The sequence below is a fragment of the Scyliorhinus canicula genome, chromosome 14 (genome assembly GCF_902713615.1).
Source record: "Scyliorhinus canicula chromosome 14, sScyCan1.1, whole genome shotgun sequence".
Taxonomy (NCBI): domain Eukaryota; kingdom Metazoa; phylum Chordata; class Chondrichthyes; order Carcharhiniformes; family Scyliorhinidae; genus Scyliorhinus; species Scyliorhinus canicula.
Window position 1 is genome coordinate 15,215,681 of NC_052159.1, and position 144,179 is coordinate 15,359,859.

At 43.3% G+C, this 144,179-nt stretch overlaps 1 protein-coding gene across 1 annotated transcript; it reads left to right on the forward strand.

Moving 5' to 3' along the window:
- Positions 1-2,834: 2,834 nt before the first annotated feature.
- Positions 2,835-119,781, forward strand: prkx (protein kinase X-linked). The gene is made up of 9 exons (XM_038818192.1): positions 2,835-3,272; positions 48,471-48,639; positions 54,481-54,744; positions 64,831-64,950; positions 75,942-76,037; positions 86,344-86,401; positions 108,508-108,585; positions 113,175-113,317; positions 115,279-119,781. The coding sequence occupies exons 1-8, from the start codon at positions 3,074-3,076 to the stop codon at positions 113,298-113,300; spliced, it is 1,110 nt and encodes a 369-aa protein (XP_038674120.1). The 5' UTR covers positions 2,835-3,073; the 3' UTR covers positions 113,301-113,317; positions 115,279-119,781.
- The last annotated feature ends 24,398 nt before the right edge of the window (positions 119,782-144,179 follow it).

Genomic DNA, 144,179 nt, shown 5'->3' on the forward strand with positions numbered 1-144,179 from the left:
TGGCCAGTCAAAAATCGATGGTTATATTGATAAATAACCAGGCACTGCCAGGATACAGTTCAAATTCTCAGTTCCAACAAGGGAACAGCAGCCTCCCCTCCTCATGAGAAAACAGTTTAAATTCACATGAAAGTTTAGCGATTAGTTTAGCAGCAGTGGTTTAAAGTAAATAAGACAAGGCGAAGGAGCATAAGTAGGCCATTTGGCCCATCGAGTCTGCTCAGCCATTCAATGAGATCATGACTGATCTGAAACGATAATCCTCAACTTCACTTTCCCACCTTATGAAAATGAAAACCGCTTATTGTCACGAGTAGGCTTCAATGAAGTTACTGTGAAAAGCCCCTAATCGCCACATTCCGGCGCCTGTCCGGGGAGGCTGGTAACCCTTCATTCCCTTACTGATTAAAACTCTGTCTATGTCAACATTGGACATACTTAACGACTCAGCCACTACAACTCTCTGCCCCCAGATTCACTCACTACCCTCTGAGAGACAAAATCCTTCCTCATCTCTCTTAAAAGGGCAACCCCTTACTCTGAGAAATACTCAGACGTACCGGGAATCGCAGACTTCAGATACTTGCACTGATTTTAAATTTGAATACCACCTTTCAGAACTTCGGGAAATCCCAAAGAACTTGAAAATGAAGTACTTTTGAAATGCAGTCACAGTTGTAATCCAGGAAGCGATGAAGCCAATCTGTACACAGGGGGCTCCCACAACAATGCAATGATAACTATATATCCAGGGTGGAATTTTCCGGTCTGGCAGCAGTGTTTTCCGGCACGTCATGCCCTCACTGGCTGTGGTATTTCCCATTGTGGCCACCCACGCTGTCAGGAAACGCGGGGGCGTGGATCACCGCTGGGGGACTTGAGGATCCCACCGATGGAGAGTTCCGCTGCCTGTTTTTATTGGGAAGCAATGTTGATTGAACAGGACAATGTTTGAACAGGACACCAGCACTATTCTTTGAAAAAATGCCATGGGAATGTTGCATCCAGTTGAAAAGGCAGAATAGGCCTTGGTTGAATGTCTCACCTGAATGGTGGAACCTCCAACAGTGCAGTATTCTCTTACTACTGCTCTGGAGTGGCAGATTTGGTCTTGAAGCCACTGGAATGGATTTGAATTTGAGCAGAGGCGAGAGAGCATTGGCTCCCACACCACCAAATTTTAGGTCCAAGCCCTCCCACTTTTTGTTTTATGGGGAGAAGGCAGGAGAATGGGGATGAGAAAATATCAGGCATGATTGAATGGCGGAGCTGACGCGATGGGCCAAGTGGCCTAATTCTGCTCCTATGTCTTATGGCCTAATTCCAGTTATTTTACTGAGTTTTTAAATTCCACCACCTGAAATGAAATGAAAATTGCTAATTGTCACGAGTAGGCTTCAATGAAGTTACTGTGAAAAGCCCTTAGTCGCCACATTCCGGCTCCTGTCCGGGGAAGCTGGTACGGGAATCGAACCGTGCTGCTCGCCTGCTTGGTCTGCTTTAAACAGCCAGTGATTTAGCCCAGTGAGCTAAACCAGCCTCTGCCATGGTTGGATTCGAACCCCAGCGATAGATCACTATCCTGGGTCTCTGGATTACTCGTCCAGCGACAATACCACTATGCCACTGCCTCCCCTTACATCCAAGACAGAGCGGTTCCCTCCCTAGGACCGGTCCACACCCTCACCGCGATCAGCCACCCTCACCACCCCCAGCGTTCCATTCGAGACCTCTCAGCTCCCTCCAAGGTCCTCTGAAGGCATCCAACCTTGTCCATCTTTCCCACACAGCAGCACATCCTTGGAAGGATCCCCACCTCTTGGAGCCTCCAAAGAAACAAAGACTTCAGGTGCAGCGAGCCGAGGTGGGGTACGCTTTCTGCCTAGATGGGGCTCTCTTTCTGCCTAGGTCGGGTACGCTTTCTGCGGGCGGCTCGGTAGCACAGTGGTTAGCACTGTTGCTTCACAGCGGCAGGGACCCGGGTTTGATTCCCGGCTTGGGTCACTGTCTGTATGGAGTCTGCACGTTTTCCCCGTGTCTGGGTGGGTTTCCTCCGGGTGCTCTGATTTCCTCCCACAAGTCCCGAAAGACGTGCTTGTCAGGTGAATTGGACATTCTGAATTCTCCTTCTGTGTACCCGAACAGGCGCCGGAATGTGGCGACTAGGGAATTGTCACAGTAACTTCATTGCAATGTTAATGTAAACCCACTTGTGACAATAATAAAGATTATTATTATGTGGTGTACTTTTTGTGTATAGGTGGGGTGGTCTTTATGCCTAGGTGGGGTGCTCTTTCGGAGAGTCAGTACAGATTCAATGGACCGAATGGCCTCCTTCTACACTGTAGGGATTCTGTGAAAAACTGGGCAACCCACACAATGCCCCTGGTTTGATTGACATGAGGGAGAAGGGGGCGTGGGGGCCTGGGCGGAGCACCTTCGAGCACCCTCCGCCAATCAGGGACCGGAGGGCGGAGCTAAAGGCCGGGCGCGGAGGCTCCTCCCCCTCAAGCTGTCAGTCGCTGAGGGCGGAGCCAGGCGGCCGCGTGCGGACCCTGCCTCGTGGCCAGATTTAAAATTCAAACTGACTGGGGAGAGGAAAGGGCGGGGGCATAGAGGAGCGCACGCGCGCGGCGGCGGCTAGCTCTGCGCCTCCCCGAACAGAACCTGGACCCACGTGTTGTCCCCCCCCCCCGGGCTCCACCCAAACCCCGCCCCATACCCCCCTCCCACCCTCCGCGGGTGACATCAGCCCCGCCCCCTTCCCTGGAAGCCCGTCCCCGACAATCCGTCCCTTCGGATGAGTCACGCCCCCTTTACAAACCACGCCCCCTTTGGCTCAGCCACGCCCTTCCCCCTGAGCCACGCCCCCTCTCCAACCGGCGGGCAGTTAATGGCGAGGGCGGCGGCGGCGGCGGCGGCGAAGAGTCGACAAGTTGTGGATGTTTTGAAAAGTTTCTTTCAAATTCATTTGTGCGGGGCGGTTGTCGGAGGTGCCTGTGCCGAAAGTCACTCGGATATAAAAGTCATTGGGAGAGCGGGGCTCGATGTGATAGCCGGGCGCTGAGGGAAGATGGCAGCGCTGCGAGTCAAGGCGCCGGGCTGCGCTCCGGCCGAGCCCGGCTTACGGTTACCGGCCGCCGTGTCCAAGGAGGGGGAGCTACAGCCAGCGGCCGGCGGTGGCGGCGGGGGGGATTTCCCGCCCCCTTCAGCAGCCCCGCGCCAAACCCGCGATTATCGGATGGAGGAGCTGGAGACTGTCGCCACCGTGGGTAGGTTGAGCTGAGAGGCGCCCCGGGGACCCGCATTGCTGGACACCCCCTCCATCATCATGTTTCATGGCTCTGTCCTCTGTGCTGAGGCTTTTTGCAAGGTGCAATTCTCTTTCCATTCATCAAGTCGCATTGATTGATGCCCTTCTCCCCATCCACCCCTGGCTATTTTTCTCACTCACTCTTCGATTTGCAATATTGCTTTTAATGAGAAAAAAAAACTTCTGAAACTTGCAGATTACGACCCAAGGGGTGCACTTAACGTTTGGATACCTATTGTGTTATCTGTGTATCTTATCTACTATATGTGTGTGTGTGTGTACATTCCATTTAATAGTATGTGCACATATAACTTAGTTGGCTGGAGGGCTAGTTCATGATGTCGGGGCAGTAATGGTAGCACAGTGTTAGCATTGTTGTTCACAGTTCCAGGGACCTGGGTTCGATTCCCTGTCACTGTCTGTGCGGAGTCGGCCTGTTTGCCCGTGTCTGCAAGGGTTTCCTCCGGGTGCTCCGGAGTTTCCTCCCACAAGCCTCAAAAGATGTGCTGATAGTGAATTGGACATTCTGAATTCTCCCCCGTGTACCCGAACAGGGCGTGGAATGTGGTGACTAGGGGGCTTTTCACAGTAAACTTGCTTGCAGTGTAATGTAAGCCTACTTGTGACAATAAGATTATATATAGAGTGATACTGACAGCATGAGTTCATTTCCTGTACCGCCTGAGGTTATCCATGAAGGTCTTGCCCTCTCAACCTTGCCCCTCGCCTGAGGTGTGGCGACCCTAAGGTTAAATCACTGCCAGTCAGCTCTCCAGGGTGAGAGCTGCCTGTGGTCCTTGGGGTGTGGTGATTTCATTTCATATTCATATGTAAAATGTCGTAGGTCTACGGTGCAGAAGAGGTCCTTTGACCAATCCGTGTCTGCGCTGTTTTTTTAAAAAGAACAACTCACTTAACTATTCTGATCCCATTTTCAGCACTTGACCCATAACTTGTGTGCCATAGCATCACAAGTGCACATCTAAATACTTCTTAAATGTTACGAGGCATCTCTGCCTCCAGTGCCCTTTCAGGCAGCGAGTTCCAGAATTTCACCACCCTCTGGGTGATGTTATGCATAAAATGTATTTAATAGGATGTCTGTATGTATAGTACATAGTATGTAATGTGTCACACATGATATATTACATGCATGTGTCAAGTTATTTTCATGTACTCCCAAAATGTGTTTGTTTAACACATATATATGGCACATTCTTTTGATTGCTCGTCTTTCCTCTCCCAGTCAAGTTTGGTACTGTTAAACGTTGTTTTACTTTATCCTCCAAAGCTTTTGCTGAAGGGGATGTGGAAATAAAGTGCAACCATAGATCAATTTGTATTTAATTCAGTAGAATTGTATTTAGTTTCCCAGTTTTAAACTTTTTTTGTCTTGGCCCTGTTTATTCGATGGATGTGGTGCTTTGCGTGTGATTACATGGAGGAATGAAAGGAAAATCCAATTCCCCTAAAGTTATTGGAATAATTGTTTCTATGTCCTTTTTAACCTCCACCTCTGCAGATTTAAGTGCGTTAGTGATTTTTGATAAATGTTTAATAGTAGGAATAAATTTTTTAAAAAATATTAATTGTGTAAAGGACGGTTGTAATGGTTTTTTGCCATTACTCTTCCAAACCTGGGATGCAAGCCTTTAGTGCTGTTCAGGGTGACTTAATATTTGTCACCAGTGAGAATAAATGAAGAATAAATTATGATTACTTCACACAGCGGGTATAGTTTTTTGTATTATATGCATTTGATAGTTAGGTTCTGGATCTTGCGAGGGCAACCTACACATTCCAGTGTTTCTATGTTTACTCTTGCAGCATTATAAACCTGTCTTTGCTGATGTGTTGGAAGCTTGTTGATGTGTTTACTGGATGGTGCCTAACGGATGAAAAGATCCATCAAAACTAGTTTGTCTCCATTACTAGATTTGCCAACAACCCGTCCCTATTTTTAGACCAGCCAACAAGTGAATGGGGCATGCATTTAGAGTTGGCTGCAACAGGTTATTTAATTAAATAAAAACCTACCTTGAGTAGGAATTTTTCTACATTGTACAGGTAGCAACGTACAATTATTTAGACCACAAGACATGGGAGCAGAATTAGACCATTTGGCCCATGGAGTCTGCTCTGCCATTCAATCATGGCTGATATGTTTCTCATCCCCATTCTCCTGCCTTCTCTCCCATAACCCTGATCCCCATATTAATCAAGAACCTATCTATCTTTGTCTTACAGACACTAGGTAATTTGGCCTCCACTGCAAAAGAGTTCCGCACATTCATCACCCTCTTGGCTGAATACATTCCTCGTTTTAAAGGATCGTCCCTTTGGTCTGAGGCTGTGGCCTCAGGTTCTAGTTTTTCCTACTAGTGGAAACATCCTCCCCAAATTCTCTGTCTAGGGCCTCTCAGTATCCTGTAGGTTTCATGAGGTTCCCCCCCCCCCCCCCCCCCCCCAACCTTTTAAACCCCAACAAGTACAGACGTGGAGATCTCACCGCTTCTCATAAGACCGGCTGTTCATTCCAGGGATCATTCTTGTGAACCTCCTCTGGACCCTTTCCAAGGCCAGCACATCCTTCCTTGAATACGGGGCCCAAACTGCTCACAAAACTACCAAATAGGGTCTGACCAGTACCTTGTACAACCTCAGAAGTACATCCCTGTTCTTGTATTCTAGCCCTATCAATTGAATGCTCTGAGGATCCCGGGTTCGAAACCCACTACGGAAGATGGTGAAATTTGAATTTATTTTTTTAAAAATCTGGAATTAAAGTTTAATGAAACCATTGCCGATTGTCATAAAACCCATCTGGTTCACATCAGGGAAGGGAAATCTGCTGCCCTTACTCTGTCTGGCCTACATGTGATTCCAGACCCCCACCAACGATGCGGTTGATTCTTACTGCAACCCCTCTGAAATGGCCTAGCAAACCACTCAATTCAATGGTAATTAGGGATGGGCAACAAATGCTGGCCCAGTCAGCGACGCCCACGTTCCCAAGAACAAATTAAAAAAAAAATTGCATTTGCCTTTCTAACTGCTGACTGAACCTGCACGTTAACCTTAAGAGAATCTTGATCTAGAACTCCTAAGTCCATTTGTGCTTCTAATTTCCTGAATCTTTTCCCATTTAGAAAATAGTATATGCCTCCATTGTTCCGGCCAAAACGCATAACCTCTCACTTTTCCACAATTCCACCTGCCATTTCTTTGCCCACTCTCCTAGCCTGTCCAGGGCCATCTGCAGCCCCCCCCCCCCCCCCCCCTCCCCCCCGCTCCCTCAAAACTACCTGTCCCTCTGCATATCTTTGGAGACTATTAACTGGATGAAACATGTAACTGTAACCGGTTTAATGATGAATTAAAAAAATATTTGGTTTATCTGTATGGGTTCCACATTTAAGAACTTCATCATACCTAGCTTTAGAGCTTGGATAAAGCAAGAACATTTGAGATAGCAAGAGTTCTGGAGAGTAAATAGATTTATAAAACCCCTACTTCAGGGCGTTAATGCAACTATAATTGAATCATTTTTTTTATACTATTTGATAAATTTAATCTGTTATATTTGTAGTTTATTTTATGATTTGTACCAAATGCTTCCTATGAATCTGCTGAATATTGCAAATTGCTACAAAGTTTTTGTAGCAGTGTTCAACAGAATGAGCATAAATAAAGGGATGCAGAGTTTTCTTTGAACAAAGATAATGTCAAAGTTTAACCATGTGTATTGCTTGTCTTTTGATTAGTGTACAAATTTGTTATGAATTTTGGCTCCTTGTGTTTTTTTGGTGTGTGCGCTATGTCAGCCCAGTAGTTTATCATGGGCCGTCAGTTCTTGCTACAAAATATTTGTCCTGATATAGATTTGTAACAATTTAGCTTGGTTCGTACAGTAAAAGTAACACTTTGTTGAAGGAGATTTTTATTTAAAGGTTAGTTAAAATAGACTCTTAAAAGCAGGACATGCTCGATGGCTGATTTAACCTAACAGCAACTTTGTATTTATGTAACACACTGGACGTAATAAAAGGTTCCAAGGCATTTGGAGTGTTTTCAAACAAGATTTGACACTAAGCAAATATGGCGATATTAGGGATCATGGAAATTCTTGGCAAAAGGAGCGTCTTAAAGGAGGAAAGAGATTGAGGGAAGAAATTCCAGAGCTTTGAATTGAGGCTGCTAAAGACACAGCCACCAATCATGCAGCAGTTAAAATCGAGGATTCTCAAGAGCAACGTGTCCTTTATTTTGTGTAGTATGCAGCTGGTTTGTTTGTGGGCAGGTCCATCACATTTTACGCACAGTAATCTATACAAGGTAATTTCAAACGCCTGACTTGTGCTTGGCATGAATGGAAACTTGTGGATTGCTGCATGACTGCACAGCTCAGAAAGACCCTTGCAGAAGAGGCCAGAATTACAGGAGCACACAAATCTCCGGGATGGGAGGAGATTAGAGATAAATAGGACAGGGTGACGTATTAGAAAAAGGATGAGAATTTTAAAATTGAGTCATTGGTTGACTGTGAGCCATGTAGGTTACTAAGCACAGAAGTCATGGGGTGAATAGGACTTGGTGTGAGTTAGGACATGGACAGCAGAATTTGAGTGACTTTGAGTTTAGTGAGCATAGAATATGGGAGACTAACCAGGGCGTCAATAGAATAGCCAAGTGTGTGAGTCACTTATTTTAGTCAAGGAATCTAAATGATTTTGGTGCGGGAACATTTGTTCCCATTCCTGATTATCCTGACGATGATGGCCTTTCTCAAATGCTTCGTAGCGGCAGGGACCCAGGTTTGATTTGCGGCTTGGGTCACTGTGCGGAGTCTGCACGTTCTCCCCCCGTGTCTGCTTGGATTTCCTCCGGGAGCTCCGGTTTCCTCCCACCTGGAAGAATTAGGTGAATTGGACATTCTCAATTCTCCCTCGGTGTAACCCGAACAGGCACCATAGTGTGACGGCAACGAGGTGTGGGCTTAAGTAGGTGCACTTTCCAAGAGCTGGGTGCACTCGATGGGCTGAATGGCCTCCTGCACTGTAAATTCTATGACTAGGGGCTTTTCACAGTAACGTCATTGCAGTGTTAATATGTAAGTCTACTTGTGACACTAATGAAGATTATTATTATATTAATTGTTGCCAATTTCTGCTGCTGGTGCTCCCAGATGGTCTTTAGTATTCTAAGATTTGAATCCATTGCAACGAAAGAATGACTGTATACGTTGAAATCAGCATGATGAGAGACTTGGAAGTGATATTATTTCTACGATATGGTGGTAAATCTCACAGAATTATTTATTGAGGATACATGTTTGATCTGCTTTTATTTGTGAGTTTACGTATGATTGAATAATCTGTTTACGTTCGGGAATTTGTTGGTCAGCTTGTATAGCATTGTTTCTACTTTGGTAAAAATTTATTACTGTTGCAGAAAAAGTGATGTTGAACAATATAGTAGATGTATAGAGAAAATTGGTGAAGGAGGGTTTCAATAAATTGGAAATCTTTAATATTTTTACTTACCATTTATTTGCCTTCCTAATTTTCTGTTGCAACTGCATACAGTGGAAGGTAGTGAATGCTTTATAATCATCTTCCCTTTGAAAAATTGAAAAAATTAAGGTTTCCAATTGACTGTTGAAATCTAGCTTTATATATTCAACTGAGTGCTACTTATGGTGACTTGAGCTGCTGTGTTTTTAATTTGTATTTAAACTGAAACTAGTCAGTGTGTTGAAATCTTCAGCGAGTTGTGTAGCGTTAAAGCTTTAATTGAGAATTCTGTATACTAAATAAATTGTTTTCATTGTGACGAGGAATTAGAAATCTGCTTGATTGTATTCTGTCAGACCATGAGAGATATTTTCAAACCTTGAGGCTGGTGAATAAAGAGTTCAGCTTGCATTGTATTATTTTTCTTCACTTGGGGAAGAAGCTGTGACATCTGCCACTGTGCTCCTATTTGTGTGTCTCAGCATGGTGCCTCAGTATTCAGCTTTATTTTTGTCAACTGGTCAGATCCTGATTGCTTTTGCCACTGAATAAAAAAGGTTACCAGCTGAAATTTGGACAGCATGGGTGTGGAGGAAAAACTTTCAAATCGGAACTTGGTATCTGTGTTTACACCGAGTGCAGCGCCAAAGACAATAGATAAATAAATAACTGTTTAAAAACCTGAACGAATGAAATTCATCATATTTTATTCTTCATGTATTTACTTGTGTTTTTCACTTAATTCTTTTAACGTTAAAATTAGATGTGTGATATAAATAAGCTTTAAAATATATTTCTACCTGATCTTATAAGTAGATTTTCATTTAATGTTAGAAATGTAAAAACAAAATTATATATGCTATGGAATTCTGCCTTTTCTTTCATTTCTTGCACACAAGTGATGTGATTTCAATTTTCAGCATTCTATGATGAAACGAGTATTTCATGGTTAAAAATCTTTTTTATCTCTGGACTCCAGTGTGAAGTGTTTTTCCAATTTCTGCCCTTTACAAATTGCATCTTGTCCAAAACTTTGCTCAAGATATTCCTTGTTCCCTACATTTATCAGAGTGCAATTTGAAATTCCTCCCAGTGCCTGTTTCTCCCTATCCCTTCAACCTCATTCAGCCCTGCACCAATTTGAACCAGTGACCATTGTACACAGTCTCATTGTCTTGTACTTCTCATAGAATCATAGAATTTTTACAGTGCAGAAGGAGGCCATTCGGCCCATCAGGTCTGCATCGGCTCTACACCCTACCCAAGCCCCACCTCCACCCTATCCCCATCGCACAGTAACCCCACCCGACACTAAGGGCAATTTTGGATGCTAAGGACACTTCAGCATGGCCAGTCCACCTAATCTGCACATCTTTGGACCGTGGAAGCAGAGCACCCAGAAGAAATCCATGCACACACGGGAGAACGTGCAGACTCCGCACAGACAGTGACCCAAACCGGGAATCGAACCTGGGACCCTGGAGCTGTGAAGCAATTGTGCTAACCACTATGCTACCGTACTGCCCAAGTACTTCTATATGTAAGAACCCTTAATATTTTAGCCTCGCACCCCACACAATTAGCCGGTTAGTCCTTAGATTTGCTCCTTATTTTTACTCCTTCGGATTCTTTCCTCTGGTGAAATGGGCGAGATTTTCCGGTCTGTCAGCCGCTTGTTTCTCAGCTGTGAGTCTTTTGTTGGCAGCGGGATTCTATCTTCCGGCTGCTAGTCAATGGGATTTCCCACTGTAACCATCCCAGACGCCGCCGTGAAACCCGCTTTGGTGGGGGGAGGTGGTACCGCCGGCAGGATAGTTGAATCCCAATGACCACAGAATTCTGACCAATATCTATCCTTTCTGCTTTTTTACATTTTTGGTTTATGTTAGTGAATATCTTGGAATATTATAACACAAAATGCTTCTTTTACTTTTTTTGGTCACTTGATCCAGACGTATATGAACTCGGTCTTTCTTGCACTCTCCGCATTCTGCATTTCCTTTTGGCTTTACCTCATTTTTCTCTCCAAACTCAGGACCGTCGGAAACTTGTATCTTTGTTGCCATTGTACTCAATGGACATTCTATATGTTCCAATCTCTTAATTGGGCTTTGCTCCTCCCCCATCTTTTCTGCACAGAACCTTTTGAGAACAATGCAGTTCTCAATTCTACCTCCTCCTTGTCGATCTCTGATTTCTTTCACAGTTGGTGGAGAAGGGCTATTGCTGATGAGTCCTGCTCTATGGCACTGCCAATGGTAACCGTTCCACTACTCTGCTGACGATTGAGAGAGTAGACTAGAGGAGTGGTAATGGGCTGGATTGGATTTTTCCTCTTTTTTTGGACAGGACATACCTGGGCAATTTTCCACATTGTTGATAAGATGCCAGTGTTGTAACTACGAGAAAAGCTTGCCCAGGGTGTGGCTACTTTTAAAGCTCAAGTTGGCAGCATTACTCTCAAGATGTTAATTACAGCCAGTACCATTTGCTACTTTATTACGAATAGAGGCTACAATAAACCATCAGATCTTTGGCAACCTATCTGGATTGAAGTTAGTTTAAAATTAAATTGCTGAAAAACTTACAATTTTGATTCTGTCCCCATTCATCCTTTTTGTTCCCAGACTCCAGTTAAATACTTTTTGAAAGGTGGGCTGCTCCATTCATACTGATGGCACTTTCTTGACTATTTGGTTTCCTTGCTTTGCCTAAAATGATTGCTTCATGTTGGAATATGGTTCCACTGTCATCCTCCAATCATTCGGCTATATGACTATTTTAATGTGCAATCTTTGTTTAGTTTTATTTAACCATTCATCGAATCCCTACAGTGCAGAAGGAGGCTATTTGGCCCATCGGGTATGCACCAACCCTTCAAATGAGCTCTCTACCCATGCCCATTTCTCCTATTCCCGTAACCCCATACCTAGCCTGCACATCCCTGATACTAAGGGACAATTGATCATGGCCAATTCACTAACCTGCACCTCTCTGGACTGTGGGAGGAAACCGGAGCACCCGGAGAAAACCCACGCAGACACGGGGAGAAAGTGCAACTCCACACAGACAGTGACCCAAGGGTCACTGGCCCTGTGAGGCAACGGTGCGAACACTGTACCACCGTGCCGCCCTATTCGACTGAGGAGAGTGAAATTGAAACAACCTGATCTTTGCCCTCTCCTAACAGCCAAAGGGATGCTTTCCAGTCATGCCTAAATTCTGTTCAGGTTTATTCATCCACCATCTTCATAATTTATTGGCAACGACGTTAATTAAACAGCTCCAAATAATTACCACAGCTCAGATTAGCTAGCTCAACATTGAGTAGAGGTGAAACCTGGAATCTGCTGTCCTGTCCAGCAGAAGAACTTGTATGGCAATGTGTTTGTTGATGGAGTTACTGAGTGCAGAGGTTCTCAAGTTATCAGTAGAAAATATTCTCCACCCTTCTTCTCATCGGTCAACTCATTGAGCTAAGAATATGACTGAAGATCTCCCGGAAATGCCTGGCTATACTTAGTATAGTAAATACAAAAGTGATCAATTTGGTGCAGTTCTAAATCTTTCACATCTGACCGCTTGAACCACAAGATGGATGAAATGTTAACAATATCTTTTTCTGTTCCTTTGAGAGAGATGATTGGTTCCAGGAAAAAACATAGGTTCGCCACAGCAATTTACATATATTCACTCCTCTCATGCAAGAATAGCATGAAGTGGATATGGAGGGTGTACATAGGACTTCAACTGGGAGAAATATCTCTAGGTACACCCACAGTGCTGTTCAGAAGGGAGTTACAGCATTTTGACCCAGCAACAGGGAAGGAACAGCAATATAGTTCTAACTCAGAGGCTGGTATTTAACTTGGAAGGGAACCTGCAAGCGATGGTGTCTCCATGCGCCTGCTTCCCTTGTTCTTCAAGATCGTAGAGGTCATGGGTTTGGAAGGTGCTGCCTGAGGAGCCTTGGTGAGTTGCTGCAGTGCAACTTTTAGATGAACACACTGCTGCCACTGTGCATGAGTGGTGAAGAGTCAACACTTAATCAATCGGCAACCCATCTGCCACCTTAAAGGCCTGGTTTAGCATAGGGCTAAAGAGGTGGCTGTAAGCAAGACCACGGCAGGCCAGCAGCACGGTTCAATTCTCGTACCAGCCTCCCCGAATGGGTGATTGGAATGTGGCGACTAGGGTTTTTTTCACAGTAACTTCATTTGAAGCCTACTTGTGACAAGTGATTTTCATTTCATTTAAGTGAGATGCTTAATCTTGCTGGTAAAGCTTCTGAGTGTTGTTGGAGCTGCATTCATCCAGGCAAGTGGGGAATATTCCATCGCACTGATTTGTGCCATGTAGACTGTGGACATCTTGGGGAGTCAGATGACGAGTTACTCCCACAAAACCCTCTGCCTCTGGCCTGCTCTAGTGACCACAGGATTTATATGGCTGATTCACTTAAGTTTCTGGTCAATGTTAACACCCAAGCTTTTGATGGTGGGGAATTCAGTGATGATAATTTAGTTGAATGTCATGAGGAGATGGTTAGTTTCTCCTTGGTGGAGGTGGCCATGTGTATAGTACTTGTGTGGTGTGAATGTTACTGTCACTAATCAGCCCAACTCTGAATGTCCAGGTCCTGCTACATGTTGACGTGGACTGCTTTAATGTCTTGAGGAGCTGCGAATGGTACTGACTCAGTGTATCTAGCAGTGCTTAATATGCAATTGCTGATAAAGACAGGTGATGATCATTGTCTCAACCTCCAAAAAATATATAAATGGACACCTGGAATAGTTGGGGTAGAGAAATAGTCTGTTCCTATGTTGGGCTGTTCTGAGAATAAACTTACTTAAGGTAAAAGACAAGCTTCAGACTTATTCCTTCACCATATGCTGTTGGAATTAACATTGAGAAGGCCTGCTCACTTCTGACCTTATGATGGAGGACAATTTATTGATGAAACGGCTGTAGATAATTGACCTCGGTAGTATCCTGAGGAATTTATGTCGTGATGTCCTGGAATTGATATGATTGGCCTCAGTAACCATAGCCATCTTCCTTTCTGCCAGGCATGAGGAAACCAATGGCGAGTTTGCCCTGTGATTCCCGTTAACTTCAATTTTGCTCGGGCTCCTTGATGCCACACTTGGTCAAATGCTGCTTTGCTGTCCAGGGCTATCATTTCACTTCTTGAAATTCAGCTGATTGGCTCATGTTTGGATCAAGACTAACAAGGTCTGGAGTTGAGTGGCTATGGCGAAATCTCCGAGACTAGGTCTTAAACCTGGAATCTCCTTGTATGTTCACAATAGCTGGTGCAGAGTTCTTGAGTTTGCAGCAAAAATGTATCTCTTTTTTTTTCTCTTTTCATATTAATCAACTCAAACTAAAATGTGATTGGGGTTTCCCCCAGGGAATTCCTGGCTGTTTTGTGTGTCTAATCAAGCTACATTTGTATATTCTAGCACCTTTCATGTCAAGAGGTTTTTTTGAACAATTCTTTGATTATTTTCAAATTCTGAGACTAGGCTGCTGCTTGGGGGACCTTTGGTGTAATATCTGTTGTGGGTGATAATATGAAACTAAATTGTTATTAGGTAAGTTTAGCCTGCTTAAGGAAAAGCCTGGAGCTAGGTGAACCCAGATAATTTCTACAGACTCAAATTTGTAACCATTGGTGTTTATGAATGAAACTCTGTTGACTGTTCCTTAAAAATGAGACTGATTTTCCAGAGAATTAGATGTGATTTTAAGAGCAATATTTATTTTTCTAAAACGTTCCAGAGATTTTTATATTGCTACAAAGTCAGCATTTATTGTACATCCCTGGTTGATCATGAAATATATTGAGTTGCCGTCTTCAATTTCTACAGTTTATATGCTGAAACTACTCCCACAATGTGTTCAACCAGAAATTTCAAGACTTTGATGCCTTGACCATGAAGGATGGTGCAGTATGTCAAACGTAGGATGGTGTGTAACATGGAGGGGAACTAGTAAGTGATAGTGTTCCCATGCACTCGCTATCTTTGTCTTGGAGATGGTTGTGGAGGCGAGAGGGTGCTGCTGAAGAAGCTGTGCCAAGTTGCAGTAGGGCATCACATAGATAAAAGAAAAATGAATGACCTTGAGGTGTCTGAAAATGTTTTGCAACTACTTCTATACTTCTGAAGTGTAGTTGCTACTGTAATGTTGGAGTTGTGGCAGTCACTTTGTGTACACTAAGATCCCATAAACTTCAATGTAATAATGATTGGAGCACCTATTTTTAGTAATGTTGGTTTAGTGCAATGAGATCTTTTATGGCCACCTGAGAAGGCAGATGGAGTCTTGGTCTGTATCTTATCTTACAGTGCAACACTCCCAGTACTTGGCTGAACAGCCAAGATTATGTGCTCAAGTCTCTGGAGTGAGATTTGCGATGGTGACCTGACTCTGAGGTGAGAGTCTTGTCGTTGCGTCACAGCTGACATCTATTGAGATGATCTTTACAGAAACTGGAGCATCTCTTTTTGTGCTCCAAATTGTCAAAGTTTGTCGAACTTGAGTCTTCTTGTAGCTTTGCCCATTTTTTGACAGCAGCAACATGCCAGGTCACGGTAAAACCGGATGCATAGAGTTCTCCAAGGTAAAGACCTGCTCCTCCTGCAGTTCCCTTTGGCTGCATGCACCGGCTACTAGGCAAGGACCACTATACCGAGCGGGGTGGACATCGGGGCCCCATCTACCTGCTGCTGTGCTGAAGTACCTTGCCGCCAAGATCCTCAAGCTGACCGGCCATGCATCTTGGGATAACTGACGTACATCATCTCCCGTCACCTGCAGTGCACCACTGCAACGTTGAGAAGCTCAGCAAGCTGCTGGGAGGGGTCACCATTGCCCATGAGAGAGTCCTGCCCAGTTTCCAGGCTGTACTGTTCTCAAGAAAGTTGGGCATCCCAGTAAGGTTTACACCTGAATAGAGAAAAAAATCCACGCCACTGAGGAAAATTAGATTTTAATATTTTCGCAATATCATTGCGACCAGGTGCTGGAATGTGGCGACTAGGGGCTTTTCACAGTAACTTCATTTGAAGCCTACTCATGACAATAAGCGATTTTCATTTCATTCATTTAATTTCATATGTACTGGGAAACAAGCTTGTGTGAGTGTTCAAAATCTATAAATACTGCTGCTTTAAAATGGGGTTTTAGCTCGAGTTTATTTAAGCCAGTATCTTGAAGGAAATATTGGCAGAAGAACTGTTAATTGGGTAAAGTTAGGGGTGGCACAGTGCGCAGTGGTTAGCACTGCTTTCTCACCGAGGACCTGGATTCATCCCTGGCCCGGGTCACTGTCCATGTGGAGATTGCACATTCTCCCCGTGTCTGTGTGGGTCTCGCCTCACAACCCAAAAGAATGTGCAGGGTAGGTGAATTGGCCAGGCTAAATTACCCCTTTAATTTTAAAAAAGGAATTGGGTACTCTAAATTTATTTTTAAAATTATTATTCAGTTGTGTAGAGGTGTTCGTGCGCCTTTAACTGTTATTTTCTTTATTCATTCTTTTAATTAATGTTTAAGTTTAATATTTATACCTGAGGGTTACTTGTCTTTACTTCAGATACCTCCTCATATACAAACTACAAACCATTGTGGCAGCTTGTTTCAAGTTTCCTTTTTAGGTTTGGGTAGCTGGGCATTTAACATCTGCCAGGCCATAACACAAGTGAAGATTATTCCTGAATTGTGCCTCATAGATGTTAGAGAAGGTTAGGAAGTGAGCAACTAGCTGTAAAATACCTAGCTCCTGGCCAACTCCATTGGCCATGGCAGCTATGTGGCTCATACAGGTCAGTTTCTAATCAATCATGATCCTGAATAGATGGGAGACACCTACATTCCTAATATTGTCTAATCTGAATTCAACCTATCTGATAATTTTAGACATTTTTGCTACTCAATTCCCATTTTGTTTAGCATCGTTGGCAAGGTGACGGGGCTGGTTTAGCTCACTCGGCTAAATCGCTGGCTTTGAAAGCAGACCAAGCAAGCCAGCAGCACGGTTCGATTCCCGTACCAGCCTCCCCAGACAGGCGCCGGCCGGGATGTGGTGACTGGGGGCTTTTCACAGTAACTTCATTGAAGCCTACTCGTGACAATAAGCGATTTTCATTTCATTTCATTTTCGTGTATTGCCCATCCCTAATTGTCTTTGAGAAAGAGGTGAAGCTGGATGATATGGAGAAGCAGTTTGATATGGAACAATGTCAAAAATGAAGAGAAATACTTAGCAAGTTTGGTAGCACCTGTGAAAATCAACCAGAGTTAACATCTCCAATTACTTGTTGATTCTGAGTTCTGATGAAATTTGCGTTTCCAGCATTTTCTGTTTTATTTCAGGTTACCAGCATCTGCAGTACTTTAGACTTGAAAAATTGGTGGTGTTTTCATGAGAACAAGGGTGGTGTAGGTAATTTGAACTGTGTAAATAATGAAGAGATGGGACCAATTCACTTTTTTGCTATAACTTGTATGGGACTTGCATATGCTCAAGACAGCCCAAAACATCCAGTATAGTCAGCATTGAAACAGAAAACTGCAGAAGCAATTTGAGCAAGGTGTGCATAACAGAAGTAGTAGAAAGAGGAGGAATAGATTCTCGAGTGTGTTGCACCATTCAGTATGGTCACGACTGATCACTGACCTTAATTCTGTTTTCTGTAGCAGAGTGGTTAGCACTGTTGTTTCACAGCACCAGGGTTCTGGGTTTGATTTCTGCTTGGGTCACTGTCTGTGTGGAATCTGCAAGTTCTCCCTGTGTCTACGTGGGTTTCCTCTGGATGCTCTGGTTTCCTCCCACAGTCTCAAGGTGTGCAGGTTAGATGGGTTGGCCATGCTAAATTGCCCCTGATAGTAAGCCTACTTGTGACGCTAATAAAAATTATTATTATCTCTGCCTGCTCCTCAGTTTCCTTGTTCTTTGAGATCCAAAAATTGTGTCCCCATGTTCTCGATTCCCTATCCAGGGGAAGAAACCTCTGTCTATCCTATCAAGGCCTTTCACAACCTTGTGCATTTCACTGGTATCATCTCTCATTCTTCTGAATGATTCCGGGCTTGGGTCACTGTCTGTGTGGAGTCTGCACATTCTCCCAGTGTCTGCGTGGATTTCCTCCGGGTGCTCCGGTTTCCACCCACCAGTCCCGAAAGATGTGCGTGTTAGGTGAATTGAACATTCCGAATTCTCCTTCTGTGTAGCCAAATGGGTGCCATAGCGTGGTGACTAGGGGATTTTCACAGTGACTTAATTGCTGTGTTAATGTAAGCCTACTTGTGACACTAATAAAGATTATTATTATTATTATTACTCCAGAGAGCATGTGCCCAATTTACTCAGTAAATGCCCACATAACCTTAGACTAATGTTGACTGTGGTCATTAGCTAAGACTGCATAAAGGAACAGACTGTTCCAGTGGCATTAGTGGACGTGGTTAAAACATCAAATGTAAGAATTTGAGAGCAATTATTTCTGCACTGGGCATTCCACAGGTGCTCAGTGCTGTATCGGAATTAAATGGTTGAAGCAGTGATGATGTTAGCATGGTTAGATAGATGGTTGAAGAAAAGAACAGGAAAAAGGTCGTAAACGCATGAATTGGCGAATGTCGAAGGGAAGCACCAGCATGGATTGGTAGCCGCCAAATGGCTAATTAGCATGTTCCCTCAGTCATTTTATGCTTTCTTCCTGTCTAATTTTTTTAAACTCTCAGCTTGATAATTGTTCATTATTTGGCACACTGCATAATTCTAAGTAATTAAGAAGTGCTACAGAAATTAATGTTGACAATGAATGTAATGTATTGTTTATTTGTAATGCAGTTTCTAGACATCTGTGTTTTGGGTCTCTGACTCTGTTTTGCAGCACATCTGGTCATGTATCATATCTGGAGCTTTAATTTCTATGCTTCGCAGGTACATAACCTTTGTTGTAGCAGGTGCTACGAGATTTGATTCGCCGCCTTAGCGGGAGGTTGGGAATTCAAAGTCTTTACTGGCTTCTGTAGTTTCTGTGCGTATGGGGTGCGGGCTGCACATGAGCAGTACAACGTTTAGAGGTCTCTAGGCATGAAGAGAAAAGAAACGGTGTAAAAACCTGGATCATGTGACTAGGAGTGGAGCATGATGATTGTGGATACGTTCCAGTCATGACAAAGCGAGAGGGGACAGGGGGAGCGCGCCCCCCCCCCCCCTCCCCAAAATAGCAGGAGACCAGGAAAGTTTCCTGTTAAGAGGAAAGGATCAGAGAAAGAGGTTCCAAATAGTAAAATAGTGGCGCTTAGCAGACCTAAAGTAATGTGGGCTCGTAGAAGCCCTGAAGATCTCAGAAGGCAGCAGAAATATGGCGACACTACGCTGTAGGTCATTGGAGTGAAAGTGCCCCTAAGGGGCAGTACTAATCTGCTTGACATGGCTGAAGAGCTGAAGTTGTGCTTGTGTGTTGCTGGGCGAAGGAGTCAGACATTGAATTCCGGAGAATGGAGTTTTGGAAGATGATATTGAAACCCTGCAATGTGAGCAATCCTTGAGGCTGTCTGAGTTGGTGACATTTTGTGATAATTCTAAGGCTAGATCTTCAAAGTTGAAGACTGGAATCCCTCTTGAGTGTTTTTTAATGAGATGATGAACCCTGTGTTTACTGATGTCCCAATTGGTTGCTGAGAAATCTGCAGGATCTGCCTTGGTCACAATTGCTATTCATTGTGCCGTGTGGGTGTTAGGCCATGCCTGTTAATTCAATTAACTTCACATTAACCCTGAATCTGTAAATTGTTTTACTTTCTGAGCTTGTATAGTAAAGTTTATTTTTACAAACATACGAATTAGAAGTAGGCCACTAGGCTGTTTGAACCTGCTCCATCATTCAGTAAAATCGTGACTGATCTGATTATAATCTCACTCCACTTTCCTGCCTACGTCCAGTAGGTTTTTGTTTATCAAAAATCTATCTACCTCTGGCTTAAAAATATTAAACGACCCCGCTTCCACTGCTTTTGAGGAAGAGAGTTCCATAGACTCATAACCCTCCCGAGAGGAAAAATATTTTCCTCTTCTGTATTAAATGGGCAACCTCTTATTGTTAAACAGTTGCCCCTAGTTCTAGATGCTTCCACAAGACAAAACATCCTTTTCACATCCACCCTGTCAAGAACCCTCAGGATCTTAAAGGATTGGATTGGTTGTTTGTCACATGTATCGAGGTACAGTGAAAAGTATTGTTCCGCGTGCAGCTCAAACAGATGACTCAATGCATGAAAAGAAAATACATAATAGGGCGAACATAAAATACACAATGTAAATACATCGACACAGGCATCAGGTGAAGCATACAGGAGTGTAGTACTACTCAGTAGATAATAATAGCTTATTGTCACAAGTAGCCTTCAATGAAGTTACTGTGAAACCCTAGTTGCCACATTCCGGCGTTTGTTCGGGGAGGCCAGTACAGGAATTGAACCTGCGCTGCTGGCATTGTTCTGCATTACAAGCCAGCTGTTTAGCCACTGTGCTCAACCAGCCCACAGAGATGAGATCAGATCAGTCCATAAATCCATTAGTCCATATTAATCTTAATCTCCAAAACTCCAGATAGCTTTTCCAATCTTTCCTCAAGACAACCTACCAATTCCAGGAATTAGTCTAGTAAACGTTCTCTGAACTGCTTCCAACAAATTTACCCATTTCCTTAAATAAGTAGGGTGAGCAGCATTGTACATGGTACTCGAGGTGTGGTTTCACCAATGCCTTGTAAAGCTGAGGCATAACCCCACCCCCACTTTTGTATTCAATTCCCCCAGAATAAAAGATAACAATTCTATTAACTTTCCTAATTATTTGCTGCACCTGCATACTATGAAATTCTTCTGCATATCAGTGTTGCAATATTTCACCATTTGGATGAAATGCGTTTTTATTCTTCCTGCCAAAATGGACAATTTCACATTTTCTCACTTTGTGCTCGATTTGCCAAATCTTTTGCCCCCACTTAACCTCTCTATATTGTCATGTGAGAGTACCTTTAAGAAATGGGTGTTTTTTTTATAGAATAGCTGTAGTGGGTGTACCATAAGAAATGAGTGTTTATTACTGCAGTGATGTCAGAGTGTGGGTCGAGCTGGGCTGTCTGTCAACTTTTAATTTTTCTTTGGGCTTGCAGCTACAGGGTGTGTTTAGTTTTGGAGACACTGCTGTCACTGCCAAGATTTGTATGAATCTCTGCAAGCTTATGATTGTCCATTTGGTGATTTCAACGTGGTAACTTCTCGGTACTGAAGTTAAACCTGGTGTCTTTCTGTATAAAGGTTTTTTTTGTCTTATGGATGTTGCAAGGAAAAATTAAGAGTTACTTATTGCGTTCTGTATTCTTTGGGGGATTTAATGGTGTTGATAGTTGTTCAGATGTTTACTGTGGGTTTATAAAGTGTTAATTGGTTTCATAAATAAACATTGTTTTAATTTAAAAGTACTTTAACTCTCTGTTGCATCACACCTGTAAGGTAACCCTAAGTGCTCCCCATAACCACAATCTATTAAAAGTTGTGAGTTGGGTGAACTCCATGATACACTTTAGGGCTCTCTAAACCTTGGCCCACAAGAATATCATCATCTCACCTCTTTTATGTCCTCTTCACAACTTGCTTTCCTACCTATCTTTGCATCATCAACAAAATTAGCACCGTACCTTCAGTCATTGAAATAAATTGTAAAAGATAAGGCCCAGCACTGACCCCTGTGACACACCACTCGTTAAATCTTATCAACCAGAAAATGACCCATTTATGCATACTGTTTCCTGTTCGCTAGCCAATATTTACCCTCTGCGCCATAAGCTTTTATTTTCTATAATAACATTTTGATGTGGCACCATATCAAATGCCTTTTCGAAATCTTAAATACAGAGCATCAACGATTCCCCTTGATCCACAGCATATTTTACTTTCTGAAAAAACTCCCAATAAGTTTCCCCTTCACAAAACTGTGTTTTTCACATATTTCCCTGTGACAGATGTTAAGTTATAGTTTCCTGCTTTCTGTCTCCCTTGCTCTTTGCCATTGTCCAATTTACTGGAACCATCCCCAAATCTAGGGAATCTTGTAAAATTAAAACGTATCGCTTCAACTGTCTCACTATTCTCTAAGACCGTAGGATGAAGTCCATTAAGACCTGGGGACCTGTTAGCACGCAGCTCCAACAATTTGCTCAGTGCCACTCCTTGATGATCGTAATTTCCTCAAGTTCTTCTCTTCCTTCCATTTTCAATTTACAGATTTTTCTGGGATGCTACTTGTATTCTCTATAGTGAAGACTGATGCAAAATACCTGTTCAGTTCCTCTGCCATCTCCTGTGTGCATTATTAATTCCTCAGACTGCTTCTGTAGGACCAATGATCACATGGGTCACGCTTTTTAATAGCTATAAAACTCACACTCTGTCTTCACATTTTTAGCTAATAATAATAATAATCTTTATTAGTGTCACGAGTAGGCTTACATTAACACTGCAATGAAGTTACTGTGAAAATCCCCAAGTCGCCACACTCCGGCGGCGCCTGTTCAAGTAATTTGAGGGAGAATTTAAAATGTCCAGTTCACCTAACAAGCACGTCTTTCAGGACTTGTGGGGGAAAACCGGAGCACCCAGAAGAAACCCATGCAGCTAGCTTTCTCACTTCCTTATTTATATTTTTAAACATTCTTTGCTGTCCAATCATCTGACCTGTCACCCACCTTTGCAGAATGATGTGCCTTTTCTTTAAGCTTTGGTACTATTTTGAACTTGAGTTGAGCACAGTCCTGCCCTTGGAAATTCCTTTCTAGTTGGAATGTTTCTGTTCTGTGTGTTCTGAAATATCCCCTGAATTGTCTCATTGCATCTCTATTGACCTATCCCATAACCTAATTTTCCAGTTTACTTGAGCTAGCTCTACTTTCATGCCCTCGGAATTACCCTTATTTATGTTTGAAACACGACCAGTTGAGTATCTGTTGTCCAAAACCTCAGGCTGATCATGTTTTGGATTTCGGGTAAAGTAGTTTTCCAGGATCCACTTGTAGGACTAGGCCTACTTGCATTACAGAAGCCTAGGCTAACTATAATTGAAAGTAAATAAAATGGCTAGCAAAGATGCACCACTGAATAATAAATGTCCGGTACCTGTAATAACTGCTTACCCCTGGTGCCATCTGCAGTTCTGGTTGTCGGAGAGGGTTCAGAGTTTTCTATATACTCTGGGAGGTCAGCAAGGTTCATGTCGGCTCAGGTCTAGAACTTCCTGTACTAAAGGTCAGGTGCTGTGGGCAAGGTTCATCTTGGGTCAGGGACTTCCCGCGTTAAAGGTTGATGAGGTTCCAAAGAAAGTGCAGTTTTTGGATGTGTTTGTTTTTTTGGGGGATTTATGAATAAATATACTTGGCCTGTGGTCTTAGACCCACTCTTCTTTCCACTCCTGCAAACTGAATCAAAATTCAATCATTATCACTGCTACAGAAGGCACCTTCGCTATGAGGCTATCAATTAATCCTAACCTGTTGCACAATTCCCAGGTCTTGTGCAGCCTGCTCTCTGGCTGGTGCCAGAACATGCTGTTCCAAGAAACTATCTCAAATATTGTATGAATTCCTTATCTCGGCTACCTTTCTCTGTCTGATTTTTCCAGTCCATATGTCAATGAAACCACCCCCCCCCCCCCCCCCATGATAAAAGCTGTACCCCTGACTAGTTAATTATTTCTTCCTTCATAACCCATCCTACTCTGTGATTATTAATTCTCATCTCCACCCAAACTGCTCCACACCCAGGTTTCCGAAATTACCTTTCTATTATGCTTTTTTCATCATTAATTAACAGAGCCACCCTCGCCTTTGCCTAGCTTCCTGTCCTTCCTAAATATGTGCTTTTCAATGTTCAAGTCCCAATCCATGTCATTCTCTAACCATGTCTCTGCAATGGTTATCAGATTGTACTTATATTTGCACAATCAGTTTAACTGTTTTTGTTTTGAATGTCATGTAAATTCAGATAGAGCCTTTATTTTGTCTTTTTATTATTTTTGTAACCATAGCCTTATCTATTGATTTACTCTTAGATTTGTACTGTGTCCCTTCCTGTCAGCAGTGGTATTTATTCTTTCCTATATTAATATCTTTTATCACTTGCCTTGTCTCTATACTGATTTACCACATCTCTACTATTTGTTTCTTCGAAACCTATGGAATTTCTTAGCAAGCGTCTTGAATCTCTAACTTTCTCTACTTGAAACAAAAAGTTACTGATCCCTAACCAAAAATTCTCCCCTTCCCGGCGGGGCGGGGGGTCCCGGCGTAGCGGAGTGGCACCAATCACTCTGGCGTCGGGCCTCCCCAAAGGTGCGGAATTCTCCGCATATTTAGGGGCTAGGCCCGCACTGGAGTGGCTCCAACGGCCTTTGGCGCCACGCCAATCGGCGTCGGGGCTGACCGAAAGGCCTTCGGCAGTCGGTGTGAGTCCGCGCATGCGCCCGAGCGTCAGCGGCTGCTGATGTCACCACCGGCGCATGTGCGGTGGAGGGGGTCTCTTCGGCCTTTGCCATGGGGGAGGCCGTGGCGGCGCCAGAAGAAAGAGTGCCCGCAAGGCACTGGCCGTACTGCCGATCGGTGAGCCCTGATCGTGGGCCAGGCCACCCTGGGGGCACCCCCCGAGGTCCGATTTCCCCCCCCCCCCCCGGGGCCCGATTTCCCCCCCCCCCCCCCCCCCCCGGGGCCCGCTCGCGCAGCTTGCTCCCGCCGGCATAGAGGTGGTTTAAATCACGTCGGCGGGAGAGGCCTGACAGCGGCGGGACTTCGGGCCATCGCGGGCCGGAGAATCACTGCAGGGAGCCCGCTGACCGGCGGGGCGCAATTCCCGCCCTCGCCAATTCCCAGGTGGCGGAGAATTCCGGCCACGGCGGGTGCGGGATTTATGCCGGGCCTGGGCGATTTCCCGACCCTGCGGGGGGTCGGAGAATTCTGCCCCAGATTTCACCAAGAACATGGGGCTCTAGTCCAGGATTATACCACTGTTTACTTCCCCTAGTGAAATGTTATTTTGCAGTTTGGGATTTCTTTGGGAAGGATGGTGTGTAATGATTTTTTAAAAAAACCTTCTATCAGCAGGAAATGCTGCTGCTGCTTCTTACGTATTTCGGACTAATTTGAATTATTTGTGTTACATTGATGAATATGCTAGGACTTTGCATTAACAATGAAATGTACTGTTACCATAAAATGTATTTTGTGCATCAGGAAGTATAACTGATAAAGTGACACATTCCAGGGTTTCCAAAAGCTTGAATCTTCTAAATATGCTATAGAGTAAATGTACTGGAAAAATTCTGAAATAGCTCACTAATCAGATAGTGGAGAGTGCTCTGTAGATTTTAAGTAGATTGTTGGCTGCATTTTTGTGAGCTATATGGATGACTTTATACTTTAATGTCCTGTTGGCAAGGATGAAGCATTAGAGCATACATTGATAGGCTCTACAAATATGCAGTTTTCAGCTGTGTTTAGTTTGAATAACCGATTAAATTAAGCCCATCAGGCCTAGCCAGTGATGCCCGTATCTCAGTAAACCATTTTTAAAAAGTAGGGGTTGTGGTCTATAAAGGAGTGCTGTGAGAAGTTCTGCCGCGGAAGGTGGAGAGGTAAACAGCTTACTTATCATTGACACTCATGAAATCAATAACCCTTTCTCTGTGTTGCACTCAGTTCTTGGATGATGGTGGCAGTTACCCCATTGACCATCTTCGTCCAGGCAAGTTTCATTGGAGCCTCGGGGAGGCTCATGCAGTTTTGAGGGAGCAGTTTCTCCCCCTGTCTCCTTGAACCCACTTTCTTAATTAGGGTTTTCATAGAGACCATTCATTTTGAATGGGGGAGGAGGGAGGGGGGGGGGAAGCTTTAATTTGAAGCATGTGATTGCCATTTGACATGACTACCTTGTCAAAAATCCAAGTAGTGGTTCAACCTTGCTTTAAGAGGTGCATACTTTTAAAGTAGACCTCATGAGTCTGATCGGAAATTGCATAGATCATGCAGACGGGCTGCCTGATTTGTATGTAGCTACCATAGTAGCCCACCAATCGTTTTAAAATGAAGGTCAGGAGATTTAATCTCAAGAAAACACAGGCCTCATGCTGAAAATACCAGAGGGACAGGCCTATGATCCTGGACTGGAGCCCCAAGTTTTTGGTACAGTCTGGTTAGGGCTCAGTAACTTTTTATTTCAAGTAGACAAAAGTTTGAGATTCAAGATACTTGCTAAGAGATTCCACCGGTTTTGAAGAAACAAATAGTTGAAGATGTAGTAAATCAGAGAATAGAGACGTGTGTGTCCTCAGTTCAGAACTTTGAAATCAGAACTTTAGCTTTTCTTTCTGAATTCATGACTTGGAAGTTGCAGAGAAGAAATGTAGCTCATAATGCAATGGCGGATTCTTCTCCTTCCCTGAAACTTTATAATTTAGTTGAGCAATTAATTTGGCTGTTAAATTATTTTGATTAACTCTTAAATATTTAATATTAGGACAATTCATATAATGAATCAAGGGGGTTATGGAGCATCAGATGTGGTGATAAAATCTCAGCTGTGTTTAGGGACTATTTAATGTCTTGTATTGCCAGAGCGGTAAGATATTAAGTTACAGCTGATAAATGGCCATAAAAATGTGCTTTCTTAAAAAGTTGCTGTTCTTGCATGCAAGTTGAATTATTAGCTGATATTATGCATTGTCCAAAATTATTAATCTCTAGTTTATAGATGCTTGAATGGGAAAATTATATTTTTTAATTTAGGAAATTTCGATAAGGGCTGAGGCCATTAGTGCAGGAAGCTGCCACTGCCAAAAGAGCAGATACGATAAATCAAGAAGTGGCGGCGAAGTGACATCAACTTGGGATTTTTAAAAGCCTTTGAAGATGGAGGAAGACAAGTTTATGTGGAAATGGTGTGCTGCTTCATATCAATATGCTGAACATACAGGAAGGGGGAAGTACAGAATGGCACTTTTGGACCTCAGAAAGGGACTTGGCAAATTACAAGCAACAATTGCCACAGTAGTATTAGGATTATACAGTTCAAAATATAAATCAACTGTTTGTCCCATTCCATGGTGGTCTTTATCCTCCGTATGAACATTCGCCAGAATTGCTTATTCCTGCTGCGTTCCCAGATGTCTTTACTTCCCTTTCCTTCAGTTGCCTAATTAATCTGTCAGTATAAACTGAGCTTCACTTGCTTGCTCCCAAAGCTCATGAGTTTCTCCTCTTCCTAGATCTCTTGCATTTCATTTCACCTCTATGTCCTATCTTCCTAGTCCCATGAATCACTAGAAATGAAGGTTTGCCTCGTATCCTGGCTGATGTTTATCCATCAACCATATCGCACCTGCACTTCAAATCTATTTATGCACTTGGGACTTTCTGTGACCGTGAAAGGCTTATAAATAATTCTAAATGAAGTAAGTTATTTATTTGGGTCCATCCCTTTATAATTTAGGCATTTCCATATCAACCCATAATCTTTTTTTGTATTTGTATTTCCTCATTCCAGCTGTATCCCAGTGAATCCGTGCTGAGGCTTCCATTTCCTTAACATCCTTCTTGTAGTGTAGCGTCCAAAATAGCTCTCACGAATTTAACTGTGATTTCCCTTGGGTTTAATATAGATTCACCAGCACGCCTCAACATTTATATTCATACCATTTACCATAAACTCAGTACTGCATTAGCTTTTTATTGCCTCATTCAACAACCATGTTGGTCATAAAGTCCTCTGACCTTGAACCACAAAGTGCTTTCTTCTTCCCCCATCAACCAGCTTTCCTCGAGCAATAATTTACATTTACTAATATCTACTAACTTTCATTTATCCAGGGGAGGAGGGGGATCTTCTGGCAGTTCTCACCAGCGGGATCTTCCAGTCATGCCGGTGGCGAAACCCTGTCATGGGTTTTCTGGTGGTGGGGTGGAGGCAGCACAAAAAATCTCCCTCACTGACATGAATTCCATCTGCCATTACTTTGCTTATTTCACCATTTTAATGTCCTCTTTGTGCCACCTTATCACTACTTAACGGTACAAACATATGAATTAGGGGCAAGTGTAGGCCCTCAATGCTATTTTTAAATTCATTTTTGGGGTTGTCGGTGTCATTGGATAGACCAGCATTTATTGTCCATCCCTAGTTGTCCTTGAGAAGGTGGTGATGCGTTGCTGTAGCCCCTGACGTAGAGATGCGCCCACAGTCCTAATTAAGGAGAAATTTCCAGGATTTCAGCCCAACAAGAGTGAAGGAATGGTGATAGTTTCCAAGTCAGGATGGTGAGTTTCCAAGTCAGGGTGGTGAGTGACTTGCGGAACTTCCAGGTGGGGTTGTCTCCAGGTACCTGTTGCCCTTGCCCTTCTAGACAGTAGTGATTATGTGTTTGGAAGGTGCCGCCTAAAGAGTGAGATGCTGCAGTGAATCTTATCGATGGTACACACTGATGCTACTGTTTGTCAGTGGTGGAGGGAGTGAATGTTTATGGAAGGGTTGCCAATCAAATGGGCTGCTTTGTCCAGGATGGTGTCGAGCTCTGTCCTTCAATAAGATTGTGCTTGATTTGATTGTTGCTTCAACAGCACTTTTGTGCCTACCCCCTATATCCTTTAACTCTCCTATTAGTCAATAATCTATTTACCTCTGACTTAGAATAGTCAATGACCCTGTCTCCACTGCTCTTTGGGGAAGAGAGTTCCACATACACTCAACCTTTCTGAAAGAAGAAGTTCTCCTTGTCTCCAACCTAAATGGGGGATCTCTTGTTATAACTTGGGGACACAGTTTAAAATGCTTTCCCACAAGGGGAAACATCCATGTAAACCAACATTCCAACTGTAGTCAGACACACTGCACTCTGAAACCAAGTGGTAGGTGCCACCCAATACAAGTTGTGTGGATTTGTTATCAAATTCCCCATGATGCTTGCCATACTGTGTGCCAACTGATCTCACCTGACCTCTGACTTCCACAAGAGTATTTCCAGGTGCCGGTCGAAGAACACGCTTCAAAATTTTCCCAAAACAAAAGTTCATCTCCGATGCCTTCACCAGGAATTCACTTTCAGAATTTAAATCTTTCATTTAGGTAGTCCTCTGCCTTGGTTTGCCACGTGCATTCAAGCTACCACACAATCTGTCAGATACCCAGCCACGCCAAGAGAACACTGCTGCTTCACAGCTGTATTTAGTTGTCGCCCAACTTTTGATTTACCTTGAATGTCTGGCTTCTCATCTAGCTGACTTTAAATCTTGTTCTTGCAGCTGTCTCTTTAACACCGAGAACCTTCTCTCTTTTTTACTTTAACTGGATCGTGTTCAACTTTGGTTCTTTTAACTATCTTCCTGAGACATTGGGCGCAATTTAACAGAAAAAGTTCCAAGAGCTATTTCGGGCACGACATCCTGGGTATTTCCTGATGGCCGAGATCGCAGCTCTTATTTAATGGCACTTAGTGCCGCAAATGAGTCCACGCGATATTCACGCTGATACTGGTTGTCCCACCAGCTGATTCACCAGACTCTGCATGGCAGCTCCCCACTAACAAGGGGGGGAGCTGCTTTTAAATGCTCCCTCCCAACTCGTAGTCAGCACATGAACATGCTTCAGGGATGCCGGCCCTCCATGCTTCAGGGACGCCGACCTGGCCCCAAGAGGGCCAGGCCAGAGGACCAGCTGCAGGGCCTCCAATGCTGTCTGGGAGGCAGTGGCAGCAGCTGTAATTTTGGGCAGTGTGACCAGGAGGACAGGCTGTGGAAGAGTGACGGGGCACCCTGTTTCCCAGACAGGGTCAGAGGACCAGCTGCAGGGCTGCCAATGCTGTCTGGGATGCAGTGGCAGCGGCTGTCAGTTCAGGTAGCATGACCAGGAGGACTGCCATAAGTGCAAGAAGAAGACCAGCTACCTCCACAGGGCCCTATGCATCAAGCACACAGCTCACAATGCCACCTCCCTGGCATACAGGAGAAGGTAGCCCATAACAGGCGTGAAAAGGCCCAAATGGGTGGCGAAATTCCAGATGTCTGAGTCCTCCTCCCCCCCCCCCCCCCCCATGAGGATCGGGTCCTGGAGATCGTCCAGTTGACTGAGGAGACAGCTGTGCTTGACGGTGAGGTTTGTCTATGCTTCACAGGTGAGGATCCACAGCCCCTTCACTCCTTCCCTCCCACTGACCACATGTCCCTTCTCCCACAGGATCTCCACCTGATGATGCCGGGCCATCCGACGGGTGTCCATCTCCACCCCCCACACGCACACGCCCAAGAGAACAACTGAGGAGCTCCAAGGAAACCACTGGCGAGGCTTCACAGCTATCACCTGCACCTTCTATCAGTGCATAGACACGTGTCTCGGTAGGCAACATTAGTGGACAGGCTTCTGGTGCACAATCTGGTGAGCACCACACAATTGCTGATCCACGTCAGGTGGAGGCAGGAACATCCAAAGGTAGTCGGCAGGTGGAGATCTGCTGGATCCCAGGACTCAGCTGATTCCCAGTCAGATGCGATATTCTGGGCAAGGCTATCCCAGAGCTGATGCACATGCTAGAGCATAACCGTGCAATTGAGATGGGGGATGTCCGGCAAGTGCGTAGCCGATTGGTTGAGTCCCAAAAGCTATGGGTGCAGAAGATGGTGCTGGCAATGCGTGGCACTGAGGCCAATACTGCCAGGGCGGTGACCGTGTGGAAAGCCTGGAGCATGATGTCAGCGCTTTGAATGTTGGTGTCCAAGGCTTGGTTCAATCTGTGACGACCATGGCTGAGGGACTTGACATCCTGTCCCAGACATTGCAGAGGCACTCCAGAGCATTATAGAGGCTGGTTTAGCACAGTGGGCTAAACAGCTGGCTTGTAATGCAGAACAAGGCCAGCAGCGCAGGTTCAATTCCCGTACCGGTCTCCTCAAACAGGCGGCAGAATGTGGCGCTTCGGGGCTTTTCACAGTAACTACATTGAAGCCTACTTGTGACAAGTTATTATTATTATTATTATTATTATTTCCCAGTCACTAAGGAGCATTATTGAGGGACTTGACACCATGGTGCAGACAATGGGGAGGCGCCAGGACTGGCAGAGCCAGATGATGCAAAGGCCTCGGAGGCAATGGCGTAGTGTTAGTGTCACTAAACTAGTAATCCAGAGACCCAGGGTAATGCTCTAGGGACCTGGGTTTGAATCCTGCCAGGGTAAATGTTGGAATTTGAATTCAGTAATAAATCTGGAATTATAAGCCAATGATGACCATGAAACCAATGTTGATTTTCATTAAAAACCATCTGGTACACTAATGTCCTTTTAGGGAAGGAAATCTGTCTTCCTCAACTGGTCTGGCTCGCGTGACTCCAGACCCACAGCAAAGTGGTTGACTCTTAATTGTCCTCTTGGATGGACAATGAATGCTGGACAAGCCAGCGACATCCCATTCTCATCACAGCTCTCTCCACCTGCCCTCATTCCGCCCCGGGCCATCCGGGTACCGGCAGGGTGCGCCAAGTGCGTCAATGGCCAAAAGGCATGAGAAGCAGCAGGCTGAGTTCACCCACACGTTGCAGTTTCCTGTGAGCTCGGGCCGAGCAGTTGCTATACCAAGCTGTGATGCAGCCAGATAGGATGCTCTCTATGGCACATCTGTACAAGTTTGTGAGATCCAATGCAGACATGCCAAATTTCTTTAGCTTCTGTAGGAAGTAGAGTCATTATTGGGCTTTCTTGACTTGCGTCAACGTGAGTGGACCAGGGCAGACTGTTGGTGGTGGTGACCCCCAGAGACTTAAAACTATCGAACATCTCCACTTCGGAGCCATTGATGCGGGGGGGGGGGGCTGTCGTGTCGTGCTACGCTTCGTGAAGTCAATGCTTAGTTCCTTGGTCTTTCAGACATTTAGAGAGAGGTTGTTTTCAGTGCACAATGCAACCAAGTGATTTATCTCCCTTCTAACCACCAAAAGATGCAGGCCCACCTGTTAAACCATTCCTCAAAAGATACTGCTTACCCCCCCCCCCCCCCCCCCCCCCCCACCTCACCAATCCCAGGAATCAGTCGAGTGAACCCCTCTAAACTGTTTGTAATGCAATTATCTCCTTTTTAAAATCAGGACACCAAAGTTATACCCTAAATGTGCGTCTACCACTGCCCTGTCAACTGTAGCAAAAATTCCTACTTTTATATTTCAATTCTCCTTGCAATAAATTACAACATTCCATTTGTCTTCCTAATCACTTGCTGTACCTACGTATTAATTTTGAGATTAATGTACCAGGACACCTCGATCCTTCTGTACCATCCGGTTCTGCAAATAATACGGTGCTTTTCTAGTTTTCGTGCCAAAATTGACAAGTTCACATTTCCTCATTTGCCAAGTTTTTGCCCAATCACTTATCCATATTCCTTTACAAACAACTTGCATTTCTTCACAATTTTCCTTCCTTTCTTTCTGTCACCAGCAAATTCACGTTCTGTCCCTTGATAAATGTAGATTATAAATAGTTGAGGCCCCAACACTAATCGCTTTACCACTTCAGTCATTACATCTTGCCAACCTGAAAATTATCCATTTATGCTGACTTTGTTTCCTGTTAGCTAATCAATCCCCACTCTGTGTTTCTCCCTCATTAGCATTTTGATACCTTAATCCCAAAGCTCTTAATCTTTTTTAATATAAACTTAGAATAGCCAATTATTATTTTCTTTTCCAATTAAGGGGCAATTTAGCATGGCCAATTCACCTAACTGGCGCTGTTTGGGTTGTGGGGGTGGAACCCACGCAGACATGGGGATGTGCAAACTCCACATGGACAGTGACCTCGGGCCGGGATTCGAGCCCGGGTCCCCAGTGCCGCAGTCCCAGTGCTAACCACTGCGCCACATGCTGCATTTAATCTTTTTCAATAAACTCCTGTGTGGCACTGTTAAAGATCTTATGAAAGTCCATGTACCCCATAATCACTGATCCCTCTGCCTCTCCCCATAATATGTCACCACAGTATTCCTTATAGAATCCCGACAGTGCTGAAGGATGCCATTTGGCCCATCGAGTCTGCACCAGCCCTCCGAAAGAGCACCCTATACAGACCCACTCCCCTGCTGCCCTATCCCCACAATCCCACCTAGAGGCAATTTAGCATAGCCAATCCACTTAACCCTGCACATCTTTGGACTGGGAGGGACTGGAGCACCCAGAGGAAACCCACACAGACACGGGGAGAATTCTTACTTGACTTGTCTGTCTACCTTTCCTGAAATCCATGTTGGGTAGATGAGTTTTAATAATAATAATCTTTTATTGTCACAAGCATGAAGTTACTGTTTTAGTGAGTCTTTCGGGGGAAAATGTAATGTTGGGTTTCTCCGACACAGGAAAGAAATTCAACATTGCATATATTTTTAAAACCTTTATTGCTATTTTTTATTTGCAAACTGGATTTTTTTCTCCAGCACAAAATTTCTTCGAAATCTCTTCAAAGTTTCTGGGATGACACACCTCATTATGCTTAGGGAGCTACTAACCGACAATCCGAGACAGTTCAGACCAATTTCAGAGGGAGCTACAGGAATTCCACAGCCAACCTTCTTAGCGGTGTCATTTGGTCTGCTGACTTCCCAAATGCCAAACCCTCAACATAAATGGCACCCTTTCAACCCATAATGGCTGCGACATTATCAGCCCTGAAAACCAAGCCAATTTCAGGCAGTAGATAAACATTTTTTTTGAAGATATTGTGGAGGCTGGCCACATGATCAAAGACTCTGGCCCTTTGGACAGTTGACATGCATTTCTGGCTGTACACCCAACTGCCAAGCCACAAAGAAGCTGCTCCAGACCCAGACAGGACAGCTGGCCCATCTAACCTGACTGCTGCAAGATGTTGTATCATCGCCTACAAAGTCGACTCAATCTCTGCATGCCTACGTCATCTTGCAATGTCGTCACTACCTGAGAAGCGAATCATACAACCTGCCAATCAACTGAACTCTATTTCTGTGTGAAAAAATTTCACATTGGACTCTGACCTACGGACTCTGGGACACAAGTGAACCAAATTGTTTTTCTGTGGTGCTTGTACATTTAAACTGCCTTTTGTCTGTCCCCTTTTGCTGAATGAATGTGGAGTGGGACGTTGTGGACACACCTTTTGTGGATTTAGAATATGTGAAATAAACAAACCTGACTTGACCCTAAATCGAGTTTGCTGTGGGATTATTAATAAAATTGGATCACACAAAAATAGAGAGTTGGGAAAAAATGCACCACAGCTTATTCTTTAGAATAAACTAATTCAGAACACCTTCTGTTTGCAGACAGGTGATCAGAGGGGAAACGGTGCGGTTTGAATTGTCCCCCCTCCTGCCCATAACAGTAAGATGACAGCAATCCTGTGAGAGACAAAATAATTCCTGGAACAACTGCGTTGGCACAGTGCCGTCTTGCCGTGTCTTGGGGAGATGTTGCAGTCTCACTGGCTAACTTGTTTTCTTCCCTTTGTTGGTTGTTAATTCCCAGCTTTCTAACCTATGCAACTTTAATGCAAATTATTTGTTCTCTATTGGCAGTTATTCTGCTTTTGTTTATTTCAGTTCCGTCAAAGCATAATTGCTGCCTATCCAATCTGCAATGCGGTTGCAGTAATATCAGTAGAATCACTTAACAATTCCAAAATGAAAATGGGTGGGCTTCCCTGATAATTTGAATAATAAATTCCTGTTTCCTTCAGTATTATTGTGCATGTTAGCCACAATGGTAACTGCTGCCCCATGTCGTGACTGCTGATTAATGTAGGCATCTCATCAGACTTTCTATTAGAGATTTTCAGAACAAAGTCTATTCAGCTTGCATTAAATCTGTTTTCCTGAAGGAAAATGTTGATTTCTAGTGTGAGCCAGAGGAATATGAAATGCTGACACTTACTATTAGCAGCTCCATCTATTTTGTAATATTTTACAATCCATAAAATCCCTACAGTGAAAGTGGAGGCCATTCAGCCCATTGAGTTTATACCAAACCTCCAAAAGAGCACCCTACTTAGGCCCATTCTTCCTCTCTACCCCCACAACCCTATAGCCCCACCTAACCTGCACATCTTTGCACTGTGGGAGGAAACCAGAGCACCCAGAGGAAGCCCCACACATACACCGGGCGAATGTGCAAACTCCACATAGTCACAGTTTATTTTGGTCACACATGTGAATCCCATGTTCAAGGTGCTATCTAAATACAAGTTGTTACTGCTACACAAATTTGACACTAGGGGAGGCAGAGGTATTTTAATGATACAAAACAGTTCAAATTAACAGTGCCTTAACTGAGAAAAGGGTGAAGCTTAATTAGCATTCGCCTTTTGTTTTGCAACATTATTTTGAAACAAAAGGCACTTGTTTTTGTCATGTTAAATTGAACTCTTCTTTCCTGCTGACTCTACCTTGTGCTTCCCCGCTATGATGAAATTAAACTGCTGACATGTTGCAAGACTGTTGTTCATTCGTCCTTGAGCCCTCGCTCTCCACAGGAGTAGTACCTGATGGTTGGAGGGAGCAAATGTTGCTCCCCTGTTCAAGAAAGGAAATAGGGAAATCCCTGGGAATTACAGACCAGTTAGTCTTGCGCTTGTGGTGAGCAAAATATTGGAAAGGATTCTGAGAGATAGGATTTATGATTATTTAGGAAAACATAGTTTGATTAAAGATAGTCAGCATGGCTTTGGGAGGGACAGGTCATGCCTCACAAGCCTCATTGAATTCTTTGAGGATATGGCGAGACACATTGATGAAGGTCGGGCAGTGGATGTGATGTATAGAGATTTCAGTAAGGCATTTGATGAGGTATCATTTGCCCATGGTAGGCTCATTCAGAAAGTTAGGGTGCATGGGGTACAGGGAAATTTGGCTGTCTGGATTCAGAATTGGCAGGCCGAAAGAAGACAGCGAGCGGTAGTGGATGGAAAGTATTCTGCCTGGAGGTCAGTGACCAGTGGTGTCCCGCAGATTGCTCATCATATGTGCTGGATCAAGCAGTGTGCCGTTATGGAGTCCAGCGGGATGGACCGTCCCCTCCTGACGTCACCACGCTGTTCAAGGTCAGTTTTCTTTTTCAGTAAACAACAAAGTCTTGCCACCGGAAATGGTGGCAGCGAGCATGTCACGCGCTGAAGTCACATGTCTGGGCACGAGAGAAATTCATCCATTTTGCCACTCCTAGCAGCACTGGTGTGAACTCTGGGCCTCTGGTGAACAACCCATGAAGAAGAAGCTGAAAACAGGAACAAAGCAACATAAAGATGATTTCTTGAAGTATGGGTTATTCGTTGTGCCACTGCAAATCAAGATTCAAAGTTCTTGTGTGTTTTATATAGCAGGGAAGCACTGGCAAATGGAAGTTTAAAACCCTCAACTTCAAAGACATATGAAGACTACACATTTACCAGGATGTTGGCTGGGCCGGAGAGTTCTAATTATGAAGAGTGATTGGATAAACCGGTGTTGTTTTCTTTGGAACAGAGGAGACTAAGGGGCAAACCTCATCTTAAATCATCCGCTGAAGTCACCAGAAATGTCGCATTGAATAATAAAGCAAGTGAGATCCTGAGGACCAAGCAGCTCACCTGTCATATTAAAGTTTAGTGAAAATGGTGGGACGCAAAGGTCACCCGGTGTGGGTCGCAAAGATTGGCCGGTGTGGGTCGCGAGGGTTGGCCTCTGGGGGTCCCGAAGGGTGGCTGGTTGGTACAAATGGGTCCCAGGCAAAGATGTTTGAAAAAAACTGCTCTACACCATGTTTATTAACCAGATGAAGGCCTTTGACACAGCGTGAGGATTTGGTTACTCTTCAGAAATTTATCACAAGGATTTGATGGTTCCATGAAGACAGACTTGAACATGTCCTGGATTTTCTTTGTTCTTTACGCTAGAAATTTGAAGCTGCCAGTCGCCTCCACCATGGCACCTTTGATGGGGCTTGAAAGACACTTTGTTTCCTGAAGTTGATGATCAGCTCCTTTGCTTTGCTAATATTGATGGCACGATTATTGCCATTGCACCATGCCACTATAATAATAGTAATCTTTATTATTGTCACAAGTAGGCTTGCATTAACACTGCAATGAAGTTACTGTGAAAAGCCCTAGTTGTCACACTCTGGTGTCTGTTCAGGTACGCTGAGGGAGAATTCAGAATGACCAATTCCTCTAACAAGCACGTCTTTTGGGACTTGTGGGAGAAAACCGGAGCGCCCGGAGGAAACCCACGCAGACACAGGAAGAACGTGCAGATTCCGCACAGGTATAGGTTCTCTATCTCTCTCCTATACTCTGACTCATTATTTGAGATCAAACCCACGACAGTTGTGGCATCAGCAAACTTGTAGATGCAGATGGAGCCAAATGTTGCCCCACAGTCGTATGTGTGTGTATGTATAAGGAGTACAGTAGGGGCTAAGCACGCTGCCTTTGCGGGGCCCTGTTATTGAGGACTAATGTGGAGTAGGTGTCGCTGTTTATCCTTGCTGATTGTGGTCTGTGGATCAGGAAGTTGAGAATCCAATTGCAGAGGGAGGAGCCAAGTCTTAGGTTTTGGAGTCTGGATATGATCTTGACAGGGATTATGGTGATGAAGGCAGAGCTGTAGGCAATGAATAGGAGTCCAACATGGGCGTTCTTGCTGTCGAGATGCTCCAGAGATGAGTATAGGGCCAGGGAGATGGTGTTGTGTGCCAGTTGTGGTGGTATTCGAATTGTAGTGGATCAAGGTAATCTGGAAGTTGGAGCTGATATAACTTCATAATGATAGATGTCAGGGCCACCGGACGGTAGCCGTTGAGGCACGTTGCCTGGTTCTTCCACCAGTTGGTTCGCGCAGGATCTGAGTGCACGACTGGGGTTTCTGTAAGAGCCTGTTAGTGTTCCATGGGTTCACTTTCAAGAAGATCGATCTGACTTTTGAGACTGACGGTAGATATGGGTGTGTCCGAGGCTTTTGATGGAGTTAACGGTTTGTTGCTTCCTGCTCAAAAAAAGCATTTAAGTTCATCGGGGAGTGGTGCTCTGTTGCCAGGGATTCTACTCTGCTTTTCTTTGTACCCACTTATATTGTTTAAGCCTTGGCACAACCGACAAGAGTCGTTTCGTTGGTCTGGGATCCTAGCTTAGCTTGGTGTCTTGGTGTTGCTGATGGCTTTGTGGCGGTTGTACCTAGATTAATTGTATAGGTCACGGTCACCCGTCTTGAATGCCACAGACCCTGGACTTCAGTAGGGAGTGGATCTCCTGGTTAAACGATATTTTCCGGTTGGGGAACGCACATACTAACTTCTTTGGCATGCAGTCTTTGACACACTTACTGAGTCTGTGATGGTAGTGGAATACTCGTCCTGGTTGGTCATTGAGTTCTTGAATATGAACCAACTAACTGGCTCCAACCAGTCACGTAGGAGCTCTTCCGTAGCCTCTGGCCAGCATTGCACGAACTTCTTAACTGTATTCTCCCGCAGTGTCTGCTTGTATGCTGGGAGAAAGAGCACCATCTTGTGGTCTTGTTTAGCGAAATGTGGTTGGGGGGTGGGGGGCGGGGGGGTGGGGGTAGGCATCCTTGATGTTTGTGTAGCAGTGGTCAAGGGTTCTGGGGTTCCTGGTGTGGCAGGAGATGTGTTAAGACCATAAGACATAGGAGCAGAAGTAGGCCACTTGGCCCATCGAGTCTGATCCGCCATTCAATCATGGCTGATATTTTCTCATTCCCATTCTCCTGCCTTCTCCCCATAACCCCTGATCCCCTTATTAATCAAGAACCTATCTATCTCGGTCTTAAAGACACTTCGTGAATTGGCCTCCACAGCCTTCTGCGGCAAAGAGTTCCACAGATTTACCACCCTCTGGCTGAAAGAAATCCTCCTCATCTCTGTTTTAAAGGATCGTCCCTATAATCTGAGATGATGTCCTCTGGTTCTAGTTTTTTCTACAAGTGGAAACATCCTCTCCACGTCCACTCTATCCAGGCCTTGCAGTATCTTGTACGTTTCAATAAGATCCCCTCTCATCCTTCTAAACTCCAACGAGTACAGACCCAGAGTCCTCAAACGTTCCGCATACGACAAGTTCTTCATTCTAGGGATCATTCTTGTGAACCTCCTCTGAACCCTTTCCAAGGCCAGCACATCCTTCCTTAGATATGGGGCCCAACACTCATCACAATACTCCAAATGAGATCTGACCAGAGCCTTGTACAGCCTCAGAAGTACATCCCTCGTCTTGTATTCTAGCCCTATCGACATGAATGCTAACACTGCATTTACCTTTTTAACTGCCAACTGAACGTGCACATTCCCTTGAGAGAATCATTAACAATGACTCGCAAGTCCCTTTGTGCTTCTGCTTATCGAAGCATTTCCCCATTTAGAAAATAGCCTATGCCTAAATTCCTCCTTCCAAAGTGCATAACCTCACACTTTTTCACATTGTATTTCATTTGCCACTTCATTGCCCATTCTCCTAGCTTGTCCAAGTCCTTCTGCAGCACCCTTGCTTCCTCAATACTACCTGTCCCTCTACAGATCTTTGTATCATCTGCAAACTTGGCAGCAGTGCCTTTGTTACCGTCTTCCAGATCATTAATGTATAGTGTAAATAGTGGTCCCAGCACAGACCCTGAGGCACACCACTAGTCACCGGCTACCATCCTAAAAAACACCCCTTTATCCACACTCTTTGCAGTCAGCCAATCCTCTATCCATGCCAGGATCTTGCCTTTAACACCATGGGCTCTTAACTTATTAACAGTCTCCTATGCGGCACCTTGTCAAATGCCTTCTGGAAATCGAAATAAATCCCGTCCACTGATTCTCCTTTGTCTAACTTCCTTGTTACCTCCTCAAAGAACTTCAACAAATTTGTTAGACACGACCTCCCTTTGACAAAGCCATGCCGACTCAGTCCTATTTTACCATGCACTTCCAAGTACTTCGCAATCTCATCTTTAATAACAGACTCTCAAACATTACCAATGACCGAAGTCAGGCTAACTGGCCTATAATTTCCCGTCTTCTGCCTCCCTCCTTTCTTAAACAGTGGCGTTACGCTAGCCACCTTCCAGTCCTCTGCGACCCTTCCTGCCTCCATGGGCCGAAGTCCCGATGTCGTGACGCCAGGTTATTTAAACCTGCTTTTTAATGTCGTTAGCCAGCCGTGCTGGCTGACGAGAGAAGCGAGGAGGTGAGCGGACCGCCGGAGTCTGGGCAGACCGGGGAAGGCAGCGAACAGTGGGGGGGAGAGTGAGTGGAGGAGGGGGGAGAGTGAGTGGAGGAGGGGGGAGAGTGAGTGGAGGAGGGGGGAGAGTGAGTGGAGGAGGGGGGAGAGTGAGTGGAGGAGGGGGGAAGAGTGAGTGGAGGGGGGGGAGAGAGTGAGTGGAGGGGGGGAGAGAGAGTGAGTGGAGGGGGGGAGAGGGAAAAGGAGGAGGGTGGGGGGGGGAGAGGGAAAAGGAGGAGGGTGGGGGGGGAGAAGGAAAAGGAAGAGAGGGAGAAGGTGGAGGGTGGGGGGGGGAGAAGGAAAAGGAAGAGAGGGAGAAGGTGGAGGGTGGGGGGGGGAGAAGGAAAAGGAAGAGAGGGAGAAGGTGGAGGGTGGGGGGGGGGAGAAGGAAAAGGAAGAGAGGGAGAAGGTGGAGGGTGGGGGGGGAGAAGGAAAAGGAAGAGAGGGAGAAGGTGGAGGGTGGGGGGGGTGAAGGAAAAGGAAGAGAGGGAGAAGGTGGAAGGTGGAGGGTGGGGGGGGGGGGAGAAGGAAAGGAAGAGAGGGAGAAGGTGGAGGGTGGGGGGGGGGGGGAGAAGGAAAAGGAAGAGAGGGAGAAGGTGGAGGGTGGGGGGGGAGAAGGAAAAGGAAGAGAGGGGAAGGTGGGGGGGGAGAGAAGGAAAAGGAAGAGAGGGAGAAGGTGGAGGGTGGGGGGGGGAGAGAAGGAAAAGGAAGAGAGGGAGAAGGTGGAGGGTGGGGGGGGGGGAGAAGGAAAAGGAAGAGAGGGAGAAGGTGGAGGGTGGGGGGGGGAGGAGAAGGAAAAGGAAGAGAGGGAGAAGGTGGAGGGTGGGGGGGGGAGAAGGAAAAGGAAGAGAGGGAGAAGGTGGAGGGTGGGGGGGGGAGGAAAAGGAAGAGGGGGAGAAGGTGGAGGGTGGGGGGGGAGAGAAGGAAAAGGAAGAGAGGGAGAAGGTGGAGGGTGGGGGGGGGAGAAGGAAAAGGAAGAGAGGGAGAAGGTGGAGGGTGGGGGGGGGGAGAAGGAAAAGGAAGAGAGGGAGAAGGTGGAGGGTGGGGGGGGAGAAGGAAAGGAAGAGAGGGAGAAGGTGGAGGGTGGGGGGGGGAGAAGGAAAAGGAAGAGAGGGAGAAGGTGGAGGGTGGGGGGGGGGGAGAAGGAAAGGAAGAGAGGGAGAAGGTGGAGGGTGGGGGGGGAAAGGAAGAGAGGGAGAAGGTGGAGGGTGGGGGGGGGGGGAAAGGAAGAGAGGGAGAAGGTGGAGGGTGGGGGGGGAAAGGAAGAGAGGGAGAAGGTGGAGGGTGGGGGGGGGGGAAAGGAAGAGAGTGAGAAGGTGGGGGGGGGAAAGAGAGAAGGGGCAGGGTGACTCATCCACCCCCGGTTACAAAATGTCAGCCGCCCTGCCATGGCATGACGGTCACGAGGACACGGCCGCTGGTTTCCCTGTGGCGCACGGCCACAGGACACTGACGCACCGGTGAGGACGACGTAGTTAACTGCCCGTTGGATGCAGAAAGTGACCAGCGGTTAGGCTGGCCGCATATCAGCAGCGCGACCAGGCCACTGGGACACACAGGTATCCCGTGGCAGGCGGCTGCCGAGGTGTCTAATAACCTCCATCTGATTCTAACATGTCGTTTCTCTGCCCCCCACCACCCTTCTGTAGATTAGCAGAATGTATGCGAACAGAACGGCTATGTTCAGTGCAGTGGTTGGGGCTGCCGCACTGCAGTTGGAGATGGAGCAGTGTCCACAGCCACAACCCGCAGTGGATGCAGGGCCAGCTGCAGCAGCAGAGGGAATGGCCGAGGAGTTTCCAGTCGTTGAGCAGCATGGCGGGGAGGGAGTAAGGGTGCAGCCAGGGCGCCAGAGGCGACGACCCAGGCCGAGGGTGTACCGTTCCCTGATCTCTTTCCAGACAATGCCGGTCATCACCTGCAGGAGGAGGCACCGGTTGAGTAGAGACGGTGACACATATGTCACCTCGAGGCGCACCTCGCGCCACGTGGAACGGGAGGAGGACACGTGATCCCGGTTGCCGTCAAGGTGACGGTCACTCTTAACTTCTATGCGACCGGCTCCTTCCAGTCTGCGACCGGCTCCTTCCAGTCTCCGAGCGGGGACCTCTCCGGGATCTCCCAGTCATCGGTGCACGGGTGCATCTGGGATGTGACCGACTCCCTCTATGCCATCGCGGACCGCTCCATCACCTTTCCCGAGGACCGAGCAAGTCAACATACACGAGCTCGTGGATTTGCCAGCGTGGCCGGGATACCGATGGTGCAGGGGGTCATCGATTGTTTTCACGTCCCCATGTGCCCGCCTGCAGGAGACAGGGAGGTCTTCACAAACAGGAGGGGGACATACTCCATGAATATCCAGGTGGTAAGTGACCCCCACATGAGGATCATGAATGTCTGCGCAAGGTTCCCAGGGAGTGTGCATGATGCCTACATTCTGGGCAGTCGTACATCCCAGCAATGTTTGGGGGACGACCCCCCCCCCCCCCCCCCCCCCCCCCCCCCCCCCCCCCCCCCCCCCCCCCCCCCCCGGCTGAGGGGCTGGTTGCTCGGCGACAGGGGTTATCCACTGAGGTCTTGGCTGATGAGGCCTCAGACCAATGCGGAAACCCGATACAACGAGGCCCATGTAGCAACCAGGGGTGTGGTGGAGCACTGCCTTGGTCTCCTGAAGATGAGATTCAGGTGCCTGGACCACTCCGGAGGGGCCCTGCAGTACCAGCTCGACCGGGTCGCTCGCATTGTTGTGGTCTGCTGTGCGCTGCACAACATAGCAATGCAGCGGGGCGATGCCCTGCTGGAGGAGGCGGAGGGAGAAGCCAGTGGCAGTGGTGCCAGCACAGAGGAGGAGAAGGAGGTTGGTGGAGTGGCAGGTGCAGCACGCAGACAGGACCTGGCTGCTGGTGATGCCCAGGAGGCTGCATGACGGACCGTTGCGCCGCGCGTGACGCGTGAATCTGGCTGCCACCATGGCGTCGTGCGCGACGGCACCGCTCAAAACCAGCACCAACACCACCACCTGCATCGCCAGTCGCGCAGACGGTCAACACACAACTGCCACCACTACCACCCCCACACCCCCCGCTCTGCGTACACTGCTCCAGTTCTACATCACCCTTACCACTGCGGCACAACGGTATGGCATGACATTGATGGCTGTATCAGTGGGTGTGATCAGTGCCATGTTGAATGATAACAGCCCGCTCTGCGATGAGCTGAGAACTCAGAATCGTTAGACAAAGTCTGACTCATGGCATTAGCTGAACCATGCACCTCGATGGCCGCTGAGTTCTTCAGAGACACTCAATCACGTGCCCGCGTGGGGTAGCTGTGGGAGGGGGTGGGGGGAGAGGGAAAGGGACTGCGCACCCAGCACCGATGTTTCGCCGCTCGTCAACCCCAGAGACACTCGGTCACCATCACAATCCCTGTGGCAATGGAAAAATCACAGTCTTACAAGTTAGGTGCAACAGTGATTTTAATGGTTAACATAGTTTACAGATGCCCTGGCCCCTACAACTAATCTGTGCCCTTCACCCGTGCGAACTTACTTTGTGTCCCTCTTTGTTGCCTTACGGGCCCTACCAGTACGTCTAAGTAATTCCCCACATGATACAGCAGGAGTGGAGGAGGACTGCTGCGAATCGCCCCCTTCGACATGTCTCCCCGTCGGCACACGTTTCCTGGGGCGACCCGGCCTTGATGGGCCAGGCTGCTCTGCAGGCATTTCGGATGATGTGGTGCCACCCTGCACTGCCCGCTGCCCCCACGATGCACCAGGGGTGGGATGGGATGGGGGGGGGGGGGGGGGTGGCAAGCTCGAGGTCCTCGTCCGTACAAATGTCGTTGGGGTCATCGACCCACTGATGAGTGGCCGCAGGGCGTTCGCGGCCCATTTCTCCCTCTCCCTCTGTCACCATTCTCTGCGCCTCCTGCTCCACAGAATCTGTTTGGGAGGATGGCACCCCTGACTGCTCCCGGCACCCTCTGGCGTGTGCGGCCCTGGGTGGGGTGGTGGTGGTGGCATGTGCTCGTCTTTGCCTGGATGCTTTCGGCCCTGGTTGTTCAGCAGCACGTCCTAGGGAAGAGAATGAAACGGGGTTATTTAGAAACGCTCGGCCAGGCGTTGGACAGTCCAGTGGGTAGACTGTTGAGGGACAGAGGATGGGGGGGGTGGGTTGTCATGCAGGGTTGTCTCACTTGGTTCAGCACCTCCAACCTCTCATTGCGCGACCTCCCGGGTGGCAGATCCCCCAGCAAGGTCCAGTGCCCTCTGCTCAAACGTGGTTGGGGGGTGGTAAATGGGCGAACCCCCTCCGATTCTGTTGCGCTTCCGGGTACTGTGCGCGTCCTGTTGGGGGGGCATAGATAGATCATAAATTCGGCAGGTATCATCAGGCCGTTCACATATTGGAGAAGGTTGGGGGGTCAAGTTGTAACTAAACCATTGCATCTCTCCAGGGGGTCGCAGCGCTCATGTGGGTCTGTGACTACGTGGTAAACCACCCTCCACTCACTCTGCCCCCTCCCCCTCCCCCTCCTGCCGGGGTAAGTACATTGGGGGGGGGGGGGGGACGGATTGTTGTGACCCGGGGGCAACCTCTTGGCAGTTACCATGGCGGCCCTGGTGAGGTCGTGGAGCTTCTTCCTGCATTGCTCCCCAGACCGAGGAGTCTGCCCCACTGCACTCACGGCAGTGCCCACCTCACGCCAGGCCCATTGCACTACGCTGGCAGGGTGGCGGTGACCTCTTCTAGGGCAGATGATACTCCTCTTCTGCTCCACCTCATCCAAGAGCGTTTCGATATCTGCCTCTCCAAACCTCGGGGTGACCCTCCGTGGCTCCGACATCTTTCTCCTCCTGTTGCTGTGCTCGCTCGCGCCTTTTGACGACGCAGAGCGGCATCACGTGGGCGTCGTCAGGGCGTCATTCGGACGTCGCAGGGTTATGGCGTCATTTTTCACGTGACGTCTGCGGCCCCGATCCTAGCCCATTTCCGGGGCGTGAATAACTCGTGAGCGGGGCGTATCGGGCCGTCGTGAAAGTCGGACGATTTCACGACGGCCTTCGCGATTTTCCGCGGGAGCGGAGAATCGTGCCCATAGAATCTCTGCAGTGCAGAAGGAAGCCATTCAACCCATCGAGTTTGCACCAATCCTGAAAGAGCACCCTACCTAGGCCCACTCCATGCCCTATTCCCCCTAACCTAACCTGTACATGAAATGAAAATGAAATGAAAATCGCTTATTGTCATGAGTAGGCTTCAATGCAGTTACTGTGAAAAGCCCATAGTCGCCACATTCCGGCACCTGTTCGGGAAGGCTGTTACAGGAATCGAACCGTGCTGTTGGCTTGCCTTGGTCTGCCTTCAAAGCCAGCGATTTAGCCAAGTGTGCTAAACAGCCCCGTGGACGCATCCCTGGACACTAAGGAGAAATTTAGCATGGCTATTCCACCTAATCTGCACACCTAATTTGGACTGTGGGAGGAAACCAGAGGAAACCTGCATCGACATGGGGAGAGCGTGCAAATTCTATGCAGTTCCATGCCCAAATCGGGAATTTAACCCGGGTTCATGGTGATTTGAGGTAGCAATGCTAACCACTGTGCCATGGTGCTACCGTCACACCTCGAATACTGATGTACTTTCATCACTGATGTTATTAAGTAGAATTTTGGCAGAGATTTCTTTGTTCTGAAGGCAAGTCAAATTGAACAAATTGGGCCGAAGTACATGTTACACAAAGGAATTGATTCTGAATCACTTCATTCAAACTCTAGTTGACTTGATAAAGCAATGCTGCTTTGAGAAAACAAAATCAGGCTTGGCTTCTGGAGAACCTTGGGCAACCATTCAAAATCTTCGTTAATGGCCAGCAAGTGAGGGAGCTGTTTAAGATGGGGAGTTGGAAAAGTTAAATGATGGCAAGCAGTTGCTCCAGGCTGGATTATCTTTCATATTCAACTCTTAAAGCCTCCATCCTTTTCAATTGCAAAGTCTTTACATGTTCAAAGGACCTTAGAGAGGCAGATGATGATTTGTAAATATATATCATCTTAATTGTAAGCTCTAAAAATTATTTCCTTTAAGCATTTTGCGCTTTGAACTAGCCCCTGTATAATGAAAGGTGCCAAGTTTAATTTCTGGTCAACACTGATCCACCAATGGGAAAATCTATTGGATTTCCTACTTGATAGCCTGTGACTAATATAGGCCATTTTTAAAATATACTTTCATTGGACGTGGGTACTGTTGGCAAGACCAGCATTTGTTGCAGAACCCTAATTGCCTCTGACCTGAATGGTTTGCCACACCATTGCAGAGGGCAATTAAGAGTCAACCACATTTCTGTGGGTCTAAGTCACATGTAGCCCAGACCAAGTAAGGATAGCAGATTTCCTTCCCTAAAAGGACATTAGTGAACCAGATGGTTTTGACAACATCTGGCAATGATTTTATGATCACCGTTACTGAGACTAGCTTTTCAATTCCAGATTATTAATCGAACCTTTGTCATTGTAAGCAGTGACGTTACCACTATGCCGTTGCCTTCCCTGTAAGAGAGCTTTTATTCAGACTTTTTTCATTTTTTGGGATTTAGAAAAGCCAGCATTCATTATTCTGGGGGATTGAGTCAAGCTAGTAATTGTATTACTGAGGTCATGTACTGATATCCAACAATGGCAAGTTGTGAAACGTGGTACTTTGTGGTCTAGCATCAGAAAAGGAAAACCCAAGTGGTTCATTAATTTCCTTCAGGAAAGGGCACCTACCTAGTCCGTCCTGATGTAACTCTGATGTCCTGGTACCTGGTTGACTCTTTATCGTCCTCGGGACAACAATCATTGACGTCCCACACCTCAGGAGCAAAATTAAATGTTTCCATTTTTCTTGCACCCTTTTGGAATTGTCAGTGACCTTTTCAGAATTTGGACAATAATCTCAGTAGTCTTCTTTGGGCAGTTTGTGCATTTGTTAAAGTTTCATGGCTATAAAAGTAAGTGCATTTTTTGTCTTTTTTTACCTCAACATGCCTGCCATTTTCTGTTTGCCACATTATCAAAATTTGCTGACCAACGTCCTTAACCAAATCTTTCAATACAGCCAACCATTTTTATTGCAAACATGATGTGGACATATTTGGACCAGAACTGTTGCATTTGTTGCCTAAGGTGTAAATTGTATTTAAGAAAGAAACATATTGTAGTTTTCGGGTCATTATTATATGTCATTGTGGAATATCTGTACATTTATTTGAAAGTGGCAACTTTGATGCTGACAATTATATGTATGGTCAGAGATTTCTCACATTTGCTGCATCCAGTGTTATGTGTGCACCACTTACTGGGTTGCAACCAATATATTTAACAGCCTTGATGGTGTAATCACGAAGTGATGGTGATCAACTGGCCAGTGTATGTATTCCAGAAACATAGCATGTGTTCAATACAATTCCCTCTCATATAAACTGCAAAAATTTAGCAAACTGCTGCCAATACCACCTCCCAGTTTGGTCTTGTCAAGTTGAGGAGTAAGCAATATTTCCGTTCCTTGCAGATAACATTATGTCCTCATTATGGAGAGTATTGGGATTGGCACCTTTGATCATATTTGACTCCGAATGATGATCAGGTGCTTGGGTGTGAAACTTTACTGGTGTCCTTTATGGATGTCTGGAATGAATACTGCCCATCAAGTGGCATCAGCAGTAGCTGCTGTGACCCTCCCATAACTAAGACTGAGGCTTGACTGCTCCTACTTCTTAATAAAATGTAATTGATTATCTTTCCAACTTGCTTGTTTTAGCCTAAATCAAATACGTACCTAACCAATGAGGCCGAATGTTGCAACCGAAGAGAGATATATCGAATAGAGTTAATTTGCACAGGTTGGTATTAGCCACATAAACAACACAAAGCTTAGTTTGTTGACAGCAGTGTTTCTGGCCTTGATATTTCAGACTTGCAATTATGTGGTGTATTGCTTCAGGTGCTATTGAATGATCATGGTAACATTTTTGAGCATTTTGAATGCTGCCAACTGTGTTGAACAGAAATAGCTATACTTTGGCTTCCTTCTTTGACCTCCTTCCTTTGTTGTAACCATTCTCTGATTCTATTCAAGATTTTAACGTTTTATTGGGTGATAGATTAAAATTGGAAATGTCTCCGCAGGTAAACCAACAGCATTTTGATGCAAACTTGAAAATTGTTTTTTTTTTTAAATTTGTAATGTTCAGATGGGATCTGTGACTATTTTCTGTATCTGGATTTTCAGTGACTCTGATCATCTTTCTGCTATTTTATCAGGGACTGGAACCTTTGGGCGAGTACTTCTGGTCAAAGACAAGAAGACAAGAGAATACTGCGCTTTGAAAGTGATGAGCATTCCTGATGTAATTCGGCTTAAGCAGGAACAGCATGTGCATAATGAGAAAAGCATCTTAACTGAGATCCATCATCCATTTCTTATAAGGCTGTAAGTAAGCTTGTTATGATCCCAGTTGATGTCATAACTGGACAGGAAGATCCCAGAAGACCGTATTTTTACTTTTTTAAAAATCAAACGTGAAGGAATGGAGTCACAGGACTGCTGATTAGTTTTAACAAAAAATCAACATCCGTGTACCCGAATAGGTGCCAGAGTTTGGCGACTAGGGGCTTTCACAGTAACTTCATTGCAATTCATTGTAAGCCTACTTGTGACAATAATAAAAGATTATTTTTTGCTTTTCTGTTTTCTCTCCAACATGAATGGCTGAGTTTACGTTTGGCAATTTTAAGGTAAATCACTTGATTTTTCTATTTTGTCTTTATTGAACTCCATGTTCTAAATGTATCATGCTGGGAATTGTTGCTCTGCATGAAAAATGAAACATTTTGAAAAAAATGTCAACACTTTTGTCTTCAGTAGATTGCACAGGTGCTTTATCTATTTTTTTTAAGTCTGAGGCCCATATGGGGTATAGTCACATCAATTTACGATAACAGCATTTACATCAAGTGTGGATGACATTTTATGTAAATTTTGTGTTCTGTTTCTCAAAATTCGTATGGTATAATGCCTCTTTATGCCCATATCCAGTTTCTGCCTTTATGAACTCCAGTAGTGCACGTCTGTGTAACATTGCACCTGGATTTTGTATATTTATCAATTTGGGTACCTGGTAGTTCATTTGACTAATTCCTGGGATTAAGGTCTTATCTTGGGAAGAAAAACTGAACAGGTTGGACCTACACTCATTCCACTTTGGAAGGAGAACTGATCTTATTGAAACATTGAGTCCTGAGGGTACTTAACGCTTAGTTTAAGAATAAGAAGTCTCCCTTTCATGATAGAGGTGAGGGACAGGATTCTCCTTTCTAGAGTTTAAGTCCTCCTGCCAGCAGAAAATCTGAACTGATCCCTGTTGGTGCAAGGAGTATCAAAAAACCAAGAAAATTACAGCTCAGGAACAGGCCCTTCGGCCCTCCCAGCCTGCGCTGATCCAGATCCTTTATCTAAACCTGTCGCCTGTTTTCCAAGGATCTACTTCCCTCTGTTCCCCGCCCGTTCATATATCTGTCTAGATGCATCTTAAATGATGCTATCGTACCTGCCCCTACCACCTCTGCTGGCAAAGTGTTCCAGGCACCCACCACCCTCTGCGTAAAAAAACTTTCCATGCACATCTCCCTTAAACTTCCCCCTCTCACCTTGAAATCGTGACCCCATAATTGACACCCCCACTCTTGGGGGGGGGGGGGGGGAAAGAACAAAGAAAAATAGTGTTCTGGTGCTGTTCCCATATCTCTGCCATGCAAATTTATGAAAGAGCCCCTTATCTCGATCCACACGCTCACCCTATCCCAGTAGCCCCTCTTAACTTTTTGGACACTGAAGGAGAATTTAGCATGGCAAATTCACCTAACCTGTACATCTTTGGACTTTGGGAGGAAACCGGAGTACCCGGAGGAAACCCACGCAGACACGGAAAGAATGTGCAAACTTCGCACAGACTGTCCCCCAAGGCTGGAATTGAAGCTGGTTGCCTGGTACTGTGAGGCAGCAATGATAACCACTGCCACCATGACCCCCCCCCCCTCGCCTGACCCACTTAGGCTCGCCTGCCCCTTCAGTCCTGCCTCCGAGCATTGCCGACTGTGCTTTGGCACTGACACCCTAGCCTGATGCAATAGACCCTAAGGGGTGTCAGCAGGTGCGCCCTCTGCTTCCGTGCCCTCTGTCACTGCCAGGATGCAGAGGGAGGGTACCCCAGGAATCTGGGGTTCAGGTGAGCTCAGGCTGTGAGTAATGGATGGACCACTGGACCCACTCCCAGCCCTGCACAACCTGAAGATCATTTGGCGTGGTGACCTCAGGCAGCTCTCTGTTTAAACGCTGAAGTGTTGTTCTCACTCTGATCTACTCTGTGACAGATGCAGATCAGATCAGACAGTTCATTGGAAATTCCAGGCAAGAAGACTTTCCCTTTCCTTACTCCTCCATTAGCTGAATGTTTGTAAACTACTGCATTTTGAATTGTCAGAGGTTCCCTAGAATGACCACAGCACTTCAAAAGTCTGAAATTTGATGAGGTCCTTTGAAATGGTAATCATTCATTCAATTTCATAGTCAATGCCTTTAACTAGCCTTTGATTGACAGCTTAATGGTTTCAACACCGCAGCCAGAAGATTTGTTTATTTATCTTCCTTTCACATTTTAATGCATCCCCCCTTGATTGTAACATTATAAACATTCTATTTATGATTGGAAGCTCCTGACCACATCAACAATGCTGAAGTACTTTCTGCAGTTACAGAAGAGAAAGTTAAACCACTTGGGTGCTTTGAAGTAGTCAGGACTTGTCAGTAATAACAAGGGAGCTTATAAACATTGTGGTTAGGATTAATGGAGAGTACTAGAGATGCATTCAAGCTGGAAGGGAAAGATAAATAAACAAATGCCTCATCTGCTGTATCTGAACCGTAAGATGTTAAGCAGAGCATGGACTGTTCATTAGCAGTCAGACAGAACAGCTCGGGTGATGAGGCTCCTTCAGAGTTTAAAAAGCCTGACCAGGATGATGCTGTTGAACAGAGGGCGACCACGCCAACTGTGATCTGAGGGTTGGAAGGGGCAGTCCTGACACACTGCCTCCATCCGGGGGAGGGTCCCAAGACCCTTCGGCAACCCTCCTCTACCCTGGCAGTGGCAGAGGGGCACATTAGCAATGTCAGGGTCCACCCCTCCAAGTCTGCATGGCCATACTTACACCAGAGCCTACCTGGTGGATGTCACACTTTGGGGCTTGGAGCAACATGTGGAGGGGGAGTAGGGTTTGGAGAAATGAGCTTCTAGCTCTGCAATCACATTTCTAGAACAGTACATCTAGAACAGTACAGTACAGCACAGAACAGGCCCTTCGGCCCTCAATGTTGTGCCGAGCCATGATCACCCTACTCAAACCCACGTATCCACCCTATACCCACAACCCCCCCCCCCTTAACCTTACTTCTATTAGGACACTACGGGCAATTTAGCATGGCCAATCCACCTAACCCGCACATCTTTGGACTGTGGGAGGAAACAGGAGCACCCGGAGGAAACCCACGCACACAGGGGGAGGACGTGCAGACTCCACACAGACAGTGACCCAGCCGGGAATCGAACCTGGGACCCTGGAGCTGTGAAGCATTTATGCTAACCACCATGCTACCCTGCTGCATTGGCCTGATGCATGCAAACCAGCACTTTGCATGTTCGCCCGGCACTGATCCCGTTTTTCAGCCCCGTTTTTCAGCCCAAGTTCCTGTCTCCGCCTAATTGGGATTCCATCACAGTGGCGGGGAACAGCGACTCCTGCCTGAGACATGTTCCCCCAGATAATAAGTCATCTCTGAAATTCTCTTTCCCAGAAAGTGGTGGAGGCTGGTTCATTGAGTTTATTCTAGGCTTGAGTTAGATAGATTTGTGATGTAGACAAGGGAGTCAAAGGTTATGGGATTGGGGGGGGGTGACAGTAAAGACAGAAAAGTGGAGCCCACAGTCAGATCAACCATGTTATCACATGTTACAGCAGGCTCAATGAGCCAAATGGCCTACTTCTCCTAAGTCTTATATAGCTGGGTCATTTTCCCATTCTGTGAATTACAGGGAAGAACCCTACACGAGAACGCACAAGAGATGGGAGGAGACAATAAGGCCCATTGAGCCTGTTCCACCATTTAATATGGTCATAGCTTGTCTTGGGCTTCAGCTTTGTTTTCCTGCCCTCTCCCCATATCCACTGGTTCCCCTGAGAAACCAAAAATATGCCTATCCCAATATGGTCAGCACTGAAGCATCCACAACCGTGTGGGGTCGAGAGTTCCACAGACTTGCAACCCTTTCGAGTGATGACATTTCTGCTCGTTTCAGTCCTAAATGATTGACCCTTCATCCCGAGGCTGTGCCCCCGTGTTCTAGATTTTCCAGTCAGCAGAAACAACCTTTCCGTGCCGACCCTGTCAAGTCCCATTCTAATTTAGCATGTTTCAATGAGTTCATATCTCACTCTTCTAAATTTCGGAAAACGTGGGCCCAATTTAATCAGCTTCTGAACAAAGGACAAACTTCTCATTCCAGGGCCAGAGTCAGAATCAGGCAAAGTCAACATAGTTCTGCAAAAGAAAATCCGGTTTGACTAATTTTACTGTTATGAAGAAGTAACAAGCAGGGTGGATAAAGGGGAATCTGGATGTGGCAGGCTTGGATTTCCAGAAGGCATTTGACAAGGTGTCACATTAAAGGTTACTTGCTCATAGTGTTGAGGGTAACATGTTATCTTGTATAGGAGATTGGCTAGCTAGCTGGAAATGGAGAGTAGGTATAAATGGGTCATTTTTGGGTTGGCAAGATGTTGAGTGGCATGTCACAGTGATCAACGTTGGGGCCTCAACTGTTTAGAATCTATATCAATGATTTGGTCGAAGAGATTGAATGTCTGGTTTCTCAATTTATTAAGGACATAAGGTAGGGAAGTATACTATGAAGAGCACATAAGGGATATAGATAATTTGAGTGGAAGAGCAAACATTAGGCAGATGGAGTAATAATAATCTTTATTGTCACAAGTAGGCTTACATTAACACTGCAATGAAGTTACGGTGAAAAGCCCCAAGTCACCACATTCTGGCGCCTGTTCGGGTACACAGAGGGAGAATTTAGAATGTTCAATTCACCTAACAACACTTCTTTCGGGACTTGTGGGAGGAAACCGGCGCACCCAGAGGAAACCCACGCAGACACGGGGAGAAGGTGTGACTCCGCACAGACAGTGACCCAAGCCGGGAATTGAACCTGGCACCCTGGAGCTGTGAAGCAACAGTGCTACCATGCAGCCCTTATAATGTGGGAAAATGTCCAGTTTGGCAGGAATAAAAGAAAATCAGCTATTATCTAAATAAAAAGAGATTACGGAATTCGGGATCTGGATAACCTAGTATATGAATGACAAAAATAGTTGGTATGCAGGTACAGCAAATGGTTAGGGGTTAGGAAGGCAAATGGAATTTTGTCATTTAGTGCAAGGGGAATGGAATATCAAAGTGGGGATAGAAATAGATAGATTATTGAATAATAAGGAGTCAAAGGGTATAGGGGGTCAGCAAGAACGTGGCATTGAGGCCACGATCTTATTGAATGGTGGAGCAGACTCGAGAAGCTAAATGGATTCCTCTTGCTCCTACTTCGTATTTTCATACGTTCGTTTGGACCAACTTCATTAACCTTTGCTATAATACCGCCAATGCAAGTATATCATCCCTTAAATATGGAGATCAAAACGGCCAGTATTCTAGGTGTGTTAATATAGCCTATGCATTTGTTGAAACAACTTCTCCTGTATCAATCCCCTTGCAGTAAAGCCGATGTGCCATTTGCCTTTCTAATTGTTTCCTGTACCTGCATGCTAACTTTTGAATTCTTTGAACACCAACATTTTCATGCCTTTTTAAAAATTATTTAGTCTTCATAACACTTCCCACGTATATGCCATCTTGTTGCCATTTACTTGAGTTTCCTATAGCTCTCTTCAGCCTCTGTACCCTCCTTACAACTTACATTTCCATCTAGCTTTGTATCATTGGAACACCAAAATAATTCGTCGAATTTTGCTTAGAGCCACTGATTTATAATTCACGATGTCTTTATTTTTGTATGAGATAAGATGCTATGTGATGAGAATATTTGCTGTTTATTTAGGATCTCATTTTGCCGTTTTCTTACTTTTCTGTTGAAAGATCAGTGGTCTTATAATCATTTTTCTGCTTTGTTAATCTGTCAATGTTTAACAACAGGTACTGGACACATCATGATGAACGTTTTTTATATATGTTAATGGAATACGTGCCTGGAGGAGAACTGTTTTCTTACTTGCGTAACCTTGGACGTTTCAACAATGGTACTGGACTTTTTTACTCTGCAGAGATTGTGTGTGCAATAGAATATCTACATGCCAAAGATATTGTTTACAGAGACTTAAAACCTGAAAATATTCTACTGGACAGAGAAGGTCATATTAAGCTAACAGACTTTGGATTTGCAAAGAAACTTGTTGACCGGTAAGTCCATTTTCCTTAGCTTAGCTAACTGCTCCTCAAGGAGCCTGCTGCCTGCTTTTATATCTATCATTTTGTAATGTTTTATTATTTTATGCAATGGAGCAAGCCATCTTGTTACTATGTTTGACAAATATACATTGCTAGATTTCAAGAGATTGTGATGGTCTCATAGAAATTGAGAATTGATGACATTTTATGAATAAATAATTTGTTATGGTCTAGGCCTGTCGATTGATAATCACATGGAAACAAAGGGAAAAATGTTTGAAATCACTGTTTGCAATAACATGGCTTTGCATAGGGCAATAACACCCATAAAGTGGTTTAATTTGAAAGTAAAATTAACAACCCACTGGTTCCAGGTGTTGCTTTTAAGCGTACATACTGAAATTTCAGTTTGAGATGGCCTCCGATGAATAAAATAATTCCTCTGTCTGGTGTGCGGAATCTCAGAAACTGATCAGTTCAAGTAGTATGTTAAGCATCAAAATGCTTTGTCTGGAGATATTATTTTATGTTTTGAAACTTTTTCCCATTTGTGTGTGTAAATGCCCTGTCTTATGATCTGAAAGGTCCTAGCTTGGACTGAGTGAGACTGGGTTCACTTGATATATGCGACCTTGACACGATCGGGCTAAGAAAAAGGGAAGCTGATGTCGGCCTTTGTTACTGATTGAAGTTTAAAGACTCCTGCTGGAGAGCACATTAGGTTTTCGTAAAGCACAGGATTGAACTTAGATGTGTCTGAAGTTTTGAAATGTTATGAATAAGTCAATGGCCTGGGCTAGATTTTCTGTTGACTTATTCATTTGTCCATAGTGTCCATGAAAAAGAATGTTGGCAAATGGTTGGCAATGCTTAAATAAATTATTGGTCTAAAACAGCAAGAATGTTAAATGTTGAGCGTTTCAAACTTTGCTCCAAGGTACTTTCACATTGATTTTATGCAAATGTAAAAATAGATGACTCAAGTCCCAGAGCAGTGTTTTTCATTGCATTAGCTACATGCGGCTTAATTGAGAATTCGGATGTGGCATTTTTGGTCGGCTTTAAAAAAAAAAAAAGAGTAGATAAAATTGGGTATGTACACGATGCTCATTTTCAATGTGCATTTTTGCTTGCTTGATTCGTGAACGTTGGTGTTACACATCAATTAGAAGATAACCAATCAAGGGAATTTGGAGATTGGCAATAAATCTTGTTCTTGTCAACAATGCCCACATCCCATGAGCCAATAATAAAAAAAAGTTGTGAAATGGAAATACCAGAATGGAAGTTATGAACAAGGAAGCTCTATATGTGGCCTGCTCAAATGATTGGAATGCCAACTCCATTCAGTTCAGCAGAAGAAACCAAGCTCAACTGATAACTGACAGCTTCAAAGCATCCCTTCATGTCACGGGGCAAGTAACATCTGGTGTATCTCAATGTGAGTCTCGGCAATCCCTTTGCTGAAGTCAAAATACTGCTCGCAACTGCTGGACAAAACAATTGATGCAACACTTAAATTCTTTAAACACAGCATATTCTGTGCCTGAAATTAAACTTTGGTGAAAGAGACTGAAAAGGTTTGCACTGAATGGTAGGTATTTGTTAAGTAAACAGGAAAGTAAATTTGCCTATTTGTATTTTGAGGTCGATTTAGATTTATTGCCACGTCCGAGGTACAATGAAAAGTATTGTTAGGCATTCAGTCCAGGCAGATCATTCCAAGCATGAAAAACATAGGGCATAACGATAAATACGCAACATAAATACATAAACCTGGACATTGGATGAAGCATACGGGGTATACCATAGTGGAGAAGATGCACAGAGAGATCAGTTCAGTCCATAAGAGGGCCATTCAGGAGTCTGGTAACAGCGGTGAAGAAGAGAATATCCTTGGTGGGAGGGTCTTTGATTATTTTGCCTGCTTTCCCAAGTCAACGGGACGTGTAGACCGAGTCAATGGATGGGAAGTGGGTTCACGTGATGGACTGGGCTGTGTTTACGACTCTCTGTAATTTGTTACGGTCTTGGGCTGAGCAGTTGCCATACCAAGCTGTGATGCAGCCAGATAGAATGCATTCTATGATGCATCTGTAAAAATTGGTAAGAGTCAATGTGGACATGCTGAATTTTCTTAGTTTCCTGAGGAAGTATAGGCGCTATTGTGCATTCATGGTTGTATTATTGATGTGGGTGGACAAGGACAGATTGTTGGAGATGTGCACACCTAGGAATTTGAAGCTGTCAACCAACTCCACCTTGGCACCATTGATGCAGACAAGGGTGTGTATGACACTTTGTTTCCTGAAGTCGATGACAAGCTGACGTTCAGGGAGAGATTGTTGTTGTTACACTACACTACTAGGTTCTCTATCTACTTCCTGTACTCTGACTCAGCGTTGTTTGAGATCCGACCCAGTACAGTCGTGTCATAAGCAGAGTTGGAGTTCTGGCATTTTCTCCTAAAATTAATGCATGTGGATAAAATGATGTTGCTGTAGCAATACATGTGGATAGCTTAACAACTTCCATTGGAACATACTGCCCAGGAGCAAGTGCAGCTCAAGCTAGTAAGGCTTCCACAAAACTAAAAGATTTGGTAAGTGTTGAGGAAGAGTACAAAGGACATCAGGAAGATATAGCAAGGTCAGTGGAATGGAAAGAAATTTTAATGTGGCGAAATGAGACCTATTGCATTAAGAACATAAAGAATGGTAGTTATATATTCAATGGAAAAATGCAGAAGGGTGTAGACGAGCAATGATACAAGTTCAAATGCATAATTTCCTGAAAATGAGACGGTAGATCTTTTCATTTCCTAAGTTTTTGTAAAAAGGAGGCGATCTTTCATTTAACATCGGTAAAGACAAATTGACAAACCTGCAGGGTATTTTGTGCACTTTGTTCCTGATGTCTCCAGTAAGATATGTCTTCAAATTGTTGAATGTTGCCACACAACAGATTTGTGGGCAAGTTTAAAGCTCAGGGTAGCAACATGAAATGGAAATGAAATGAAATGAAAATCATTTATTGTCACAAGTAGGCTTCAAATGAAGTTACTGTGAAAAGCCCCTAGTCGCCACATTCCGGCACCTGTTCGGGGAGGCTGGTACAGGAATTGAACCGTGCTGCTGGCCTGCCTTGTCTGCTTTCAAAGGCAGCGATTTAGCCCTGTGCTAAACCAGCCCCTTGATATAAATTTGTGATTGATGGATATATATTTGGCTGTGTGACAGGAAACGGAGAAGTGATTAACAGTTTTATTTTTCGAACTGGAGGAAGGTTTGTAGTGGAATTCACAAGGGTCGGTGTTTGGACTCTTGCTTTTCCTGATAATTTCAAAATTTCCTGACCATGCACAACTTGGGAAGTGTTGTCAACTGAGGAAATTAGAGTAGAACTTTAAAAGAAATAGGTTGCTGCGATGGGCAGACACCCGAGTCCCTGGTGCTGTGAGGCTGCAGTCCTGTGCTGGTTACATAGAAACATAGAAACATAGAAAATAGATGCAGGAGGAAGCCATTTGGCCCTTCCAGCCTGCTTTCCCCATTCGTAATGATGAAATGAAATGAAAAATGAAAATCGCTTATTGGCACGAATAGGCTTCATTGAAGTTACTGTGAAAAGCCCCTAGTCGCCACATTCCGGCGCTTGTCCGGGGAGGCTGGTACGGGAATCGAACGATGCTGCTGGCCTGCTTGGTCTGCTTTAAAAGCCAACGATTTAGCCCAATGTGCTTAAACCAGCCCCTGATCATGGTTCATCATCCAACTCAATAGCCTGTTCCCGACCCCCCCCCCCCCCCCCCCCCCATCCAAATCCTTTGACCCCATCTAACACCTTATTAAAACATTACAATGTTTTGGCCTCAACTATTTTCAGTTGTAGTGAATTCCACAGGTTCACCACTCTAGGTGAAGAAATTTCTCTATATCTCAGTCCTACATGGTTTGCCCGAATCCTCAGACTGTGACCCATGGTTCTTGATTACCCCACCATCAGGAACAGCTACTCTGTCTAGTTCTGTTAGAAGTTTGTAGATTTATGAGATCTCTCTTTCCCCCCCCCCCCCCGCCCCCCCTTGCCCCTGACAAGCAATTTTCATTTCATTTCATTCTTCTAAACTCCAGTGAATATTATCCTAACTGACTCAATTTCTCCTCTGCCCCATCCCAGGACTCAGTCTGGTAAACCTTTGCTGTACCCCCTCTAGAGCAAGAACATCCTTCCTCAGATAGACACACTACTCCAGGTGAGGTCTCATCAAGGTCCTATATAATTGCAGCAAGACATCCCTACTCCTGTATTCTAATCCCCTCGCTATGAAGGCCGACATACCATTTTGCCTTCTTTATCACCTGCTGCACCTGTATGCTTACCTTCAGCTGCTCATGTATAGGGACACCCAGGTCTCGTTGCACATTCTTCTCTTTCAATTTATAGCCTCACATTTAACCATATTATACTGCATCTTCCATGCATTTGCTCACTGAGCTTGTCCAAATCCTACTGAAACATCTCTGGGTCCTCCCCATAGCTCACTCACCCTTCTATGAAAAATCAAAATTGCTTATTGTCACAAGTATGTTATAGGAGTGGCGTTTTCAGAACCCCAAAATGTATCATGGAGTTCAACCAACCTCTCCCTTTAATGTATTGTTGCTTTTGAAGCACACGGCTTGGTCTCCAGGTGTGATATTACAATTATCGACACATGGGTTTTTAAACACAAAACAGTGTTTATTCCATGAATTCAACTTAATCTTTTTAAATAAACATTGGATCATTTACCACCCCTTACTCCAAAGATAACCCCAAAAATAATACAACACTAAATAATCCCTCAAAATGTTCCTTCAAACCTCCAAAAGACTTAACACCTTTTAACAACAGAAACCCATCAGGTTAAAGACATTACTATTATGAGTTTAAATCACCCAAATAATTCAGAGACAATCTTGCAGAGATCACCGCAGATCCAGCTCACCAAGCTCGTTTCCTCAAAACTGAAGCTAAAACTCCCAAAAAGCAGAAGTGAGCTCAGCTCAGCTCCCCCCCCCCCCCCCCCCCCCCCACCACCCCCCCCCCCCCCCCCCCTCTGACACCACTTCAGTAATATGAGCTGCTCTATTTCTTAAAGGTACATTGCTTAAACATCCATTTCTTAAAGGTACTCTCACATGACAAGTAGGCTTCAAATGAATTTACTGTGAAAAGCCCCTAGTCACCACATTCCGGTACCTGTTCGGGGAGGCTGATATGGGAATTGAACCGTGCTGCTGGCCTGCCTTGTCTGCTTTCAAAGGCAGCGATTTAGCCCTGTGCTAAACCAGCCCCTTGATATAAATTTGTGATTGATGTGATTGATGGATATAAATTTGGCTGTGTCTTGGTCTGCTTTGGCTATCTGTTGCTTTCACTGCTTTTATACCGTTCTTTTTCATCATACTTCAGGCTTATTCTGTTCCATTGTGAACGACCCTTTATAGGTCCTCCCATCAGTCAGAAAGAAACTGATACAAGGGTTGATAGTATCATTGGCTACTGTTTTAAGATATGTCCTGTTACAATAAAGCTCCAGCATCTGTCTTCCCATTGCAGATAGATCACCTATCTCTGTGAAGAACATAAAGATGAATTGAATATTACTTGAGCTCAAAAGCTAGATGTAGCTGGTTTGGAAATGATTTTCTACAGCTGATTGCTCAATTGGTCACAGTGAGGAAACTGGCTGCACGTTTTAAGACTTGTATTCAAGGAACATTTTATTGGCCCTTCTGCCAGTCTTCAGTTTTCATGGTTAGAATATGGCAATTTACCATGACATCCCTGTTCTTAACATGCCAATCAAAGTGTTATGGCCAGATTCTTGCATAGATGAAATATCAGACCCCACACACTGCCGCCTGCTTTCAGGAAGGCCAGCTACATGTTACAAAATAAATAATGAAAAAGTGGCTGAACTAGTTTGCTCTTGGGCTGAAGCTACGAAAGCAATTTGTGATTCATGCTTCGACAACAACTTGCAGATTTCAAAGCCAAACATTTGATGCTCTCTGTATCCTTTGCATTGAACTTTACTGGCAGGTAACACATTTTGAAATGAATTACGTTTGATTGTTTTGTGGATATATAGACCAGAGAAGGTTCTCTAGATTGATTCTGGGTATGAAGGGATTGTCTTATAAGGAGGGCAATTAGGGATGGGCAACAAATACTGGCCGAGCCAGTGAAGCTGACATCCAGAAAAAAATGAATTAAAAAAAAAAAAAGTTTGAGTAGGTTGGAGTTGTAGTGATTGGAGTTTAAAAGAATTAGCTTATTGAGACTCTGAGGATTCTCAGGCAGCTTGACAGGGTAGATGCTGAGAAGTCATTTCCCCCTATGGGAGAGTTTTGGACCAGAGGGCATAATCTGAGTAAGGGGTCACCCATTTAAGACGAGAGATGAGGAGGAATTTCCTCAGGAGGGTAGTGAATCTATGGAATTCCTTACTACAGAGGACAGTAGAAACTGGCTCATTAAGTATGTAGACAGAATTTTAATCGATAAGGGGATCAAGGATTATGGAGATAAGGTGGTAAAGTAGAGTTGAGGATTATCATATTAGATTATTCATGATCTCATTGAATGGCAGAGCAGACTCGATGGGCCGAATGGCCTACCTCTGCTCCTACGTCTTTTATGGTCTTAACTCTGAATCAATATCACTTGGACATAGTATCTGATCATGCCAGATCTGCTGAGTATTTCCACCATTTTCTGTTTTCTATCTCATTTGTGGGACTTCACTGTTTAGAATTTGCCTGTTGCGTTTCATAGATTACAACAGTGTACTTAAAACGTACTTAATTGTGACATATTCTGTTATGTTTTAGGATTGTGAAAAGCAGTATATAAATGCAAACCTTTCTTTTGTTAAAGATGACAGTGCATGAATCATGAACCTGTTCTCTACCCTGTAAAATCCCGATAACTTCCAATGCTAAAAAAATGTAGTTTCACCAGTTCGCCTATTCTGCATGAGTCTTTTGCTGCAAATTAGCAAGGCTGGGAAGCCTGGGGATAACCCATTATTCATCAAGATCCCAAATGGCCCACTGTCCTCACTGCGTGATAATTGGCTCACACAAAGTTATTCCAGCTGAATGGTTAGAAAGGAGATGGAACAAAATGAGCATTACTGCAAGTTATGGGCCATTATTTTTGAATAATTAATCTGAAACTATTAGCCAATTCTAAATATCTGACCAAAGGATCGTATTGTCTGAAATTTGGTAACTTATTTCAGAAACTATTTCTGATGGACTTTTGAATTACCCAAAAAGCAAAGTTATAGAGTTGAAGGAGGATTGAGGGAGGCAAAGTCAAAACCACTTCATGTTATCTTTTTTTTAATACATTTAGCGTATCCAATTATTTTGTTCCAATTAAGGGGCAATTCAGCGTGGCCAATCCACCTAACCTGCACATCTTTGGGTTGTGGGGGTGAAACCCACGCAGGCACGGGGAGAACGTGCAAACTCCACACGGACAGTGACCCAGGGCTGTGATTCGAACCCGGGTCCTCAGCGCCGTAGGCAGCAATGCTAACCACTGTGCCACCGTGCTGCCCACTTCGTTATCTTTGTGAGAATTTTCTAATTTGGGAACTTAGTCAAGAAATATTGAGAAATTCTGAGTTAACAGCTGAGCCCTGCAGCAAGCCATTTTTTTTAGCTGATCAGCAGAACTCTTTGAGATGATTTAAGTGACTATGAAATGTGCACTTTACTTGTTCTAACACCAGATGGTGTTATGGTCCTGCACTGAAACTGATGAGGTTAGTTACATTCAGATCAAGACAATATTAAGCAAAATTTGAAGTCCACAAAACAGCTGTATGTTCTGGTTTTATGTTGAGAATTACTCTAGGTAATCTTGGTTCTGAATTTGAATGTTTGTGTACCACACTTATGCTGACATAAATGATTTCAATGGTTGCTCTTTTGAAAAGGTGGAAGCACTGAGGGTGGCAAGGGCACAAAATGTATGCTGGTTAGAAGACTTAAATGTCCAGCACCACGAGTGGCTTGGTAGCACAGATTGGGGCTGTGGCAGGTCGTGAGGGTACCAGTAAAAGGGAAAACCTACTTGACCTCTTCCTCACCAATTTGCCTGCCACAGATACATATGTCCATGACAATATTGGTAGGAGTGACCACCGCATAATCCTTGTGGTGATTTAAGTTCCATCTTCCATTATGCTATGTGGCACTACCACAGCTAAATGGGACAGATCTGGATCTAGCAATTCAAGACTGAGCATCTATGAGACGCTGTGGGCCATCAGCAGCAGCAGCAGAATTGTAGTCAACCACAATCTGTAACCTTATGGCCTGGCATTTCCCCCACTCTACCAGCAAGCCAGGGGATTAACTCTAGTTCAATCAAGAGTGCAGGAGGGCATGCTATCAGTAACACTTTGCAGTCCTAAAAATGAAGTGTCAACCTGGTGAAGCTACAACACAGGATAACTTGCATGCCAAACAGCAAGTAAGAGAGCTAAGTGATTTCTGTAACCAATGGATCATATCTAAATTCGGCAGTCCTGCCACATCCACTCGTGAATGGTAGAGGACAATTAAATAAATAACTCACTGGAGGAGGAGGTTCCAACAAGTACCCTCATCCTCCATGATGGAGTAGCCCAGCACATCATTGAAAAAGATGAGGCTGAAGCATTTGCAATATTTTCAGCCAGATGTGCAGAGCGGATGTCCACCTCGCCTCCTCTGCAGGTCCCAAGCATCACCAATGTAAATCTTCAGCCAATTCGATCCACTCCACGTGATATCAAGAAATGGCTGATGGCACTGGATACTGCAAAGACTGAGTCCTGATTCCGGCAAGAATACTGAAGACTTGTGCTCCAGAATTGCCACACCCCCAGCCAAGCTGTTCCAGTACAGCTAGAACACGAGCATCTACCCGGGAATGTTCAAAATTGCCCAATCATGTCCTGTAAGCAAGATACAGGGCAAATCTAACCTGGCCAATAACTGCCCCATCAGCCTACTCTCTTATCATCAATAAAGTGTTGGAAGGGGTCATCAACAGTACTATCAAGTGACACTTGCTGAGCAATAACTGCTCTCTGATGCTCAGTTTGGGTTTCACCAGTGTCACTCATCTCCTGACCTCATAACAGTCTAGGTTCAAACATGGACAAAAGGGTTGAATTCCAGATGTTAGGTGAGAGTGACTACCCTTGACATCAAGGCAGCATTTGACTGAGTATGGCATCAAGGAGCCCTACCAAAAACAAGTCTGTGGGAATCAGGGAGGGAAATCTTCCAATGGTTGGAGTTATACTTCGAAGATGGTTGTGGTAGTAGGAGGTCAATCATCTCCGTTCTAGGACATCACGCAGGAGTTCCTCGAGGTAGTGTCCTAGGCCCAACCAGCTCAGGTGGTTCGTCAATGAGCATCCTTCCATCATAAGGTCTGAGGTGGGGATGCTTGCTAATGAAGGAACGATGCTCGCCATCGGCGATTCCTCAGACACTGAAGCAGTCCATGCCCAAATGCAACAAGATCTGGAAAATATCGAGGCTTGGGCTGAAAAGTGGCAAGCAGCATTCACGCCACAAGTGCCAGAGCTTGACCATCTCTAACAAGAGCGAATTTAACCATTATCCCTCAACTTTCACTGGCATTACCATTGCTTAATCCCACACTTTCAACATCAACAAACTCATTTCGGACGTGGACTTCCTGCAGGTGCAGCAGAAGACTCGATTCAGAATTTATTGGCTGCATTGTGTATGAGGAAACGAGGGAATTCCACTCTTGAACTGAAATGTACCAACCTGCTTTGTGCTGATACAGGGAGCCAAAAGGAGAAGAGTGTTCCATTGCCCAACCAACAGTTTTGAGCAATTTCAACAGAGATCCATTGTATAATAAAACCCCTCAAGTTATACGTAACTCTTTATTCCTAATGACTATATTTTGATCATTGTACATTGACTTGTTTCATCAGTATCAGTAATTTGCTCTGATTCTCTTTTCAACAAAATAAATGAGAATTTTCTTTTGTTCCCCTTTTGATAGAACTTGGACACTCTGCGGGACACCAGAATACCTTGCACCAGAAGTTATACAGAGTAAAGGTCACGGGAGAGCTGTGGACTGGTGGGCATTAGGCGTGCTGATGTTTGAAATGCTTTCAGGGTAAGTGGCTTTGGAGGTTTGTTCAGTTGTTCCCTCAAATTCATATGTTGCTAAGACTTCAGTTTATTGCAATTGCTTGATTCTTGAGTGGTTACCTAAAAAAGTACTTCAATTTTAGGAATAAAACTGTCGCTTGGTTGTACCGAACCTCAATATTGCTGAAAGAAGAGAGATGTTGCCAAAACTTTGTCTTGCACTCATCAGGATAAACGCAAGAATGTCAAATTTCAAACAATCATCACAATTTATTCTACAGCAGAAAAGGGTGTTGATTAGTTGGCAAGTCAATTCTGATTGGCGGAGTCTTTGCCACGGAGACAGCTATTGGCTCTCCAAGCTCCTGGATAATTCAAAATAGGTGCACGGCCTGGATATATTCCTTTTATTTACTGAATGCAGGTCCCTGCACAAATGTCGCTTATAGCAGCATAAATGAGCTACATTACGAGCTTGGCGGATTACCTTAAATCTGTTGTTAGTGTAGCTATTAGCACACTTGGGATTGTTCAGCAAATGCCGTCCGTTCGCAGCATCACACAGACAACCCCCATTTTGTTTTGTGTTTTGCAAGCGCGGTCCAGTTAAGTAGAGTCAGAAATTTTTAAAACTTTTTCGGGATGTGGGTTTCACTGGCCAGGCCAGCAATTGTTGCCCATCGCTAATTGACTTTGAGAAGGTGGTGGTGAGCTGCCTTGAACCGCTGCAGTCTGTGAATAGCTACACGCATTGTGCTATTAGGGAGGGAGTTCCAGGATTTTGCCCCAGCGACAGTGAAGGAATAATGATACATTTCCAGATCAGGATAGTGAGTGACTTGGAGGGGAACTTGGTGGTGTTCCCATGTATCTGCTGTCCTTGTCCTTTCTCGATGGTAATGGTCGTGAGCTTGGAAGCTGCTGCCTAAAGAGGGTTGGTGAGTTCCTACAGTGTACTCACTGCTGCTACTGTGCGTTGGTGGTGAAAGATGTGAATGGGGTGCCAATCAAACGGACTGTTTTGTCCTGGATGATGTTGATCATCTTGAATATTCTTGGAGTTGCACTCATGTGGGCAAGTGGAGAGTATTCCATCACATTTCTGACTTGAGCCTTGTAGGTCGTGGACATGCTTTGAGGAGTCAAGGGGTGAATCACTCGCCACAGGATTCCTAGCCTCTGATCTCTTGTAGCCACAGTAATTTTATGGCTAATCCAGTTCAATTTCTCGTCAATCGTGATGCCCAGAATGTTGATGGTGGATTTTCAGTGTTGGTAATGCCATTGAATATCAAGGGACATTGGTTTGATTCTGTCTTTTTGGAGATGGGCATGGCCTGGCACTTGTGTGGCACGAATAATACTTACCACTTGTCAGCCCAAGCCTGGATATTGTCCAGGTCTTGCTGCATTTGGACATGGACTGCTTAAGGAATTGCAAATGGTGCAATCATCATGGAAGGAAGATCATTGATGAAACAGCTGAAAGTGGTTGGGCCCAGGACACTACCCCGAGGAACTCCTGCAGTAACATCCCAAAACGAAGATGACTGACCTCCACCAACCACAACCATCTTCATTTGTGCTCGGCATGACTCCAACTAGTGAAGTAATTTCCATCTTATTCCCATGAACTCCAGTTTTGCTAGGGCTCCTTGATGCCACACTCGATCAAATGCTGCCATGATGTCAAGCGCAATCGCTCTCACCCCACCCTGCCTATTATGAAAAACCAATTATGTTTGATTTGATCAGCCAATTGCAGGAACATACAGCCTGGGCATCGCACCGGCATTGAAATTCATACACAACATTGCGCAATTGTGTGCTAGGTAGAATGTCTTTTGTACTGCCGCAAGCAGCCTATCAGTAGAAGATTCTACTCCTCCCATGCAGTACGTTTTTCAGTACCAGTACGATGCCAGGTACATCGGCCATGCGCCCAAGTAATTTGTTCATCAGCTGGAACAGCATGTTCCTTCAGTTGTTCATAATAGGCATAATGTGCTTGCCAGTCCATGCTCGCCAAATCCAAAACAAAACATTTGCTGTTGGATGTGATTCAGTGATTGAACAGCACTTGTTGAACAATCCTGAGCACGCCAATAGCTACACCAACAACCAATTTAATATACTCAGCCAAGATTCTAATGTAGCTCATTAGGAGCGACCTACATTCTTATGCAGGAACCTGTTTCCTACAAACAAAAGAAATATGTTCAAGCTGTGCACCTATTTTGAATTACCCAGGTGCTTAAAATTGTCCATTGCTTTATTCATGGCAGTGCCTCAGCCAATGAGTGTCAAATTGCCAATCAATCAGTTCCATTTTGTACTGGTGTTTAAATTGTTGTTAAATTGGACATTCTTGCATTTGCCCTGATGTGTGCAAGACAAAAAGCTTCTCTCTTTTCAGTGAGGAATAAAATTAGATTGTTTATTGAGGTTCGGAAGCAGGCAAAACTTTATCAATGTTATTTCTTTGCTTAGAGAAAACTACTATACCCTTACTCCAGAAAGATAAACACAGAACATAATACTTGACAACTGACCTGGTATATGGAATGGGTAGTGGACTGCTGTCTAAAACCCTTAATGAGCTTCCCTGATGACTTGTTAAATGGAAGCACCATCTGGTGTAGTATTGAGTCATGACGGTCAGACTCAAAACCTTTGGTCTTTGAGCTATCCATTCTCACTGAACTAACAGTCTTGGGGCAGTGTAGTTTTGGTGTGCTACATTACATTTGGTATGCTACAGGTCGTTTCCATTGGCGGGTGAAAGCAGAACTAGGGGGCATAGCCTCAAAATAAGGGGAAGTAGATTTAGGACTGAGTCTAGGAGGAACTTCTTCACCCAAAGGCTTGTGAATCTATGGAATTCATTGCCCAGTGAAGCAGTAGAGGCTTCTTCATTAAATGTTTTTAAGATAAAGATAGTTTTTTGAAGAATAAAGGGATTAAGGGTTATGGTGTTCAGGCCGGAAAGTGGAGCTGAGTCCACAAAAGATCAGCCATGATCTCATTGAATGGCGGAGCAGGCTCGAGGGGCCAGATGGCCTACTACTCCTCCTAGTTCTTATTAGGGAGAGGAAACACTGACCAGAGTTGCATACTTGACTGCTGTTCAATGACTCCTGCTACAATTTATGCAGGTGAGAATGTTGGATGAGGGTAACATTTGGTTCAGATAGAATCTGGTACTGAACCGTTAGCGAGAGTCCCAAATTAATAATAATAATCTTTATTATTATCGTCACAAGAAGGCACTGCAATGAAGTTACTGTGAAAATCCCCAGTCGCCACACTCCGGCGCCTGTTCGGGTACACGGAGGGAGAATTCAGAATGTCCAATTCACCTAGCAGCACGTCTTATAAGCAAACCAGGGCAGGCCAGCAGCACGATTCAATTCCCGTACCAGCCTCCCCGAATAGGCGCCGGAATGTGGCGACTAGGGGCTTTTCACAGTAACTTCATTTGAAGCCTACTTGTGACAATAAGCGATTTTCTTTTCATTTCTTTTCGGGATGAGGGATCATTTTTTTTTCAATAATCAAAATCGCTGTAAACATTTATAGACACGTTTATATCTTGGAAGTAAATTATTTACAGTATTATGGCAAAGCTTGGAAATGATGAAAACTAAAATATTGTCGGCATCAGTGTGGCAAAGCAACAAGACCACTGGACAAATCCATTTTACGATTGAGGATTTTTTATTCCATGGACTCTTGAGGCATTCCAAGTGAGACACCATTGATTGTGTTGACTCTAATATAGTTTGATATACTTTTGTCAAATTTTGTTAATGATCGCATGAAGCGTCTAAGTTTTTTGAAACTCTTTCAAAGGCACTTTATAAGTCTATGTGGATGCTATTGATATAATTTATAATCTTACACCCAATAGTAAATGTTCCTGAAAGGTTAGTTAACCGTAGAAACTTTGAGCATTTTTTGTAAGTTATTTAACCGTAACTATGTTTTAAAAGAAAAAACTTGTATTTCATTGTGAGTGTTGAACAATAAAGCAACCAGGTTACTTAAGGTCTGGCTTTTTTTAAAATTCCCCTCTCCTTCCCTACAACCCCCTTCAAAACTTCATCTGTCTGTTTAGCAAAATGTACATTTGCCAGGAAACTTTCCAGGTACAAGTCTGAAAATTATGTTCCGGATTGTAAGGCAAAAGACAGAGTTTTTAAGAAACGTTTGGTAGCTGGTGTACCGATTGGAGGCAAATTCAACATTATTTGGAATGTGGAACTGTTTATTTTTGTGGAAGACAATAGCTTTTGGAATATTTTGTACAAAATTGCTTGGATTTCTGCACATCCGCTTTCAGTTAGAACACAAGTTTATAAACTTGAATTTTAGAAAAATAGACATTTCTTTTTAGTTCTTTGTTATATTTGAGTTGCCAATATAATTATGTTGACCATTGCACTATGGAGTGAACTTTTGGATGTGGGTGTCATAGGCTAGCATTTTATAACAATATCTTGTTGCACTGAGGAAGTAGCTGTGTGGCTTTCTAAATAACCTTGGAATGCAGTTAAAAGTCGATACCACCTTTGTGTGGAACTGGAAACACAAATAGGCAGATTGGGTAAGAACAAAATATTATCTTCCATCAAGGACATGACAAATAAATTCCTTTTTTTAAAAACTTTTACTGATAACCACTTCTTATTGGTATTTAAAAAAAAAAAAAATAATTTAGATACCCAATTAATTTTTTTCCAATTAAGGGGGCAATTTAGCTTGGCAAATCCACCTACCCTGCACATCTTTGGGTTGTGGGGACGAAACCCACGTAAACACTGGGAGAATGTGCAAACTCAACACGGACAGTGACCCAGAGCCGGGATCGAACCTGGGACCTCGGCGCCGTGATTTGGTATATTTCTGAAACTGAATTCAAATTCTCAAGGTGTCATGTTCTGCTTTGAACTCGTGTTCACTAGGTTATTCAGCAAAGTACTGGCACATTCATAAGTGAAGAAGCATATGAACACCAATAAAATTGTTTAGAAAAATGGGAACAGTTGAATCTAATGCAAGACCATGGCCCCATCAGCCTCTTCAGGCAGATGTAAAAGAAAATTCTGTGGCACTATTGGAAAAAGACCAGGGAACCTACTCCAGGTGTCCTGGCCAATGTTTATCCCTCAGCCAATCACTAACAGAATGATAGGGTGGGATACTGCACTGCAGCCTCATAGCTCCAGGGAACGGATTCAATTCCCGCCCCAGGTGACTGTGTGGAGTTTGCATGTTTGCCGAGTGTCTGCGTGGGTTTCCGCCGGGTGCTCCGGTTTCCTCCCACACTCCAAAGATGTGCAGGCTAGGTGGATTGGCCATGCTAAATTCTCCCTTAGTGTCCAAAAGGTTAGGTGGGGTTACGGGGATAGGTGGGGACTTGAGCTTAAGTAGGGTGCTCTTTCCAAGGGCCGGTGCAGACTCGATGGGCCAAAATAGCCGCCTTCACTGTTGGGATTACTATTGCAATCCGCTTATTATCATGTTGCTGTTTGTGGGATCTTCATTTCACAGCAATAAGTCGATTTGGCCTATTGTGTCCATGCTGGCTCTTTCTGGAGAAATCATTACTGTTCCATTCTTCTCTAGCCCTCCTGCCCACTTTATTTCCCTCCCTGTCTATCCAGCTTCCTTTTGAATTCCTACATTACAACAGTGACTATATTTCTGATGAAAGGTACTAAGTAAATCCATGTTTCTTTATATGTTCTGTGTTTCTATCTTGCTGGATCATCATTTTCAAGGTTTTCCAGTCTGTATTTTTCTATCCTGTTTCCCTCTGTTCAGTTTTATGTTCTTCATTCTGTTTCCCCTGCCAAGTATTCTTCTCACATACCAGTTTATTGGCTTGTTTACTATTGAATATTTCCATAGTTGGATTCAGTTGTGGTCATTTTAACATCCATTTTAAAGTATTTGTTCTGGTTTATAAACATTCAATACGACTGGGTAATCCATGTATTGATCTGTTTTAATGTAATGACAGGCGTGGGGCCAGTTTAACTCAGTTGGCTGGACAGCTGGTTTGTGATGCAGAGCAAGACCAACAGCACGGGTTACTCATGAAGGCCCCGCCTTCTCAAACTTGCCCTCACATGAGGTTAAATCACCACCAGTCAGCTCTCAAAGGGGAGAGCAGACTATGGTCATCTGTAACTATGATGACTTTACTTAGAGGTTCTCTTGGTATTCACCTGAAAGGAATATTTTCAGTTTAAAATAATGCCAGCTGTTAAGCTCTTGAGTCTTTGGTGCAACTAAGGATAATTTCAGCTAACTTTGCTATGCATATACCCTCAGTAGCAGCATCGTAATGCTATGAAAAAGTTCATCGCACTTAATTATTTAGGACAAGCTCAATTTTGTTACATCTGTTCATGGGTTTTATTTTTCACTTTTGTCTTTGAAGTTTTAGAATTTTGCATTTGGTTTGAATGTCTCCCAAGTACCTTACTAAACAGTTCCTCATTGTGTATTGATATCATTTGCTTTGTCATGATGAAGGTAATTAAGTGCCGGGTACCCCTGCCTTTGGTGCCTTGCCTATATGGTCATTTTTCCTGGATGAGTTTGGACAGCATATTAGAAGCCTATTTGTTGCAACAGATCCATGGATCCTTGTGTATTATCAATGCACATGGGCATTCAGATAGGAGTTGCTAGAAAACAATGGTGGCTAATTAAATTTTTTCACCCCATCACCCTTTTTATTCCTTTGCAGAATGTCTTCACTGCCAAAGCCAACAGTTATTGCCTATCCCTATATAACTGAATGCTTGCTTAGCCTTTTCAGAGGTCAGTTAAGAGTCAACCAAGTTGCATGTAGGCTAGACCAGGTAAGGAGGGCAGATTTCCTTCCCTGAAGAAGAAGCGTTACACCAATCTGATAGCAATCAGTCACTAAGACTCTAAAACTAACAATTATTTCAGGTTTATTTAATGAATTGAGTATAAATACCCCAGTTGTTGAAGTGGAATTTGAACTTGGGTTTCCAGATCATTAACCCAGGCCTCTGGAATATGAGTCCAGTTACACAACCACTATGCTGCCATATCATTGGTATTTCTATAGCCCAATGGATTCCGAACCAGTTGCACTTTGACTGACTATTCCAGCTGAGATCAGCTAAACACCAGTTGGAAATTGAAGCTTTGAAATTCTGTGTAGTTTCCCAATTAATTTTCTCGCAGATCATCCAAGATGGTTAAAGTGAATTGGAAAAATACTGCCATGATTCTTTTGATAGAAATCTATACAACTATTCTTTTAGAATTGGAGCCTGCAATACTTTAATTTACTTGATACCTATATAAAGTGTTGTTTATTTTATTGTTCTTTGGGCTTAAGTCGAGGAAAACACCAAAAATGACTAGTTTTAAACTCTTTGAATTTCTGACCTTCATTGAAATGGAGACAGTAAGACAATATTTTTCAAACTTTTTTTCCTAGGGCCCATTTTTGCCAATCTGCCGTCCTTCGGGACCCACGCTTGCCAACCTTCGTGGCCGATGCCATTTTAGCTTACCTTTAATGCGAAAGGGGAGCCTGCTTGGTCCTCATGATCTCACTCCAATCAGGTTACAATAAAAAGTCTTACAACACCAGGTTAAAATCCAACCTCTTTGTTTCAAATCACTAACTTTCGGAGCACTGCTCCTTCCTCGGGTGAAAGCAGTGCTCCGAAAGCTAGCGATTTGAAGCAAACCTGTTGGACTTCAACCTGGTGTTGTAAGACTTCTTACTGTGCTCATCCCAGACCAACGCCGGCATCTCCACATCATTCAATCAGGTTCACAGAGGGTGAGGGCAATGTGCATATCGGGTACAGAGTTCAGCCAGTTCCTTTGTGCCACCTTCATGTTTGTGAGAATGGAAAATCTACCCTCGCACATGTAAGTCATCCTCAAGGGAATGCTTGTTTTACTCAGCACTGGATACTCCTGGAAATACTTTTCAGTGTATTTCAGTACATGTGGCAATAAGCAAAATCCAATCCAATCCGAGATGCTACTCCAGAATGCTCTGAGCTTCATGGACTTTTGCCGCATTTTTAATGTGCTATCACAGGTCAGGTACAGCAGCGTAGTCTTTCATTTTCAGTCAGTTTTAAGTTAATAAATGGCTCTGGGGTCTCAACCTCAAATGAAACTTTTCACCCACCACTTCTCTTTCAAAATCTGAAACTAAACTCATTTGCTAGTATTTCCTGCAGATAATAGAAATGGGTTTTGCATCCTTATTTATATTGGCACACTTAGCAAAACCATACCTTAAGACAATTTCTTTACACTGCTTTGTTCCTGAGTTAAGTTTCTTCTTTGTAGACTGTTGACCAGAGACCTTGAAGCTTTGTACAGGGTTAACACTAGCACTGCTCTGTCCTGCTGTGAACTCTCCTGTGCAGTTCTCTCCAGATTCAGTTGCGAGACCTTGGCCAGAAGATATATTGCGTCTCTGGCCGTCTCTTACTTGTAAGAAACAATCCATCTTCACAGTCCCCTTGCCTTGCTTGCCAGCAGCTAGAAAATGGCAGAAGCTTTCCTCTGTAATTTGGTGCCAAAAGCACACACTTTGTACAGGGTGCTTGACCTGCTCACTGCTGCCACCTCTGGTGAGAAAACTGCATACAGCTTCATTTCCTTCTCATTTAAAAGGCTGCAGCGGCCGCCATTCTCAATAAAATTGCCGGTAGCGGCTGTTGGACTCTTCTCGTGTAATCAGGACCACCGCGGGAACGCGGTAGCTGATCGATCCACGACCCTCCTGACACCCACCCGCAGGTCGCGAGCTGCACTTTTAAAAACCCTGCAGTAAGATACGGTTATGTGGTAAAGAATCACGCTATATAAAATTATAATCTTTATTAGTGTCACAAGTAGGCTTGCATTAACACTGCAATGAACTTACTGTGAAAATCCCCAAGTTGCCACATTCTGGCGTCTGTTCCGGTACACTGAGGGAGAATTCAGAATGTCCAAATTACCTAATAGCACATCTTCATACAAGACCATAAAACATGGGAGCAGCAGTAGGCCATTCGGCCCTTTGGGTCTTCTCCACCATTTAATGAGATCATCACTGGTCAGAAAATCCTCAACTCCACTTTCCTGCCTTATTTCCTTACCAATTTAAAATCTGTCTATCTCCGCCTTAACCATACTTACCGACTCGGCCTCTGCAGCCCTCTATGGTAAGGAATTCCACAGATTTGCTACCCTCAGAGAGAAGAAATTATAGATTATTACAAATGACATAGCTCTGAATAATGGTTTCTTAAAAACCATACCACCGTGACAAATAACAGGTAATATCAATAACCATGTCTAGTAATTAAGGAAATAAATATGTTGGGTTTGGATATATAGCCTTCCAGTCCTGGGGAATAGCTATTTGCTAGTCATATTGATGACCAACCAGTTCGATCTAAGTGCTTTCCCCAGAGCACATGGTTTTGGTGCAGATTTCATATTTTGGAATTCCTGAGTGCTTGGATTTGATTTGTTAGTAACAGCTTTGACATTTCCTTGATTCCTCTGCTATGAAAATTATGGTCATCAGAGAATTCTTCTCTATTTCAAACCTCCAAAGAATGAAGCTGCTGATCCTTTTTGCTTTCTCATTTCAACGGTAATTCTGCAATTTTCATTTTAAAACAAATGTGCAACGAGTGCACGTACATGGTGTAAATTGGTCTGCACTGAAATCTAGGACAGTGTACATGCTATAAGGTTTGGCTATAATTTAGCTTGAAGTGCTTAATTTTGCAGGACAGATGTTTTGTTTTAAGGTGAGAAGCATCCATGTTGAGAAATCAGTATTTCCCACGTTTTGCACATGAATGCATGACACACTCTCTGATCAAGTGTAGTGGAAAAACTTGTGCATTTTAAACCCACTATATTTTGGTCCCAAAATGGTGGAAGGACCGAAAACCAGCGGACATCAATTTAAATTGCAGGACAACAGGGAAAAGGCAGGAAGCGTGACACTAAGTGTATTGCATTTGCAGAGAGGTGGCACACACATGATAAAATAGAATTTGACATTATGTAGAATAGAATTCCTACAATGCAGGAGGCCATTAGGCCCATCGGGTCTGCCCTCTGAAAGAGCACCTTACCAAGGCCCTCAGCTGGCAGATGGCTAAACCATGATCCTTGTGTCGTGAAAGGTTGAACAGTTGTGCAGATTGTTACCCATTATTCACCAATATGCCTTCAATTCCCTTGTGTCTGTTCAAGCACCCATGATCCATAGGTACAACAGACAATGTTTGCGTCATTCAAAATATTTTTCCTATCATAATTAGTTCTTAATGATATGCACATGGCTTTCTAGCAGTGTCCAGATTCTGAACTAACTGTGCTATGTCTTCGACAGTGTTTAACTGGTTGTTCTGAATCCTTTGTGATGGGCCAAATGGCAGCCTTCTATGCTGTAACCATTCTATCATTCTAAAATACACCTTTAAATCCTAATCTCAATTTGGCCTTGACTTCTGAGGAATGTTTTAACACTAGTGAGACATTTTCACTTCTTAATCCACATTTCCTTACAACTTTTGTGAATGAGGTGAATGAGATTCTGAAGATTTATTGGCATTTCGTTCTGTGGCCTTCAGTTTAGCGTTTAGTGCCAGATTTCCCAAACGCATTTCAGTCTGTCTATTTACAAATGGCACAGAGACTGGGAGAAGCGACATTATTTCCAAGCAGCCAAGATTAAAAGATCATGTTTTCATTAAATTGCCAGTAACCAGTATTGGAAGCAGTGATAAATGTTCATAAAACAGTAACTTCTTTCATAAACCTGCTTTGCTATTCAATGGGGAAGAAAACTGGGTGAAGTGTAAAGCAGGTTGCTGATTCGCTGTCACCTCTTTTGTTCTGCTACTGAAAACCCGTTGGTGTTTAGGAGGTAACATATGCTTCGAGAAACTTTCTTTCAATCCACTCTTTGTGTGATTTCTTTCACAGATACCCACCATTTTTCGATGACAACCCTTTTGGTATTTACCAAAAGATTCTTGCTGGAAAATTGGACTTCCCAAGACACCTTGATTTCTATGTGAAGTAAGTTTAATTAAACCATTCAATGATTGGGATATTGCAAAAGAATGACTCAATCAGATTATTCGAAGATTGTCCATCGAAAGATTAATCTCGCAGCTCGCTAACGCCTGATTTTACCTCCAGTATTTTATCTGAAAGTTGTTTTAATTGTATTGATTACCTTGTCTCTGGAAACTTCCTCGCCTTAATTCTCCGTTTGTTGTTTATTGCTTTGAAACTGTTTTCCCTTGCTCTGTTCTCACAATTTAACTTCTGGGTCTTGCTGGAAAAAAATGACTTAATTTTGCTGGGTTTTTTTTCTGGCCCCCCTAAACCTTTCAATCCTCTGTCTTTGACCTGCTGTGTTCGTTACCCCCCACCATCCCCCATTTCCTGAAACACTCACTCATGCATTTCTCACTTCCATACTCAGCCGTTCCTGATCTATAAACGCAGGCCTGTACAATTTTGTTGCCTGTATTCTATCTTGCAGCAAGCCCTAAACATCCTCTCTTTTCTGACTGGCATTAAGTCCTGGTTCAGCAATCCTCCAATTTAAAATTATCATCTGCCTTTGCCCCTCCCTAATGAATCATCTCCAGCCCTAGTTTTTCTGCATACGCTATGGGGTGTTATTTGTTCGGGCCGAAAGAACTCTGCCGCACAGCCATGACATGAGCAAGCCAAACAGGCCGATTAGTGGGGCTGAAGTCCCAGTTTTGTGAACTGCCAGCTAATCTGAACTGCGTTGTGGGCGATGCTGGTACTGAAAACAGGCCCAGGAGGAAGTCAGCCATGGCCTCGGCACCCAAGTAATGTGTCTGGACTAGCTCCTATCCTGTTGTAAGTGACAGCAAATCCATAGCACAATGTTGATGACAGTTGGGCATAAATTCAATTTCATTACTAATGGAGGGGAGGTGTCTTGTAAAAAATGTTGGAACAGTGAAGATTAGAACAGATTTTTTTCAAGCAACTTCATCTGGCCTGGGTTGCATATGATATGGGAAACAATTCACATTAGTTGCCTCGTGTAAGAAACCCAAGTTTTTGATCTATATATTGCAGCTGTACATTTGAGTTACGATATTTGAACTGCTCCATCATTTATTTTAGTACCAAATTCTTATTAACTTGTTCAGGGGAAAATTAATAATTCTGATTAATTGATGCACTGACAACGCACTAATTCATCAAACCTACACACTCCTATGGTGCAACGTTGTATTTTTGGTCTGCTATTGCAGTCCAGAATGGCAGTATTGCATGGTTCTAAAAAAAATAAGGGAAGCCGTTCAACCTCTTTTGATTAATTCACCCAAAGTGACACTAAAGTTCCTTTCTTTTGCAGTATCCTTTTGTTTTGAAATGATTTCGGGGTTTTCACCTCCAATACTTTATCTGGATGTCCATTCCATGTGTCACAGCCTGTGTGAACAGTTTCTTGATATTAGCCCTAAATTTGCTTTTTGCTAGTTTAAATCTCTGACCTTTGTCCTACTCTCAGATAAATGTTTTGCATTTCTGGGTTTACCTTTCACACCAAATACAACCTTATGCAGCTATTCCTAATATGTTCTAAAAAGCAGCATGCTAAATGAAAATCAATTTTCTTTTGGAAAACCAGAGTAAGGGTAGGTTATCATAGAATCATAGAATTTACAGTGCAGAAGGAGGCCATTCAGCCCATCGAGTCTGCACCGACCCTTGGAAAGAGCATATCATTTAATCCCACCCTGTCACTGTAACCCAGTAACCCCATCTAACCATTTTTGGACACTGAGGGCAATTTAGCATGGCCAATCCACCTAACATGTCTTTGGACTATGGGAGGAAATCGAAGCATCTGGAGGAAACCCACGCAACATGGGGAGAATGTGCAGACTCCACACAGACAGTAACACAAGCGGGAATTGAACCCGGGACCCTGGAGCTGTGAAGCAATAGTGCTAACTACTATGCTACCATGCCGCCGATAATGTTCCTGAACTATAATTGTTACATTAAATATCTATTGACTGCATTGAACCTAACTGGTCCAAAAATCCTCAAAACTTGTTAACTCTTAGCAGCTTGCCTCCAGCTTGTTACTTTCCATTTACTGCTTTTCCTTCATTCCCTTTCAAAATGAACAACTTCATATTTTCCTACATTATGCCCCATTTGCCAACATTGTGCCCACTTAATCTATCAATATCTCTTTGTAAACTGTTTTTATCACTTTAGCAACTGGTCTTTCCACCTGTTTTTGTGTTGTCTGAAAATGTGGCTACAGTCCATTCGCTTCATTCCAAGGTTCTCCCTCTCAATCTGAATAATAAATTCCATCAATTTATGATCACTACTTTCTAGGGAATCTTTTACCCTGAAGTAATTTATTAAACCTGCCTCATTACCCATTACCAGATCCAAAATAGCCTGTTCCCTGGTTGGCTCCATGACATGTTACTGCTGGAAACTATCCCTAATGCACTATGAATTTGTTGTCATAGCTACCCTTTCCAACTTGATTAACCCAATCAACATGAAAATTAAAGTCACCCATAATTATTGCTGTATTCTTTTTACATGCTCCTATTATTTGTTGGTTTATACCCTTTCCTGCAGTGTAGTTACTATTTGGAGTTCTATACAGTACTCCTACCAATGTCTTCTTTCCCTTGCTGTTTTTTACCTCCACCCAATGGTTCTACGTAATCCGAGTCTAGATAGTCTCTCACAGCCGTCCTCATTTAATCTCTTATTAAGAGTGCCACCCCACCACGTTTTCCTTCCCTCCCTTTCTTCTGAAGTATCAAATATCCCTGAATATTAAATTCCCAGTTTTGAACTCCTTGTAACCATGTCTCAGTAATGGCTATGAGATCATATCCATTTACCTCGACTTGCACATCAGTTTGTCTACCTTATTCGGAATGCTGCATGCATTAAGATACAAAGCCTTTAGACTTGCCTTTTTGCCATTTTTAATCGTCCTAACTTTTCTTTGTACTGTGGCTCTATTTTCCTTTCGCCCTTGAGGAGTTAAGTTGCAAGCGAGAGGGTCAGCAAGCGAAGCAAACGGCTTGTGGGAGTTAAGTCACACGCTTGGCATATCAGGGAATTAAGCGGGGATGGGTCGGCTAGTGAAGCAGGGTGCATCCAAAGAGGGAAGCAGCAAACTGCCGGGAAAGGATATGGCAAGCGGGAGGGTTGTTTGAAGGGATTGGGGGGGGGGGGGGGGGGGGCGGGACTGACGAGCAGGGGTTTAAGGAATGAAACAGAAGGGTTTGTGAAGCAGCAGTTTGTTTTTGCAAGATTGAGCATGTGCAGGAATTAAAATTAAAATGGAGTTATTGAAATGAATATGGAATTATTGGGGAAATGTCTGAATTTATAAACCATGCTACAATGAAAAGGTTTGAATGAGCTTTAAATGGCGAATACTTGTATATGAACATCTCTTTCACAACACATCAGTGGCGAAATGCCTGAGCTTCTCCAGTCTTTTCCATTCACTCGAAAGTATCTTGAGAGAAGAACATAAAGTATATGTTTCCATTAAAAGAAAAAGCTTTTATACAGTTGAAACGTATAGGGCTTTTGTATGGAGAAAAACACAATGAAGGACTGTTGTTGCCCTTTATCAGAATCCATTTAGAAGACTGCTGCCTTGTGTAAAACCATAGGTATTCACTATGCTGTTGAAAAATATGGCCCTCTTGTGGCTTTGTCAAATTCTGATTGCTCCAGGCAAGAAAACGTAGATGCTATTTTTCCTAAATGCAGTTCAAAGTATTGCAGCCCTAATTGCTGAAACCAAGTTGAAGATTTTATTTTTGGCCTCGTTTACAAGGCTTGGCACTCCAAAATTGGAGTAATCCGACTAAGACAGAGATAAAAATGTTAGGATGTAGCTTACAAGATGTGTCAAATATCTAACATGGACAAGTTAGTCAACAGTTCCAAATGCTTGCATACCTATGTAATGAATCCTATTTGATTTGCTAGTTTTTCTGAAATCTTTTTCACAGACATTTTAGATGCCATTAAATTGAACTCCTCCAGGTGTGAGTTTAAAACAACTATCCTAACATATTAGCAAGGAAGTTAGTTTGGGCCCCTGAAGCTTAATGGAACAATTCTTCAGCCAATCACTGCTCTGACAGCCATCTCGATGCCTTTAAGATTTAACTAGTAAATGCAAGATAAATATTTAGTTGAAGGTCAAGTTTAATACAGGATGTCACCAAAGCTGAGGAAGAGAAAGGGTGTAGTGATTAGATGACGTTGAACACGTACAATAAAATCCTGAAGAATCTGAAAAGCAATAAATGGTGCCTGTAAAAGACCAAGTTAGAACAAGAGATTGTCAAGTAATCACGGAGAAGTGTGGTTGCATGTTTAGCCGATAAAAGGCTGTTGCTGCTTGTAGCTACTGCTACCAGGAGGTCTGCTATCTTGGTATGTCACGCCTGTCTGTCTTCCACCATCCTCAAACCTCCACTGCAGCTTGTCCGCAACCTCTTATGATGTCTGTCATTCAACTATGCCCAGGTCGACCACTCTTTCTCCTGCCCTCTACTTTGCCCTCTGGAAGAGATCTCTGCTGCTTTTCATCTCTGATCAAAAGGCCAAAATATTCTGGATATCACTTTTTAGATTTATTTTTGTCTTGCCATTTCAAGTACCTCTTCATTTGTCGACTTGTCTGTGCATGGAATTTCAAGCGTATGCCTTAGCACTCACATTTCAATATATTTCAGCTAATCATGGTTCTATTTTCTCCCACAGGCTGTGGGGCATTGAGATATTTTTTAAATCTGAAAAAGAAGTGATTTATGACTATCTTGAATTTTCTTTTACCTTCTGAATTTCCCTCTATGTGTATCTCCTGAAGATACTGAGATGTATATTCAGGGTTTGTATGAGAGTTATCAATGGGCTATTGTGCTGTCAAAACTGAACAGGACCCTGCCCCAGTGAAGTTGCTGGAAAGATCCGCAGAATTTATAAAAGTTCAACATTCCTATATTTGGCTCAATGCAGATAAGATATCATACTCTGGATCCTCTGATTTTTAATGTTGAACCAAACCGATGCATTTAAAGGGAAGCTAGATAACGAGAGAGAGAAGGGAATGTAGCAGGTCTTTCCAAATTGTGGATATTAAGCTCTCAGGAAGCAATGGCTACTGCGGACCTCCAACCAAGTGTTAACAGCAGCAAGGCCCCTTTTTAATCCTTACATTTTTAAAATGGTGGCAGTGGTCCAACTAGCTTATCTTTTCAAGCCTGATTCCTCCTCCACAAGACAGTGAAAGATAGTTTTTTTTTTTCAGAAATCCCTGATACCACAGCTCTGCCCCACTCCTCACCCACCCGAACTTCTCTGTCCCCACCCCCACTGCTCTATTAGTCCTCATTGAGGGGCCACTTAATCTTGAAGCCTCAAAATGGGGTCACAGAGGGGAAAAGTTTTGGGCAGCACTGGAATAGAGGGTAATGTCAATAGTGAGATGGGAAAGAATGGGAGGCGGCTCGAATGGAGCAGGAGTACAGACAGGTATTGGGCCAAATGGTGATTTACAGTTGATACAATCTACCTAATATGTTAAGCAGGACACTCTAAGAAAACATCATTATTGGGAAAGCGTAATATGCGATCAAATCGGACCACGATTACCTAAGCTTTAAAATAGCTATTTAACAGATTGTGGCCATCTGAATACCTGAAAAAAACCAATTGCCTGTAAACGTTTCCGAAATGTGCTTTAAATTACTTTCATATGTAGGTTTCAAAACTGATGGGCTGTGACGATGTTAAAAAGGTGTTATAAAAATAAACCACCTTATTTGACTGCTGTCTCATAAGGAACGTGTACAACATCGTGACTAGCAAAAAAACTGTTATAAAACAATAGTTTCAGGTTTAAAAAATGTATCTACTCATTGTAAAAACTCGTTGCAGCTTAAAAAGCAGTGTTTTGCACATTTAAGTGAAAGAATATTGGTAATAGTTGGAAGAGAACATTGCCTATTTATTCTTTTGTAGTGAATTTTACATATGATTTTTAAACACATATTTAGAACTATTAATGAACATAGAGAAACAGATAACTAAAGTTTTTATACTTTTAAAGATACTGATTTTATTATCACTAATCGGACTTCCACTATTCAGTGCAAAACTATTACACAAGTTACACATTTAATTTAATAAAAGTCATTCATTCAATCTAATTGGTTCAGATAACTAAAATACCACTAAAAGATTTGCTGAGTTAATGGGATTGGATGAACTCCTCTACAAGCTATTTGGAGAGGAGATTTGATAGAGATATTCAAAATTATGGATAGATGGGGGTGAAACTGATCCCACTGATGAAAGGGTCAAGAAGCAGAGAACACCAATATAGGGGTGAATGGCAAAAGAACCAAAGGCAAAATGTCGAAAAATATTTACACATTTGAGTGGTAAGATCTGGAATGCGCTGCCTGAAACTGTGGTGGAGGGAAGATTCAGTTGGGTTTTCATAAAGGAATTGGATAAGTATCTCAAAATAAAAGATTTGCATGACTAAGGGGATGGTGGTATGGCATCATCATTCATCTCATTGCTGTTTTTTAAAAATTCACTTTTATGGGATGTGGGTGTCGCTGGGTAGGCCAGCATTTATTGCCCATCCCTAATTGCCCTTGAGAAGGTGTGGATCTTGCAGTGAAGGAAAGGCGGCTACAAGATGGTGGTATTTCTAGGTATAATCTGTCATCTTTATTAGTGTCACAAGTAGGCTTACATTAACATTGCAATGAAGTTACCGTGAAAGTCCCCTAGTTGCCACACTCTGGTGCCTGTTCTTGTACACAGAGGGAGAATTTGGAATGTTCAATTCACTTAATAAGTGCGTCTTTCAGCTTGGGTCACTGTCTGTGCGGAGTCTGCACGTTCTCCCTTTGTGTGCGTGGATTTCGTCCGGGTGCTCCGGTTTCCTCCCACAAGTCCCGAAAGACGTGCTGTTCGGTAATTTGAACATTCTGAATTCTCCCTCCATGTACCCAAGCAGGCGCCGGAATATGGCGACTAGGGGCTTTTCACAGTAACTTCATTGCAGTGTTAATGTAAGCCTACTTGTGGCAATAAAGATTATTATTATTATAAAAAAAGGGCAGTCACTCTCTCCTCGCCTCAAGTTCAGCTCTTTGTCCATGTTTTAACCAAGGCTGTTTAGGGGGTGGTTCCTAGAGATTGTCCATACTTAGCAATCATTTGATATAAAACACTTTAGAACATCTTAAGGACATGAAAGCAACTATATACAAAGTCATATGGGAATTAAATTATCAAAACTAATAATTTCTCCATGGAAGTTTTGAATCTTCATGTTAGCTACCACAGACTCGAGCTCTCTAGCGCTTTGAGATCCAATGGTGTCTCACCTCAGCAATTAGGTACTGTGGTACTATTTTCTAATTTAAATTTGTAGATTTTATTTTTTAGCTTTTACTTTTCAATATGAGGGATATCAGTGCTTGGGTAGATTACCTTTGTGCCCAGTCTATTGAGCACTCCGTAACAGTACAATTGACTTATAGGTAAAGTCTGTCTCTCTTACCTAACTATAGTTATTAGCACATTCCGGGGGAGATTACAGAGTGTATTTGCAATTAATATACATCAAGATTGTCTTGTTGATCTATCTATGATTGAATGCCATAGGTCAGACTTGTTTGTTTTGGTAGAACATGGATGCCAGATAAGTTTTGTCCTTCAGGGAAACAAAACAAAAGTACATATTGTATGCAATCACTGTACAGTAATTGTGCAATACTACAAGGCAGACATTGGTACATTCAGGTAGTTGTTATATTGTACACCTTGGTACGTTAAGGTAGTTGGTTATAATGCCTCCCTGTATTTTTCTTTTCCTTTCATAAAGTCTGAAGATAGAGATAAAGTATTATTATTTATTTTGAGTGTTTGCTTGAATATTTAGATAGACATGTTAGGTAGAGAATATTGGTTGTGTCAAATTTCACATTCCTCAAAAGTGGTAATGTACAGGTGTGCAATAATGTCCAAAAAATCCCATTTCTGAAAGAAAAACCAGAAAAAAAGCTTTTATTGGCCATTTTGGCACCCGATTCATCCAACTAAATGTTCCTAAAAAAAATGTTTTAATTATCACTACAAGACAGCAAATATGTAGAAAAACACAAAAAATAAACTCCCCTGTAAACTTTCCCATCCCTGTTTCAGTGCTTCAAACTAAATTCATCACTTATTTTGGTGGTGGGAAATCCAACACAATGTCACATAATCTTAGAGCTGAATCCATGAGGAGGGACTTCAATAAGTACTTCTCACAAACAGTGATCTGGAACTCTTCCTCTCTCTTCTACCTGTGGATACTGGGTCAATTGAAATTTTCGAGCATAACTTGAAGTATCATTGTGTGGTGGAACAAGATCGAATGTTCGAATCCTGTTCCTGCTGCCTCAGGTTGAAAATTGTTTCCGCAACCCATTTCAAGGGTTTAGATTGTGGGCAGTCTTTGGATTGTAATAGTTTTGGAGTTGGCTATTGAAAAGTGACATGTTTTTGGCTGACCTGCATCTTTACTTTTCTCTCTCATTTATATCTTGGAATAACAACATAAGAGCATAAGAAATAGGAACAGAAGTTGTCATCTCAGCCTGTTGAGCCTTCTCCGCCAGTCTATAGGATCATAGCTAACATTCTCATGTCCACTTTCCTGTCCGTTCTCGTAATCCTTGATTTGCTTACTGAACAACAATCTATCAATCTCGTTCTTAAATAGACACAAGTACTCTGCCCCCAAAGCTCTCTGTGGCAAGGAGTTCCAAGGACTCTCAACCCTCTTGAGAGAAGAAATTCTTCCTCATCTCAGTGTTCAATTGACATCCCTTTATTCTGAGACTGTGCACTCCGGTCCTGGACTCTTCCATGAGGGGAGTCATCTCTGCCTTCACCCTGTCCAGCCCTCTAAGAATCGTATCTATCTATTAAAAAAACCCAGTTAGACAGTTACATGGGCAGGGTGGGTAGAGAGGGATATGGACCAAATGCGGGCAAGTGTGACAGCTTAGTGGTAGAAACTGGGCGGCATGGACAAGCTGGGCCAAAGGGCCTGTTTCCATGCTGCAAACATCTATGACTCTATAAGACCACAACATAGGAGCAGAATTAGGCCACTCGGCCCATCGAGTCTGCTCCTCCATTCAGTCATGGCTGATATTTTCCTCATCCCCATTCTCCTGCCTTCTCCCCATAACCCCTGATTCCCTTATTAATGAAGAAATTGAGATCATCTCTCATTCTTCTAAATTCCAGTGAGTAGAAACCCTACCTGATTAACCTTTGCTCAGAAGACAATCCCTCCATACTGAGGATCATACTCGTGAGCATTCTCTGAACTGCCTTCAATGAAATAATATTGTTCCTTAAATAGGGGGACCAAAACTGCTCTGTGCTCCATATGTGATCTCATCAGTACCTTGTACAGTTGCAATAAGACTTTGCGACTCGTACTCCAACCCTGTTGAAATAAGGGCCAACATTCCATGAGCCTTCCTGATTATCTGCTGTACCTGTGTGCTAGTTTTCTGTGTTTTGTGCACAGCTACCCCCAAGTCCCTTTGTGTTGCACCTTTATGCTTTTTGTCCATTTAAATAATCTTCTGTTGTTTTGTTCTGTCTTTTAAAATGAGCAACTTCACATTTTCCCACATTCCCAACTTTTTGCCCACTTAACCTATCAATATCTCTTTGCAAACTATTTGTATCACTCTCGCAACTTGCCTTTCCACCTATTTTGTGTTGTCTGAAAATATGGCTACAGACCATTCAGTTCCTTCCTCCAAGTCATTAATATATATTTTAAACAGTTGCGGTCCCAGCACTGATCCCTGTGGAATCTCACTGGTTACAGGTCGCCAACCTGAAAAAGAATCCCTTATCCCCACTCAAGTGTTTCCTGACCATTAGCCAATTCTCTATCTATGCCTCCAACATCATGGGCTCTTATGACTTCACCTTTTGTGACATACCTTGTTGAACCACGAACAATGACCCAAGAGATCTGGTGAGGTATGGAAATAACATATTTAGCTGTCCTAAAACTACAAAATACTTCAAATTGTGTGCTGTCCTTTCACTTGTTTAAAAAGTTAGTGTTTTGGACAACATTTCATGATCTGTGACATGTCAATGATGCTAATTTAGGAAACATTAATGCACTTCTATTCTGTTTATATATGTTCAAATAAGATCTATTACTATATGGAAAAAATATTTCTGATATTACACGTGACTCTTTCTGTTTTAGAGACCTCATAAAAAAGCTTCTAGTTATTGACCGGACAAGACGATTAGGGAATATGAAGGTAAGTAATGAATATATAGATATAAACCACCAAACAACATTGGCTTCATCATTGAAATTTCAGATATGGAAGTTATGTAATTGATGTAAACCATGCTGAGTGGTTCCCCAATTCTTCAGAATGAATGTATTTTTAACCCATTCACTGTCTTTAATTGTAGGTAAGCATTAATGCTGTTTCAGGAAATTGCATTTTCTGAATTCACACAAGATACTTGCTGTTTAACTTTATTTCTGCTTTCAAATGCTTCTTAAAACTGCTGTACATGGTGAGCTGGGAGCAGATGATTTGAGCGGAATTCTCTCATACATCCCCCTTTCGGCTTGCACGCTCCCTCCATCCAGCAATACATCCGGTCAGGGATGCTGCCTACAGCTGATACTTTGTCACAACACTATCTGGGGGGCACAGTGGTTAGCACTGCAGTCTCGCGGTGCCGTGGTCCCAGGTTTGATCCTGGTTCTGGGTCACTGTGCGTGTGAAGTTTGCACATTCTCCCTGTATTTACGTTGGTTTCACCCCATAACACAAAGATCTGCAAGGTAGGTGGATTGAGTACGCTAAATAATCACTTATTGTCACAAGTAGGCTTCAATGAAGTTACTGTGAAAAGCCCCTAGTCGCCACATTCCGGCGTCTGTTCGGGGAGGCTGGTGTGGGCCCCTTCATTGGAAAAAATGAATTGGGTGCATTAAATTTATTTAAACAAAAAGAGCAACACTACCTAACCAGAAATTTGTGCGAGTGCAGCAAGTTCTTTCCAGCAATAGTTTATACTCACTGTGCTGAACATCTGTCCAGAATCATGAGCCACAGAAAAATGAGGAAAATTGAACAGATGTTTAGATTTGTGTGTTCAACTTGAGAATGGAAAATTCACCAGAATTCACAACAGCATTAAACCTACTGTTTCAGCAAGCTAATATGATTCCAAAGTAGGAGAATGTCGGTGACATTCAAGCAATCATCACAAAAGTTGCAGAATGAGATAGACAGAATATGCAACTGGTTAGAACAGTGGGGTATAAAATAAACAAATGAAAAATATTCTACACTGAAAAGAAAAATAAGCAAGACATTTAATAAAGAGTGAAATAGAAAAAGACTTGGAATCTTTGGAGGCTCAGTGTAAATCCAAGCCATATAAAGCAGCAATTTAATAAACCCAGCATTATGTTGGACGGAAAGTTAAAACAGTAGGAATGCAAGTCGGAGAAAGTCCTGAACTGTGTAGAACTTTGGTTAAACCATACTTTGACTGCTATGTCACATTCTAGTTTCCTCGCCACAATGAAAAAAAGTGCAGGAAAAAGTCACTAAACCGGCGCCTCAGTCATGGACTGTTTAGCTCACAGGGCTAATCGCTGGCTTTGAAAGCAGACCAAGGCAAGCCAGCAGCACGGTTCGATTCCCGTAACAGCCTCCCCGAACAGGCGCCGGAATGTGGCGACTAGGGGCTTTTCACAGTAACTTCATTTGAAGCCTACTCGTGACAATAAGCGATTTTCATTTCATGGAGTTCTCAATAAGGAAATGTTGGGTAAAAATGGGTTCTTCTACCTTGGAAGGGGATGTTTAGCACAGGGCTAAATCGCAGGCCAACAGCACGGTTCATTTCCCGTATCAGCCTCCCCGAGCAGGCGCCGGAATGTGGCAACTAGGGGCTTTTCACAGTAACTTCATTTGAAGTCTACTTGTGACAATAAGCAATTTTCATTTCAAAAGGGGGTCTTCTGGAGGTATGCAGTACTGGAAAAGCTTCAAACTATGGACTTTCTGCTGGGAAACGTCATGGGAATGAATGAATTAAGTTAGCCTAACTTGATACCAATCTCATCGTTCAGGTGTACATTCAAGCAGAAATCCAGGATTTAAGCAAATAATTCTAGGCAGACAGTTCAGTGCATTACTGATGGAGTGGGCTTTTTGATGGGGTCCTGACTGTTTAGGCAGTCATGAGTTCTCATGGTACTTTTCCAAGAAGAGCAGAGTTCTAAAGTCCTGGTCAACATTCATCCCTCAACCAAAATCAAAAAACAGATTAATAGGTTAATCATATTGTTCTGTAGGCTCATGCAGTACAACAAAAGCTGTGGAATAAGTAATCCATTGAATGTGCAGAACATTCGAATGTCCTGAGAAATTAAAGGTACTATATAAATGCAGGGTTATTCTTTTGTTTGTTCCTCCCCATCTCCTGGTGATGACCTCAGCCAGGGTAAGGCCCAGTAGAGAAAGTTTTAGTTCACCCAATTGTACTGGAATTAGGGTCTACCTAGATTTTTGAAAGATATTCAATTTACACACATGAAGTTTCCACCCAATGCTTTATTTTTCTTTATAATGTTTCATAGTTAAGAGTTGTCCTACCAGTTATATTGCATTGCACTTTCGTGCTCTTTCTGCTGTTTGGTACCTCAAGTTCATAAGATATAGGAGCAAAATTAGGCCATTCGGCCCATCGAGTCTGCTCCGCCATTCTATCATGGTTGATATGTTCCTCATCTGCTAACTACGATGCTGCAAATCAGCCAGAGCAACTCCTCCCTAGAACATAAGACCTCTGAGCAGGAGTCGGCAATTTAGTATCCCGAGCCTAAAAACCCTTAATGTGATCACGTCTGATCCCATCCTGGCCTCAACTTCACCGTCCTGCCTGTTCTCCATAACCCTTCAACCCGTTACCAATTAAAATTAAATCGGCCAATTAAAAATCTGCCTAACTCTGATCTCAATCCTGTCTGGTTTAGTGAAAGAAAAGTGGGGCTTAGATACAGCGAAGGGAGGGAAGATCAGCTGAATGCATGTTTTATTTATTTATTCAAGCGACCAGTGCCCTTACAGAAAATTGTACAACCTCAAATTCCAGCTTTTATAGATTGTCAAGTGCCTTGTAACAAAGGAACTTCACTAAACTAAGCAATATTAGTTTTGTGCTTGTGCTATTTGTTTTAATAAAAATTTTAAAACTTGTGCCCAAAGAATAACAACTTGCATTTATATAACATCTTTAAATGCAACACCTTTAATGCAGAAAAACACCCCAGTGAGCCTCACAAAAGCATGAGGAAAATAGACACCAAGGCAAAGGAGAGATTAGGAGCAGTGATGCAAATCCTTGTCAAAGAAGTGGGTTTTAATGAGAATCTCTAAGATGGAGAGGATGAGGGGTAGAGGGATGGAATTTCTGAAGGATTTCAGGGCAAGGGGAAATAGGATGCACAAGTACCTAGAGTCATGCAAACAGTTTGGAGAGAATGTGGAACAAGGATTTTAGATATGAGGAATTAAAGGGCTAGGTGCCAATATAGGTCAACAACAATGATGGTGGGTGGGGAGGTAGTTGGGAGCAGAGGTAGCGACGAAATGGGTAAGAGAGATTTGGTGCAGAATTGAGCAGTGTAGTTTTCAATGTTCTAATGGTTATAACATTGAAAGAACAAAAGACCAACAAGGAGAACCATCAATTCAGCAAATCTTAAAGGAATGTATGAAAGGTTTTTTCGCAAGCTGAGTGGTTGTGCCTCAGCACCACTAGATAGAAAAAATTAGTGTTTGCTAGTGGGTCAATTAATGGCAATGTTAAAAAAGATGAAGACCAATTTGTCTATATAGTGTTTGATTTCCTAGATGTACCTATAAGCTTCCTGGCTCCCAGCATCAGATTTGGGGTGGTCTCCCAAAGATGTGCTGGGGAATCCCTCTCGCAGGAACAAAGAAATTAGGAGCAGAAGTAGACAATTCAGCCCTTTGAGCCTTCTCTGCTATTTAATCAGATCATGGCTCAACTCTTCTTGGTCTCAAATCCACTTCCCTACCTGTTCCCCATATACCTTTAATGTTTTTATAACAGAAATATATCGATCTCCTTGAAACAATTTAATGACTGAGATTCCACCGCACTATGGGGCAGCGAGTCCACAAATTTGCCACCCTCTGTGAGAAGAAGTTCCTCCTCATCTCCGTTCTAAATCAACCGCTTCTCGACCTATATCTGTAACCTCTCATTCGCGATTGCCCTACAAGGGGGAACATTTGGTCTACATTTACTTTATCAATCCCTTTTAAGTATTTTGTATACCTCGATCAGATACCCTCTCCTGCTAAACTCCAGCGATATAACCTCTCCTTGTATGCCAATCCTTTCATTCTCGGAATCAATCTGGTAAACCTCCTATGAACTGCCTCCAATGCCACCACATCCTTCCTCAAATAAGGAGACCAAAACTGGACACCGTACTCCAGATGTGGTCTTACCAAAACCCTATACAATTGCAACACTTTTCTACTTTTATACTCCGGTTTATTTTTCAATAAATGCTAACATTCCATTTGCCTTTTTTATTATATGCTGTACCTGCATACCGACTTTCTGCGATTCATGAACAAAGACACATGTCTCTCTGCCCAGACGCATTTTGAATCTGCTTTCCATTTAGATAATTTGCCTGTCTATTTTTTCGGCCAAAATGGATAACCTCACACTTATCTACATTAAACTCCATCTGCCAATTGTTGGCCCAATCTCCTAGCCTATCTATATCTGTCTGTAATTTCCCAGTAAGAGAACTTCCCAGTAAGGGTTTACCTAGCAATTGTCCAGAAGGGCTAACATAGAAAATAGGTGCAGGAGTAGGCCATTTGGCCCTTTGAGCCCGCACCGCCATTCAATATGATCATGGCTGATCATGCAAGTTCAGTATCCCACTCCCACTTTCTCTCCATGCCCCTTGATCCCTTTAGCCTCAAGGGCCGTGTCCAGCTCCCTTTTGACTTCCCCTGGACAATTATACTGTACTGAGAACCATCCGACAAAGGGATCTAAATCTCTAACTTCAGATGGTTTTGCCAGTTTCTCCCTTATTGTTACTCTGAAAGAGTTGCAAGGCATAAAGCGTCTCGAACTTCTGTGCAACTATTTTTAAAGACACAGACCGAGCCTCGCACGGGAGAACAGCCCCTGACACCCACGGCCGCCACCAATGTCCGACTCCTTCCACACCCTGATGTCCGAACCCCCACATCCCATTCACTTGGGAACTTGCCTTCTCCCTTTTGATAGGAACTTCTCCCTTTCAATAGGACCTTTGATCGCGCCTGCTTTACGGCAGCTAGTGTTGTAAAATGGGGGCGTGTCCTCCTTTGCTCCACTTCTTTTACACTTCATCACTGGAGCTAAGGATGCAGTTTGGGCAGCACGGCGGCCTAGTGGTTAGCACAACCGCCTCACGGCGCTGAGGTCCCAGGTTTGATCCCGGCTCTGGGTCACTGTCCATGTGAAGTTTGCACGTTCTCCCCGTGTCTGCGTGGGTTTCGCCCCCACAACCCAAAAATGTGCAGAGTAGGTGGATTGGCCACGCTAAATTGCCCCTTAATTGGAAAAAATAATTGGCTAATCTAAATTTATAAAAATAAAAGGATGCAATTTGCTTGTTGAGTCTCATCCAGCCTGAGTCAGGAAGTACAGGCATGACAGGAGCCTTAGAATTTAAGCGCAATTAAGTCTGTATCCGTCACAGCCCATAAGATGTGGTTAGATAGCTGTGCTTCATTCATAACATGTTACTGCAAAATCTCATGGGTTTCGTTGTGTTCGAAAAATTTATTGTGCAGCAGGAAATGGCTGTTTCATGGAACTGTCAAATCAAACCTTGTTTGATTTTATAGGTGTCCTTTTGCAGTGGGCTTTTCCATTCCTGGAATTAAGTAGTTTGAACATAAATGTAATATAATTACTTTCCCCGCAGTACACAAATTCGGTATGTCTGGAACAAATGTAATAAAACAGTTGATAATTGTTACCGATGGTATTTCTGTTATTATGCTTAATAGAACTCGCTGTTGGGATTTTTATATTGCACCACATTTGTGTAATTTATGCTTTCTCTCCTTGCTCGTTTAGTATTAAAGTAATCTAAAATTATAGTATGTGAATGCAGAGCGTTCAGGGCCTGATAATCTACATCCCAGGGTACGAAGGGAGGTGGCCATGGAAATGTGGATGCATTAATTGTCATCTGGAAAAATTCTGTAGATTGTGGAATAGTCCAGCAGATTGGAGAGTGGCAAATATAACCCCACTATTTAAAAAAAGTTGGGGGAAAAAAAGATGGAATTACAGACCAGTGAGCCAAACATCAGTGGCAGCGAAAATGCTAGAATTGATTATAATGGATGTGATAGCAGAACAGTTAGAAAATGTCAACGGGGTTAACCAAAGCCAACGTGATCGGAGACTGACAAACTCACTGGAGTTTTTTGAAGACATAGCTAGTGGAATAAATAAGAGAGAACCAGTGGAGGTGTTGTATTTGGAATTTCAGAATGCTTTTGATAAAGTCCCGCACAAGAGGCTAGTGTACAAAATTAACTCGCATGATATTGGGGTCAGTATATTGTCGTGGATTGAGAATTGATTAGCAGACAGGAAACAGTACAAATAAAGGGGTCGTTTTCGGAGATGAAAGCGAGGTGCCAGAGGGATCACTGCGTCGGGCTCCAACTATTCACAATATATATCAACAATTTGAATGAGTGAATCCAATGTAATGTTTCCAAGTTTGCTGATGACAAAACGAGGTGGAATTGAGAGTGGTGAGGAGCAAGTAAAGAGGCATCAAGGTAATTTTGACAAATTGAGTGAGTGGGCAAATACATGGCAGATGCAATATAATGTGGATAAGTGTGAAGTTCTCCACTTTGATAGGAAAAATAGAATGGCAGAGTATTATTTAAATAATAAATTGTAATAGATTTGAGCACAGGAACAAGAATGCCTTCCTGCAGCTGTTCAGGGCCTTGGTAAGACTACACCTGAAGTATTGTGTGCAATTTTGGTCTCCTTACCTTGGAAAATACATACTTGCCATGGAGGGAGTGCAGCAAAGATTCACCAGACTGATTTCAGGGATGGAAGGATTGTCATTTGAGAAGAGATTGGGCCGACTTGGCATGTACTTGAGAGGGGATCTCATTGAAACATTTAAAATTCTGACAAGACTGGGTGAACTGGATACAGGAATGATTGGTTTGCTCTGACTGAGGAGGATCTAGAACAAGTGCTACGGTCTTGAGGATGCACTCTAGCCATTTAGGACTGAGATAAGGATAAATATCTTCATGCAGAGCATGGTGAACCTATGAAATTGTCTACCACATAAGATTGTGCAGGCCGGGTCACTGAATGTATTTAAGAAAGAAGTATACTTGGAGAGACTAAAGGCACTAAGGGGTGTGGGGAGAGAGCGGGAACATAATATTGAGATAGCGAATCCACCATGATCACATTGAATGATGGAGCAGGCTTAATGGGCCATTTAACCTAATTCTATTTTCTGTTTTTATATCAGTTAGTGACATTTTTGTGTTGTAAATATACTGTTGGAGAATATCAAGTTTGGGAATATTTGCTTTAACCCCCCACCCCCCGATACACTGGATGGCTTAATTTCATCTCGGTGTATGCGTGATACTGGTGGTTTAAATAAGAGGACTTGCTTAGTAAAGACTTTGTTTGGAGTCTGAGAACCATTTCTGAGATGGGTTTAGTCACAGATTATTATTCTAGATCTTGAGAGCAGCCTTTAAAGTTTACAGAACAATCAAAGGCAATTTTTCTGTGTGGAAAACGTAGGTAACAATTGTACACCGGAACACGAGAAACAGCAGTGGGAGCAGACCATGCAGTCTGTCAAGCCTGCTACACGGTAGCAGAGTGGTTAGCCCAGTTGCTTCACAGCTCCAGGATCCCGGGTTCGATTCCCGGCTTGGGTCACTCTGTGCGGAGTCTGCACGTTCTCCTCATGTCTGCGTGGGTTTCCTCCGGGTGCTTCGGTTTCCTCCCACAGTCCAAAGATATGCAGGTTAAGTGGATTGGCCATGATAAATTGCCCTTAGGTTAGGTGGGGGTACTGGTTTACGTGCATAGGGTGGAGGTGGGGCCTTAGTGTGGTGTTCTTTCCAAGAGCCGGTGCAGACCCGATGGGCCAAATGGCCTCCTTCTGCACTGCAAATTCTATGAATCTATGATTACACCATACAATCCAACCTTGCCAGATCTCAGGCTTCATCTGCACTTTCTAGCCGCTCCCCTTATCATGTGAATCCTTGAGTCCAATAATCTGTCTATCTCAAACTAAATAAATATATATATATTCAACAATGGCAAGTGCTCGCAACCTTCTGAAGTAGAGAATTCCAAAGATTCCCAACCGTTTGAGTGAAGCAATTTCTCACCATCTCGGATCTAAATGATCAGCCTTCTTCCATGAGTATCTGCTCAAGTGTTTTGGATTCGCCAACCAGCATGAGTACACTGAGGGAGAATTCAGAATGTCCAATTCGCTTAACAGCACGTCTTTTGGGACTTGTGGGAGGAACCCAGAGGAAACCCACGCAGACACTGAGAGAACGTGCAGACTCCGCACAGACTGACCCAAGTCAGGAATCAAACCCGGTCCTTGGCACTGTGAAGCAACATTGCCGCCCTAACAACTTGCAAAGAATTAGTCATTTGGAATGAGTTTAAGACAAGTGTTCCAAACCAAGTAAATTATGTTACAAATCAGAATAGTAATAATACTGATTAACGTATAAAGCATAGACATAGGCTGGAATTCTCCGGTCGATTTGGTTCACTTTTCCTGTTGGCAGCGCATCCCTACCGCCGCTTTTCCCGGCAGCATGGGGTGGTTTCAATGGGCAATCCCATTGACAAGCGGGTCCCTGGCCACCGAGAAACAAGCGGCTGGGGGACTGGAGAATCCCGCCCATGATCTCATTGAATGGTGGGATGTTCCCAGATCATCTTGTGAATCCTGAGATTTGATCTTACGGTGAAAGTCCGCCGCACTGCAACAGTGATATTTAATTGGCTCAGGTTTTTTTTCTTTAGAAGTTTGGCATTTCAGCTTCATGTTGAAGTTGCAGGGGCAGGAATTCTTCTCGGATGGGATTGCAATGAGCAGTATACAACACCTGATTTTCGGTTTCCACTGCAGTTAATTGAGTTGAATATGAAATGAAATGAAAATCACTTATTGTCACGAGTAGGCTTCAATGAAGTTACTGTGAAAAGCCCCTAGTTGCCATATTCCGGCGCCTGTCCGGGGAGGCTGGTACGGGAATCGAACCGTGCTGCTGGCCTGCTTGGTCTGCTTTAAAAGCCAGCGATTTAGCCTTGTGAGCTAGAATAGCCAGAATATCAGATGCTGTGTCTAACGGGCAGCTGATCCAATGCCTCTTACACCACTGCCCAAGATGAATTAGTACCCAACAATATTTTCATTTTATTTTCAAAAGGTCTTGAGATTTTAAATTTTGCAACAAATTGACTTAAATGTAGTGCATCACGGAAGAGAAGGCATTGGCAGCTTTACCCTGACGCTAAAGCTTCAGGCTTCATTCTAACTTTTCTTGGCGAATTCAGTGATGGTGGCCACTGCAAAACTTCATATTTTACTTAATTTGGGCAAATCCTACAAATGAATCTTACTATATGATATTCATAGTTTTCTTTGTGAAGCCGCTTGTTTATAAACTGATATATTATATCCTCGAGGCTAATTGCAACTGAAGCAACAACTGGTCTGCCATTATTAGCATACCCACAGTTTAGTGCTTCTCCACTGACTCTTCTCATGAGTAAAATTAATGAGAGAATCCAAAGTTTCAAGTAAACTTGTATACAGGTCAAATTGTAAATGATTATTATGGGGCTGTTTTCTTTTAGCAGGGTAGCCTTTGGCAGCGTTTATTTTTAAAGTGGCAACGCTGCAATTGCCTCAATGACTTTAGATCAATAGATAAAAGGGTCAAGTTCAGGTGAAGGTAGTGAATACACAACAAGAAATTTAGTTGCAGGATGATACCAACAAATTGATTGTCAACATTTTAATTCAAAATCCATAAAAATTTTGTTTGATAACTTTTTTCATTTTCTTAAATTGTTAGATTTTTTTGACATAGCTTTTGAATTGGAAATGTTAATTCCCATAAAAATGTTAATGCATTTGATTTACGTTGCATAATAAAACGACACATGCATCTTTGTCTTGATCTGCAGTTTTCTTGGATGCATTACATTAGAAACCTCCAACTAAGACATCCCGCTACCCACAAGACTGACTAAGGCCTGATTTCTCGGAACATGTTATCTATCAACCAGTTAGTGTAGGTCATAGCAGTTAGGTGGAGCTGCGGCTGCAGAATATTGGTAATTTGTGATTTTTTAAAGCTCTGCATCAGGAGTGTACCTCCAGGTTAAGTTCACAGCGTGCTTTGTACATATCTTCAATTTCCACGCCTTAGCTGATTGCAATGCTGGTGGACTGTGGACATTAGTGTAGCTCCCAGATTAAGCTATCATCTGTTGGCTCAAGCCAAATCAACAACAATTAATAGATGCAATAATTGTTTTGTGTACTCGTGCCTGTAAAAAAATATTCTGAGGGAATATGTCCAGTCATATTCTCCAACAATAATAAAATATGTGCCTTAGCCAGTTGTTAAGGATGTGTGGAATGATTCTTGCGCTGCTGTGTTTTTTCCCTATTATAAAGTAATTGACACGCTGGGCAACTGTCAATTTTAGTCTGCCTTAATTTAACAAATTAATTTCATGGCAATCATGGTGAGGTTTTGAGAGACGTGTACCTAAAAACAAAACCGAGATAGGTTTATAGATGCACGGTTTGATGAAATGGATGGCAGGAGTTCCATTTCCCAATCTTTCTCCCATTGCTTTTTAAATATTTATTATGGGTATTTATCCGCAACCCTTTTAAAATCTATTATAACTTTGTCTTCTCCATCCTTTTTGTAACCACTGGCTATTAATAAAAATATTTATGACTGAGCTTATCAAAACCACTTGTATTTCAGTATTTCGAGGATGCATGTCATCATGGTTCACTTTTTCAGAGATTCTTATCTCTGAAAGAGATCAAAGCAAATTACATCTTCTGTGATCTTGACTCCATAGTTGTCCTCTCACTTGTCAGACGTTCAAATCCCTCTCATTGACTTCAGGACAAATACTAAAGTGCCATTTTGGTGGAAGGACAGAGAGAATGCTGCCCTTTAGAAGAGATGAGTTTGACAAGGATGTCATCTGGCTCAAGTGGATGTTAGAGATTCAAGGTATTGCCTGCCTGGTGCCTAAGTCCAGGTCATCTGCTCTGGGTTTGAGAGGAACTTAGTGAAAGGGGAGGATCCGGTTGTTTGAACATAGAACCGTACATCACAGAACAGGCCCTTCGGTCCTCGATGTTGTGCCGAGCATTGTCCGAAACCAAGATCAAGCTATCCCACTCCGTCATTCTGATGTGCTCCATGTGCCCATCCAATAACCGCTTGAAAGTTCCTAAAGTGTCCAACTCCACTATCACAGCATGCAGTCCATTCCACACCCTAACCACTCTCTGAGTAAAGAACCTACCCCGGACATCCCTCCTATATCTCCCACCCTGAATCTTATAGTTATGCCCCCTTGTAACAGCTACATCCACCTGAGGAAATAGTCTCTGAACGTCCACTCTATCTATCCCCCTCATCATCTTATCAACCTCTATTAAGTCGTCTCATCCTCCTCCGCTCCAAAGAGAAAAGCCCTAGCTCCCTCAACCTTTCCTCATAAGATCTATCCTGCAAACCAGGAAGCATCCTGGTAAATCTCCTTGCACCCTTTCCAATGCTTCCACATCCTTCCTATAGTGAGGTGACCAGAACTGCACACACTACTCCACATGTGGTCTCACCAGGGTCATGTATAGTTGCAGCATAACCCCACGGCTCTTAAACTCAAGCCCCCTGTTAATAAACGCTAACACACTATAAGCCTTCTTCACGGCTGTATCCACTTGAGTGGCAACCTTCAGAGATCTGTGGACATGAACCCCAAGATCTCGCTGTTCCTCCACATTCCTCAGAACCCTGCCGTTGACCCTGTAATCCGCATTCAAATTTTTTCGACCAAAATGAATCACCTCTCACTTATCAGGGTTAAACTCCATCTGCCATTTCTTGGCCCAGCTCTGCATCCTATCAATGTATCTTTGCAGCCGACAACAGCCCTCCACCTCATGCACTACTCCACCAATCTTGGTGTCATCAGCGAATTTACTGACCCACCCTTCAGCCCCCTCCTCCAAGTCATTGATAAAAATCACAAATAGCAGAGGACCCAGCACTGATCCCTGTGGTACACCGCTGGTAACTGGTCTCCAGTCTGAAAATTTTCCATCCACCACCACCCTCTGTCTTCTATGTGACAGCCAGTTACTTATCCAATTTGCCTAATTTCCCTCTATCCCACACCTCCTTACTTCATGAGCTGACCATGGAGAACCTTATCAAACGCCTTACTAAAATCCATGTATACGACATCAACTGCTCTTCCTTCATCTACACACTTAGTTACCTCCTCAAAGAATTCAATCAAATTTGTGAGGCAAGACATACCCTTCACAAATCCGTGTTGACTATCCCGGATTAAGCTGCATCTTTCCATATGGTCATAAATCCTATCCTTCAGGACCTTTTCCATTATCTTACCGACCACCGAAGTAAGACTAACTGGCCTATAATTACCAGGGTCATTCCCATCCACTTTCTTGAACAGAGGAACAACATTCGCCACTCTCCAGTCCTCTGACACTATCCCCGTGGACAGTGAGGACCCAAAGATCAAAGCCAAAGACTCTAAAATCTCATCCCTTGCCTCCCAAAGAATCCTTGGCTATATCCCATCTGGCCCAGGGGACTTGTCGACCCTCAGGTTTTTCAAAATTGCTCATATATACTTCCTCAGAACAGCTACCTCCTCTAGCCTACCCGCCTGTATCACACTCTCATCCTCAAAAACATAGAACAGTACAGCACAGAACAGGCCCTTCGGCCCTCGATGTTGTGCCGAGCAATGATCACCCTACTCAAACCCACATATCCATCCTATACCCGTAACCCAAGAACTCCCCCCCCCCCCCCCCCCCCCCAACCTTACTTTTTTTAGGACACTACGGGCAATTTAGCATGGCCAATCCACCTAACCCGCACATCTTTGGACTGTGGGAGGAAACCGGAGCACCCGGAGGAAACCCACGCACACACTGGGAGGACGTGCAGACTCCGCACAGACAGTGACCCAGCCGGGAATCGAACCTGGGACCCTGGAGCTGTGAAGCATTTATGCTAACCACCATGCTACCGTGCTGCCCGTATGGCCCCTCTCCTTGGTGAACACTGAAGAAAAGTATTCATTCAACGCCTCTCTTATTTCTTCTGACTCCATGCACAAGTTCCCACTACTGTCCTTGACCGCTCCTACCCTCACCCTGGTCATTCTTTTATTTCTCACATAAGAGTAAAAAGCCTTGGGGTTTTCCTTGATCCGACCTGCCAAGGACTTCTCATGCCCCCTCCAAGCTCTCCTAAGCCCTTTTTTTTTTAAGCTCGTTCCTTGCTACCTTGTAACCCTCAATTGACCCAACTGAACCTTGTTTTCTCATCCTTATACACTTCCTTTTTCCTCTTGACAAGACATTCAACCTCTTTTGTGAACCATGGTCTCACGGCCATTTCCTCCCTGCCTGACAGGGACATGCCTATCAAGGACACGCAGTATTTGTTCTTTGAGCAAGCTCCACTTTTCATTTGTGCCTTATCCTGACAGTTTCTGTTCCCATCTTATGCTCCCTAATTCTTGCCTAATCGCATCATAATTACCCCTCCCCAATTATAAACCTTGCCCTGCCGTATGGCCCTATCCCTCTCCATTGCAATAGTGAAAGACACCGAATTGTGGTCACTATCCCCAAAGTGCTCTCCCACAAACAAATCTAACACTTGGCCCGGTTCATTACCCAGTACCAAATCCAATGTGCCCCCCCCCCCCCTCTTGTCGGCCTATCCACTTTTTGTGTCAGGAAACCCTCCTGCACACACTGTACAAAAACAAACTGTTCGACCTATAGAGGTTCCAATCAATATTTGGAAAGTTAAAGTCACCCATGACAACTACCCTGAGACATCCACACCTATCCATAATCTGTTTTCCAATTTCTTCCGCCACATCTCCATTATTATTTGGGGGCCTATCGAAAATTCCTAACAATGTGACCGCTCCTTTCCTATTTCTAACTTCGGCCCATATTACCTCAGTAGGCAGATCCCCATCGAACTGCCTCTCTGCAGCCATTAAACTATCCTTGATTAACAATGCTACTCCTCCACCTCTTTTACCACCTTCCCTCCTCTTACTGAAACATCTATACCCCGGAACTTCCAACAACCATTCCTGTCCCTGTTCTAACCATGTCTCCGTAATGGCCACAACATCGTAGTCCCAAGTACCAATCCACGCTCCAAGTTCACCTACCTTATTCCGGATGCTCCTTGCATTGAAGTTGACACACTTCACCCACCTTTCTGTCTGCCGGTGCACTCCTGCGACTTTGTTACTCTCCTCAGTACCTCGCTACACTCCACACTGGCTTCTGGACTACAGCTCGTTTTCCCAACCCCCTGATAAATTAGTTTTAAAACCCCCCCCCCCCCCCCCCCCCCCCCGCGGACCCTGGCACCCGGGAGGCAACATACCATCCGTCAGTCTTTTTCGCTGCCACAGAACCGTCTAACTGTCCCTCTAACTATTGAGTCCCCAATAACTGTTGCTCTCCTGCTCTCCCTCTTTCCCTTCTGAGCCACAGGGACAGACTCGGTGCTGGAGATCCGTTCACCGTGGCTTACCCCTTAACAGTATCCAAAACAGTATACTTGTTACTGAGGGGAACGACCACAGAGGACCCCTGCACTGACTGCTTCCTCCCAGCCCCTCTCACCGTCACCCATCTATCTTGATTCTTCGGAGTAACTACATCCCTGAAACTACTATCTATGACCACCTCTGCCTCCCTCAGAGCTTGACTGTTATTCACTCTACCCCTTGGGTTAAAGGAGGTGGTAGGGTGGGAGACACTACAAGTGTAGTGTCTAGGGTTTAGGAACTGCCAAACTTAAATACAGGTAAAAATAAAACACTTAACCAGCAACCACTGCGCCCCACACAAGAACAGCAATCAGCTGTTATGGGCCTGCGCAAACAATTTAAATCTTTACTACTTACCCAGCAGTCACTCTATCCTCACTCCAACCGGATTCAGCTGGAAACTCCCAACAGTAAGTTTTATAAAAATTTACTCCCCTTCTCAGCAAGCACTCACTCAGCAACCACTGCACCCCGCACGATAACACCTTGGAGAAAAGAAAAACTACTTGCCAGTCACTAGCCAAACACTTACCGGCAAGCTGTGACATCACGGTTCAACTTCTTTCTACATCTCCCTGCCCTCGAGTCTCCCGCTTTATCTTTACTCGGCTGGGATCCTTACAGTGTTTGGGGTTTAACTGTCACTTGACAGCAACTCCACCACAAACCACCTTCAAGATACGGTGACCGCAATGCACTGATGTAAATTTTCCCCGCAACAGTCAATCAGCAGCTCCGTTTTACTGCCCTCTGCTGATAATCGTTGGGTTATTACCTGAGCCATGAGCAAATTGGCTCTCTGTGTACCTCCAAAGATTGATGTGGGAGAAATAGGTTTCGATTGATGGAGCACTGGAGAAAGTGAGAGTTGTACTATTGAATAACAGTACACTAGTGAGAAATTACCTTTTGTTCTAAAGGTCAAGATATTAGAACTTAGAACAGTACAGCACAGAACAGGCCCTTCGGCCCTCGATGTTGTGCCGAGCAATGATCACCCTACTTAAACCCACGTAACCCGTAACCCAACAATCCCCCCATTAACCTTACACTACGGGCAATTTAGCATGGCCAATCCACCTAACCCGCACATCTTTGGACTGTGGGAGGAAACCGGAGCACCCGGAGGAAACCCACGCACACACGGGGAGGATGTGCAGACTCCACACAGACAGTGACTCAGCCGGGAATCGAACCTGGGACCCTGGAGCTGTGAAGCATTGATGCTAACCACCATGCTACCGTGAGGCCTGATATAGAATCAGTTTGAGTAGAGCTAAAAAATAGCAAAGATAAGTCACTTGTGAAAGTAGTTTTTATAAGCCCCCTAGCTAACACGAGTATGCATGCCCCCAAACATAGGGTGGGGTAAGGAACAATAGGACTTTTGAGAAAGGTATGGTGATAAATCATAGATGATTTTAATCTACATGTCGATTGCAAAACTCAGATTGCAAAACTAGACTGGAGGAGTTCTGTGTTTTGGGACATTTTCAGACAGCAGTACATTGTAGATCCAACCAAAGGGCAGACTATTCTAGATCTGGTGATGTGCAATGAGACAATGACCCCATAGTAAAGGAGCCCCTCGGTAGCAGTAAGCATAACATGAAGACATTTCATATTCATTTTGCGGGAGAGGAGAATAGGTCTTAAGACTAGTGGTTTGAAGGTCAATAAAAACATGTATAAGAGTGTATGAAGACAGCTGACTAAAGTGAAATGGGAAATTGGGTTAAGGGATAGGGCAGTAGAGATGCAGTGGACGACATTTCAGGAGATACTTCATAACACGTAAGAGATGCATGGCCGGTGAGAAAGAGAGACTCAGAGAAGGATGTGTAATTTGTGGCTAACTAAGGAAGTTAAAAATAATATATTGAAAGAAAATGTGTCAAATTCCAGGGGGCTAATCTAATTGCTTCTGATTTTTCCATTCCCTCAATCATTCTGGTTATAAAATCCTTCTGTATCTTTCCAATAGCTGGAATATCCATTTTGTCTGCAGTGACCAGAATTATTAACCAGTGATTTAGAGTGGCAGGTTTCCCCTTCCCACACCTTTCCCTGTAGCTCCACAAAATGCTTTTTTTCTATGTCCCTATTTATAAAGTCCAAAATCATGTATGCCTTTTTAACCCCTTTCTCAACCTGTCCTGCCATCCTGACTTATTTGTATACATATGGCCTGGATCTCTCTGTTCCTGCACCTACTTGTTTTGCATTGCCTCTCTTTGTTCTTCCTACCAAAATGTATCACTTCATAATTCTCTGCATGGAATTACTTCTGCCACATGTTCAACCACTTCATCAGCCTATCTTTGTTCTCTTGTCTACGTTATGCTCCTTACAGTTCACAGTACTTCCACAATTTATATAATTTGCAAATTTTGAAATTGTACCCTGCACACCTAAAGAAGAGGTCATTGATATGTATCAAGAAAAAAGGAGTGGTCAATCCTATTACTGACCTGTGGAGTATCATACTATATACCTTCCTCCAGTCCAAAAATAGCATTGACCACTACTGTCTGCATCCTGTCCCTCAGCCAACTTTGTATGCATGCCGCCACTGTTTTATTTTGGTGGGCTTCAACTTTGACGGCATTTGTTACATAGCAATTTTATCGGATGTCTTTTGGAAGTCCTTATACACGACATCAACTATATTACACTAAGCAATTCTCTCTGTTACTTCCATCAATAAACTCAACCAAGTTAGTTAAACACAATTTACCTTTAACAAATTCTTGCTGGCCTTTAACTAATCCACGCTTGGCCAAGTGGCAATTTTGTTGTGGATTACCATTTCTAAAAGCTTTTCTACCATCAAGGTTAAACTAACCGGCCTGTAAGTTCCAGAATGTATCCATACAGTCTTTTTGGGGAGTGCAACATTTGCAGTTCTCCAGTCCCTTAACATCATCCCTGTATCTAAGGAGAATTAGAGGATATAGAATACATGTTGGCTATTCTTTGCAGGGTTTTTTTAACATCCAGATGCTCCATGATCTTGAGTTACAGTTTTCATTACCCACAATGGACATGAAACTCACTGGTCTGTAACCAAGACAAAAAAACAATGTGCCACATTTGCAGCCTGTACAGCATCAGTTGTCATACCCCCATGTGATGCTGCTTTGAATGGCCGAGCTTCATCCCTCACTTTTAATTTTCCCAATATTATTAGCTATCACATCTCTTCAGTTTAAGGATGTTTAATCCTTTAACTATGTGTGATGTAAAAATAGAGCAGGTGTTGAATGAGTATATTTGTAGAATCTAACCACATTGTATTTTTCCCTGTAGGCCATGGCAGGAAAATACAGAACATCGTTAGATTAAATCTAAATTAAAAACAGAAAATGCTGGATAAACTCGGTCCAGCAGCATCTGTGGAGAGAGTTGACGTTTGAGAGTTGATGTGGCCCTCAGACTCAAAATGTTAACCCTGTTTTTCTCTCCCACAAACAGCAGAAAGCTAGAACAGTTGTTAATTTCAAACCTGAGACAGTTTGATTTTTGTTAAGCAAAGATATTAAGGGATATGGGCCACAGACCAGCCATGACCTCATTGAATGGTGGAACAGGCATGAGGCGCTGAATGTCCTACTGCCATTCCTACGTAGGAGTAGATTATTCCAAACAGGAGCACCTGGAATTCTGGGTTTTACTGCAGGTATAAATGGCAGAAGTTGATTTAAGGTAATAAGAGTGAGTGTTGGCCACACTTGTTATTACCGCAAATTACAGACCATTGTGTACCATCATATATGGGTATCTGTCTTGAAAAAAATTTAATCCTGATTTTTCTAAAGAAGCAACGGAAATATCAGATAATCATAAACTAAATCATTAAGATGAAGTTCAGCAGTTTTGCCTGAATGTTGACCCATATTAAGTGTGTTTTTTTTTTAGTGTAGTAACTGAAACTCCTAATAGGTTTGTGATTTATTTCATAATGTAATTGCAAGGCACTTAAAATGGTTACAGCCTTTTTTTCACATCCTGAGGAAGTGTGGAGAAACTTGCACCTTGTTTCATTTGTGAGATTAATTGGTGAAACAGCCCACCAGTGACTGATACGTTCAGGTTTATGTAATGGTTTTATTTTTTTGAGTAAATCTCAAGTTTCTTAAGCTACAGCAATGACCCATCATAAACATTTGGTAAAATGCATATGTTTTCCTTTCACTGAGCAAATAGTTGGCATGAGTTGAAAGCAGAAAATGTGGAATGAAGAAAAATAGGCTCCCAACATGAAGCAATTTTCATGTCTCCTTTTCTAAGTTCGGTGCAATAGGTACTTTTAAACAAAATAAGTGACAATCGTTCACTTCCCGGGGAAATGCCTTGACCAATCAAAGTCAAGCTGCCTGGTTTAAATTTTCTAACAATGCTTGGCAATTAACTGTCAATCACCATTAACTGGTGTATTCTCTATGGCAACACCGCTACCAGAGTCCAATGTCCAACCAATCAGCGCACTCTTATCACAAGGTGTAAAGTTGTTTCCTGTTGAAAAGCTTGACGAAATGTATTTTTTCACCAATGCTCTAGTATTCTCTTGTCAGTGTTGCTGTATAAAAGTATTCTACTCTTAATTTTCATGTATTATCAGAAATTGTATAGACTGCTCACAGGACAAGTCACAATTTAAGCTTGTAGTGATTTCTCCTGGCCGTATGTCACAGGCGTACTGATAAATCTCTTCGACACTGCCAAAGACAGGAATGCTGCAATCCTAAAGCACAACTACATGGTTGCATGCTCAGTGCCAAATGGGCAACATAGAACTATGTCATCTAATATTGACATGCAATTGAGCATTCCCATGTGAGATGATGGAGCTTGAAGAAAAGCAAAAGTAACATTTAAAAGTCTAGCATGGTTCAGTTTGGATCTGCACGAATCCCGCAGTACCTTTTCTGACTCTTCGGTCAATTTAAACTTTCACTTAGTTGAGCTTGTAGAGGAAAAAGAGAAGGTAGCCCAGTATATTTTTTAACGACTTCTATTCTTCAGCATTCAACTCTTCATTTTACTGCTTTAAGAAATCTTCTTTAATATTGGAAATAAAGAAGATTTTTAATTTTCTTGCACCCTGGGAGGATAAACAAAAAAATTGCCTATGGCCAGTTTGATTTTTCTAGTTGTTCCAGGCACTTTGGCACAGACTGTAGACTGATACTTCAGTGTAGCTATGAAGGGGCATTGCACTGCCCGAGCTGCACTTGTTCCAAGGAGAATGACTGCCTTCTTAGGTTCATGTAAGAAATCGCCTGACAGAAGAGCAAGGGATGTTGCCATGGTGCTCCGGCAAACATCCAAAAACAGATTATTTGGTCATTATCTCATTGCTGTTCATCAGATCTTGCTATTCGCCAGATCTTGCTATTTGCAAATCAGCTGCCACATTTCCTACATTACAGCAGTGACTAATTTAAAAATACTTCATTGGCTGTGAAGTGCTTTGAGACATCCTGAGATAGTGAAACATGCAAATATAAATGACTCTTTCTATAATTCTGATGGATAATAAAGCATGTGCGGTCTCTCATTATATACTCCTATGTGTTGGGAGCATTGTTCTCCTATATGTCAGGAGCATTGAAGTGCAACATCTCCCTTGAATTTATAGCCGTAGCAAAGGTCTTTCAGTGAACTTTTATCTCTTATCTTTGTTATAAAATAAATATAAATTTTGATGGTGGCTAGGTTGCTTGCTCTTCTGCATTTTATAAGTATCACTTAGAAAGATACATAGAAAATAGAAGCAGGAGGCCATTCAGCCCTTCAACCCTGCTCCACCATTCATGATGACCATGGCTGGTCGTCAAAGTTCAATACCCGCCTTCCCCCCCCCAATATCCCTTTTGCCCCAAGAGCTACATCTAATTCCTCCTTGAAATTACACAAATTATTTGCCTTAACTACTTTCTGTGGTAGTGAATTCCACTGATTCATCACTCTGGATGAAGAAATTTCTCCTCTCCTCTGACTCCTTAGTTATATTATCTGTATACCCAAGTTGTTTTAATTCTTGTTCTATTCACAAGGCTTATTCTATTCTTTGTGGTAAAATCCACCAATTCAATTAAATTTCCTACTTTTTGAATGGTGTGATGGGAACTTTTACACAGAACTGAAAAAGTTTTGATTAACACTTTGTTGAAAGCAGAACCTCCCAACAATGCAGTGCTCCTTCAGTACTGACCACCATGAATTGCAAATTATCTGGTCAAGTACTAGAAGCAGTGTTGAACCTGAAATCTTTTGAATGGACAAAAGTGCTGCCACCTGAGCCAAACTGACACTTGGAAGTTCTATGGCATATTAAAATATCAGTTACTGTGGTGTTCTTTGTGTTGCTAAATTCAGGATGGTTGACTTAGTGCTCACAAAGACCACAAAATAGCTTTAACTTGAACAAAGCTATAAATTTATTAACACTAATTTGGATTCAACATGTAGTCCTAAATAATACACAGTTGATAATTAACATATAATCTACACTCTCAACTAATCTCCACACTATTATAAACTATGATCTGCTCTCACTCACTCACTCTTTCCTTCAGTCTGTACTCTAGCTAACTCCTTTACTTCTCTCCCCACAAGGCTTAGCATCAATGTCTTTTATACTCTAACTCCCTCTAGTGGCTGATCTAGACATTTCATCAACCCTTGCAGTTCTTAAATTTATGATAATACTACAGTTACTTTTGTTCGTGTTCGGCTTTGAACACCTGGAGGCTTGGCTTCCAGTCCACCCTTACCTCTGAATTGAAGGACTCTGCTTTTATGGCAGTTGCAACTTGATTCACTGAGTATATTCACAAGATGTGTTTGGATAAGGATTCATCTTCACCACATTTGATCCAATTTTGCGATAATAGGAAACCTCATTTCATATTAAAGCTGCCTGTTAATCGATTTGAATGTCTCAGCCATACTCCCTAGCTCCCCCAGCCATTTGTTCATCTCTTGTCTAAGGAAGAGAATCCTGTAATAAATTTGACTTTCACGGCCTTGAACTTTCTCACTGTTGTTCTAGTTTATGAAAAATCTGAAAGCATTTTAGATTGTTCTTAGTCACATTAGATACTGTACGACTGTGCAAGCTCCAGTTGAGTCTGAAGTACCTTAATTTATCCCCCAGAGCTCATTCGCCAGTAGGAATCTAGCCAAATTGACACTTTGCAGAATCTATCTGTACAGTGAGTACAATGGATTAGTCACAACAGTAGCACTACATTAAATTCCCTCATTTATTTAATCCAAATGTAGGTGTAATCTTTGAGGATTAAGAATTCTAAAACTACTTCCCATTAATTTTCAGAATGGAGCAGATGATATTAAGCGTCATCGGTGGTTTAAATATGTGGACTGGGAAGCAGTACCTCTCAGAAAACTAAAGGTGAGTTGAAAATAATATTTTTATCCAAAATATACAGCACTTATTATTTTTAAGCTTTTGATTTTAAACACTAGCAACCATTAAGCCAAATAAAGAAATTATCCACTGCTGTATACTAATCATGGATGGGTGTTTAAAGTATTTGTTATGCTTTTATGATGTTTATTTAATTCAGGGACAGAATGTGGAAAATCCATTCTGCTTAACAGGAAGGCAAAGCTTTTCACTTTCTCCTGTGATATTTTCTCCAATGAAAACATGTTCAGCTTAGTAAATCACCTCATAACAATTACTCTTCCCTGACTGCTTTCCAATGCATCAGTGTAATTTAATAGGATACACACAACTGTTCACAGTACCTTAAGTACTGGGGCTGGTTTAGCACACTGGGCTAAATCGCTGGCTTTTAAAGCAGACCAAGGCAGGCCAGCAGCACGGTTCAATTCCCGTACCAGCCTCCCCGAACAGGCGCTGGAATGTGGCGACTCGGGGCTTTTCACAGTAACTTAATTGAAGCCTACTCGTGACAATAAGCGATTTTCATTTCATTTCATTAAAATACAGTCGAGATTAATAGAAAACTTTGCTTGTCCTTTCTGATAAACCACATTAAATGGAAATTTGAAGTGACTGGGGAATGATCAAAGACACCCAAGTAGTTTTCCTTTTCCACCTTTGCTAATGTCCCACAGTTCTATTTGTCTGCTTAATTGGCTACGAATTGCTTAAAATTGGTAGCACAAGTAGGTTAGCACTTGTTGCTTCACAGCACGAGGGACCTGGATTTGATTCCCGGCTTGGGTCACTATCTGTGCAGAGTCTGCACGTTCTCCACATGTCCCAAATGATGTGCTTGTTAGGTGAATTGGACATTCAGAATTCTCCCTCAGTGTAACCGAACAGGCGCTCGGAGTGTGGCGACTGGGGGTTTTCACAGTAACTTCATTGCAGTGTTAATGTAAGCCAACTTGTGACAATAAAGATTATTATTATTAAACTACATGTTTATTGCCTTTCATTGATCTATAATAATTGTTTGCACTGGAGCCATTTAATGGTAGGAATTGTTCTTGTATGCTTCGCTGAAGAGAGGGTTAATTGATACCGTAACAAAGGGGGAGGGTGATAAAGGTGGTGACGACAAGTATGAATGAAGGATTTAGCTTTGAGGAGATCATAGAGTACTGAGATGCAGTGGGTATATTACTGACCTAAAGAACCTGAGCTCAAATCTCGCCATGGCAATTTGAGAATTTGAATTCAGTTAACACGGTAGCATTGTGGACAGCATAACTGCTTCACAACTCCAGGGTCCCAGGTTCGATTCCAGCTTGGGTCACTGTCTGTGCAGAGTCTGCACATCCTCCCCGTGTGTGCGTGGGTTTCCTCCGGGTGCTCCAGTTTCCTCCCACAGTCCAAAGATATGCAGGTTAGGTGGATTGGCCATGATAAATTGCCCTTAGCGTCCAAAATTGCCCTTAGTGTTGGGTGGGGTTATGGGGCTAGGGTGGAGGTGTTGACCTTGGGTAGGGTGCTCTTACCAAGAGCCGGTGCAGACTCGATGGGCCGAATGGCCGCCTTCTGCACTGTAAATTCTATGAATTCTATGAACATTCTGGATATAAAAGACCAGTGAAATTAGCAGAAACTGTGAAGCTACTGGATTGTTTCTTTTAAAAACATCCAACCAGTTCACCCATGTCCGTTAGGGGTTAGGAAAGCTACTGAGCTGGATCCTCCATTTGGGAGACTATGTTCTTCCGCCGGATTGCACCAGTTTTACAATTCCCATGGGGCCATAAAGTAGGATGCAATTCCGTATTCCTTACCTTGCAAATATATACATGGCATGGAATACGAGGGATTCCCAGGAATCCCGCTATTGGGCCGCCATCTTGAGCGGGAGGCCTGATAACAAGGTCCCGCAGCCCCCCTCCGCTTCCTCCACACCTGGATTGCCTGGGTGACCCACACGCTTGTAATAGGTAGGCATCGTTTGCAGCCAGTTCCCTGAAAGGTTTGCAATTAAACTTCTTTAAATTAGCAGGGTTTTAAATTAACATTGTCAATCATTCTGACATATGCTAATCCTTATTGAACGAAGAACTTGAGGTTACACAAGAAATCACAATATTGAGCAGCTTTTAAACTAATTTTCTGTCTGTTGCATATTTTTAAATGACAAATGAATTAGGCTGCCTGGTGACTGTGCTACCATACTGTCGTATTTGTGTAAAGCAAATGATCTGCAGAATCAACAACCACAGGGCCAGCCTTCAACATAGCTTTAAAAAAAAACATCTATTTGAATCTCTTCTATTTCAGTGCAGTTTAGATGGTTTCATTTTCCTCCAGACAAATCTATTCTGCTGCAGGTACACACAATAATCCATGGATTATGTGCAGCCACTACACCCCCCCCAAACAAACCCGCCAACCTCCCGGCTCATTTCTACATGTGTACCAGTAATCCCATTTTTCCTTGGCTGTAAAATTGTGAAGTTATGCACCATTGCTGAGTGATGTACATGCTTCAAAACAATCTGCTTTTATGCAGACTGCAAAAGTGACCAGCTTTACATGCAACTAAATCGATTGTTAGAGCCTTTAAAAATGACTTGGCATCTCTGTGCAATAATTTGTTTTCTAAATTTATTTCATCTTGTGTTTGTTTTGTTCAGAAACAGAATATTTTAATAATTCAGTTTTCCACTGCCCAATATCTCAAACTTGTGTCCTTGAATCATAGAATTTACATTGCAGAGCCATTCGGCCCATCGAGTCTGTATCGGTCCCTGGAAATAGCACCCCACTTAAGCCCACACCTCCACCCTATCTCCGTAACCCAACAACCCCACCCTACCTTTTGTTCACTAAGGGGCAATTTAGCTTGGCCAATCTACCTAACCTGCACTTTTTTGGACTGTGGGAGGAAACGGGAGCACCCGGAGGAAACCCACGCAGACACTGGGAGAAAGTGCAAACTCTGCACAGACATTCACCCAAAACCGGAATTGAACCTGTGAGGCAGCAATGCTAGCCACCGTGCCACCCCATTTAAATTCCTAATTGTTTCCAGCCAATTTCCTTCCTTTGTTTGTATCTTCAATCTAATGTAATATGTAAAACTGTTGTGTTTTTGTAACATTGTTTTGATTGCATTGGGGGTATTCTTTATGGAGATAATTATATAATTATAAGTGGCTAGAAGTGGTGTGATGAGGAGGGGAGAAGGAAGAGTATGGAATGTGATGACTATCATTGCACCATAGCACATTGGAATTGTGGCACAGGAAACTGAAGATTGTTCTGTCATCCTCCCATGTGTTCAGAAGCTTCACCTGAATGACACCAGAGGTTAATGGGTTAAATTCAGAACAGGATTGTGAAAGCTTGGTTTGTGTTCCCTTAAATTTAGAAGATTGATGAGTGATATCATGACCTTTCACATGATACAAGGATTTGATAAGATGGATATGGAGCGGCTTTTTCCCCTGGCAGATTCTGAAACACGGGGAAATTAGAACTAGTGAAATCTGAATGCACTTTACAAAGAAGGGTGGGGTGATTCTGTACTAAAAGCTGTGGCTGCTGGATCAATTGAGTAAAGTATTAAGGAATAGAGAGCGATTAAAGGATCAAATAGATTTTAGGTATAGATCAGTTATGATTCAATTGAATAATGAAAAACGCCCAAGTTGCTGAAACCCTCCTTTTTCTTGTGTTCCTATGGAACTAAGTCTAGAAATAACATAAATAAGAACTAGGAGTAGGCCATCTATCCCCTCGAGCCTGCTCCGCCATTCAGTGAGATCATGGCTGATCTTTTGTAGCCTCAGCTCCACTTTCCGGCCCAAACATCATAACCCTTAATCCCTTTATTCTTTAAAAAACTATCTATCTTTATGTTAAAAACATTTAATATAAAGATAACCTGTGAGAAAAAGTTCTTGACTTTTCTACAGCCATAATTTTTCTGATGAGATCCTGTGGTCCTGCTGTGTATTTATTTTTGTATATTTATTAATGATTATTGAAACACTGTCTAATCTCTCCAGGCTACTTTGGGTTTACAGTTTAGTCTCATTTAATATTTGCAATGAAAGGCAGCAGATTGTGCTGTCCATAAATATGTTGTCATGATTGTTGATGCAGCACATTCCCAATAGAAGTGACAAAACTTACATTGATTGGCCTGGAGTTAGCAATCCTCTGCATATACATTTGAGCCCAAGTGACTAATTGAATCTGTCATGATCCATTCAGTAATGGATCATCCCCAATATAGTGAAATTGCTAATCTTGCGTATAAGTGTAATGAGTTGAGTTTCTCAAACCTAATTATGTCTTTGAGGAGCAGAACGAAGTGCTTCATGTGCACCTGGATTGTAGCAATGTTTATTAAGTGAATATGGCAGCCACTTTACGCATGGCAAGAAAGGAGATGGATGACCTGTAGAGGAAAGATATCCCTACTCCTCTTTGACTACACATGATAACATATATCAGAATTATGTCACAAGCCGACCTGTTTTTACCCTAGATCAACTTAAAATTAGTCACCTGAAAGGTACAACTTTCTGTTTCAGCCACCAATAGTACCGAAACTCTCTCATGATGGGGATACATCAAATTTTGAATCCTATCCAGAAAATGAGTGGAAAAAGATTCCGCCTGTTCCTCCCAAGGATCTGGAAATTTTCAAGACCTTTTGATTATGCTCCTAGGCAAGGTGAACTCGAGTTCTATCATTTAAGGCTTAAAAGCCTACATAAAGATTTATGTGCAATGGTTTCTTATCTAGTCTATTTCTGTATTGTAACATTTTGTGATTCTCTTAAGGTCCATGATTTATATTTAACTGGAATATGCAAGTGTGTTTGAAAGATTTTGAGGCGGTACATCTTTCCGTGCGTTAATGTTTTGTTTCTTACTTTAAAGTTCTAATGGCCAGACTAAAACATCTTGGGTGGATAGAGGGGACGTGGAGAGGATGTTTCCACTTGTAGGAGAAGTTAGAACCAAAGGACACCATCTAAGATAAAAGGGACGATTCTTTAAAACAGAGATGAGGAGGAATTTCTCAGCCAGAGGGTGGTGAATCTGTGGAACTCTGTGCCGCAGAAGGCTGTGGAGGCCAAATCACCGAGTGTCTTTAAGACAGAGGATAATAGGCTCTTGATTGATAAGGGGATCAGGGGTTACGGAGAGAAGGCAGGTGAATGGGGATGAGAAAATATCAGCCATGATTGAATATTTCATCATAGTTGCTACAATTTTTCCTTTTCGCTAAGCTTGTGGCTGAGGTTACCATATAAAATGAAGAAACCAGGCACAATAATCATATCTCAGGGAAGAATGAATTGAGGGGTGTGCTGAAAAGATGAATGAGTTGAGGTTTATCAGAAACGATAGAATTATGTAGCTTTAGAAAAAATCATCTTCATTCACCAAGTGTCAACATTTATTTATCTCAATCATTATGAGAAAAAAAACTTTCCAAATGGGCCAGCAGAATACGTAATTGTTGTTCACCAAGCAAGAGACCCTCTGGCTCAGTTAGTATTTGTTGCTGGATTCACTGTTTCTTGATACTTTTTCAAAAAGTTGAATCTCAGTGCAATACAGGTATTGATGAAGTATAATTGATATTTATTTTCAGGGGCTGTGGATATCATTTGGCTATGGCAACATTTATGGCCTATGCTTAATTGCCCCAGTGAAGGTGGTGGTGAGCTGCTGCCTTGCACGGTTCACCTAGAGTGTTGTTAGGAGCCAGTTGCAGGATTTTGACCAAGGAACACTGATATAGTTTCAAGGCAGGATGTTGTGTGGCTTCAAGGGGAACCAGGTATCTGCTGCCCTTGTCTAAAGGCTGCGGGTTTAGAAGGTGCCTTGGTGAGTCGCTGCAATGCATCTTGTAGATGACACACCGCTGTTACTGGGTCGGTGGGGGAGGGAGTGAATGTTGAAGGTTCTGCATGGAGTGCCAATCAAGCGAAGCTGCTTTGTCCTAGATGTTGTTGAGCTTCTTGAGTATTTTTAGAGCTGCACTCATCCTGGCAAAGTGGAGAGTATTCTATCACACTCCTAACTTGAGCTTTAATAGTGGGATCGACTTTGGGAAGTCAGAAGGTGAGTTACTCATTAAAAAGTGAAAAACAAAATATGCAATTAATCCAATGTCTGACATGGCTCTGTTTTTGTTTCCTCTCTCTCCCTCTCCCTCTCCCTCTCCCTCTCCCTCTCCCTCTCTCTCTCTCTCTGTCTCTCTCTCCCTCTCTACCTCCCGAGTTTTTCCAGCCTTCCCTGTTTATATTTCAATTTATCCACCTTCATAAGCCAAACTTGGATTCACTGGAATCGCATTCTGATACATGATCCATTATATTTCTTAGAGTAATTTATCTGCTGCATAGAACTATAGCATTCTATTTAGTCTTTCAATATAGCTTCTTGATATTGGTAACATTGAGTAAATAATACAGCTTTCACTGAAACTCCTTGACAGAACTTGGTGAAAGGGTGTCTGAGACTCGTGATTATACCTTAAAAAGGCACTGACAGGTTTAAAGTCTAGTTTTTTAACCAGACACCTACAAAACATAATGTTTTGAAAAGAAAGACCATCTCTAGTGTAAAATGATATTTACACATATAATATATATACATATGCTTTCTTCCTCCCTACAGAACGCCGATGAGAACTGTGACCTAGAGGAACATGTTCATAAGAAAGATCAGGCATCAAATTGCACATTTTGATTTTCTCTTTTTTTTTTTTTGCTACATGGCCTGCCTGTGCCTACAATGACTTTGTACAAATAAGCACATTAGAAGGTTCCAGACGGAATCAAGATTGGATGCAGTACCAATCAGTATGCTGTGACTAAAAGGTGTACACTAAAGATTGGAGGTCTAAACTGGAATTTTCTTTGCATGGAAATGTGGTATAGATTATGTAATGAAACGCCCAATTTTTAAAATCATAACTATATTATTACATGTCCCTTATGAGACCTGTTTTTAATAATTAAATTCCTGTTTCAGTTATTCTAAAATGTGGTATTATTAAGCAGTGGATCCAGATTTCTTTATTATTGTAAAATGGCCTTGATTGAAAAGCACAAGTATTTCCTCACAATGATTTATTTTTTAAAAAATATTTGTGTTTATAGAGATGTAAAACTAGGATCATTTCACTTTGTATATACGGATATCTGAAATAGAGGCACTATGCAAATATTTGTTTTTCCAAATGTTATGGTTTTTGTTTTGAGTAGAATCAGGATGTGTTTTTGGGTTTTTTTTTAAGAAAAATATATGTATATAGATTTTATGTTTAAAGGGATCAACCTAAATACCAGCATCTTGCCATTTTTTTCTTCCCTTTATTTTGAGATGTAAGTATTTGATGTCTGCAAAACGCTCGAGTTATCACTGACTCCCAACTGTTTCCACACTCCTTAAATTGCAGATTCTTTTGTTTCTATGAACCAGGCTGACAACTTGAATATTGGTGTTTATTGCCAGAGCCACAATGGCTACTTTAATTGGGAGGCGTGAGGCAATGAAAATCTTCTAAGGATTTTAATCTTTAAAACTTTTTATCTGTTCATCGCACATTTGGAAGTTGTACCAGATACCTTTTCTTGTGTGGGTTTAATTAAAATTTTTGGGTAAAAAATACAGTATGGAGAAGATGGATGATGGGAAGGAAATGGATATCAAAACTAATGAACCTGACTGGACGATTGTGAATGGATTATAATTCGCTCGCTAGTGGAATAAATCCTGTCGCTATCTCGAGTAAAATATTGTTTATTGTATAGGAGAAAACACTAAAGAAAATATTTTTTTTGTCTTGGTCGTGAAGGCTTCTGTTGGCTTCACCTTGACATATATGTGTTTGAATGCATTTTTATGGTATATTTAACTTGATTGGAAAACCACCCAGTATAGCACTAAATTTTGACTTTTGAGAGGGTGTCTGATCAGTGCTGTTTGCTCCATGATATGTTAACTTCTTTCTTTCCTTCTCCCCAGCCTCCCAAATATTTTAAATAGTTTTATTATTTCTTAATCAGAAGGGTAGTTATGTGACCTCCCACTCCTCTACCAGTTTGGCAGCTGTGAGGTGCTCTGTCTTTACATTAGACAGCTTATGGTCAACATGTTCAAACCGTTCCTATTTTCCTTCTCTTGGTGACCCAACTGAGCGAAATCATTGTGAGAAATCATGGCATTATCACACTGGCAAGTTATGCTCATGCACATAACACACAGCCATTTTATTTTCGTATAATATCATAAAGAACCCCATAGCGTACCTGATTCTCACAGAGTATCAGTGCATAATCTGCTCCTCAGAATCACAGGCCATAAAAATCTGTCTTGAAACCTGGCTTATGCACTGAAATTTACGGTTTACATTTCTTAATCTTTTTATCCAACTACATCTTGCTTGTTTGAGTTGGATTAACAATGCCAGGCACATGAGGAATGGTTAGCAGCACAAATATATATATATATATATATATATATATATATATACGTGAAATCAGAAAAAAGCTGCAAGTTGAAATGCAAGTATGTTTGTTGAAAATGTTCTATATAGATATATAATGCCAACCCAGACAACCCTTTTTTCCTGAGAATGTTTTTGTATAATGAGATAGCGTTCAAATTTAAGGTTTTTAATACACCTCTGTTTTCACTTTTATCCAATGGCGATTTAACCTATATGAACATTGCATTCTAAGTAGCCTTATTGTTGCTGTACATAGACAAATTTCTAACTTGCTTTATGTGCTACAGAACACTTAATATGATCTTGTGTTAAATGTGCGCCTTTGAATAATGTATAAAAAAGGAGAGTTAGATTTTGCTTCCATTTTTAGCAGGATTGCACTGTACATTTTGAAGACAGTTTAGGTTTACAACGGTCCACATTTGTGGATATGATCATGACAGTTAATTGTCACTGCGCAAAGTCCGATTTATGTGTAATTTATATCCTGCAAATTTTTTTTAACACATTTAGATTGGTAAAAGGGGGATTAACCACTGGTAACATCCATTGTAAAATAACATACTCCACCTCCATATAATCTGACCTTTTGAGGACTGTAGAATTGTAAAAAAAAAAGCAGCTCAGTTTATGCTGTATTTGTATGTAATTGTATTGTACATTTTGAAATACAGATGTTTATTGCTGTTGGAAATCATTTTTAGCCAAATGTATTTGATCTGAATTTGTTTTAGTGGAGCTAATGACAATCTAATGATGAAAAGTAATTGGTATCAGGGTGCTGACATTATTTCTTTCTTTTTGGTGCTTCATTTCTTCGCTGTCACTGCCTCTACCAATTCAAACACCTTAAACCTAATGGAGAATTTCAAACGTTTATTTATTTTTTAAAAAGACTGTTCCCCATATGTGCCTTGACCTGTGCTTTCTGATTCACGTTTGAGAAAATGGACATGAGCCCGCAGGTCTGTGTCTCTTGCCAGCGCTCCTTGCAGCCAGCCAGTTACGAGCCTGTTGATGTGAATCAAATCTACAGCTTTTGTTTTTCGTCAGCTTCTTTTATCTCTCTCCTCCTCCTCCTCCCCCCCCCCCCCCTAACTTAATTGTCAGCTTGGTGGTGCTGCGCCAAACAGTCTGACTAACGTCAGCCTGCTCCTTCGGGCAAGGCTGAAATTCTCACTCTTGATGTGAAGAAGCAACTCATTGAATGTCATCTTTTAATCTGTGTCACTTTTAATGACAATCCCCCAAACTTATATAGTGTCCTGCTGTATACACTTGAAGTCAGTAATATATTGGCCATTTTTATCTTAAAGGCGACATTCCCAATTTCAATACCTTGCTCTACAGTTTGCAGAGTTTCCCATGTTCCCTATGATGTGGAGTTCACCTATGCTGTCATACGATCGCATATTGAACAGCAAGACCTTGGGGTTGTAACAAGAAAGCTCAATATGAGTACTAGATACTGCCATCTCACAACTGGATTGATAAACACGAGTGAGAGAAAGCCAGTTGTAATTCAACAGGCTGCTTCTGGTTTGTGTTAACCATTGAAAATAACAGAGCACACCATTAGATGCCTGTTGGTGAGCTGATTTCAGTTCAGACTGTCAGCTCCCTAACCTTAGGAAGAGGGATCCCTTCTTCTGTGACTATTCCTACTCCAAACTTTTGTTTTTAAATTTAAAGTATCCAATTAACGGCAATTTGGCGTGCCAATCCACCTACCTATCCGGCACATCTTTTTTGGGTTGTGGGGGTGAGACCCACGCAGACACTGGGAGAATGTGAAAACTCCACACTGACAGTGACCCAGGGCTGGGATCGAACCTGAGACCTTGGTGCCGTGAGGCAGCAGTGCTAGCCACTGCACCACCGTGCCGCCCTTCCAAATGTTTTTTGAATTACTTGTGTTCCAGCAATCTGAAAGCCAAAAGTCTGGCGTCTGACCCTCCCCTAGCTCAATGTGTTTGGGGATTGGCCAATTAAACAGCCAAAGCTGCTACCATCCTTCCTAGGTTTAAGGTCCCTGCAGGTGTTGTCTGCTGGCAAGGGTCAAGTGAAAGGGCAATTATCAACATATTAGGTGAGCGTTACTGGACTGCATTAGGAAGCTTCATTGTCTTAAACTGCTGTGATATGCAAGAAGCACCATTCTGCGAGATGTTTCCTCTGAATCTACCCCACGTTCTAGAAACTTGGTTATGTGGCGACTTAAGCCCCTTGTGAATCAAATTTAATTTAACAGTATAACTTTAATCTGATATTTGCTCGAGGCTTGGGAGTCAAATTTCTTCAAACCTGGCTGTTGCCATGAAAACTTGAAACAGCACACGGTAGATCAGTGTTGTAGTTTTTTTTCCTGAACTGTCACTTTGAAGTGCAACCTGTAAATCAAGTTACGTATAAATACCTGCCGAAACAAAGTGCAGAAGATTCTTCAACAGTTCAGCATTAATTGAGTGAGAGGTGCGATTATAGTCGTCTTGATCTGAACCTGTTTAATTTCTTCAATTATGTGAACAAGTTTAATTTTGTAAATCAATTTTGCAGCATTGTACAGTCACTGATTTATTCTTTCAATTGCTCTAGTTTAGCCAAACAGCTGGGTTTGCCTTCCTGGATTGTTATTTTTGCAGCACCTAATAAACCAGCATTCTTTATTTGTGTCAAGTTTTTTGTTCCCTTAAGTTGCTAAGAAACACTACTTTGAAATCGTGTTGTGATCATACTTGTGCGCAAAATTTTTGGTCCTCAACACCAATCAATATTTTGATTTCTAAGAGCAATTCTATTCATTTTGCAGGATAGAATTAAATGACTGGCTATTTCAATCAAATCTCCTCCATTGTAACACTATGCTGTGCAGTGTAGGAAATGAGAGAAAAATAAATCCGACTTGGCCAAGTCTTATTGGAAGAAGCATGTTGGTCTAATTTGGTCATGAAACAGTAATGATGAGAATGAACATCTCTAGCCCAAACCATCCACCTTAGCTGAACCAGGCTGTGAAGAGATCAGAACTAGTAGTGGTGAGGGTAATGTGAACATTTATCTTCTCTTCTCAGTCCCCCACACCAAACTAAGAAATGTATTAATGATGGTGTGATCTGTGTGAACTAATTGTAGAAAAAAAGTAAGGAATGGAATGAAACCAATCCAGAAGAGCTTTATTGAATTTGGTGGTGTGATTACCATGTGTTGGTTTAGTATGCAATATGGAAGAGTTAATTCAATAACTGCTAATGCTCAGTCATTAGATCAATTAATGTGAACAGTATCACTTAAAAGTGCAGGACTTAGAGTTAATTAAATCTTGTCCCTAGATGTGCATTGATCTATGAATATTTTGTCACTGTTTTGTGCTATAGGTTAGAGTCCAAAGTCATGAAAACAAGGAGAAAGCTGTATTTTAAGCTTCATGCCTTAAGGCATCTTATCATGTCTTCTTGCATCGCCTCTGTTCCACCTCTCTCATCATCTCTATAATGCAAACTTTAGGAGTGATGAAAATGGATAAAGAGCTATACTGGCTGCTTGTGCAATTTTGCAATCAGACAGTAATGGGACGCTAAATGCTTGAACCACGAATCGGGCATTGCTCAGCAGTTTCCATCAGCTTTTTGAAGCTGAATTCCACCTGCGATCTAACCTAACTAGTCTGGTGCCAAAGGCGGTTCAGCAGACCATCCAAAATATTAGAGGTCAGCATGAGTTGGAGGCATCTGAGATTTCTAGGATGTCCACAACTGAAAACAACAATAACTTTGCACTTGAGGTGCTTCACAGCAGTGTTATAAATCAAAATATGATGCCTAACCACATGAGATAATAGATCAGATGACCAAGAGCTTGTTTAGATGTAGGTTTTAAGGAGTGCCTTAAAGAATTGGGAAGCGGTATAGGGAGGGAATTCCAGAGCATGGGACCGAGGCAATGGAAGGCACAGCAGCCAGTGGTGGAGCAATTATAATTGGGAATTTACAAGATGCCAGGATTAGAGGGAATGCAGGTTTCTTCTTGTGAGGCTGGAGAAGATCACAGCGGAGTGAGGTTGAGGAGGGATTTGAAAACGGGGTCGAGGATTTTAAAGCCAATATATTGTTTGACTGGGAACCAGTATTAAGTCGACGAGCACAGGGATTTTTGGGGAATGGGAATTGCTGTGAGTCATGACATGTCAGCTGGGTTTTCGATGACCTCAAGATTGTATTGGGAGAGCCGAGTCTGGAGGTAATTAAGCCATGAAAGGAGGGTTTTGGCAGCAGGTGGGCTGAGACAGGCAAAGTAGAGTGATATTGCGTAGCTAGAAATAGGCAGTCTCCGTGGTGGCACTGATATCAGAAGCTCATCTCAGGATCAAACATGTGACAAAGGTTACAAACAAATTGGCTTAACCATTAGACTTGCAAGGGACAGAGTCGGAAGCTAGGGGGTGGAATTTGGAACCAGGATTACTTGGAACATGGCCCAAAAATAATGGTAAAACCAGCATTAATCAGTGACTTAAGTACTGCATTAAGTAGTGCCAAAGCCAATTGATTTTGACTCCTTGCGTACAGTGTAACATAATGCCACAAATTGCAGTGATGCATAAAACTCCATAATGTTTCCAAAAAAAATTATAATTTCAGGTTGTTCCTTCAAGTCAGGGAAAGTGTACTATGATATAAAGTCATGAAATTCCTATTTGCATGGCACCTCCACGTAATTAATTTTGGATTAATTTCTCACGTGCTGAGGGATTTTAAAACTAATGTGTAACAGCAGTCGGTGTGTTTCAAATTAAAACCTATCCATAGAATGGAATACTTAGTGGGTTTTAGATGCTCTCAAGTTTATGGAGGGTAGATTGTGGGACTTTAGTCAAGAGTGTATTGGGCTAGTCGAGTATGGAGGTAATAAAACCAAGGTATGAGGGTTTTGGGAGCAGAAGGGCTGAGACGAGCAAAGTCGAGTGATGTTACGTAGCGACAAGTAGGCTGTCAACGCGGTGGCACTAATGTCGGAAGCTCATCTCAGGATCAAATATGTAATAACGGTTACAAACAAATTAATGTAACCTGCAGATTTTTGGACTGGGGGAGGAAACCAGAGCACCCGGAGGAAGCCCACGCAGATACTGGGAGAATGTGCAATCTCCACACAGTCACCCAAGGCCAGAATCAAATCTGGGTCGCTAGTGCAGTAAGGCAGCCACAGTGCCACCCATGTTCATTCTTGCAGTAGGGCATTTTCTGCACTTGCTGTGAGGACAGGCCTTTGATTACTTAGAAGGAGATATAAATTAGATAGATTCCCACAATGAGCAAGAGCTTCTGTAAGTCATTTTGTTTAGTTATTAAAATTGGGGGCGGGGGACGTTGAAGCATCAAGAACAGGTTTGTGAAAAAGTGTATTGAAATTTCATTAAACATAAGCCCTGCACGAAATATAGGTAACTTAAAAAAGTTGAAGATAATATTGCTAATTTTAAAGGAAATTACATCTTCAAGAATACAATCTACTTACTTTCAATCCTAACTTTTGTGTCCCATAAGACATAGGAGCAGACATCGGCCCATTGAGTCTGCTCCGCCATTCAATCATGGCTGATATTTTTCCCATCCCCATTCTCGTGCCTTCTCCCCATAACCCTGATCCCCTTATTAATCAAGAACCTATCTATCTCTGTCTTAAAGACACTCAGTGATTTGACCTCCACATACTTCTGTGGCAAAGAGTTCCACAAATTCACCACCCTCTGGCTGAAGAAATTCCTCCTCATCTCTGTTCTAAAGGATTGTCCCTTTAGTCTGAGATTGTGTCCTCTCTCTGTCCCTCTGCAGATCTTTGTATCATCTGCAAACTTAGCAACAATGCCTTCAATTCCTTCCAGATCATTAATATATATTGTGAAAAGTTGTGGTCCCAGCACTGACCCCTGAGGCACACCACTAGTCACTGGCTGACATCCTGAAAAAGACCCCTTTATCCCCAGTCTCTGCCAGTCAGCCAATCCTCTATCCATGCCAGAATCTTCCCCTTAACACCATGGGCTCTTATTTAACAGTCTCCTATGCGGCACCTTGTCAAAGGCCTTCTGGAAATCTAAATAAATCCCGTCCACTGGTTCTCCTTTGTCTAACTTCCTTGTTACTTCCACAAAGAATTCTAACAAATTTGTCAGACATGACCTCCCCTTGACGAAGCCGTGCTGACTCAGTCCTATTTTATCATGCACTTACAAGTACTCCGCAATCTCATCATTAATAACAGACTCTAAAACCTTACCAATGACCGAAGTCAGGCTAGCCACCCTATAATTTCCCATCTTCTGCCTCCCTCCCTCCTTAAACAGTGGTATTACATTGGCCACTTTCCAGTCCTCTGGGACCCTTCCTGCCTCCAGTGATTCTTGAAAGATCACCACCAATGCTTCCACAATCTCATGAGCTATCTCTTTTCAAACCCTGGGGTGTAGTCCATCCGGTCCAGATGATTTATCCACCTTCAGACCTTTTGGTTTCCTCAGAACCTTCTCCTGAGTGATGGCCACTGTACTCACCTCTGCTTCCTGGAGCTCTGGCATCCCACTGGTGTCTTCCACTGTGAAGACTGATGCAAAGTAACTTCAGTTTGTCTGCCATTTCTTTGTTTCCTATTATTACTTCTCTAGCCATATTTTCCAGTGGTCCAATGCCTACTTTTGCCTCTCTTACCTTTTATATATTTGCAAAAACATCCTATCTTCCTTTATATTACGAGCTAGCTTGCCCTCACACTTCATCTACCCCCTTATTGCTTTTTTGGTTGTCCTCTGCGCACTTTTAAAGGCTTCCCAATCCTGTGGCTTCCCACTAATCTTTGCCAGTTTGCTTTTTCTTTAGCTTTTATGCTGTCCTTAACCTCCCTTGTCAGTCATGGATGCCTTGTCCTCCCCTTAGCATACTTCCTCCTCCTTGGGATGAATTTCTGTTGTGCCTCCCGAATAATCCCCCAAAACTTATGTCATTGCTGTTCCACTGTCTTCCCTGCTCGGCTCCTTTTCCAATAAACTCTGGCCAGCTCCTCCCTCATGTCTTTGTAGTTACCCTTATATAATTGTAATACAGTTACATCTGATTGCAGCTTCCCCCTCTCAAACCACAGGGTAAATTCTATCATATTGTGGTCACTGCTCCCCAAGGGTTCCTTCACTTTAAGTTCCCTAATCAAGTCTGCCTCATTACACATCACCAAATCAAAAATGGTCTATTCGCTGGTAGGTTCTACCACAAGCTGCTCCAAATTAGACATTCCACAAATTACTCCTCTTGGGATCCACTACCAACCTGATTTTCCCAGTCCACCTGCATATTGAAATCCCCATTGATTATTGTAATGTTGCCTTTTTTAACATGCCTTTTCTATCTCCTGATTTATTTTCTGCCCCACATCCGATTTAACTTCATTCCTTACTAACAATGCAACCTCGCCCCCTTTGCCAATCTGCCTGTCCTTTCGATAGGACACATATTCTTGGATATTTAGATCCCAGCCCTGATCACCTTGAAGCCACATCTCTTGTGATGCCCAAAGATGTGCAAGTTAGGTGGATTGGCCATGATAAATTGCCCTTAGTGTCCAAAATTGCCCTTAGTGTTGAGTTGGGTTACTGGGTTATGGGGATAGGGTGGAGGTGTTGACCTTGGGTAGGGTGCTCTTTCCAAGAGCCGGTGCAGACTCTATGGGCCGAATGGCCTCCTTCTGCACTGTAAATTCTATGATAATTGTACGGGCCAATTTCAATGTGCACAACAAGCTCATTTACCTTATTCCCCCTAGTATTTGACATCAGCAATTTGTGTTGTAATTTCAAAAATCTCAATTAGGTCATTTTAAACATTCAGTTTAATTAAATTTACCACTTTAATTCCCAGTACCTGGATTATGTTTCTTGCCTCTATTTGTGTCAGAACAATAATATCATTTTTATGATTAGGTGAACAAAATTTCATACACACACCCCCAGATGGAGCTTCATCAGCAAATTGTAATTGCACCTCTTTTTGATCTGCAGTGGTGGGCCATGCCTTCAGTTGTCTCGGCCCCAAGCTCTGCAATTCTCTCCCTACGCCTCACGACTATATCTCTTTCCTCCCTTAAGTCCCTTTCTTTACCTTCTGGTCTGCTGACTGAATATTTCCTTATGTGGCTCTCTGTTTCAAACTTCATTTTCTATTGCTCCAGTGAAGCACCTTGGGATGTTTCATTATGTTAACGGTGCTGTATAAATATAAGTTGTTGCTGTCATTATCACCACCACTGAATATTTCATTAGATGTTGTTCCTGCAGTCAAGAGTTGCTTTGACAACGTGCCCATCTTTGCACTCCATCTCTCTCCTGATAAGATTCCTATAGCGCAAATTCCCTCTCTGTACCTTAATATTTATGCTTATTCACTTTGAGCCGTTAGTTGGAAATGGGCTTTAGTTACCATTTAAAAAAAAAGACATCCTCAATCTGCTTGCAATATTTCTCACTATTTTCTTAGCCTTGGATAAGTTTCTGCAACTTTGTATATCTTGCCAAGGTGTAAATAGACAATGCAAGTTTGTCCAAGATGCTCCTTTTTTAAACTAAGATCAACTGGTATAAGACATTGCCTATCTCCCCTCAATATTCTGAGAAGTTACCACCTAATGTATATATGCCAGAGCAGTTAACATCATTTATTGTTAATGCAGTATTTAATACTAGTTAAGACCATAAGGCATAAGAGCAGAATTAGGCCACTCGGCCCCTCGGCTCTGCTCCGCCATTCAATCATGGCTGATATTTTTCTGATCTCCATTCTCCTGCCTTCTCCCCATAACCCCTGATCCCCTTATTAATCAAGAAGCTATCTCTGTCTTAAACACACTCCGTGATTTGGCCTCCACAGCCTTCTGCGGCAAAGAGTTCCACAGTTTCACTACCCTCTGGCTGAAGAAATTCCTACCCATTTCTGTTTTAAAGGATTGTCCCTTTAGCCTGAGACGGTGTCCTCTGGTTCTAGTTTTTCCTAGAAGTGGAAACATCCTCTCCATATCCACTCTCTCCAGGCCTCGCAGTATCCTGTAAGTTTCAATAAGATCCCTCCTCGTTCTTCTAAATTCCAGCGAGCACAGACCCAGAGTACTGAACCGTTCCTCATACGGCAAGCTCTTCAATCCAGGGATCATTCTTGTCAACTTCCTCTCGACTCTTTCCAAGGCCAGCACTCCTTCCTTCGAAACAGGGCACTAAATTGCTCACAATACTCCAAATGGAGTCTGAACAGAGCCTTCTACAGCCTCAGAAGTACATCCCTGCTCTTGTATTGAAGCCCTCTCGACATGAATGCTAATATTGCATTTGCCTTCCTAACTGCCGACTGAACCTGCAAGTTAACCTTAAGAGAATCGAGAACAAGGACTCCCAAGTTCCTTTGTGCTTCTGATTTCCTAAACATTTCCCCATTTAGAAAATAGTCTGTGCCTCCATTCCTCCTTCCAAGGTGCAAGGTTAAACAAAATAAATAAAGACACTATGATTCCTGCGTTTCAAATGTGTCATTTATTTGTTTTTGCATTGTTATTCCAAGACTATTGGTGCAGCATGTTTACAGCCACTTTGTTGCATGGTTGTGATTCAGATTCTGAATTGGAAAGCTAATGCTGTAGGAGTGTTTTTTTTTCCCCTGTTTCTTAATAAACGTTCAAACAATCCAAATTGAATATGTAGTGATTGAGTTATAAAATAGTCCTTAATACTTTTAATTGGCACCATCAAATACTTACCCTGAAGATTGTGTTTATTTTTCATTTCCGCGATGTGGGTTTCGCTGGCTGGCCCAACATTTTTTTAACCATTCTTAACTGCCCTCCATTTGAGCAGGCATTTGAGAGCTAACCATATTGGTGTCTGGAGTCACATGCAGGCCAGACCAGGTAAGACCGACAAATTTCCTTCCCTAAAGGACATTTAATTAGTGAACAAGATGGGTTCTTATGACAAATCAACAATAGTTTCATGGTCATTAAATTTTTAATTCCAGATTGAGTTCAAATTTAATTATTTGCGGGGAGCTAATTATCTTAGCTATGAGGAGAGGTTGAATAAACTCGGTTTGTTCTCACTGGAACAACGGAGGTTGAGGGGCGACCTGATAGAGGTCTACATAATTATGAGGGGCAGAGAGAGGAGGGATAGTCGGAGACTTTTTCCCAGGGTAGAGGGGTCAATTACTAGGGGGCATAGGTTTAAGGGGCAAGGTTTAGAGGAGATGTACGAGGCAAGTTTTTTTACACAGGGTGGTGGGTGCTTGGAACTCACTGCCAGAGGAGGTGGTGGAAGCAGGGACGATAGTGACGTTTAAGGGGCATCTTGACAAATACATGAATAGGATGGGAATAGAAGGATACGGACCCCGGATGTGTAGAAGATTTTAGTTTAGACGGGCCGTATGGTCGGCGCAGGCTTGGAGGGCCGAAGGGCCTGTTCCTGTGCTGTACGTTTCTATGGTCTTTATGGTGTGAACTGAACCTGGGAAAGCAGGCAGCATAATCAAAGACTCCTATCACCCGGGTTATTCTCTCTTCCATCGGGCAGGAGATACAAAAGACTGAGAACACGTACCAAAGATTCAAAAACAGCTTCTCTCCTGCTGTTACCAGACTCCTGAACGACCCTCTTATGGATTTAACTGATCTCTTCACACATCTTCTCCACTGTTGTAGCACTACATTCCGTATGCTTTACCCAATTCATGCAGAACAATACTTTTCACTGTACCCTCGGTGCACGTGACAATAAATAAATCAATCAAAAAGACAAATTCTTGTTTTAGTTCCTACATTTTATGGTCATTAAGACAGCGGGGTTACCTTTGGGTGACTGCCAAATCGACCACTGTAAAATGCACCGAGTATGATACTGCCTTCCTATTACCATGTTATCTTTAATACTAAACATTCTTGCGCTTCACATCAACTTGTGGACCCAAGTGATGCTGAATCAAAGTGGAGTGAGAATTATGTAACAAGTCTTATGAGTCCTGACACCAGGGGCGGGATTTTGTGATCCTGAGGCTAAGTGTTGACGCCATCGGAAGCGCCATCGCGGTTCTCGACGGCGTCAACACGGCCTCAGGATCAGCAATTCTGGCCTCTACAGGCACTGGAGCGGTTCACGCTGCTCCAGCTGCTGATCCCGGTGTCAACTGGGCACCGCGGAATCCGTGCAGGCGCAGTGGCACCGGTGCCAACACGCACATGTGCAGTGGCTTCCTTCAACGTGTCGGCCCTAACACAACATGCCACAGGGCTACAAGAAAGGAGACCCCCAGCCAGAGAGGCCGGCCCGCCGATCATTGGGCCCCGATCACGGGCCAGGCCACATCGGAGGTCCCTCCCACAGCCCGACCCCCGACCCTGCCACGCCGAGTTCCCACCGGCTGAGAGCAGGTGTGGACGCCGCCGGTGGGACTCAGCTTTTTTACGGCAGATACTTGGCCCTTCCTGGGCCGTAAATCAGCGGGCCGGCCGCGTAGAGCAGCCTCCGACCAGTGCCGCGCCAACCATGCCGGCGCCAATGCTGACATTTCTCTGCTCAGCGGAGAATCGTGTGCCAGTGTCGGGGCGGCGTGGCGCGATTCGCACCGGTCGCGGGGATTCTCTGGCCCGGCCCCCGGCTGAGAGAATCCTGCCCCAGATTCAGGCAATGTTTATAATGCCAGTGCAAAGTGGTTTTGCTTCCCAGAACTGCTCTAGTAATTAATAGTCGCATTCTAAATATATAATTCTACTTGTATAGTTTTTCCTGGATAATAAGTCACAGGCTTTGTGCTCCCTTCCCAAAGTATATCACCGTACATTTTAAATCCATTCATGGGCTCAGTGTCAGTGGGAGAGTCTACATTTATTGCCTTTGGAAAAAGTCACCTTGACAACGGGGTGGCTTGTTTGGCCATGTCAGACAGTTTGGTGTCTCTGTCAGGCAAGGTGAGGATGTCAGATTTCCTTCCTTCAAGGATATCAGTGAACCACGTGGATTTCTCCTTTAGATATGAACGGTGGTTTGCATGGTAGCTACTATTAATATTATGTTTTTTATTTCGGATTATTCAACTAACTACATTTAAATTCCTCTGATGCGCCAGTGGGATTTGAACCTGCGGGTGAAATATTATGGCCCTTGGGGGGGTTCGGGGCCGGAAAATGCGGCAATCTGTTCATAAGGCTGGTGGGAGGGGTTGTAAAATTTCACCCCATGTCTTGGGAATGTCGACCTCCGCCTCAGCAACCACCATGCTGCCGTGTTATACAGTTAACAATGGAAGGAATTGGGAAAATTCTACATATTTGGAAGGAATTGGGAAAATTTTACATATTTTGTGCATGTAGAAGGTAATAATGCTAAGGAAAACAATTTCTTTTTTTGCCGTGTCAACATCAAGTACAGCTCAACGACTGGTATTGCTACGGTCTGAAGATTGAACGTCAGCAAGGAAATGTCTCATTGTGTATTTTTCCAGTTGCTACGTTAACCATTTTTGGGGATCATTTAGCATGATATGAACCCAGTATCTATTTGTGGTGAAGTATAGGAGTTCTGGTGCTAGGTTCGTGCACCATTCTGACCCTATTCACACAAGGAGAGTGGGAAAACAGACCAATAATCAGTTAGCCTGACATCAGGAGCGGAAATGCCATAATCTATTACAATGGATGTGATGTCAGCCTTTAAATCATGATACGACCGGACCAGAGTCAGCATAGATTTATGAAAAGGAAATTGGTTTTGTTCATTTTAACACGCATGGTAAAGAAGGCAGAACCAGTGAATAGGGTGTTTTTATAGATGTGAATTTTCAAAAAGCATTTAATAAAGTTCCACATGAGATTATTAGACAAAAGTCAAGCTTATGGAATTCAGGGTAATATATTATTTGCATGCATTGATAATTTGTTAATGGATAGAAAAGGGTCTGTGAATACACAAGTATTTAATGGGTTCGCATACGGGTACAGGAAGGTTAATTGCTAGGGTCTCTGCTATTGAACAATCTGTATCAATGGCTGGCAGAGGCCAATGTGCCCAGGTGTGCTGATGGTACAAAATTAAGTGGGAAACTAATCTGTGAGGAAGATGCAAAGAGGTGGAAATATGTAGATAGGTTAAGGGTGGCACAGGGATAAGGACTGTGTGGACTTTGCATAAACTCCCTGAGTCTGTGTGGGTTTCCTCCAGGTGCTCCAGTTTCCTCCCACAGTCCAAAGATGTGCAGGTTAGATAGGGTTACGGGGATAGGGCAGGTGAGTGGGCCCAGGTAGGGTGCTCTTTCAGAGGGTTGGTGCAGAAATGGGCCGAAATGGCCTCTTTCTGCACTGTAGCGATTCTATGGTTCTGAGTGAGCAGGAAAATAGAATATAATTTATCTACTTTGATTTAATTAAGACATGCAACATTATTGAAGAGTTTTACAGGGTAATGCTAGAGGGATATTAGCCCTGTCTGCGGGTCACAGTCTCAAAATGCGATTAAGGAAAGATGTTCTTTTCACTCCAGAATCTTGGCGATTGTCTGTCTCTGGATGCTCAAGTCATTGAGTATGTCAAGAAAGATGTTGATAGAGTTTTGTTTAATAAAGCATGTGAGGATGGTGGATATGAGAGAAGACTGTTACAGTCGAAGATTAACCATGATTTTATTGAATGAGGGAGTGGGCTAATTGACCTACTACTTACCCTTACTTATGTGAGCCAACTGGGGCAATTTTCATCACCTCCATCTACAGTGCAATAGGGTAGGAAATGTATTTTGTTGTATGTTATGTCCCACCATTATCCTCAAAAATGTAAAAGAATATTAAACCTAAGATCATATTTTCTTTAGAATGTTTGACAAACCTTGGGCAGGATTCTCCACCCCGCGACGCCACATTCCTGCCCTGACCATTCGACAGGATTCTCCGTTATGCCAGCCGGTCAATGGGGTTTCCCATTGTGGGGCAGCTCCACGCCATCGGGAAACCCCTGGGCGCTGGCAGAACGGCGGAGAATCACGCCATTTATGTCGAACATGTTGATTGTACCATAACCAAAATGAGGGCTCAATGTGTTCTGTGTAGTCAGACAAGGGGCCCTCCTATTGTTCGGAGCTTTTGTAACAGCATTGAGTTTTCAGAATAGGTGATTTTTCAGAGACATTGAGACTCTGAGCATGCAGCACGGTGGCATAATGGTTACCACTGCTCCCTCAACACCAGCGTCCTGGGTTCAATTCTGGCCTCAGGTGACGTTGTGGAATTTGCACTTTCTCCCCGTGTGTGCATGGGTTTCTTCCGGGTGCTCCCGTTTCCTCCCACTATCCAAAGGTGTGCAGGTTAGCTGGATTGTTCATGCTAAATCGCCCCTTAGTCTCCAAAGATGCACGGGTTAGTTGGGGTTACGGAGTTACGGGGGTAAAGCGGGAGAGTGGACTTGAGTAGGCTGCTCTTCCAGAGGGTCGGTGCAAATGAGATGGGCTGAATGGCCTCCTTCTACACTGTAGGAATTCTGTGGTTCTTTGTGTTTCATTCCTCCCTCTCCCAGAGGTTTCTGAAATTTATGATCATTTTATTTCTACTAACTGCTATTACAATCCCAGACCAGACCCCAACAGTCGCTAGGATACTGGACTGAACCCCCAATATTTTGGTTTATTTTGTAACACTGTGCAGAAAGAATGACTCACTCCGGGAGTGATTGCTTGAAGAAATAGGGATTTGGTATATTTAAAACAAAATTTTGTTATGAATACAATATTAAACTCCAACTTCACACTCAAAAAGAACAGCTTACCCCTTAAACAATCCTACTACATTCCCCATTAAACAACAAGAAAATAAACATTCAGCTTTCAATCCATTTTTAAAATCGGAATGGCATGGAGTAATATTTGTTTCACAGGACATATTTGGGCTCCTGTTAGAACCCCTTCAGACTCTGGCTGAATATCTTCAAATACCTGCTTTAACTAGGTTGTTTCAGCCTCTTGTCTTCAGACAAGACTGCTCTGCTCTAAATATTATTATTCTTTTTTTTTTAAATAAAACTATTCTACTGGGAGAGAATTGTGCTTTTACTTGTGGTCAAAACAAGGGTTGCCAAATCAGACTTCAACACTTCTCCAAAGCTAACATGTCTCTTTCTGCACCTTTTAGCTCCACCCAGCACCGATATCATCTCCCCAAGCTGAAAACCAATTGAACTACCCAGGGTCATCCCCAGTCAAACCACAGTGCATTAGCCCAGACTGAAAAACACATTTCTCTGGTCAATTTCACCGTCTGGCTTCTAAAAGTTCCCAGGTCCCGCAAAGCAGAATCCTTCTTTAAAAACAGGACCACTGCAATCAATCACACTCTAACCCCAGCCTTCTAAGGCTTTGCCCAATATATTGATAATCCTGAATTTCTAAAATCCTTCAAGTGTCTTCAAAAAGTTTCAACTGGTTTGTTTCAGCTTCCCCTTGTCCTCAGACAAGTCTGCACTGCTTTAAACACAATTAATCTCTTTTAACTAACCTACAATGACAACAAACTGCCTTACTTGGTCTCAGCTTCAGCCAGATCAGTACTCAACTGAAAATGCTTTCTCAAAATGCCTGATGCCTTAGCTCCTCCCAGCAGTGATATCAAAACAAAATTGCAGGGCAGGACGGTAGCACAGTGGATCAAACTGCTACCTCATGGCGCCAAGCTCCCAGTTTTGATCCTGGCTCTGGATCGATGTCCGTGTGGAGTTTGCACTTTCTCCCCTGTTGCGTGGGTTTCACCCCCACAACCCAAAGATGTGCAGGGTAGGTGGATTGGTCACGCTAAATTGCCCCTTAATTGGAAAAAAATGAATTGGGTACTCTAAATTTATTTTTCTTTAAAAATTGCATTGGCCCAAGCTTTTACGATGGTTAATTGCACCTCGGGCTCCTAAATGTTTTGTTGTCTTTCAAACCAAGATTCTTTTAATGCATGACTACAGCAGTCAAACACGCTCTAACCCAGTCTTTTAACCATTAGTTTACCAGATACATATAATACAATACATTTATCCCACCACCCACTTCTCTTTCTACAGGTAGATAGTTATCTCAGGCTAGCCTGGCTTCATCACTGAACTCACAGTGAGAGGCCTCTCGTAAAAAGAATGTATTGGACAAGGTAATGTTGATTTGATACACAGGTAACTTGGGTCTTTGAAAAACAAAGACAACATAGACCAGGGAAAAGTTGTTGGGCCCATTGTTCTTTTTAACAAACAATTTCATGGATGTGAACATCAATGACTATCTATAATTGCTCCAGTGAACTTCTTTAACCATTGCAGTCTATGTGGTGTAGGCAGAGCCACAGTGATGTTAGGGAGGGAGTTCCAGGACTTTGATCCAGCGACAGTGAAGGAATGGGGTGATAGTTCCAACTGATGGTATTCCAATGCGTCTGCTCCTTGTCCTAGGTAGCAGAGGTTGCAGGTTTGCAAGCTGCTCTCAAAAGAGTTTTGCATGCTACTACATTGCATTTTACTGCCATTTCCCCCTGGTAGCGGTTGAAGTTAATGTTTAAGATGGCGGTTAGAGGCATTCTGCTTTGTCCTAGACGATGTTGAGTGTTGTTGGAGCTGTGCTCAACCAGGCAAGTGGAAAATACTCCTGACTTGTGCCTTGTCGATAGTGGACAGACTGTGGGGGGTCAGAAGTGAGTTATTCGCCCAGGATTCCTAGCTTCTGATCTACTCTTGTATTTATATGACTGCCAGTTATGCTTGTGGCCAATAGTGATCCCCAGATTGCTGATGGTGGAGGATTCAGCAATGATAATGGTGCTGATAATCAACTCCAACCAGGCGAGGAAGGCTAACATTGTCGGCCATGTTTACACCTCAACAATTAATTTTTTTAAAGTTGCTAATGTGCAGTAACTGTGTCCATTGCCAGCTTTCCTACAAGACAACAGTGACTAAATTTCAAAAGTAATCCTAATCCATTAGTTGCAACGGCTTTGGAATAGCCCGTAGACAAGAGCTTTTCTTTCTTTTACCCCTTCACTCCTTTTTTTTGGTCTTTTTACTTCAGGTTGTAGATGTTGACTTCTATAGTAAGCAGCCACTTCTAGCTTTAAACTGATTCTACTATTTTTGATTTTTTTTTTTTGGTAGAATGTTTTGACTTCTAACCTCAAAACGTGGAATTTTAAACATTAGACTGAAGCAGTAAGCTGAATATTCACTGCATACAACTGTAATGAAACGGAGTGATTGCAGTCTTCCTGTTCCCTATATGCTGTCTTGTAAACTTCCAGCTGTGTTAACTTATAGGTTTTTCACTAAGTATGTTTTCCTGATCTGATATCTCAGGATAACAAGCACTTCACGAATGCCTCTGTTTTAATTGGACTGTTGTGAAATTACTGGAACATAAACTTGGCACCAAAAGCTTAGTTCTTTAAAATGTCACTGAAGCTTTCCACTTCACTGTACTGGCATTATACGTTCTTCATCAGCAAAAAAAAAATGCGTACCCTTCAATTTTAAGTTTGAGATTATTCTTCCCCACTTATTATCAACAACCTCATCTTGTTTTTGACTTTGTAAAAGGTGATCCCCATGTTGGACCAATCGTATCAAATTGGAAACTTAAGGGAACATATTAGATTACTTAAAAAAAAGCTGGAATTCATATAGCACTATTTATGTGGTAGATTTGAACCACAGTTTACAAAGGGACAGATGCACCTTTGTAAAGAGGAAGCAGGGAAAAACGAAACGAGAGGTGGCAAAGGAAGAATGTCGGAGCGAGTGAACAGATTTTACAAGAGAAAGGGGTAAACATTTGAAGCATGTTGAAAGAAAGTAGAGACTAAAGAGGTTTAAGGAATGAATTCCAGACAGCTGTCTGCAGTGATCGATTGGTTTTATTGAAAGTGTGTCTCTTTAACAACACATTTTGCCCCACCCCTTAATTTGGCATTTCTTGTCCTGCATCTTCTTGTTCTCCTTGTGAGGTATTTTGAGAATAATGTTTCACTGGAGGAGAAGATGTGCACAGGACATTTGTGATTCCATTTTATATCTGTATCATTTTTACTCATTTAATGAGATCCAGGAATGGGGACTGGTTCAAGTTTGGGTCATTGTCTCTGTGTCATCTCGCTACAAGAGAAACACCGCTAACTCCACTCCCCTTTCCCCCTAGCCTTGCAAATTGGTTCTCTTTCCATGCTTATCCAATTCCTCTTTGAAAGCCACAAGTAAATCTGCCTCCAAAACATTCCCGCGCAATGCATTCCAATTCCTAACCATTCACTGCATTTTTAAAATAATAAGGTTTTCCCTCACTTTGCCAGTCTTATAAGGGTCTGGCACTCTTAGGACTGAGTACAGAACTGCCGATATAGTGATGTAAGAGAGTACATGACCCACATCCAGAGTCAGTGTGCTATTGGACAGAGCCAAGATGTGCAGCTTAGGTGGATGGTCATGCTAAATTGCCCCTTAGTGTCCAAAGGGTTAGGTGGGGTTTCTGGGTTACGGGGATAGGGTGGAAGTGTGGGCATAAATAATATGTTCTTTCCAAGGGACGGCGCAGACTCGATGGGCCAAATGGCCTCTTTATGCACTTAAATTCTAGGATTCTAAGTACAGACCTTAAACATGGAAACAGCTCTTAGATTGTATCTGTCACTGTATATGAATAGTTCTAAGAGTCAATAAAGGTATGATTATCAAGGCTACCATACTGTAACCAAGAACCTGCAACATTGCCATTGATTCTTTGACCATTCACCATCTACCTTTTATTTATGGACCTTCCACCAGTGGGGAAAGTTTCTCTCTATATACTTTGTCCAGACCCGTAAATGATTTGGAACACCCCTAGAAAATCTCCACTCATTCTTCTCTTCAAGAAAAGTACTCACAGCTTCTCCAATCTATGCACATTCTCTGAAATTTTTCCTGCACCCTTTCTAAAGCCTTTGCAAATGTGCAATGTCCAGAATTGGACGCAATACTCCACTTGAAGCGAAACCAGTGATTTATATCAAGGTTTAACCATAACGTGCTTGATGAGCCATCAATTGCACGAGAGACGAGTTGCTATACAAAAGTTAGGCTTTAATAAGCTAGAACTTAGCCCTGCGGTTGTCTACAATAAAATAGACGACCGCCGGGCGCTTCGACTATTTATACCTCGGTAAGGAGGTGTGGTTAACTCAGCCTCTCGACCAATTGGAGAGCTGTCACATGACTGGTCTCAACCAATCGGTCGAGAGGCACATGACCGACCAGGGCCAATGGTAAGCCGGTGTTCTGCACCAATGGCAGACAGCTATGCAAATCATATCACCACAGCGCTCTATTCCTCTTTTATGAAAGCCAGGATTCCCATATGCCCCTTTACCCACTTTCTCACCCTGTCCTTCCAACTTCAATGATTTTTGTACCTATGCCCCAGGTTCCTGTTGCTCCATCTCTTTTTGACTCCCGCCCTTTATTTTTTAATTCCTCTCCTTGTTCTCCCTTTCCCCATCAATGTGTCACATCACTCCTCTGCCAGAAATTTCATCAGCCAGCTGTTCAAATTGAACATGCAGGATCAGTTGCTTCCTGCAGTCATGATGAAGGATGATGTGGCTCAGAGCTCAGCCTGGTAAAATGGGCAACAGCAGATCACCGCCTCAAAAAGGTCAGGCAGTATCAAAGTTCTGAATGGTGTTTTTCTGTTGTTATCATACAATTCCTGGACACTGACGTACGCACATAAAATAAGAAAGATGCGAATGATGCGCTTTTCTTTGTGTCTTATTGTCGGTGTAATAAAATACAACGACAATAACGAAATAAAATAAAATTTTACAAAAAAAGTCTTGTCACTGAAAGCTGGACATTTGGGTCACTCTCTAAGGTGTACATTACAGCATTTACTATTGTACACAATAACGTGGTTGAATATAAGCAATTCCGCTACTTCAGGATGTCTCAAGAGTATAAACAGTCAAAAGTTTGAAATTTGGGCCCTGCTGTTATGGAGAAAATAAGCCAGCCAATGTCCCTACAGCATCCTCCAACCAGCATAGTGCAGAACTCTCTTGAGGCCACGCAAGGGGGTAAACGGTGGGGGGGGGGGGGGGGGGGGGGGGGGGGGGTTGGGTGGATTAAGCGGGAAGTGGAAAAAGCAATTTCACACCAATGCGGAGTTTATACGGGGCCTTGGGAGCAGGATGGTGGGCAGTGTGGACCAGGCAGATGAAGTGCGAAGGCCTGTTATAGAGTGTTCTGTGCCTTTGCTTTTCATCAAGATATCCCTTTTATTTACTTCGGGATGCCCTAAGTCTGAATCTAGAGTGACCTCTTGGATCTTTCCAAAAAGCCACCCAGATACGAAGGTGGACTAAACACCGCCAGCCCTGCCATGCAATGTGGCGCAAAATACCTAGTTGGTAATTAATGAGGTTGGAGCTGGACGATATGGGCCGGGATTCTCCGATCCCGCGCCAGGTCGGAGAATCGGCGGTGGGGGGTGCGGGAATCGTGCCACGCCATTCCGACGTCAGGCTGCCAATTCTCCAGCGATCGGAGAATCGGCGGCAATCGCGCCCGCAGGGCCGCTGCCGTGCCCGTAAGGGGCCATTGAAAGCAGCCCTCCCCAGCGATTCTCCGCGCCTCAACGGACCGGTGTCAGCCGAGTGCCGCCGGTGTGGGTTACGCATGGTCCTGCCCGGCGGGACCTCAGAGTTCTGGCTGCGGGGACCATCCTGATTGGGGGAGGGGTGGGGGGGGGGGTGGGTGGGGGGGGGGGGGTGGGTGGGCGGGGGAATCTGCCTCCAGGGGGGTCTCCACGGTGGCGAGGCTTGCAATCGGGGGGTGGGCTAATTCCGGGGTGGTCTTATGTTCCTCCGCGCTGGGCCCCTGTAGGGTTCCGCCATATTGCCCAGGGGCTGGAGCGGAGACGGCAACCCACGCACATGCGCAACTCCGGCCATGGCGCGCCGGCTCTCAGTGCCGGAGCAGCGGACTAGCCCCCTAAGAAGGGCTGAATGCCTGGGCCTGGAGACCCGTTGACACCGGAGTCACTCGCATTGGTTTTGACGCCAGTGTCAACACTTTGCCAGGATTTCGGAGAATCCCGGCCACGGCATGTTTCCCCATCTACCTCCACAGCGGGAAACACTCCACGTTCCCACCCCGCCACAGGATTTAGTCTCCAGATGGGAGAATAGCACCCATTATTTTAAAAGTAACAGTTATTTGGTCACTTACTTCTGTTGACAGGTGTTGAGTCAATCTACCTTGCCCTTAAAATAAGGACACAGTATCTTTTATTTCCTCCTGGGAGAGCAAACTGGGCTTGAGTATCACGTCTCGTCTGAAAGACGGTACCTCCCACAGTGCAGCATTCCTTTCGCACTGCGCTGAAATGCTGGCCTGGGTAACATATCCAAGACTGGAGTGAGGTAAAACAACTGGCTGTGTGCTGCATACTGAGCTGACCACCTGTCCTTGAGATTATTACTTTTTGCCAAAGTCTAAAATGTAAAAGAGAAAGTGTTTCTTTTCTCAGCAATGCTGTTGACAGAGTCCTGGATGCAGCTTGCTTGGTGTCTGCCAACACTTCCTGGAGTTATGCATACATCAACGGTTGCTAGCCGTGATACCATGGGGCCAATCAAGTTCTAGCAATTCATGCAGAGGAAGGAAATATAGCTGATCCCCATTAACAAGCACTGATTTCAGTTCATACTTTTATGTAAGCTAAGATTCTCTTGATCGAACACAAGGTATTGAACAGATTGAAGTAATGGCAGACTAATAGAATTTACAGTGCAGAAGGAGGCCATTCGGCCCATCGGGTCTGCACCGGCTCTTGGAAAGAGCACCCCCAAGGTCAACACCTCCACCCTATCCCCATAACCCCACCCAACACTAAGGGCAATTTTGGACACTAAGGGCAATTTATCATGGCCAATCTACCTAACCTGCACATCTTTGGACTGTGGGAGGAAACCGGAGCACCCGGAGGAAACCCACGCACACACGGGGAGGATGTGCAGACTCCGCACAGACAGTGACTCAAGCCGGAATCGAACCTGGGACCCTGGAGCTGTGAAGCAATTATGCTATCCACAATGCTACCGTGCTGCCCCTGGCAAAAGAACAAAGTCACCGGAATGACTCGTTCAATCTTTGGAGGGCAAATTACTTGTAGCGCATTGCTCACAACTGGTTTGAGATTCACACTCTGCTCTCTTGAGAAACAGCAGGATAATTTAATGGGGAAAAAGCAGAGCGATGGGGGTTCAAAAGGGCTGAAAGGCCATTCATTTATGCCCATCATATTGGGAGTCAAAAGTAAAACTAACTGCCCTTTTTGGATTGTTAGTGCGGTGGCTTGAGGCAATACTTCCAGTAGAACTGAACAAGGGTTCCTTGATGAGTAAAGGTAAGCTATACAGAGGCACAGAGTCACTATAAACAGGTCTCCACTCTCTAGCCCATGGCCCACTCAGCTGGGGCACGAATTTTAACTGCAAATAGCCATGACTGAGGTGATACTCCCCCTGGCAACTCTGCACAAAGGTCTTCAATTTGTGGATTTGGCTATTTGTCTATTTAGCTGTTTGGTTTATTGTATGTTTGTTGCCCCCACATATTCTAACTGAGCAGTCCAGGTTTAATGCAGGGACAATGACGGCTGCCCATTCAGAAAACTGTTTGATAATCCCCAATTTTTCTTATTGGCGGCACGGTGGCACAGTGGTTAGCACTGTTGGTTCACAGCGCCTGGGTTCCAGGTTCGATTCCCAGCTTGGGTCACTATCTGTGCGGGTTTGCACCTTCTCCCCATGTCTGTGTGGGTTTCCTCCGGGTGCTCTGATTTCCTCCTGCAGTCCATAAAGACTTGCTTGTTAGATGAATTGGACATTCCAATTTCTCCCTCGGTGTACCCGAACAGGCGCCAGAGTGTGGTGACGAGGGGATACTCACAGTAACGTCATTACAGTGGTAATGTAAGCCTACTTGTGACACTGATGAAGATTATTATTGCATATTATTAATCCAGGCATTTAAGTTTGTGTTTCACATTTTGGTGTAAGGTGTAAGGGAAGGGTCTCGACCTGAAGAACTTCAGTATGGAATCAGAGTTGATGTTAATCCAAGCCTTTAGTTCTCGTATTCCACTCCCTCATGCTGGAATCCATCTTTGTATCTCTTCCTGAAAGACACTGGGCTGGATTTTCCATTGCCCGATGCTAATAGCGGGTTTCCCAATCTGGCAGAGAATGGAGCGTCGGCTGAAAGATGGAATTAGCGCCGGGCGCTGTTCTCTTTCTAATAGTTTCTACTGCTGGTTGCACCAGCGAGCTACACTCCCCACATCAGTGAAGACATGCTAGGAGCCCTAGTATCCCAACACCTCATTATGTACCCACCCCCACAGCAGGAAATCGACCCAGTGGGAATTGGTGCAAATCTTCCCAAGCGTGACCCTGACATGGTGGACCCTGTGGTGGGTCAAGGGGATCAGTGCGTAACTGAGATGCCCTCCAAGGTCCATCAGTAAGTGCCCCTCCCCACAACAATGCAAATCCTGCCCCACGCCCGGCAACCCCCATCAGACACCCAACAGAGACCCCTATCAAAGACCTTGAAGTGTCCTCTCACTGAAAGCTGAAAAGCAGTCCAGGCAGTATAGTGAAAAATTGCCTCATTTTCAATTACCCTTCCCTTACATCTGCTGCCTCAGACAGAAGTGTTTAAGGCACCAGCTGTCACAAGTATCAGAGGCTTCCTCAAAAACCAAGTACCCTTCAAAGGTCTTCAAATCCTTTTTTAGCCTTCAAAATGTAAATCTTCCATTCAATTTCACACAGCACTACAGTTCACTAGTCAGTGATTGTCAGTTTTATTGCTTCCCTTGAGCTATATTTCCCTTCACGCTTGAATACATCTCCATTACCCTGCTTTGATGCTAACCACAATGTTTTTAAGCACTCTTGTTATGATTGACATTTCCTCACCACATCAAAAGCAACTAAGTGCTTTCTGCTGTGAAAAAGAAGAAGTGAAAGCACTTAGCTGCTATCACAGATGGCTAGCAAATTGTTTTTTGATCACTGATATTTTTTATTTCATGAATGGATCACTGGATAAAAAGATTTTTAAAAGGTCAGCCGCCTGACAGATGCTGCAATAAAGATGCATGTATTTGCAGTCAATTGCTGTCCCATGAGATACTTGGTGCAATGTAGAACACTTCACACAATTTAAGCAAATTAAATCATAATTCTACAATATTAAATCCATGCAGGAACATTTCATTATGGGTTACAATTTGGTTCAGTGGTACCATCTTTCCCAGAATGTGCACAGGCAATAGTGCATAACCATGTAACCATAGAACTAGAGAAACGTTACAGTACAGAAGGAGGCCATTCGGCCCAGGTCTATGCCAGCCTGAGGACACCTAGGTGCCCTTTCTAATCTCACCTTCCTTCACCCGGCCTGTAGCCCTGTAGCTTAAAGCACTTAAGATGCAGAACCAGGTACTTTTCAAAAGAGTTTAGGGTCTCTGCCTCCACCACCAACTTGGGCAGCGAATTCCAGACTCTCACTGCTCTCTGGATTTAAAAAAACTTCTTCCTCATGTCCCTTCTGCACCTTCTGCCTTACACCTACACCAGGGGAAACACATTTATCCTGTCTCTTCGCCTCATAATTATCCTATCTCTTCCCCTCCATAATTTTGGACACCTCAGTCAAGTCACCCCTCAGCCTTTTTTGTTCCAAGGCAAATAATCTCAATGTATCCAATCTCTCCTCGTCGCTACACTTTTCTAGCCCTGGCAACATTCTTGTAAACCTCTTCTGCACTCTCTCCAGAGCAATTACGTCCTTCCTGTAATGTGGTGACCAGAACTGCAGACAACTTTCCAGTTGTGGCTTCACCCGTGTTTTATACAATTCCAATATTATATCCTTACTTTTATATTCTACACCTCTACCAATGAAGGAGAGCATTCCTTATGCCTTCTTTACAAACTTGTCTTCTTGAACTGCTGCCTTTATCTACTCCTCTTAGTATATTCCCATTTATTGTGTACTCCCTATAACCGTTTGACCTCCTTAAATGCATGATCTCACACTTCTCTGTCTTAAGATCCATCTGCCAACTCCACCAACCCATCTATATAATTTTGGAGATTATAGCTATCCTCTACTATCTGTTACTCGGCCGATCTTTGTGCCACCTGTAAATTTCCCAAACATGCCCCCCACATTGAAATCCAAATCGTTAGTGTTTAACACAAACAGTAACAGTCCCAGCACTAAGCCCTGTGGAACACAGTGGAACAGCTTTACATTCGCAAAGGCAGCCATTGACCATTGGCTTTTGTTTCCTGTTACTTAGCCAACTTTTTACATAGTTTGCCACAGTACCCTGTATCCCATTAGCTTCTACTTCTTTGCCCAATCTGCCATCTCAGAGATTGTCATATGCCTTGCTAAAATCTCTGTACACAACATCCACTGCACTACCTTCATTAACTCTCTTATCACTTCCTCAAAGAATTCAATCAAATTTGTGAGGCAAGATCTTCCTTTCACAAATCCATGCTGACCATCCCTGACTAGTCCATGCCTTTCTACGTAACAGTATATCTCTCAGGATTGATCCGACTAATTTGCCCACCATTGCGTAACGCTAAGTGGCCTGGCCTATAATTGTTTGGCATTTCCTTTGATCCCCTTTGAAACATATGAACTGCGTTTGCATTTCTCCAGTCCTGGGTACTTGTGTTTAGTGAGGATTGCAAAATCATCTTCAGAGCATTTGCTACCTCCACCCTGACCTTCAGCAGCCTTTTGAAAAAATCTATCTGGCCCTGGCAACTTATCAGCTTTCAAGGATTCTAGCCGTTAGAGTACTTCCTCTCTCTTTATCATTATCCCATCCGATATCTCACCGAGTTCCTCCTGAATTCCTATATCTGCATCATCCCTTAACTTTATATACATGGAGACAAAATATTCACTTGTAACCTTTTCCACAGCCTCTGCATCTACACACATTCCCTGCATCATTTCCGATCCCACTTTTTCCTTAACTAACCTTTTACCACTAACATATTGGTAAAACATTTTTGGGTTTTCTTTAACTTTCCCTGCTAATCATTTTTCATGCCGTCACTTTGATTTCCTTATTTCCTTTCTTAACTTCATCCCTGCTCTTCCTATACTCGTCTAGGCTATCTGCAGTGCTTAGTTCTTTGTGTCTATTGTACATTTTCTTTTCGCATTTGATCTTCCCCTGTATTCCGCTAGACTCCCAGGAGGGGTCCAGATTTGGCAGTACCATTCTTATTCTTCGAGAGGACATGTCTACTTTGTACATTTAGCATCTCGCTTTTTAGTGCTTCCCACTGCTTTGCCACTGATTTATCCGTGCACATGGAGACATGAACCCTTGGACTGGTTTCAATCAGCTGAGTCACGTGGAGAAGAATCTGCCGCAGTTTTCTCTTCCCTATTTTTATTTCTCTGATTCTCCCGGGCAGCAGGTGAGGGGGTTAGGAGGCAGGAAGTTTCCAGCTATGGTACACCAGGTATCGCAAGTGTGGACCTGTCTTGATGGGAAAGATTTTCATAGAATCATAGAATTGTCAGTGCACAAGGAGGCCATTTGGCCCATCGAGTCTGCACCGGCTCTTGGAAAGAGCAGCCTACTCAAGCCCACGCCTCCATCCTATCCCCGCAACCCCACTTAATCTTTTTGGACATTAAGGATAATTTAGCATGGCCCAATCCACCAAGCTGTACATCTTTGGGCTGTGGGAGGAAACCGGAGCACCCGGAGGAAACCCACGCAGACACGGGGAGAACAGGCAAACTCCACACAGACAGTGACCCAAGCCAGGAATTGAACCTGGGACCCTGGAGCTGTGAAGGCAACTGTGCTAACCACTATGCTATCCTGCTGCCCACGTTTTCAGTTAGTCGTTTCCATATGGTCGAAAGGTGCTGTCAGGAAGGCTATGACATA

Excerpts from the sequence above, each read along its gene's own strand:
- prkx (XM_038818192.1), top strand. The coding sequence starts at position 3,074 with ATGGCAGCGCTGCGAGTCAAGGCGCCGGGCTGCGCTCCGGCCGAGCCC. Across the intron at positions 48,640-54,480 it reads CATCCATTTCTTATAAGGCT|GTACTGGACACATCATGATG; the intron begins GTAAGTAAGCTT and ends GTTTAACAACAG. Across the intron at positions 54,745-64,830 it reads GCAAAGAAACTTGTTGACCG|AACTTGGACACTCTGCGGGA; the intron begins GTAAGTCCATTT and ends CCCTTTTGATAG.